Source organism: Sphaerodactylus townsendi, linkage group LG12 (assembly GCF_021028975.2).
Source record: "Sphaerodactylus townsendi isolate TG3544 linkage group LG12, MPM_Stown_v2.3, whole genome shotgun sequence".
Lineage (NCBI taxonomy): Eukaryota > Metazoa > Chordata > Lepidosauria > Squamata > Sphaerodactylidae > Sphaerodactylus > Sphaerodactylus townsendi.
In genome coordinates, this window is record NC_059436.1 from 5429884 (window position 1) to 5553369 (window position 123486).

At 45.0% G+C, this 123486-nt stretch overlaps 3 protein-coding genes across 5 annotated transcripts; 2 read left to right on the plus strand and 1 right to left on the minus strand.

The window, feature by feature from the left end:
• Window positions 1-8592: 8592 nt before the first annotated feature.
• On the minus strand, window positions 8593-18959 carry BAG4 (BAG cochaperone 4). 3 transcript variants are annotated; one of them, XM_048512926.1, is made up of 5 exons: window positions 18847-18959; window positions 16404-16505; window positions 14415-14672; window positions 11363-11617; window positions 8593-10085 (listed from the first exon to the last, which is right to left on the minus strand). In XM_048512926.1, exons 1-5 carry the CDS (start codon window positions 18850-18852, stop codon window positions 9582-9584), a joined length of 1125 nt encoding a protein of 374 aa, XP_048368883.1. In that variant the 5' UTR covers window positions 18853-18959; the 3' UTR covers window positions 8593-9581. The 3 variants fall into 3 exon arrangements, with proteins under 3 accessions (XP_048368883.1, XP_048368881.1, XP_048368882.1); XM_048512924.1 differs by lacking the exon at window positions 18847-18959 and adding an exon at window positions 18574-18797; XM_048512925.1 differs by lacking the exons at window positions 16404-16505; window positions 18847-18959 and adding an exon at window positions 18574-18797.
• A 918-nt stretch (window positions 18960-19877) lies between these two features.
• On the plus strand, window positions 19878-29361 carry LSM1 (LSM1 homolog, mRNA degradation associated). Its single transcript, XM_048512927.1, has 4 exons — window positions 19878-20017; window positions 22135-22203; window positions 28452-28567; window positions 28825-29361. The coding sequence occupies exons 1-4, from the start codon at window positions 19972-19974 to the stop codon at window positions 28993-28995; spliced, it is 402 nt and encodes a 133-aa protein (XP_048368884.1). The 5' UTR covers window positions 19878-19971; the 3' UTR covers window positions 28996-29361.
• A 2946-nt stretch (window positions 29362-32307) lies between these two features.
• On the plus strand, window positions 32308-113815 carry LOC125442142 (G protein-coupled receptor kinase 5-like). Its single transcript, XM_048513308.1, has 16 exons — window positions 32308-33085; window positions 86888-86983; window positions 92221-92333; window positions 100296-100373; window positions 101182-101282; window positions 102097-102189; window positions 102292-102355; window positions 102971-103111; window positions 105016-105206; window positions 105925-105962; window positions 107145-107234; window positions 109202-109410; window positions 110011-110148; window positions 110898-111035; window positions 111703-111834; window positions 112686-113815. Exons 1-16 carry the CDS (start codon window positions 33034-33036, stop codon window positions 112773-112775), a joined length of 1764 nt encoding a protein of 587 aa, XP_048369265.1. The 5' UTR covers window positions 32308-33033; the 3' UTR covers window positions 112776-113815.
• Window positions 113816-123486: the final 9671 nt, after the last annotated feature.

Genomic DNA, 123486 nt, shown 5'->3' on the forward strand with positions numbered 1-123486 from the left:
TTGCTGCCTTCAACCATAAGGCTGGGCAGAATATCTCTTGTTTTACAAGCTCTGCAGAACCATACAGTTTTCTGGCCAGGAATCACCAAGTAAAATCGATTTCCCCCTTTGGCAAATCCATCTGAATCTTGTGTGGTTTAGTCGCTCCAGCCGTGTTGACCACCGATTAGATTCAAGGTATACAAAAGTTAATAGGTGATCTGTGGGACTTACAGCCACAAGATGCGGTGCTGACCGGTCGATTTAAAAGGAATGGGTGTATCGAGAAGTTTACTGTTGGTTGCTAACTATAAAATCTGAATTACGCTTCTGTGTTTTAGAGGCTGATTGGTTCTGTGTTTTAGAGGCTGCAGGATGCGAATGGAAGAGCCTGCTGGACTGGATGGCCCACTGGTCTGATCCAATATGGCTTGTTTTTTGGAAAGTTAAACTTGAAGTTGGTTTCCAGTTCCTAATTTGCTAGTCCAGCCACAAATCATGATATGTAAAGAACTGTGTAACCTTATAGTAACCTTCAGCCCAATTCAAATAATTCATTGCCAGTCTCATAATTCTGCCTGGCAAGGAGTCAGGAGACATACCATTCTCCAATTTCAGCACTAAGGGGACAACAGCGCCTCAAAATATTCTTCAGACCACATCATAGCCAAGTGGGTCAATGCCAAGTAAATTGGGAACAAGAGTTGGTTTATCAGATTGAAAGTATTTTTATTCATTTATTTATTGTTTCGATTTATAAACCGCCCCATCCCCTGGGGGCTCTGAAAGGAGAAAGTATGAAAGGAGAAAGTATGAAAGGAGAAAGAAATTTACAGATAGAACCTAGTATTCGCCATGTTGCTGTAGGTGGCATATATCACTTTGGCCTGTAATTTGGTAAAGCAAATGGAGCAAAGAGCTTTCACCTTTGCAGGAGTAACCCAAAAGAGCAAAAGATTTTAAAAGGAGACAGCGAACAGAGGAAATAAAAGTAAGGATGATACTTGCAGGAAACAAGGGTTTTGAGAGTGGAAGTAACAAAGCTCAAGATGGTGAGCGCGTGGGTGGGAAACAGGGTGTTCAGAAGCTAGGATAATCCTCAAAAAGCCAGAAACAAAATGAAACCACAAAGAACCCAAGCTGAAGTTTGCTGGAAAGGCAGGATATAAACAAAGCAAATAAAGACAATTTTTAAAAACTGAGGTATAACTGGACAAGTTTCAGCACAGTAGTAGCACCGTGGCTGGGGAACTAAATGATAGGTGTCAAGAATGAGGTTTAGGAAGTAGTTCTTAATTTGAAAGAAAGCCATAAAACCTCATGAGAAAGGGGGAGACGAGTTTTGATCTCCATTTGGGAGTCATTAACTGCAGGAGACACAGATGATCTTAATAAACACTGGTATTGAGTGAGGGGACTGCAAAATAAAAGAAACAGCTAAGAGTGGGAGCCATAGGAAAACTACTGTTCCCATTTGCCAGAATCCTTTATGTAGCATCCTGGGGAAATGGAATATGTGAATATTTATTTGCAGCAGGGCTTTGGGCCTCATTGCTGACCTTTCGCCACATAAAATGCTGAGGGCCTTGCACAATGAATTGTTATGTACTGCTCTCTTGAGCCCATTTGAGAAATGCTCTGGGAAGTGGGATTGGCTGCTAATCTCGTTCTCTATGACTCAAGCCCACTAGCACATTCTTTATGAGAAGAGCAAAACTGCTAAAAATAACTCTTCTCAACTCAAAGTCCGGTGAACAATAGTGGTGTTGGACCTTGTTAGAGCAGATAACAAAAAAAAAAAAAGTTAATGGTTAACTGAAATCTAAACTTCAGAGTAGCATAGGTCATACATAGAATTAAGGCATTACTTCATTAAATTCCAGTTAAAAGGTGTTAGGAAATCATCAATAACCGTATCACATACATAATCCTGCAAGCCACATTCTTTCTTCTTGATACCCTACCGCCCCAAACCTTATTAGAAATACACTTGATCTTCATATCAGTTTAGTGTGTAGAAATGTGATGTTGGACCACTGAAGAATGGCTGCAGCTGGTATGACAGCTAATGCTGATAAAAGGTGCTATGGAGGATATCTGTACCACAAAACATTAACTTTTTTAAAAAAATTCCCCTTCCAACAAAAAATAGGTCACCAGAACTGAAGATATGGGTTATGAAGTCTGGTGAGGAGAGAGAGTTCAGTATAACTCAGTATAACTCAAACACCTAAGTGGAGAAATCGGCTGTCATGGTTAGGGTAGACAGATTCCGGATACATTCAAAGTTGTTCATTTCATATAGCTAAGCTTACACTAATAATGAAGAATGGAAACATATTTTGCTAATTGACACTGGTTTAGTTATTTAGTTAAAAATAACGTTATTATTGAATTCAGGAAAATAGTCAAGTGTAAAGGGAATAAGATTTAGTTTCTAGTAGTAAGTTTTTAAAAATGTGTATCTAAAACCAAGAAAATGTATTGTAAGAATTCAGTATAAAATTTATAATCATTTGTATATTTTTAATATTGTATAATTACCAATGTGTATTTGATAATTAATAAAATCTTTTTTATAAAATGCAAGACAAGAGAACAGTGGGTGCCCTTGGGTCCCCATTAGGAAGAAAGACAGGTTATAAATTAAATAAAATTAAACAAAATATATGTTTGAGTTGTGACAAAGATTCAGACGTTCTCAATTCCTGAAATATCTGCATCTTGAAGCAGTCAGTCATGGAACTGACTGAACCAGAGGTGACTTACATATGATTCAAGTGATGTTTTGGACCTGAAGTGAGAAGTAAGAAGTGCTGACCCAACAGAGAACAGTAGCCACTAAGCTACTGAATTCAGCACTTTTACAAATGGAAAGCTGCCAAAGAAATCCAACTGAGCTTGATTTCAAAAGAACAAACTTCTCAAAAATGCTGGGATTCATCAAAAAGCACCTGACGGGAAAAGTAAGAAGTGTCAAGCTTCTTCAGGATTCTAGAAAGCTATTAAAACGCCCAAACTGTTCATATCATCTTAATCTGAATGATGCCAAATTAAAGCTAGGGAATCCAACAATAAGCGGTCAAACGCATCATTAATGCCTGTTCGTTTGCTTTCACTAACATTATTTCAGCACAGTTTATTATAGCTTGTATGGCTTACCAGTACAAATTATAACAATGTCTTCTCCTCCCCTCCTCAAGTATTTGACATAGTGCTGTTGGCATTTTGAATTTAAAAACTGCAAGCAACGTATATGATAAACTGGATTCCTAGCTTTTCATAATACGGCTATCAGCAGACATCATGGAGTGAATTTGGGATTAGCATTCCATAAGCAAGATCATTGCTTCTTCATTTCTAAAAATCCTTCCATGCAAGGTTTTGATAACATTTGATAAATGGTTCTCATATGCTTCAGACACTATTGCATGTGATTACAGATCTTTGCTGGAGATCTGAAAATTAAAAAAGAAATAAAAAAACAGCTTTTCTAGAACTTGAACCAGCATCTAAAGAAGTGGGCTTTCCTTTGCAAAAATTTATAGTAGATATTTTAAAGTGCTAGCCTTTAAAAGTGCCAAAAAATACCTGATTAAGTTTCTAGAATTGTAACAGTCTGCGCTGTCTTCCCCGCCCCTACCAGGACTGTTCGTGCGAATGGTCCCGGGTGTGTGTGTGTGTGCGTCAGCGTCATATACGCTGACACCCCCCCCTGAGCATGGCTGTGCGGAAACAGCCTTGGTGTCATATGCCCGTGATGCACAATTGCCTTTACAGCTTTTTCTGCTACAGTGGTTACAAATACTTAGGCCGTTTCTGCATGGCCACGCTGGGAGTTAGGTTACGGTACATGGCGTCTGACACCACACTAGGACCCGTTAGCTTCAAAGCGGTCCTGGTAACGGAAATGGGAGAAGATAGGCGTAGCCCGTGGAGCGGCGAGCGTCCGATGCGACCTACCTTCTCCTGTAACCCGTCCGGCGCATTTGCTGACAGGCCAGAGGATACGCCCTACCCTGGCGACCGCTTTCACGGAGTCGCAGGTGCAGCGGGGGGGTGTCCCAGGAAACCTCGGCTGACGATGCCGGACGGTCGCAGAAGATGGTAGAGTTGATGTCGGACAAAGGGGGGAAGAATGAAGGCAGCCTTCAGGCCGCTGCCATTGCGCATGGCAGCTTCCAGCGCCCGCTGAGGGAGAGAAGCGTGATGAAGCGGCGACTCTTGAAGCAGCTTCGCTATCTGCGAACAACTCCCTGGGAATGTGGCGAGCGTTTTTGCCGTCCCACTAGAACGCTGTATTTAACCGACGTCGCGGAAAGGGTCTTCCTCAACTGCCAGACATTCAAATGTCACAAACAACTATCCGAGAAAAAAAGCAAGAGAAAAACTGCTCATCAAGCATCTTTGCATCTGGTTGGCTTATTTAGGTCTTGCAGACCAAAAAAGAACAGTTAAGCCAAAACAATGGCAATGTATTAATCATAACAGAAAATATGGACATAAATGTAGAAAGTACACTGTCTGAATTCAGTTATTTTCATTTGTGGTTGAAGCACTGTGTCACTCACAAAAAATATCATTTCCCTAAGTTTTTGCGCTGCAGAACTTTTTAAGGAAGTCAAATCCCATAGCCACCTTGACAGATCAAAGTATTTATAGATCTATATTAATATGAGTGTTCTTCTACCCACAGCCTAACACAAGTTGCAAAAGGGCTTTTCCCACACAACCAATTTTCTTCCCTGGTGCAATAACTTCAACAGTCATTTCATTTGAAGAGGCATTTAGAACTCACTTGTGAAAGAATCCAACCCACAGAGATCCGAACCTCTATGGAAAACCTTCTTACAGGTTGTTTGCAAAAGAACTCCAATCCAGTGAGATGGCTGATCTTGCGACTCCACTTTTTACCCAGGCATGTCAGCAGTAGTGCAAAGGTTGTTGATTACAAGAAATCACTTGTGACTGTGTGGCTTACATCTAGGGCAGCCAAGGGTTTCTTCAACAAAAGACATTTTTTAAAAAAGCAGCAGGATGTTTTGCAAATGAAGCAAAGAAATAAATGCAAAATGTTTCATGTCTTCACTTGCCAGCACTTCAGCAAAATCAATTAACATACCATGGAGCAAATGTTAGGTCCTGATTTAACATGAACTGTGCGTGTTCCCAAAAACCTCATTTAGAAGATTTGAAAAGATCAACAAACAATGCATGAATTTTGTGTCCTTTCAACACACTGCCTTTGTGTGCTGCCTCAGGGTACCATTGCATAACAGTACCAATCAGTGCTAAGATGTTACAAGCCCTACATAGAGGTTCCAAAGAGAATTGACCGCAGTTCTGCTGTTGGCATTCCTACTGTCTTTTTAGCTCATTCTTACCCTAATTATAAACACACCCAGTTGGTCAACTATTACAAAACAGGGCCATTCTAGGCAACTACAAGTCTTTGAATGTTATGCAAGTATCAAAAGATGCAGTATTCTAAAAGATCAAAGATTTTTTTCTTCATCTCTGGAATTGTTGCTTCGTTAAAACATTTCTTGTTACCTTTTACTAGAACCTGAAGTATAGGTCACAGTAACTGTTCTAAAGAAATGAAGTTTAAAAAGATTAATTTTGGATGTTGTGGGTTTTCTGGGTTGTGTCGTCATGTTCCAGTAGTGTTTTTTCCTGACATTTTGCCTGCATCTGTGGCTGGCATCTTAAAGATGCCAGCCACAGATTCAGGAGAAGATGCCAGCCACAGATGCATTCTCTGAAGATGCCAGCCACAGATGCAGGCAAAACACCAGGAGAAAACACTATTGGAACACAGCCATACAACCCAGGAAACCCATAACATCCTAGTGATTCTGGCCATGAAAGCCTTCAACAATACATAGGATTCATTTTGTTTTTTTGGATTAGAGCGTGGGTGGGTGTAAATTCCTAAACAATGAGATAGAAAGTTCACCTTTGGACCTTGTCTTGCACAGAGTGGGAGGGCAAAACAAATATTTTGTGTTTGCGATCAGAAAACACCCTGATGCAATTTAAGAGGGATGCTGTCATCCTGAAGGCCATGCTTGCCTCCTAGGAATATTCTGACTTTTGTAACTGTTATACCAATCTGAACACTGTGCAATCAGTGCTTTGTTTAGAAACCAAAGATCCATGACACCAGATTAAAATTGCCAGCTTGTCTAGATACATTTGGGATCAGGGAATCCACACCAAACTGCTACAATCTGCTGCTCTCCTATACTAACAAGGGAGTATACATTTCAGGGAGGGTGGCTTTGTTTGCTGGTTACTACATGCAGATTTTGCTCCAGTTTGGCACCCAAGCCAAAGTGGTGGGGTGGGGTTAGAACATCCATACAATGTTATCTCCCAATTAGCTACTTATGCTTTCCCCTGCTTTGTTGTAATCTTTCTCCAACCTTGTTTGGCATAATCTTAACATCACAGTTAGTATGTTTGCATACCATTCAGATGGGAAGGTACTTTTTTGCTGGTTCATACCCATCCACATTATATCCCTTCCTCAGCCCCACCCTCATAAGCTGCTATTTCCCTTGAACCCAGATGGCTATATAAGTTTTAAGATCAGCATAGCATTACAATGATCTACAAGGTTTTTTGTTGGAGATATTTTGTTGGAGACATTCATCAGAGAGGTTTGTGTCCCCACTCTGCCATGGAAACCAGCTAGGCTAATCACGCACACTCAGCCTTGACCTTGGCAAATATTTGAATGAAAGGCCTCCAAGGAATAGCAGGGCATGATGTGGAGGCAGGCCACATCTTTCCCTGAAAACCCTATGGAATTGCCATCAATTGGCTGCGACATGATGGCAAAAAAAAAAAGGATTTTTGGTGCACTGGTTGCACAACTACTTGTGAACAGCAGGCTGCCAACAGAGATGAGAAGATTACCCTCTCATTAAGAAAGATATTTTCTAGATTTCTGAAGACGATGAAGTGGTATGGGATCCACAGACTGAATGCAGCACACTATAACCATATAGCATCGATATAGCTGTTTTCCCCCATCCTCATCAAGTTCAACAAATAGCATTATAGTGTTATCCAAGTGCAAAATGCTACATTTTCATTTTATTTCCGTCTTTAGTTCAAGGTACTCTTCCAGGTTCTGGCTGATGGAAGATGGCCTTGGATAGCTTTGAAAATAGTATCTTGCATCTAAAAGGTAGTTCTGTGTTCTATTGCAACAAATACTTCTTCCTCTTAGTTTTACATAGCAGCTGCTCCGGCATTTGCTTTTCAAAACCCAATAATCCTCCAAAACAAATTCAGAGATGAGATGTTACATAACGGACTAACACAGACGGCTTACTGAACAGCAACTACTAGGGAACGGCAATATTTACTGTTTCTTAATATGTACTACAGTCAAATGAATCAAGCTGAATGTATTTTCTGCTTATTTAAAATCAATACTGTAGTGAAGCAGCATTACACTCATGGGAGCAAAGACATCTTTCTACTCTGGAAAAACTCTACCTCCACAAAGAATACTGAGATCCTTGACAATACCAAGAGAATATCTACTTTCAACATATGACCCTTCTAGCACAGCAAATTCTTCTTATGGTGGTTGCCTCCAGCCATCACTAGCAATTTGTGAGAACAACAAAACGGAAATCCTCATCCACTCCCTCCTCCCCAGAACACGCAGTCTGTAGGCAAGGGAAAAAAATTAAATTAAAAGTGCCTCAAACCAAGCAACACAACAACCTACAGCTGAGACTGGTTCAGAAGTTAGCACGGAATCTCACTGATAGATACAAGCAAGCTCTTAACTCTGTTGTAAGAAAAAGCAAAAGCAGAATGCTCTCCATGGGCTTTTCAAATGCAAATGTATAACATCGCAAGCAGGCAGGCCAGGTCTGTGGTCGCACACAAAATGTGCCCATTTCAAAGAATTTGGAGTAAAAGCAAAATATAAATGAGAAACTGAAGATCTGGCAAAAAAGGGAGAGGAAACATGGAGTCTAAACACCTTTTAATTTTTGTCTTTCCAAGAGCCCAGTCTTTCAGAACTTCTGTTACTCATCTAACTCACTGGATTTGGTTATTCTATGATTATCCTGTTCTTAAGTACAAAACAGAGCCTCCAGTTAGTGATCTTGTGAGCATGCTCACAAGAGTTAATCCTGCCCTTCCTCTGGGTAACTCGATGCAGTATGACAGTCTAGTGTGGCTGAGAAGAATGACCAGCTCAAGGTCACCTTTCATGAACGAGCCAGGACCTGAACTCTGGTTTCCCAGCTCTCAGCCCAAAAACTAGGAAATAGTGGTTGTGTTGGTCTGCAGCAGAGCAGCTAGATTGGAATCCAGAAGCACTTAGAGACTGACAAGATTTTGGGGATATAAACTTTTAAGAGTCCCTTCTGACTCTTGAAAGCTTACATCCACCCAAATCTTGTTGGTCTCTACCCTGCTACTGGACTCAAATACAACTCACCTACCATACCAGCACAGACCTTCTTGCCAAAGATGTCCTAAGCAACAGGTTACAAGAATTAGGCTGTTCGTATCAAGTCTATTGTGCATTTTGTCTCTTATAAGATAGACGCTTAAGACAGATTACCAAACCATTCGTGCGGTCACACCCAATATCATTTTAATTTGACACCAATACTGTCATTTGCAAACTTAGCATTAGAAAAACGTGGAGGTTTATTTCTCACGTTGGAGACCAAGAACCACTTTTGCAATGAACAAGGTATTTACAGTAGTAGTAGCCTTACCTGTCCCCCTCCAGACAGCAATTGTACAGAATCACCATTTACACAGATAGAAGTCATCTTTTTTTAAAAGAAACATGTGAAATATCACTAACACATTTGGCCAAGGGCATTTGTGGACAGAGTCCTTACAATCATTTGTCTCACTTGCTAGCACTGCCTCTTGCATAGGCAAGTCAAATCTTTTCCTTAGTTCCTTCTGCCTATCTTATAAAAAGCATCATGATTATATTTCCACAGTACAGGAAAAAAGCAAGACAGCTACGCTGGCATTGGCTGCCCAACTGACTGGCTCATCAGAAGGGCTTCACTTTAGCAGGATGTACCCCAATGATACAGAATACAACACAATTTCTATGATAACAGTGAGGAAACTGTAAATAATACAAAGAGGAGCATCTTAAAGAGACTGTTGTCTTGATTTTACTGGTGCTGTGTTGCAACTGAATTGTCTTTGTACCTTGCACTGATACATAACCCAGCTGTTCTGAGAAGTTGCTGATGACTTTAGAGATTCACAGCCTTATCTCAGAATGTCTTACCGAATGGTAATTCTCCAGTGAAGTGTGCTGATAACTAGGGAAGCTACTACAGCTACAGTCTTCAGTCATTAGGGTCAGCAGATAATCTCTTTGCCTACATTCGTCTGCAGAAACACCAAGCTAAGAATTTAGGTCTGAAATAGTTGTTCAGTTTCAATCAGCTCACCATGTGTTGTGATTTTAAAATCAAAACTCAAGTTACGATTTATTGCTTTGGGTGTTAAAACAGCTGGGGAGTGAACAAAGACAAAAATCTTTGGGCGCTCCAGGACTCTACTTTAGGACTGTTGCTATCCCCAACTTAGAGACCCTTTCTTTCCAGTTCTTCCAGTATGGCCTGGATTCTGTGAACAGCCTCTTTTCTTGCCTGGCGGACATTCTCTTGACCCCCTGTCTCTATAGAGTCCAGCTCCAACAGCTTCTTGGTCAGCATTTCCTCCAGTAGCCGATAGCCTTTATCGGTTTTCTTCCCCACAAATTCGTCTACCTCTTCCTCTAGCAGTTCAACTCCTTCCATAACGTCCATAACCTTTTGAACTCCTGGCTGTACATCTGAAGGTTCTGGTGGAAGCTGCCCATTGCTTTTGAAGCCCGATCCATAGTCAACATTCAGAACAGGCTTCTTCTGAACGTTATCATACAGCTGGGGTTGTGCGCTGTACTGCACTTTGGTGCTGGAAGCAGATGGCTTAGTGTCAAGCTGTGCCAGCTTGTGATCATTCATGGTCCCAGGAGGCAGGTGAGAGGCTTCTGGAAAGTAGCTGTGCTGGTTAGTTCCTTGCTCCAATTGGTTGTAAGAGGAGTCCTAAGGGGAGAAACAAGAGGTTTCAACATTGTACCGAGCTCCACCAATTCTATTACCCAACATTTTACATCAAAAATGAAGTGCATGCAGATCCCCTGGCAGCCAATATTGCCAGTCTGCTTCTCTACTCTTGAGCAAGGTCTGCATAGTTAGGACAGCAGTACATGAGGGGTCAGGCACTGAAAGACACTAGAGGCAGGACATGCAGTTTGAACCTGTCAGAATGACATCACAATGAGACATTACCCAATAGGCGGGCTTCCAGTTGGTCTTCCCTATGAACTCTGCCACCAATAACCAGTTCTAAAACAAGAGCTTCGGCTGGGAAATCAAATTGAATAAATGACACACACATCAAAATAGTGCTAGAAGCTTGGTAGATTAAGTTATTTTGGTTCACATATGCTCTAGCAATGGAAAAACAGCGTAGGACTGCCAAGACGATATGTAGACCACCTCAATTATCCACAGGACTAAGGAGAGTTGAAGTATTTCCAAAACTTGAGTCCACTACAAAGTCCGGAGGTGATGTCACTGTGGTTGGACAGAAACAAAACTAGCTAGCTGCTCAAGCCAGCTATATTACATATGATCCAGAAGGCCTGAGCAGAAGTACCTGTGCCATCAAAGCTCCAAGAAACATAGGTACAAGATATCGTGTATACTACCCCCTGCCTTTATCTGGAGGTAAGAAAACTGGGGCACAAATTCATCAGGAGATACAACAGACTGCATATGCATACTCTGCAAGCAACATCAAAAAGTAGCCCTCTGGAATTAGGTTACAGACATGGGGTACATGTAAGGGCTCACACCTCTTAAGCTTTTAAGTCAGAAGCCAAAGGTAAACATTAGGATTAGGAAACTTTCCCTCCCCTAACTGAGGAGCTGGAATTTAGCGACAGATATTACCTGCCCAAGGGGCCAAGCAGAGGCAGCAACTGAGCAAGAAATATCACTAACAGTAGCCAGGACAATGCAACATGGTGAGGTACAATGGACAATACCACCACTACCTTCATTCTTGATACTTGAAGTCCATGGCCACATAATACAGAAGGTGCTGAATTATTTTAAGCAACTGATGCCAAAAGCCTGGAATTCACTGGGCTCCAAGAGGACATTTACAAAAATAGCTCATTGACACAAAAGGGTCCCTAACAATATGAAGCACAGTATGGGACCCATTGAAAGGGGGTGGGTCGGTGGGTAGCTAAGCAAGTGCAACTCTTCAGCCTGAAGGAAAGGTGATCTCTTTGTACACCTGAAAAAGGTACCTTTGCACTGTTAATTGGAGGATGTGGGGCAGATGCCCCATTGGTAGGCCAAGGTGCAGAAGATTCAGCAACATATCGATTCCCATGTTGTGTTGATGCAGGAGACCAGCCATAAGGAGGCTGCATCCCATAAGTGCCAGGAGGTCGCCATGTTGTATCTTGAAGCCTTGGTTGGGGTGGCGGTGGCGGCCCCTGCTGAGGGATACCATGATTGCAGTCACCATATGGATAGGATGAGACTGGAAAGCCAGGTGCCTGCAGGGCAGAGAAAAAAATATTTCCTCATTCACTTAACTCATTAAAAGCATTATGATAATTTAAAAAACCTCACTGGGAGAATACTTTAATATACTAGTGGGGCCCGGCCACGCGTTGCTGTGGCTTATTGTGGTGAAATGGGAAAGGAACAGTAGCACCAAATCAATTGCAGAGGCCAGCAGTACTTGCTCATGCAAGCACGCAGCCTGATACTGTGAAATGTCAGTGATGTGTGTGCCTGCATTCCCGGGGGGATGGAAAGGCACCCCTCCCACACATCTAGGCTGGCTGGTCATGATCCTTTACCTGGGAGTAAGTTTGGGTGTCGCTTCTGAGGAAACCCTCTGAGAGGCGCAATGCAGCCATTCAAAGTATTGCGTGCCTGGTTTTCTTAACTGTAACCGCAGTATTCAGGGAATCTAGGGTGCCTGGCCCCTCCCTCCCGTCCCTTGCATGTTGCCCCTCACTCTCTTCCCTCCCTCCCTTCTCTTCCCTTGTATGCCACGCCTTCCCCTCCCTCCCTTCCCTTCGCTAGGGGTGGGGTGGGTCATATCAAGATGCTGGGCCCCTGCCTCCCCTCCCTTGCATGCCACCCCTCACTCTCTCCCCTCTCTCACTTCTCTTCCCTTGCATGCCTCCCCCTCCATCCCTTTCCTCTCCCTCCCTCTCTTCCCTTGCATGACACCCCTCCCTCTCCCTCTTTCCCTCTCCCTCGTGTGTATGTGTGTGTATGTGTTTCATTTCCACTCGAGTTATTGCCTATGTACTGTTTCCACTGCTCATATCTGGCCATCTGAGTGAACATTCTAAGCTGCATGAACATTCTAAGGGTGACAGTTACACACAGGCAGCTGCATGTCCTTCACCAGGGAGCGCCAGGAAAAAGGTGTTTTACCTGGGCCAGGTGTGAAATTTCAGGTATGTGAACATCTAAAAACACTCTCACCTGGATGACTATAGTGGCTGGGAATTTTCAGAGGAATTGGCCCAGCAGTTACTGAGGTATACTGTCATCAACAAAAACACTGTTAGCTTTTTATATATATAGATTGTCGAAGGCTTTCACGGCCGGAATCACCGGGGTGCTGTGTGGTTTCCGGGCTGTATGGCCGTGTTCTAGCAGCATTCTCTCCTGACGTTTCGCCTGCATCTGTGGCTGGCAAATCCACTATCAGATCCTCTGAAGATGCCAGCCACAGATGCAGGTGAAACCAGGAGAGAATGCTGCTAGAATGCTGAAACCATATTTCAACTAGAAACTCCACAACACCAATACACTTTAATACATAAGAAATTATAAATTGCAAGCTTCTCCTTAAGAGGTATTAGAGGAGGAATGCCTCTACAATTATGCATTGCTGTATTACAGAAGGCACAATCAATGTATTTTTTAAAGGATGTTTCCCCTCCAATGCAATTTATGTATATTTAATCTATAATTAATTGACTAAAAGCACCATTTGAAGGGGGGGCAAATACACCAGTGGAAGTGTGCTTGGCAGCGGATTTGCCTTCCCCAGGGAACTTACCCTGATGGAGGGGTGAAGCTGCCGGTGTGTGGCCACGGCAGCCTTCTCCGGCACTGAGATACAGTGCTGGATGCTGTGCCAGAATCCCAGCGCCCCCTCTGCCGGTGTAGCTGGAGCGAGTCAGGGCGATATTAGTCAGCTCCTTCCTGGCCATTTGGCACATTATGCAAGCAGCCAAGAACTGAGATTGAAGCCATTTTCTTGGGTGGCCTTAAAGGCTTCTCAGTGGCAGGGAGACATTTTCACTTTTTGAGCCTCCCCATGGCACCAGGAAGCCTCTTTGGGCGCCATGGATGTGCACCCAGCTCTTGGATGGGAGTGCCTAGCTCATATGGTCAGTTACAAGTCCTTTAATTGGCAACAGTTCTAATGGGGACACATCATAAAGAATCATGAAGATCAAATAGGTCAAATCAGGTAGTAACTTCAGTGGGCTTACCAGAGGAACAGGAAGAGGAGTTTGGATTTATACAGGATTATGCAGGATTTTTCTCCTGTAAGGAGACTCAAGGTGGCTTACAAAACCTTTCCTCTACCCACAACAGAAACCTTGTAATGTAGGTGGGGCTGAGAGAGTTCTGTCAGAACTTTGATTAGCCCAAGGTCACCCAGCAGGCTTCATGTGTAGGAGGTGGAAAACAAATCCAATTCATCAGATAAGAGTCTGCCATGCATGTGGAGCAGTGGGGAATCAAACTTGGTTCTCCAGATTAGAGTCCACCGCTCTTAACCATTACTCCACGCTGGCTCTCAAGAAGCTATGAATCATACTGCTTTTGGGGCAATCCTGAATATTTTCCTCAAACTGTAATTTCATCCTGTGTAGGAAAACTGTAATATGGGATTACAAAGCTCACCATCTCCTGCAGCTCCCATTCAAGACTTCTGAGCATATGAGATCAAGTTGGACATGGGAATAGGATTTAGGAAGCAATACTAAGCATGCCTATTAGAAAGCAAGTTCTTTCGAACTCTGAAACTTTCTCTGGGTGAACATCATTAGGAATGGGCTGCTAGGTCACAAATGAAATATACCATGTAAACATCATTGGGCAACTGGAAAATATGCCAGGAGAAAGTGGTAGATTCTTCTTGGCTAAAAGCTGTACCAGTAAACCAAGCAAGGTTTAAGTGTAGAAATCCAACAAACAACTACTTTCAGCCAAGAGGCACCAACTTCATCATGCCAAGTCAATAATAGAGCAACATGGATAAATTAGCTCAGACTTTAAAGATCACGCAACTGCCTATAAAAGTTTCCTTACCGGAGGCTGGGCATATCCTGATATTTGCCTCCTCACCATAGACCCTTCAGCCGGGCAGTCGGGTGGGGGGTAATTCCAGTTAGAAGCTGGTGACTGGGACTGGTACATTCCAGGAGACTCTGTAGAATAAGGGGCATGAGGATGTCCTGTAGGATAGTAGGCATTTGACTGAGGGAGGCTGGGATATGGAGGTGGTCCTGTCCCAGGAGCTGAGTACTGAGTGCCATAAACACCATTTGTATAGGAATGATCGATCCCCTGGTAGAAAAAGAAAAGGCATTTAAACCAATCAGCCTAATAAGTAAATAACTACACTTCAAAAATTCCTGGTCAAGAGCTGTAGTGAAGATTAAGAAGACGCTTGTACCTTTAATAGCTTAATGGGAGTTACTGGAGAAGCCACATCCACTGAACTTTTTCGGATCACACAGTATTTAACGGGACAGGAACACCCTTCAATTTTAGCATAGAAAACAATGCAATCTTTTGCCTGAACAATGCTTCCACAGAAAATTTACTGCAACTACCAGCGCTGACTATCCCCTTGGAATCAGGCAAGGCAACAATCCTATACTGACAGCTTATAGTATCCACCTCCCAGATTCTGCCAAGCAAAAGACACTTCACTGTCAGAATTCCCAGATATCTGGATCACGGAGTTCTTCAGTTTGTGGTCAGATAGCCCACTGCAAGCCCACAGGCTTACACAATGCCATCCCTGCTCCTTGTTGTGTACTGTGTTCAATGGTGACTGCACAGTGACTGTACTCGGAGAACAAGTAATCCTCCTACATAATAAAGCCAGAAAAAAAACCCTGTGCTTCAGTCACTTCAGAGTTACCTCTAAGCAGGGACCGTTTTGCTTGCAACCCCTTCCAAGAGAAGCTGCCCCAAGCCCCTATCCAAGTCCAATACACTTTCCTCAAATGTTCAGGTATGCTTTACAATGATTCCATTACTGCATCTCAATAATAACAATGAACAAGAAGCACACTTAATTTCACATCTACCAATTCCACTTTTTAGCTTTATTATAATTTTAAAATAACTCATTCGCTATGAGAAAGTCTGACTGTGAAAAGCAGGATACAAGCTCTCTAATAAATACACATAAGAAAGCCAATAGTAGAGCATTGATAGCTCTGGCCTTCAAGTTTATTTGTTCCTCAAGTCAGACAAAAAAATAGTAGCAGAAAAGTCAACCCAAGCATTTGTTAATGGTAGTTTTGATTTATTGGATGTTTTTATCCAGCTGTTGGATTCACATAACCTGTATTTTGATCTGCATTATAGCTTCTTACATACTTTTACTGCTATGTGTTCCTGTACTTTCCATAGATGAACACACACAACTGATTTTGTTATATATTGTGTTCTTAAGCATCAACATTGTATATAGCAGTGGTTCTCAACCTGGGGGTCGCAACCCCTTTGGGGGTTGAATGACCCTTTTACAGAGGTCGCCTAAGACTCTCTGCATCAGTGTTCTCCATCTGTAAAATGGATAAATGTTAGGGTTGGGGGTCACCACAACATGAGGAACTGTATTAAAGGGTCACGGCTTTAGGAAGGTTGAGAATTACTGGTATATAGGAAGCGGCACTATGTCTGTTTACCTACATTCTCAGGTATTTTTAGTAGGAAGTTTGTTACACTTTTTGGTATGGGAATATTTTGCAGATAAAGGGCAGAAATTGTCAGAGCTTTCTGGTCTGCTGCGCAAGGCAGACGATCAGATGCAAACGTTCTTACATCACATCAACATCATGAATCAGTGTTTCGCACTCAAGATACTATATTAGATCACTGAAGAAGGACAGAACTACTGCAGCACAGAAGGCCCGATCGAAGTCAAAATTCTGCTTCTTAGGAATAACTCTCAGCACTGCAGCACAATCCATCCCGTAAGCAAACAGATGACTCCATCCAAGGTTACACTCTAGAACTGAGTAACCCTGGTTAGCTACTCATAAAACATTCTTACTCTACCTGGCCTTGGAGTTCAGGCCCAGCAGGGTATGGACTTGGGTAAGAAGCCCTAGGCTGAGAGTTCCAACAGTGGGAGCCATATCCGGCATAAGAGGGCTGCTCCTAAGGGGAAGAAAAGTAAAAAAAAAAAAAAAAACGGGGGGGGGGGGTTACTTCCTGAAAACCAGCAACATACAAGAGTACTGAAGCTTCGGTCTCCACTTGAACTCACATGTCCACAATAATTTTACAAAACCCTCTGGAAGAACATGATATTGTGAATGGATTCACATAATTTGTTCACCCAAAAATTTGAAAATGGCATATTACATATTATATTTTACAGTTTCATATTACATAATTAACAATTCATGGCGAATAAGGTTTGACTATAATATACCTTAAATGGAAAACTATTTAAACTGTTTACAGATAGATTTTTTTCACAAAAAGCATTTAAATTTACAAATCCAATTTAAACTTTTAAAATCCATTAATTTTTTTAAAAAAAATTATTCACCCTGAAAGACATATCTGTAGTTTGCATTCAGTGGACATGGAGGTTTGCAGGATTTTACTGACATTGCAACTCTTGCATACATGAAATATTTCTCTGTCCACTAACGCTGCATTTTTAGTCCTCCTATTAGCAGACAGACAAAGAGGCAGGGTCATACTAATGACAATTATGTCTCAGCATGCTTTCCCCACCAGTAAGCCTGAAGTCTTTGTTTTCAAAGTATAGCAAAATTAAGCAGACTAGCAATGTGGGGAAAGAATCTGCATAGAATAAATTGCACTCATGGATGAGCAGCCAATCTGCAACATAGGCATAACAAAGGGCACAAGTACCAGGGTAGAGTATCTGGTAGAGGGCCCTAATGGCTTGGTCTGAAGCATGTATTCTTCTGAAGCATATTATTCTGTCTGAAGCATGTATTCTTTCCCATATTAGGGACTGCTCTCTGGCCTTAGAAAACTGGAAGCAAAGCTACTCACAGTGGACAGCTGGGCCTGCATACGTACTCAGACCACTTTTGAATGGCACACTCTCAGTACTGTGGTACTGACTAGTGGCACACTTCTCAAGAACACACACAAGCACATGAAGCTGCCTTATACTAAACTGGACATTTGGTCTATCAAGGTCAATACTATCTACTCAGATAGGCAGTAGCTGTCCATGGTCTCAGTTAAAAGCCATTCACATCACCCACTAACCGATCCTTTCAGCTGCAGAAGTCAAAGATTGGACCCGGGACTCTCTGCATGGCAAGTGGATTCTCCGCAACCAAGCTAGAACTCACCCCCACCATTATGTTAGCATGAAAAATGGACAGATCCAGAACAGTTAAATGAGCGGGGGACAAGCTCCCATCACACGCTAAGAGGGCAGGTAAAGGAGTTGTAATATAGAAACTAAGCAGGGGGCAGACAGGTTTAATCCCAGTGCCTAAACTGTATGGCTGACTTTGTTTCCTGTCTAAGAAAGATGTTGGTATATACATACCTATTTGGGGAAAGTGCTGCTCTGCGGGGAACACCTGTGCTTTTTAAAAAATTACTCCACAGTGGTTTCAGTCAAATTCTTTCATACATTTCAAGCTTTAAGTTAATATTCAATACCAGTTGAAGCAGTGACGCCTATTTATGAGCTTAAGATAATTCTTTTCAATGCAATATCTCAATTTTTCTTCAACTCTCTGCAGCCTGACTTTCATGAGTCACAGTTCTATAACACACCACTTGATTTGTATGTTTACTTCTAAAGACAGAGCAGGAAAGCAGAAAAGGTGGGAAATGAGACAAGGAACAGCAGGGTAGAAACCAAAAATACAACAGACGATACAGGGTTGTTGTTTTTTTGCAAAACTTCAACCTAGTACATCTCACCTCCCTTTTGTCCTTAACCTGGTGCAACTCCCCACCCCCTTGTCCTTGAGAGCACACAGAAAAGAGGTGAGCTTTTTGGCCCTTAAGCAAATGGGACACGCAAAAATGGAAACAAAAGCATATCCAGATGTGCAATTAAATAAAAAGGGTAGGAGGGCCTCGCCCCTAAACGATGGCATAACTGCACGCGTAGTGACGTCACAGAACAGCTGCACGTGGCAGCGGTTCTCTGCGGCGGGAGGGATGACAGCTTACGTCACGCACAGCTGATAACAGCCAGGGGGGATTTGACCGTTACCTGGTATCTGCCATTGTCGCCACGGGGCGTCCTGTCCGCCCTACAGCCATGCAGAGGGCATCTGCGGACCTCCATGCCCCATGGTGGCGGAGGGGGCTCCGGCTCCGGCCGAACCCGTTCCACTTCCGCACCGTGTAACAGCCTCCGCAACGCCGCCGCCATAACGGCTCCTCAATTCCTCCTCACCACCGCCTCCCTCCGAGGACCGCTAAACGCATGCGCAGCTAAGGCCCCGCTCTAACCAAGCAGCACTGCAGGCATCCCCCCGCTTACCCTCATTTAGATCGTCAGTTTGCCAAGCCAATGGGCCGCTATCTTAGAGAACCCGGATGTATGGAGTCCGAGAAGCGCGCGACTCCTTTTCGACGTCCCCCGATGTGTTCGACGTTCTTCGGCAACGTCCGCCTATCTTGCTAACTAGCCAATCAGGAGAGACCTTTGCCAACCGGTTCGGGTAACCCTTGAGGTGCTGCAGCGGAACGAGCTGGCTGTAATTCCGAGAAGTGAAACCAAATGATACAGGAGTCCTACAGAACCTTAAAGACCAGCAGCGTTTATTTCAGCGGAGCCACACAATTTTACATCAATTTGGCCTGATTAGTGTACTGTATTTTAATGTATTGTATGGTGTTTATTTTAATCTGTATTTTAATGTATTATATTAATGTATTTTGAACTCGTGAATAACAGGGCTCTCTGAGCCCTGTGAATTAAATAAACACGCAGCCGATGCACTGGGCACGTCGCAGAGGTTTTCCTAGACAGGTACAGGCAGGAGAATGTTTTATTATTTTGCTATATTCCTAGCCCACAAACTCAACTACGGCTGCTCCCGCACACCCTTCGATGCTGCATTACCGGACCAATTGGTGGGTACAAGTCCATGCAGGAAAACCCAGTGATGCCATCCCAAACGATTGCTGAATTGCCTATTTACTTTGGAGCAATAGACATTCCCTGAACTCAGAGGGGAAGAGTGGTGGCAGCATTTTGCAGTAAACTCGCTGGGCTCAGCTTGCAAACTCCGCAGGGCTGACTCTTGAGTAAGCATGCGCTGAGCCCGGGCGTGTTTACTGCAAAATGCCATTCCTGCAGCTTGAGCCGAGCCCCCATCGCCTTCCCTTCCCTTTTCCGCACCGGATCAAAATCAGGTCTGATTTCTCGGCCAGGTGGTCGGTCCCTATTTTAGCAGGGCATACAAGCCTTAAGCCGGCGCTTTGCAAAACCTTTCAGAGCTCCATGCGCACCAACCCCCCGGGCACCCAAAGCCTCCCCGCCGCTTCTCTCCGCCCTGCTGGAGCATGTGCTTCCGGACCGGGCGGGGAGAGAGCAAGGGGAGGTTCCGCTTCTTCCAGAGCAGATGCTGGCGGAGGGGCTTCCGCTGCAACCGGGGGAAAGATGAATTATATGCCAGGCACCGCGAGCCTCATCCAGGATATAGATAGTGAGTGCACCCCCTTCCCCAGGCGCGTGCCCCGGATGCGCCCCCCTTTCAATCGGGAGGGGTCCTTTCTGGAAGCAGAGAGCTGGGCCACCCGTTTGACTTTCTCGGGACTCTCTTAGCCTGGGCTGGCAGGCGTGATTCTTTCCTTCACGATTACATTCTCCCAACAGCCCGGTGAGGTAGGCTAGGTGAAGAGCAACACCAGATCCTGGTCCGATGCTCCAGTCAGACTAGGTTCCCTCTTAGCCTGTCGCTTTCTTGTGCGTCCCACAACCTTCCAGGACGGTTGCTGCCTGTGCCTGCCTTCCATTATTTATTTTTAAGCTTTGTTTCAGGAAATAAGATTGCATCGTCCGTTTTCTGACATGTGGCAAATTAATGAACTCTCATGTTTAATGCTCTTAAAGCAGTGTTTTGCAATCTCTGTGCCAGGTAGGGAGATTGCTTTGCACACCACTGTGACTGACTTCCTCGTACTGCTGGAGAGTGACTGTTTCCCTTTTTTCCGTCAAAGGAAGAGCCTTTATAGATTAGTTGAATATTGCCGTGCTTTAGCTTGAAGCTGTATGATTAATTCATGGTCCAGAAGGTGAAAGAGGCAACAAGGGGGAATGGCTGTATTTGATCTGCTCCTAACCAATGATGATGACCTGGTCAATGGGGTGGAAGTGGTAGGAGTTTGTTGTACAACGGAAAGGGGATGCCAACATTAGTCAAACACACATTCTAGACCAGGGGTAGGGAACCTTTAACAATCAAAGAGCCATTTGGACCCGTTTTACACAGGAAAAGAAAACACTTGGAGCCGCAAATAATTTTTGACATTTAAAATAAAGATAACACTATATATTGGGGGTTTTTTACCTTTAACTCCACTCATTCTGAGAAGCGCATGGATGCGTCCGCCCTGCTGCCTGCAGGGCGGGCAAGGATTGGGCCAGCGGCTCGGACTCATCGGCCGCCGGGAAAGCGCCTGCCCCGCTCGAACGGGGCGGGTGAGAGGGGAAGCCCGCAGCACGGCCCAGCCGACCGTGGGCAGTTGGTGCTCAACCCTGCGCGAACAGGATGGGGCAGGTGGATTTGTTTTGTGATGGGTGCAAGGGCAGAAGAGCCGCATGCGGCTCTCGAGCCTCAGGTTCCCTACCCCTGTTCTAGACTCTAAGAAAGCTGATTTCAGTAAACTTGGCAAACAACCTGGGCATGGCCAAAGGTATGACTTGCAGATCAAGAGCCAAACGGGCTTTTGATCTTTGGCTCTTGTGACTTGCACCTGGCATCCCTCAGGTGAGCCAGCTACAACGTCTTTTCATTTTTTACTAGAATACTTGCTAATACACACGATACAGAATCTTAACTTTGTTTGATGTATTTGCATTGCGATTTTTATTGTTAATTGCTTTTGTCTTCTTTGGGGAGAAAAGCAAAATATAAATGTTTCAGTAGTTATGGGCAGTGCAGCAATAATGCATGTTGCCAGTCGTGCTAATATTTTCTGATGTGTTATGATAACATGACCTAGGATAGGAATTACCATGTCATGAGTATGTAAATGTGCCCAGCAGAGAGATCCGCCAGAGTTGCAACAGGTCAAAATGACTATGGATGTGATGTCATTTCTATTTCTGTTGCTCAGGTGAATTTTTCCTGTAGAGTGACTATATGGATTTCAGCAGGCCTATGTATCTGGCATTTAAAGGGATGTGGACCATCGGGTTCAAATTGATATGCAGAATTCCAATATTATTTAGAGTGCATGCCTCGATGATGCTGGAAAAGAAAGAGTATTTTGTGCATCCAGCCGAGAGTCCCCCTGCTTCTTGCTTCTAAATCCCATTGAGAGGGTTGGAAGTTACCACATGTCCCCACTCTGTCGTGCCTGCTTTGACCTGAGATAAAAGCTCTTTTCTTCCTTAAATCTTGTTAATTTTCATTTGTAGAAATTTTTTGAGGGTTTCCCTCCATCTGCTTTGGAAACCCGTACTCAGAAGAGGAGATGCAAGTCTGTAATGGTTGGAGATGTGGTGGAGGTGGTTGTTTTTTAAAGTCTGCTTGGTGCAGGTTGTGTTGAGCTGGTTTGTGGGTGACTTGGCTACTAATCTGGACTTTTCTTTCCCTAGAGAAACACTTGGTCCTCCTCCGAGACGGCAGGACACTGATAGGATATTTACGAAGCATTGATCAGTTTGGTATGTTCCTCTAAGTTTACCCCCCCCCCTTTTGTTTTTGTTGTTGTTGATGCAGAGATCAACTACATGAGTCCGGCTATGTTTGACAACAACCCAGAATCCAAAGACAGGTACATGTGGGAGTTAAAATCACTAGTGTCCCTATTTTGTTTTTGGCTATAAAGCCTGCCAAAGAAACAGTGACTTTTTAAAAAGCTTGTTGGAGAACTGCTAGGGCCAAACAAAGGGCTGGATCTAACCACTACTGCAAGAAGGCAGCAGTCCTTTTGACAGGAAGGCTGTGCTGAGAATCCTAGAATCTGCAGGTTCAAAATTAATGTAAAATGAAGAGTGTAGTATGCAGGAGAAATGGGTGAGACTGGAAAAGTTGGCTGATTCCAGCCTGGAATGGTTCCATTCCATTTGTACAAACTGGTCTCTTTGGATCCTGGTCCAGATCTTTAAAACTTTGCCCTGCTGTAAGTAAGCTGCTCAATTTCTAATTCATAGCCAAGTTTTTTCCCATCATTTGTGGATACACAAACATGTGCTGTTTGTGGCTGATTTCAGGGGTAGAGTTGTAGAGGAAGGGGATTAAGGCTTTTGTGTGCTTCTGCAAGGGCTGAGAGAGTTGGGGAACTGTGATTGGCCCAAGGTCATTCAGCAGGCTTCATGTGGAGAATGAGATCTTTATACCTTTGTCGAATTCTTTTTCGCCATTCTGTTATGCAAGTTTGACGGGGAAGGAAAATAATATGCTCTAATGTAGAAGTGGGAGAGGAAACAAACAAATCTTCCAGCCTGATGCACTGGGAACATTTTTCTGGTTTGAAAGGATAGGTCCATCAGTAGGTATTAGCCAACATGGTATAGTAGTTTAGAGTGGTGGACTCTAATCTAGCAAACTGGATTTGATTCCCCACTCCTTCACATTTATGGCAGACTCTAATCTGATGAACAAGGTTTATTTCCCCACTCCTACACAGTAAGCCTGCTGTGTGACCTTGGACTAGTCACAGTTCTCTCTGAACTCTCTCAGCCCCACCTACCTCACCAGGTGTCTGTTGTGGGGAGAGGAAGGGAATGGAGTTCGTAAGTTGCTTTGAGACTCCTTATGGTTCAGAAAAGCAGGGTATAAATTCAGACTTCTTCATAATAGCTAAATGAAACCTCCATGTTCGGTGGCAGTGGCCCTCTGAATATTGGATGGTTAGGGGAACAAGTAGAGGTTTTGGTCTTAATGTCCTGATTATAAGCCTTTCCAGAGAATTTGATCAACTGCTGTGCAAAACCAGGTGCTGCACCAGATTGACTGTTGATCTGATTCAGCTGTACTTTTGTTATGTAGTATCCCTTCAGTGTGGATTCACTCTCCCAATTAAGCTTTACCCACTTGCAAAGCATAGATCAGGATATTTTTGAATGCAGATGAAAATGCCACTGTTCTACATATAGTGATCTCCTTTACCGCTAGAGGGAGCCGAATGCTTAGAAATGGCATTCCTACCACTTGAGGGTACAAATGTGTAAATTCAGTTCAGCACTCTGTTGAAATACTTCTCTCAAACAGTAGTTAGGAAAATCCTTACGTTTCTTAGGCCTTCTTAACTTTACCTGATCTTTGCTCTCCAAAACCATATACAAAATGAAGTCATCAATTTGTCCTAAAAAAAAAATCCCATCTGATTTAATAAGTAAAATGCTGGGCAGTTGGTTCAGCAATGTAGTCTTAAATCCTGGCTTAGTGCTTTGTTTGCTGGACACCCTCAGTTTAATTCCCCAGCATCTCTGTATAAAAGAACTTGGGCATAGCAGGTTTTAGGAAAGATGGCTTTTTACCTGAGAGCAGGTTCTAGGGCCTAGGCAAAAGGCAGCATTGAATTAGGTGGACCTGTAGACTGATTCTTTAGAATTCAGCTTCTTGGTAAGGGACATAGCCTGGTGTAAGAAAATATTCTTTGCAGGTTTGGTCTGTGGTATCTTCAGTTGAAACATTTTGGGTAACATGTGATGAGGAATTATTATTTTTATGGTTGTCGCTGCTTTTAAATGTTTTAATTACTTACATTGTTTTCCCTCTGCTGTACACTGCCCAGAGCCCCCAGGGGATGGGGCGGTATAAAAGCTTAAAAAATAAATTAAATAAATAAATAAATAATTATTTTACTTAAATGTAAAATGTAAAAAGAGAGGCCTTTTCTTCCTGAGAACTGCTGATAGTGTTAAAAGTGGGTAGCTTAATTTGTTTATTGGGTAGGTTCATGTGTTTGCATGTCATCGAGTGAGTCAATCAGAGGGTATTTGCCCACAAGAACAATAAATACGGCTGAATAGAAATGAAAGTGGTTTCAGTGGAATTGGCAATGTGGGAAGGGAGCAGTGGCGTAGCTCCCAGGGGATTGGGTGGGGGTAGTCTTGTACTGCCCCCCCGATGCAGGGGCGTGGCAGGGACGCAGGGCACACACGTCCCCCGGGCGCAGTTCCCCCTCGCTACGGCTGTGGAAGGGAGACGCCTGGCAAGATTCGAGCAACTGATTATTTAAAGCAGACAGGGTTGGGGCCTGTTGACCCACTTGCAAAGAAATTTGGGAGCTTTTGGTGCTTTAAGCAACAACCAGAAAAAATAGCTTTGGATCTGTGAAACACACATGATTAGGTTTCCTAGTATTGAGGCTGATATGGGAATGAGCAATAAATATGCCACCACAGATGAAGAAACCGTTATTAACGGCAGCCTTTTAAGGATTGAGGGTGATACCGTTTTTTAAAGATCATAGGTTTAATTTATTTGTGGCGGCTCACAATGTCGCTTTGAAAGCAGACTGTGATAATAAAGAAGGGATAAACACAATGCATGGGTCCAAGAAAACCAGTAGTGGTAGAAGTCTTTCTCTGACGCTCTAGCAATATTTATAAGTGAAGACATTTTATATTGACTATAAAAGCAGGCTAACATTGTGAAAGGCCTATTAAAGTTTGAATTATGGCATCATCCATGCAGCTGCTTTAAATAACTTCTCAGGGGAATTTATAATATGCTCCTAGTAAATAGCTGTTCAGAATAGTCCGTCCCTTTGCTTAAAAGGAGATTGGAGTAGGACATTGGCGTAACTTTACAGAATAAGTGACATCAATCCAGACATGGCATGACTCATTTTATAGCTTGAAATGTGAAATGGAGACTTTTATGTAAGCGAGGTTAGGTGGGATCGTTTGGCGTGCTCAGAAGATCTTTCAATTCCATTTTTGTGCCTTTCCTCCAAGTAGGGCAATGCATTTACATGGTTCTTGGCTTCTGTAGTTCATCATCTCAGCAACCCTTTGCAGTTGGCTATGGCTGAGTATCTGGTTGGCCCTTGGATTTGGATTTTTCATAACTCCATGTGGAATTTGAAGCCAGGTCTCCCCAGTCTACACATACAAATTTAGACTTGGGCTACTCATTGGCTTAGCAATTTGTGGCACTTTTTTCCAGTTAACTGCAGGTTTGCTAAAAAAAGTTTTAGCAGAATTAGATGCAAAACTTGAGTACTGCACAAAGCATCCCAAATAATCATCTGTGTCAATGGCTAGGGAACAGTCTGGGCTGCCTTATCTTGAACCATCTTCCCCTTCAGTTTACAAAGCAAGAGCTTCTGGCTTTCTTCAAGATAAGTGAGTTTATAATTAGGGTCTCACTTGCCAAGTAGTTATGCACCATACAGAATAATAAAAGCTGCTCTGGAATTCTTAAAGGCCTTGTAAACTCTGAAGATAATATGCAAGATGCTTTCTTTTTGGCTGTCTAAAAGTTCTTGAAGGCACCTAATAGGACAGGTCTTTCTTGACTTGTTTTTTTAAAGGTATCATTACCTCTGAACAGTTAATTTTAACTGTTGGCCATTAAGAATGGAACTGAAACTTAACATTCTGCCGACGACTTCTACAATGCTCACACTTTCCCCCTTTATTGGGAACCCAAAGTGGCTTATATCATTTTCCCCTCACCTGTTTTATCACAGCAACCCTGTGGGGTAGGCTAGGCTGAGAGTGACTAGCCTGATGTTATTCATCAACCTTCTATGGCAGAGAAAGGGTTTGTGCTACCGAGCCACAGCCCCTCACTTGAAATCGTGTCTGATGCTGGAGATCCCATCTGGACTAAGAGACCCAAGAACTGCAGACGGGATTAATATTCCCCACTTATGTTTTTACTGGAAAGACCCTTCCCCTGGCTGCTTTAAACACATTGAGAGGAAGAAAGAGATGTAGACGTTGGGACTGTCTTTTTTTTTTCTTTCCCTTGCCATTACTTACCTCAGTCTGGTGGCAGCAATTTTTGTTTAAGGGAATAACACACAGGTGAGGATACCTCTCTCTCCCAGCATTAAGACCCCAATCTCTGTTCCCCTTCCTAAACAGCTTCCCTTTTGTAGCTCCATCTAATGCTACTGAATAGTTGGGAGCCAAGCGATGGCCTCACCGTCATGTGTGATGTGGCTCTGATACGCCTCAGACCTTTTGCAGAATGAAACTGGTCTAGCAAGGCTTTAAGCATTTCTTGAGTAACTCTGAAATGGTGCAATCCTTCCCAACAAACCTGGCTCCTGCCAGCTCTCCCCATTCACCCGGAGCTTGCATTTCTCGTGTTGCCTCTGAAACAAACGTGGGCATTAAGTGTAAAGCTGAAAAGAGTTAAATTTCAGGAGGGTGTGCAGCTTCACAAGGGGCTGAGCAGGCCTCCAGGTACCAAAGACCAGTGTGACTTTGGAGAGGGAGGGGACCTCTTACGACTAGAAGAGGCCACACCTTTTTTCTAATCAAGGACTAGATCAATCTCTTTGCAGTGATGTAGCACCGCTGTGACAAGGTAGGGCAGTTGCCCCAAGGTTTGGGTGCCTGAGAATCTACCACATTGGGGTGGGCAACGCAAGCTTTAACCACCACCACCCCACCCCGTGTTAGGGAAGCAGGAGCAGCGATCCTTGCCCACCACTGGCGGTGCTGTGAGTACAACTGTAGTAGCCTCAGAGCAACCGTGACTCAGAGCACCTTGCTGCCTTTTCTGACTATCCGTAACAGTTGCGTACCCAGAAATCCCTCATTGCAGCTTAAGCCAAGTACTATGAATCATGAATGATTAAATGTTTTTCTATACTCTCTATTGAGCAAGAGATTACTGTACAAGATGAATAGGGCTTGGTAGGACAGCACAATGAAATGATCCTCTGAAAAGCTGGGAATATTATGCACTTTGGACAGCAGTAGCATGTTCATAATTGTCTGCATTTATGCAAGTGCGCACTGTGGAAGGCAAACTGGAGATCCAACCACTTGCTGCTCTTGAACATGTGCATTAAAAAATCACAGTCTAGGGTCGGATGTAGCAATGAACCATGGTTCAATTAAACCATGGTTAGTTAGTGTGATCATCCAAATATTAGGTGGGGTTTATCAAGCCAATATCAGGAGCCATGGTTTGAAGCTGGTTTATTGACATCAGTGGTTTTGTTACAAACACCGGCCTGGCTAAATTCTTGTGTCACTCCTTCTGCACTGTAGGCCAGGATACCAGCAACTGAAGGGCTATGCAAAGATAACGAAACCAGCATGTGTCATGGAAAGCCAGGGCTTGAGTGATTACAAAAACCAAGACTCTGTTTGGAGACAAACTAACCCAAGTTAAAGTAAACCGTGGCTTAGTGGTATTTTTGGGGATTTTGTAGTGGTGCTTTTACAGCACCTCTTGCAGGTTTTGACACCTCTATGAGTAAACTTTAACAAATGTGGTCTTATTTGGTTCATTTTTATCCAGCAGAGTTCAGGGTGACTACTGTTTTATTATTCTGCTATAGATTTACACAGCTACCCATCTGGGATTATCATTATAAGTGGAGATGCTGGGGATAGAACTTGGAACCTTCTGCATGCAAAGAGCATGCTTTATCACTGGCCCAGAGCTCCATCCTCATGCACTACGGCTATGTCCTCGAGTGTGTCGCCTCTCATTGCAAAGCAGAACTGGCACAGAACTTATCCCAGAACAAAGTCTGGGAGCTGCAATTGCCACTGAAACTGAACAATAAAAGGTATCACACTTGAGGACATAGTGCATCAGAGGCCGGCATGCAGTTTACTGTCGGGTGGTACTCAATCAACCTCTTCAAGCACAGCTCTAGAAAATCATGAAGGGCATTGAAGGTATTGTCCATGTATGTTAGATTTCTCGTGCCTCTCTTTCCCCCTCATTTCAGCCCCATCTCTGTTCTCTCCCCTCCTGAAACTTGCAGCCAACTTGGTGTTGCACCAGACAGTGGAGCGCATTCACGTGGGTAAAAAATATGGCGACATCCCCCGTGGCATCTTCGTTGTGAGAGGCGAGAACGTGGTTCTTCTGGGAGAAATTGTAAGTAAGCAACTCATGCCCCCCGACATCCGTTCCCTAGCTTTCTGGTTTACAAAGGTTTAGCATCTCATTAAGAACTGGGCCTTCTTCACCAGCCATATTGTATGAGAAGCGTCAGCTGAATGCTCCAGAGCCCAAACTCTCTCCAAGAGGGCTTACAAGTTCTTGTATTGCAATCTGTGGATCAACCTAGCTATTGACAGCTGCCTTTGTCATCTTGGATGTGATTGTATGACTTGACTCTTATTCCTCCATAGGACCTGGAGAAGGAAAGTGACACACCGTTGCAGCAAGTGTCGATTGAGGAGATCCTAGAGGTACAGCGGGTAGAGCAGCAAGCAAAGCAGGAATCGGAGAAGCGAAAAGTGCAGGCCCTGAAGGAGCGGGGGCTCTCCATTCCCCGGGCCGATACGCTCGATGAATACTAGACAGTCTGTTTGGACAAGCGGCAGCATCTGCACAGCCTTTGAACTGAAGGGGTTTTGTGCTGATACCTTCTTATGACCCAGAACTGGTGTCTTCTTTTTGTTTTATATTCTTCTTTTGGGGGGAATGGTGCACAAGACACAATCTAATTGTGGGTTTTGGCTTTCATTTTGCAAAATCACTGTTCCCAACTACCTGGGTGCTGCCTGATGTCTCCTATAACCCAACGTTGATGGAGCAGCTTGGGACAAAACTTCTTTTTAAGTTGACTTTCTTTAACTGTGACTCTGGAGGAGCTGGAATGATACCTCCTGATGTGTAAATAAAAAGAACTGGCAGTTTGAATGCCAGTGTAGCTGAGGCTGGAACCCTCTTGAGAGTTTGTGCCCGCCTCTTTCATCACCAAGGGCTTCCACCTCCAAATAAACCCAAGACAAGGCTGAAATATAACTTAAGACTGGCATAGCAGGGAGGCTAGTGCATCGAGAAGATGTGGGGGGCAGGGGTGAGTAGTGTGTGGAATTGCCAGTTCTGGAATGGTTCACTCTTGGGCCGTGCACATGGTTCAGTAAGTTGCAGTGTGGAAAAGATCTAAGTGGCTACCTTATAATTTGATCCCAGTTGTGAGTGTTAGTAAAACTGGTCACGGTTGTAGCAGCGCCTACAGAAACACCAGTTCAGCCTACTGACAGAGGAGCAACAGTTGTTCAGCAGGGGAAACAGTCTGCCTTGTTGGGCCAATCTTGGGCAATATTAAAGGACAGCAGAGTGTCACAAGCATATCAGTCCTGCTGGATCAGACCAATGGACTATCTAGTCCAGCATCCTCTTTGCTTACAGGGGTCATTCACTCTGGCACAGAGGCCAAATCTCCTGTTGTTGGCCCTTTATAGGTCAAGATTAGTCCCCTGTGCAAGCACTGGGTCATTACTGACCCATGGCTTGACATCACATCGCAACATTCACTAGCCAGATTATGTTTATGAGGTGATTTGTTGTTTCCTTCCCCATTTTTCTACACTTTACCCTCAGCAAGCTGGGTAATTTCATTAGCCTTGGAAGGATGAAAGGCTGAGTCAACCTTGAGCTGGCTATCTGAAACCAACTTCCCTTGGGATCAAGTTCGTGTCATGAGCACAGCTTGGATTGCAAGACTGCAGTTTACTGCTGTGTGCCATGGGGCTCCTTAGGGAAAGGTAAAACACCTTGAAACACCTACTAGCAGAAGCCTTTTCCACAGGTCCAATTCAAATAACAGTTTGGCTGAATTTCTCACTTAATCTCACATAAATCGAAGTGTTGGGAAGGGCACAATAAAAGGGTTGTTTTCGATCAAAGGAAAACTTGAGTTTCACTCAACGAATCCTGTACGCTTAATAACTCCACTGTAAAAATTGGAGTAGGCATGCTAAAGCTGCTGTTGTGTTCAACTCGTGATTTGTGTTGCTCTCCAGGAAGTTGGGTAAACCTTGGCTTTGCATAGCTGAGGGAAGTTTGTGATGGTTCTGCTTTGCAACAATTTTTGAGAATCTTGATTATCTTCAGCTTGATGGAGCTGGAGTGTTCTGGTTCTTTTCTGCCACAGAAAGGGCCCATGTATTAAATTTTGCTCTGTGGTAAGTTGCTGGTGGTTGAGGTGTTTAGAGGAAAAATAATCTGCAGTGTGGATTTCTCAGATCTCTGCATGACATCACACCACCTGATATTGTGTGTTCAAAGTGTTTTGCCTAAGGTATTCCTCCTCCTTCTGGGTTCTAGTGTTGGAGAGACCATGCACCATTCCACAGAAGCCCAGAAAAAAAACAGCATTCGGAACATCATATCTTCAACCCACAGCTTTTGCCTTGGAATGTTTGGATTAAATTGTCACTTTAAAAAAAGCTGTTCTTACATTGCCTACTGTGACACCTAAATTGTGGGTTTAAAGCAGGCCGAAGCACAAGTGAATTCTTTGCTTCTGCTTGGAGACCTGAGTTCTTTGAACAACCACCTGGTCATGTAGTCTTTAATGGTGGGGGTGGGGGAGGGAATGCGTGCATATGCAACTTAATTCAATGGTAAAATAGTGAAGAACAGAGGGGTTTTTTTTAAAAAAAAGGTTCAGTATATTTCAGAAATACCTCATTTCTCTCAAGTATCCTGTGAACCTTGCTCAGGGATTGTATACTTTGCCATACAACGACAAAGAGCATAGTTAGCTTGAAAACAGCCTTGTAGCAGATGAAGGGTTTGGCGGACTCAGTTTTTAATGGGAGCTCATCGGTTACTACTTAGGAAGCTCACAACTACACTGGAGATGCTTCTTCCTATTACGGCCCTTACTCTTTTTCCATCTGCTACTTAGAGGCCCTTCAGTTGACTCTACTGGCTAGCAGCTGTTGGACAAAACCTGTTTTAAGTCTTCTAAGCTAGTAACCCTCAATTGTGAGAGGGATGATGCCTTCATTTGAAAAATGCTTCCTCAAATTGATTGACAATCAATTTTGCTAGAGAGAGTACTAGAATAACTTTTGCATTCCCTCTGCCGTGAATGTGTTTTCTTTTGCTTGGAGTTTCTGGATTGAGCAAGAAGCAGAGCCATAGCACAGCTACAGTTGAGTTCCTTTAAGTCCCCTTGGTTTTTTGTGCTTCAAATTCCCTCTTTAAAACCACCATTGCTTGGATTTCTCTGAATTCTAACCATACAGTCAGTGGGTCTTCTGTGCACAGGCCTTGACTGAGGCGAGTTCCAAGACAACTGGTTAACATTAAAATATATACATATAATGTAATACAGATTTTTTTTTCATTCGAATCACAGAAAACAGATGTTAAGATAACTGCAGTTCTAGCGACTAAGAGAGGCAGTAAAGCTTTAAATTTATATTATCTAAAAATCTTAACAGATACCATCACTGGTTATTTAAAAAATCGATTATAATAGTTTAATAATGTTTTCCTATTAGTTGAAGGGGCTTTAAAATGTTAGCAAATCTATTGTTAGGAGCCTAGTGAATAATCCAGACCACAGAATTCAAGGTTGCATTTAAGTCTGCCGGCAGGTGTACGTCTACTCGGCAGCCGATTTGGCAGCCCCTTCTCTACCACTTTTGCATTGCTGCACAGGTGGGCAAGGAATAGCGAGAGACGGCGCGTTTCTCTCCTCCCGCTCCTTGCAATACCGCGGGAACTACATTTCCCACAATGCGCTGGAAATTCTTTTTTTCTTTTGGGAAAGGCGATTACATAACTCCTCGAGCGCTGACACCTCTCGGCCCCGCCTTTTCGGCGACGTCACCGGGCCGGGAGCCCCGCCTCTTTGGAACGTTGTGTAGCCACTTTCAGATCGCTGCGGGCTCGTTCTGCTCCACGCTATTTCCTGCTGCCTTTGGCGGGGGGCGAGGATTTCGGCACTTTTCCTGCCACCCCCCTCCACGCCAGGGGTTTCCTGCCTTCCAAACCCTGGTGGGGGGCGACCAAGATCTCCCACCTAAATTCAGCTTGGGCAACCCCGGGAGCTGGGCTGGAGCAGCCTCCTTTCCGCCACCCCCTGCAGCCTGGGATATGGGGTGTTGAACAGGGGGTGTGCGGGGGCTTTTTTTCTCAGCACCGCCCCCCCATATCCGAGAGGATCGTTCCCCTCCGCCAGGAAGCCTTCTTCTAGGGTGCGTGTGGTGGCGGCGGAGGAGGTGGGGGTGCTGAGAAAGGGGGCGAGCAAGGAGATCCCGTCTCTTGCCTGCATTGCATTGCTGCTGTGCTTCAAGGGGGGTGGGAGGTCCCCCCCCCCAGCTGGCCTCGATCGTCATGATTTCCACTTGGAAAAAGGAGACTTGTAGAAAAGCATTTCTGTTCATCGTGTAGACCGCCTGGAGGTCGAGGGGGCTGCTGATTTTCTTTCCCCCAAACACGTTGGCACACACACAAAAAGTCACCTCACAAGGTGGTCCCGGAGGGACCCCCCCCCCCGCCTCAGTCCGTTTTGCTTTTTTATTTCTATTTTTTGCATTTTCCCTTTTGGACCCCCACCCCGCTGGCTGCCGCATCTTGCAAGCTGGATCGCTATGGAGCTCGAGAACATCGTGGCCAACACCGTCCTCCTCAAAGCCCGGGAAGGTAAGAGGGTCCCCGGCCAGGGGTTACCAGGCGGCGCTTCCAGGGAGTGGGGGCTTGGGTTGGGGGGGGCGTCACGATCTGAGGCCGGGGCAAGAGGGAGAGGGCGGGATCGGGTGCTCCATCGGCATGCTTCCCACGTGGGCGACCGAGCCTTCCTTTAGGGTCGCCAGATGGAAACAGGAAGCAAATAAAAATAATGGCAAGCCATGGGTTGGTCTGAGTGGGCGAGGTTGCTCAAGGATTCCGGAATAAATCTCGCTGAGGTCACTTCGAGCTTGCTCCCGAGTAAGGGTGCTTTGTCATGGGAGAGGATTGCATCGGATGAGCAAAAGGAGTCACGTTGTTTCATGCCCTGCCATGGTCAGATTCCTTGCTTAGAGGTGTAGCTCCCTTCACCCAAAGCTTGTTGTATGGGTCAAGGAGCATCCTTGTCATCTCTCCTCCCTCACCTGTAAAATGGGCAGGTTTCAGTGCAGTCCTGTGCAGTTACACCATGCTAAACCCACCCAGATCTATGTGGTCATGCTGAAAAAACTGTTACACCAGAATTATACCACTGATAATGGATCCTGTTGTGTCCCTGTAAATACTGTCCCTGTGCAATGCTTTCTATGTCAGAGATGAAATGTATATTGTTCATGAACTAGCTTATATATTGGTTTTTCTAATTGGATCTCTCTCTCTTTTTTGCAAAGGAAAGCAAGGGCTGGGGCTTCTCTTTGGTGCCAGTATGCAGACGCGTACCTGCCAGAGGGATATTTGTGGTCACAGGTCCCCGGGCGCGGGGCTTCCAGTATGTGGGGGGGGGGGGCGCAGACTCACACACACACACCCCACGGTAGGAGCAGTTGCGGCTGCTGGTGAGCCCATGACAGGCCCGAAGCCGGCAAGTGTGGCCCAGACATGAAGAGAGCCGCTGGGCGCCAGCTGGGTCCTTGCGCCTGGCCTCTCCTGTGGTGCAGCGCCTATGGCTCCCTCCGTTCTGGGGCCGCGCTCGCCGGCTTTGGGCCCCTTCTGGTAGCCCCGGTTGCTGCTGCCTTTGCCAACAACTTTGCCCAGAAAGTTTGCTTCTGGGGAGAAGGATCTGAGTGAGAGGAGTGGGCAGTATGGCACATGATACTTATTCCCATAGGTGGGATGACGTCAGCGAGGCACATGTCTGATTGAACCACAGGTCGGATGCTTCAAATTGATGCAGAGAAATATAGTGAAATAAAGTGCAAGATAGCCCAGGAGAAGTGTAGGCCTGCTCGCTTTCAACACATTTGACCTTAAACACATACATACGAGTGGTTATGCCTGATCTTTGATGACAGAGATTTTACAGAGCTCTGCAGATCAGTAATGCATTGGCATTAATAAAACAGAAGGCTACCTAGCCTTGTGTCCATTGAAAAAGAAGCTTAGCACATGAGGTTGCTTCATTCTTATGATCCATTCCTTCTCTAAAAGCTTATAAGGGGGAAATGGAGCATGTCTCGCAGAAATATGATTTTGATGAGCACATGAAAAACTACAGCAAAAAGGGCAAAAGTGACCTAACCTCCTGCATTTGAATGCTAGAAATCTGTTTTGGCAAAATTGACAAGGAGATCCAAACTGATTTGCCATGTCTAAGCATGGTTGATGGAGCGGCGGATCTGATAGGATTCCCCCCCCCCCTCTCTAGTTGTCTGGAACAGAAATCCTCACCTTGGTAAGGTTTCTGGCCCAGCAGGGCATGCTGTAACTGATTTCCGTTGTTGCTCACTGTGTCTGCTTGTGATGCAACCATCTCCATTAGCCCAACAGTAACATCATCCCAACCATCTGAATGAATGAAGTGCAGGAGTCACATGTGATTCATTGCTGAAAATGTTGGTTGTCCTTACATAACCTTTATTTCTTCTCTTTTGAAAAAAAAGACACAGCAGTTCTTAAATTCCTAACCTTTTTGTAACTGGGCTCAGAGCCTCTCAGGATGACTAATTTTGATGGGAATCAGAACCGCAAATTCTGTCTGGTTGCAACCCACCAAAACAAGGAACTAATTTTCTAGGTCTGAAAGATGCCATGCGGGAAAGCCACAATTCAGGTGGTGGAATGGGGGCTGGGTCGAGTAGAGTGGCATCTCCCTTGAGGTCCTTGACTGACCCAGAAACAGCAGCTAGATCAAATTATCTCTACACAAATTAGAGGCTTACTCTACTTTAATCCAGGCAGCAATGCTACCCATCCATTGACTGAATGGATGATTTGTCCTAGGGGATGTTCTCACATGACAGACTTCCATGTTGAGAACTTCATGTACCCTTGCTTGTGACACTTATGCTATGCAATCATGGTATGTGGAACATGGACAAGCAAAGAAATCCTTCAGTGATCATGTCCAAAACAAAAATGCATATCTTTATAACTGTTCAGAAAGTTATAAGCTGCTTCCTTGAGAAGCGAGATCCGGCTCCTGTTTTGCATTTTCTGATAACTTCCTACTGTATGGCATTCTGTGTGGGGCTGCTTATAAAGACTGCTGGTGGGAAAGGATCATTGCTGTAGTGATGAATGAACTCTACTGACTGGCAGATTCGTCTCTGGGTGTAAATTAGAATGCAGTTGATTTCCTTTAAAACCCCAAGGCAGTGATACTCAGTGGCTCTGGAGCCACATGTGGCTTTTTGGACGTGCCAACTGTGGATTTTCTGAGCGCCATTCCCCAATATGACACCTTTTCCATCTTTCAGATAAGTGGGCAGTGCCCTTGCCTGCTGGGCATGTAGTTGGCAGTTGGTTCCCATCTTAAAACAGGTAAGGTGTGAGAGTCCCTGAGGGACAGGCCTTGTGACAAGAATGGAACTAAATGTGGCAGTTTTGATTGGTGGTAATTGCAAACATGGCTTTCTGTGAGCCTTAGGTTGATTCCACATGGGCCAAAAACAGCTGTGTGAAAACAGTGTAAACCCTTTTACACCCTTTTAAACCATTTTACACCATTTTCACACCGCTGTTTTTGGCCCATGCAGAATCTGCCACAGAGTAAGCGCCACTGCCCTAAAAGGTCTAGATTCAGGATGCGTGAGGGACTTCCTTCTGAGGGGAGGTGGATGGTCAGCAGAGATGGGGGTCTTTTCTTTTGTGGCACTTTGAGTCCATGAAACGCCCTTGACCTAGCCATTCATTTGATGTCACATCCTTTGATTTTTTCAGTGCTAAGCAGAGTCCCTCCCTTTCAGTCATTTATTTGTTTCTGACTTCTTCTATTATGCTTTTTGCGTAGATTGCTCTTGATGTCTTCTCCCTGACAACCGTTGCTGTCATAGATGTCGTTTGTATAATTCTAACTGCCATTTAAACTTTTTAAGTTGCTGCTCATTCTTTTATGCTTGGTTGAAATATATTATTTTTTGACATTTTTAATACCACCGCTTTGTTGCGCTCATTTTGATTTGATAATTCTTAAACCGTGAGTAGTCCCAGAAACTTTTGAGTTCAGAGTGCAGGGAAGAATTTCTTTTAAATAATCAGTTCTTGACCGAACCGTCTTTGGGCCTTTCCCCACTTACCTTAAGCCCTGCGCTACTCTCCTCAAGTAGCTCGGGGTCCCCTGGCACTCCCCATGACAGGGGCGGCGACAGCGCAGCCGCCTCGACGCTGCCGCTGTCGCTCCCCTCAGTGCGCAACATCCCTGGCACTCTTGTAAACGGCGCCTTTTGATGACCCCGCGCAGAGCGCGGGGTCGTGGGGACGCCTGGGCGCGCGCCAGGGATGCCGCACACTAAGAGCAGCACACAGCATAGGGGGGATCGTGGAGAGTGGGGAAATGCCCTTTGTCACCCACCCACCACATAACTTGTCCATTAAGATAGAAAGTAAAACTAGTTTACTGTTCTAGAAATCTACACAAATTCATTAAATGGCTAATTCTGTTTATTACTGTGAAGCAGTATACCTCTGAGTATAAGATGCTAGGGACAAGGAGGAGATGACTGTTGCTATAACGCTCTGTGCTCAAGATTCCAGTGGCACTGAATTAGTTGCTGGTGATAAAGTTCAAGATGGCCTTTATTTTGACTCAACTACACAATTGTTTATCTTCATAGGATAGATGGTGGATTTAAAAAGTAATTCAGAGAGCAATACTATGTAGCCTACTTAGAATCCTACTGTTCAATGGGGCTTACTCCCAGAAAAGGATTCTTGGGTTTGCATTATTTTGCCCAGGTAGATGCAAAGGCTTGTGGCTAATAAAATTCACCTCCAGCATGGAAATTTTACAAAAGTTATCTTATTTTCAAAATCCATTTATTTCTGACATAAGCCTATGCGGGCAAACAGGCCAGTATCTTTTATTTTGGTGAGCTAGTATTTTTGTTTGTTTCATTTTCGGCCATAATCTTTATGGTACAGAAATCTTTGCATTGTCTCTTTCCATCATGCTGGAGGAAATTGCAGTAAACAGCTACTGGGTATGTAGTAATGGAATACCAACCTACTATGGGCTAGATGTGAATCCTTACTGTTATACAAGCAGGGTCAGTTGTAAGTATAAGCACAGGGTTGGAGATAATTGGAAGACTTGGACCAGGATCAAGAATCTTAATTTTTGTTCAGTGTTTCCTCAGTCACTCAACTTTGTAAGTCAAACTCTGTATAATTGCTATGAAAATCACAATCTGACATTGTGGAACATGTTTTCAGCTGTAAAACTAGCCTGCAAAACTTCCGTCTCTGCATTGATCTAATTTTTAGTTTACCGTTACTTGAAGAAACCTAAGGTAAAGGACATAATATCACCCTCCTTCATGTTCTCCTTTCAATAGGTCAGTACAGTTGCAAGTTGGTGACTGGCTGGAGACTATGAACCTAGGCCTTCCCCAGTGATTCCTAAGGGGAAGGAAGTGATCAAAAAATCGTGGAAGGGAGGGCATTCAGGATTTTAGGCAACCCTTCCTTTATACCTGCAATGGTTCCTGTCCTGACAGCCCAATGGAGAATTGTTTCATATTGGTCTCCATGCATAAGATCCTGGGTCTCTGTCCTGGACTTCTTAAAATAGAAAGTGGCACAAAGCAAATAGGAATGAAACTGAACTTTAAAGAGTTGGCTTCTAGCTGATCATTGAAGGTATGCCCTGTGCATTACATGCATACATTGGTGTATAATTATACTTATATACATGAAATTGTCTTCTCGGTCGTGCTTTATGTGTTATGGTTTCTGGGTTATGGATTGAGGAGGGGCATCTAATAATGATGTTTCACACTTGGTAGGCAGTTGTGAATTAAATGTTAAGAAGTATTTCTCTAGCCACTGCCCAACACTGGTTGTATCTTCCCTAAGCATCGTTTGATTTGATGGGAGGGGATGAGAAACCAGTCTGCAATTATCTCTCTGTAATCTTGGAATTTTTAATGAATATATAAAATTGCTGCCATCCTGACCTGAATGGGCAGGGCTAGCTTGATCACATCAGATCTCAGAAGCTAAACAGATTAGTCCTTGGGTAGGACACCGTCAAAGAATACCAGGGTCACAGTGCAGAGAAAGGCAATGGCAAACCACCTCTGCCCATCTCGAAGAAGAAGAGGAGGAAGAGAAGGAGGAGTTTGGATTTATATCCCACCTTTCTCTCCTGAAAGGAGACTCAAGGCGGCTTACAAGCTCCTTTCCCTTCCTCTCCCCACAAAAGACACTTTGTGAGGTAGGTGGGGCTGAGAGAGTTCCGAACGACTGTGACTAGCCCAATGTCACCCAACAGGAAAGTATAGGAGTGGGGAAACACATTTGGTTCACCAGATAAACCTCCGCCACTCAGGTGGAGGAGTGGGGAATCAAATCCGGTTCTCTAGATTAAAATTGTTAACCACTATACCACGCTGGCTCTTACCTTGGAAACCCTACTGGGTTGCCATCAGTCGGCTATGTTCACCCACCTTAGTGTAATGTCTAATCCAGGGGTAGGGAACCTTTAACACTCAAAGAGCCATTTGGACCCAATTTCCACGGGAAAAGAAAACACTTGGAGCCGGAAATAATTTTTGACATTTAAAATAAAGATAACACTATATATATTGAGGGTTTTTTAACCTTTTACTCCACTCATTCTGAGAAGCGCATGGATGCACCCGCCCTGCTGCCTGCAGTGTGGGCAAGGATGGGGCCAGCGGCTCAGCCTTGCCGGCCGCCGGGAAAGCACCCTCGCCCTGCTTTCGAACAAGGCGGGCGAGAGGAAACCCGCGGCGCTGCTCCAGCCGGCTGGCTTGAGGCAATTGGTGCGCCACCCTGCTGCTCTCGCAGGGCAGGCAAGGGATGAAGCCCGCAGCTCACCGGCCTTCACCAGCCGCCAGGTGGCGCCCGCCCCACTCCAACGGGGCGGGTGAGAGAAGCCTGCAGCAGCGCCCGCCCAGCCGGACTCGCGGTGCAATTGGTCAGCGCTTGCTCTCGCTGCCTGCAAGAGCAGCCAAGGATGAAGCCAGTTGTTGCCTCGGCTCGATGGAGCCGCCAGTGCAAAGCGGGCAGAGAAGAGTCGCGATCGCGGCTCTCGAGTACCGCGAGGTTCCCCACCACCCCTGGTCTAATCTGTCTGGTGTGCATCTTCAAGGTCTCAGGATGGGGTCATCTTTGCCAGCACTTTCTTCCTGAAATCTGTTAACTAAGAATGCAGGGGCTTAAATTTGCCATCTTCTGCATGCAACCCCTTTGACTCCCCCCCCCTTTTTTTTTTACAGTGAGCAGAATGGGAACATGTGGTGTTTTGACATCTGTTTTAGACTGCCCTGAGCTCCCTAGAGGAAGGGTGGGATAAAAATGGACCAATTTTGTGTGAAATGAGAAGGGGTAACATAAATCCTGAGATTTCATTCAATGAAACAGCCCTTCTCAAATGGTATTTCTGAACTGTAGCACTTAGAATGGAACAGTAAATTCTAAAGACATCTGATATTATAAAGGAAATCGCTTTGTCAGTCTCCAAAACGGAGTTCCCCAGGCAGGTGCACTGAATGTAGATTTATAGACTACAGGTGCCTATGAACACCCTTACCGCCACATATTCTGTGGGTATTTCTTTTACTGCCCTGGGAAGTTGAACTACCAAAAATCTTGATAGTTTTCTAAAGCTTTTGGAAGGCCCCAGATGGAGCTCTCAAGTAAAACCAGACCTGTGTTCAAATCCCAGCACAGCTATGTGTTTACTGGCTTTGCTTTGGAAAGTTGGTCATTCATTTTTTGCCTTGTTGAGCTGAATTGAATTAGTTCATTACATGTAGATTCTATTTGTCCCCTCCTTGTCATCACTGAAAGGTTACTGTTTCTACCAGTGTTTCTATCTGAAACGGTGGTTATCTCTAGTTGCTGCTTATCAGTGATAAGTTTGAAGCTACTTAGAAATGAATGCAGCAATCAGCTAGCTTTTTGAACCAACTGAAAGAAGCACCACCACAGATTTTCAGCCCATGTACAAGCTGTGAAGAGTAATGAGCTCTGTGATGGCTTTTGTAGGGAGTGAATGAAATTATCATTCTAAATTATTTGCATAGCACTATGGAAATTATGACTACTGTGTTAAAGGCATTCATTGTTTTGTTTGGCAGCATCCTGCTTCTCCAATAGTTTAAGATTGTGAAAGCAACCCTGCTGCATCTGGCCAGTAGTTCCTCTACTCCAGGGGGGCCAGCTCCAATTGGCCATGCTGGCAGGGGCTGATGGGAATTGTAGTCCATGAACATCTGGAGTGTCATAGGTTGGCCACCCCTGATCTAGTCCAACATCGTATTTCCCATAATGGCCAAACAGATGCCCTGGAAGACGTACAAGCTGTGATATGAAGGCCAAAGTCTCTACTTGTTATTGCCCACTAGCAACTGGTGTCCAGAGATATACTGCATCTGAACATGGAAGTTCCATTTAACCATGATGACTAATAGCCATTGGTGGATGTATCCTCAATGAGTTCCTCTGTGTCTCAGATAGCAAAAATATGTAGTATACAAAAGTGAGTATATCATTTGGACAGAAGCTCCCTCAGGGTCATAGTAGGTAGAACCATCAGCATGTTTGGGTATTAAACTAAACTTTTTAACAGTGAAAATACCAAATTCTGACATAATGCTCTATCATCACACACATGGGATAGTAATTGTTGACAACATTATTTACATTTTGTCTACAGTTTTTTTCCCAGTATTCCCTAAAATGTCCCAATTTTTTCCAGTGGGAAAAAAGTCCTCGGACTTTGTCATGCTTCACTTTTGGAATGATTGAAATGCCTTGTCAGAAGAGGAAAATATTTTATGGGAAGCTTTTTTTCTATACTCTCCCAAAGTTCTCAGATTTTTCCAGTGGAAAATTTTAAATAAGTTCTTAGCCTTTCTCATGCTCTGTACCGCTTCATTGTGAAAACCTTGTCTAAAGAAGCATTTCATCCATTCATTCCAAATGATAAAATTTTTGACAGAGGTTTTTTTTTCAGCGTTACCTCAGAGTTTCCATGAAAAGGAAGGGAGAAGCTGGGAGATGTCAGGAAAGAAAGTAGATTGTTTTTTTGGGGGGCGGAGGGACTAATTTCCTCTCTCTGGGGTCTTAACGTTTCTACACAGAAGACATCTCCATGCCTATACATATATTTTCCTCCTCTTTCTGTTGCGTTAGTATGTCTTTTATGACGCCCCAATCTGTGCCAAGGACTTTTCTTCTATTGAAACAGAACTGGATAAGGACTAAACGATATGTGTGCTCTCCAAAGGCCCAGATTAATTCTGCTATTTAATTAGCATGACTGTTTATTCCTATTGAATTGTATTCTGCCCAGAGGAGCTCTCAGCTCTTCTCTCTTGGTGGCCTTCAAATATCTGTGTGGTGCTGTGCTTGAGTGAGGTTTTCCGTGGCTTTCTTGTTTCCCTCAAACATGTCTGGCCTAAGGCCGGTGCCTGCCCTTTAATTATGTGGGATTGGAAGACCCGGCCAGAGCTGACTGGAAGGTGACCATGCAGCAAGATGTCTGAAGAGCCTTTCCCTGCCAGGGGTTGTCAGAGTATCAGCAGCTGTTGGGTATCATTCAGGCCCCTTTCGCACATGAAGAACAATTCACTTTCAGTCCACTTTGCAGCTGGATTTTACTGTGCGGAATAGTAATATCCACTTGCAAACAATTGTGGAAGTGGATTGAAAATGCATTATTCTGCATGTGCCAAAGGGGCCTCGGATAGTTGGTGCTCATTTTTCTGCAGAGGCCATCAACTCCACCCTCACCCTTGTGAAGCCAGTGTGAACATTGTGGCTTGTAAAATATTCACACTTGCAGAAATATTAAATGCAAGTGTTTTTTAGCTGGGGTGAGTTTCCTTGCTTGCTTGCTTTGGGGTTTCCTTGTAGAATTTGGTGAGCCGTATGGAGTCTATGAGGGGAGGGGTAGAGACAGCGGTTTCAAGTGTATGTTGGGAAATTAGACCTAAGCTTAATAATTGTCCATTAAACACAAGGGCAAAATGGGATGCTGTTCAAGAAGAACAATCCGCATTTCTTGACTCCTGCAAGTACAAGCAGGGAGCCTTTGAAGCTGATGTGGTAAAGTGGAAAACACCTCTTAGCATATCTAAAAGGTCCTGGTTTAATCCTGACTCTGTCTCTGAAATGTTTTTAACATTCTGATTTTCACTGCCTGGGGGACCCTATGTTGGGTGGAAGGGCAGCATAGAAATGTTGCATATTTAAAAGAATTATTTACCTCATTTTTACCCTACCATTAAAGAACTTGAGAGTAGTATGCAAGTTGTTCCTGTTTTCCATTTCATGCACTCAACACCCCTGAAAGCAAAGCTTGTTGGATTGTTTATTTTAAAAGTTTATTTTAAAAGTGCCAGTACACACACACAAAAGGCTGTGCCAATTATCAACAATTCTCTTTCCTCTAAACGATCCCTTTGGGATATTCTGAAGATCTCTCTTTCTCTGAGTGGGGCAGGCTGGTGCACAGGTATCAGGACTTGAGAGCCTTGGGGGAAAAGTACCACTACTCTCATTGGTGAGTATTCCAAAAGAAGCCACCCCTGCGAGGTAGGTTAGGCCAAGATAGTGCAATTGGCCCAAAGATGAATCATATATCCCATCTTGTTCATTTAAAGATTATGAGTAACTTTGTCACATTAACAACTTTGTGGGCGTGGGCCCTCTCTCTTGTGTGTGAGAATGCTTGAATTTTGTAAGAGGAGAAGGGGAGTGCTGTGCCTAAAAGCAGTGGCACGGGCATTTTCAGTGGTTCTCTTACTGAGGTCAAAGGGGAACAGTACAAGGCTGCCAACCTGCGTCTCTCCCGTCATCCCAGTTTCTATGGAGGATATATTGTGTTGCTGCTTGGGTGATAATTGAGTGAAATGGTGTGTCAGAGGTGATTGAAATATGGACAGTGCATTCTTGTTGAGATGAAGGGACTGATGCTCTAGAATTAGCACAAAACATTGGACTGCCCTCTGAGCATGTTCTCAGAAGCTCCCGTGGATAAGTGAAAGTCCCAGATTCCAGATTCACAGACGATCTCCATATTAGAGAGATCTGTGTACCTGGAGGAAACGATGGCTTCAGAGGGTAGGCACTATGACATCACATCCTAGCTACATTTTCTTCCCAGGCACTTATCTGAAATTTTCAGGAGCTTCTCAAGCTGGAGTTGATAAGTATCCATGGCCATAAGAACACATCCTTTCTTCTCTTTGTCCAAAAAGAATGCTGGGAACTTGATCGTTGATTGGTCCACTGTTTATTTTATTAAAATATTTTAATCCTAATATTAGGCTTGCTGTGCTTTAAGGGCAGTTTCCAAAAATATACAAGTTACATGAGAAAAGAGTGCCTCACTAAACAAGGTCTACAAGACATGTAGAAGAGAAGACCCAGCTGGGTCTAAGCACCATTTCTGTGCTACATATAGGACAGAATTTTAATCTGCGCCACTGCACACGTATGGTCTTAACATTTGATCTCATTTAGCTGTCACAGTTTTGAACTGGGGCCTGGAACATTGCAGTTCAAATCCCCACTCTTTTACAGAAGCTTGTTGGGTGACTTTGGGCCAGTCATGCAGTCTCAGCCTAACTTACCTCACAGTCATGTTGTTAGGTGGTTAAAGTTAAGAAGGGAAGAACAATGTTGTTAGATACTTTGGGTCCCCATTGAGGAGAAAGTCAGATATATGTATCTCAATAAATAGTTCTATTTAATTTGTGGTGATTTGTAGCCAAGCCTCTCAGACCCCATTCTCCCCAACCCCCATCTCGATGCTTGGGTCGCGGACGTAGTTGCAGCCGTTGATCCAAAGATTATAACTGCATTCAGACTTTACAACAGTAGTGAAAGGCCACTGCAAAACAGGTTTAAGATCATTGTGTTTCGCATACCGGTAAGTCAAACTCGTTAATGAAATCATGCACCCATATTCAAATTACTCAGAGGTATTAAAATAAACTTGAAGCTGTCTCTCCCCCCACCCCTCCCCGTGCCAAATATCTTGCTCAAATTTTCTTTGATGCAACTGCCAGTATTGCCACCTGGTACGATACCTTTTATCTTTATCACACAAACGTCCATAACACCACAAACTAGGGAGCTGATAAGTAAGAAGAAGAAGAGTTTGGATTTATATCCCCCCTTTCTCTCCTGCAGGAGACTCAAAGGGGCTTACAATCTCCTTGCCCTTTCCCCCTCACAACAAACACCCTGTGAGGTAGGTGGGGCTGAGAGAGCTCCGAGAAGCTGTGACTAGCTCTAGGTCACCCAGCTGGCGTGTGTGGGAGTGTACAGGCTAATCTGAATTCCTCAGATAAGCCTCCACAGCTCAAGCGGCAGAGCGGGGAATCAAACCCAGTTCCTCCAGATTAGATACATGAGCTCTTAACCTCCTACGCCACTGCTGCTCCTCAGTAAGTAAGTTAATGAGGGTATGCCAGAAGTCCTTATCCTAGTAGAAGACTCTAATGGGGGATACAGATGAATTGCCCTGGGGAGTGAGTTACAAAATTTTCATCCCCACCTGAAGCAGGATAGAAGGGCTGATGAATCTCCTTTCCTATTCGTAACATTTACGATGTTTTAATGTTTTGTATTTATTGTGTATGTTTTATTGTAAGCCGCCTTGAGTCTCTGGAGATATGGCGGGATATAAATGCAATAAATAAATAAATCTGACTAAGGGACTTGTGGATCCTGAAAGCTTATACCCTGGAAAAAATGTTTGGACTTTAAGAAGCTACTGGATTCAAATTTTGTTCTGTTTGGTGAATGATTTCTTTAAATTTGGAAAAGAGGTATTCTGGGAGTATAATTATCTGTATAAGAGCATGCCAGTAAGAAAGCTGGTGGCCTACGTTGATCTCTCTTCCACTTTATCCTTACCATAGTCATGTGAAATAGGTTGGGTTGAGGGACTGTGATTCACTCAAAGTCACCCGGCAAGGATGCATGGTGTAGCAGGAATTCAAACCTGGGTCCTAGTCTGACATTTTACCCACTATACCACATTGACTTGTCCAAGGACCCCGGTTGAGTAGATGACTGCCAAAGCATTGGAACCCTGATTTGCCAACTACAAGTCTACAAATTACTGTATTTACTTGAAAAGGAGGGGCCCCTAAATGTAAGATAACTTCCCCTAAAAGTTCTACGCACAAAAAATGTTTTTGGCTTATCTAGTGTGTGAATGTAAGACTACCCCCTTATTTTTTATGCTTGTGAGTGAAGGGAAACTAGCTTTGCATTTGAGTGCCCACAGTAGATCATCCTGATTCAGTTAGTATTTACATTGTAGAAGGGGATAGGAAAGCGGATTGCCATTCTTTCCGGTGCCTTTAGACCATTGTCTTTTTAAAAAAGGACTTTATAGGATCCCAGAGTTGTAATTTAAGAGCCTCGGCACCAATGGCTGTTTGAAGACCATTGTGAGCAAGCTGGAGGTTTGGGGGTAGGAAGATGATCTCAGCAACATTTCCTGTCTTGTGGGAGCTCTGAATCAAACGTGACCTCCGTGTACAGCTGTGCTGGTGTCATGAAACACACAGCCTGAAAGGGATGCTTTTTTCTTTCTTCCCGTTCCCTCATGTGAGCAGGTTTGTTGATACAACAGATTGGAAAATGCTTATGCCTTGCCATTTGGTGCGTAGGCTTTTTCACCCGCCCAGGATAATGGTTTTATTTTACGTTCAACAGCTTGCCTGCTTTCACGGGTCACCTTGTTAAGGGGGAGAAGCGGTTTGTGTATTTATTTCTGTGTTTAAACTTCAAGGAACACACAAACGTTGCACAGATGAATCAACTGGGGACTCTTTTATCTAATACACCGTTATCCTGTCTTTCTCTTGAGGAGCTCAGGATAGTGCGAGTGGATCTTCCTTACTCGCTTTATCCTCTCAAAAGCCCTGTGAGACAACACGACTTGTCTAAGGTCACCCAGTGAACTTCCTGACAGCATGGGAATTCACCTGCCCCATGCTTAGGGTGAAGCTTTAACCACTGGAGCACACTGTTGCTTGGGTGGTTGAGCTGCTTCTCATGTGTGAGGTATAACTCAAACCGTTCCCTGCTTTGGTGGACCGTCTCTTTTTGAATGAGGGCTTTGTCGGATGGTTCTTTTGGATCACCAGAACTGAAGGCAGTTCAGCCATGCTTGGAGAATGATGACAAAAATGCCACCCCCTTGTGCCCATCTGCTCCATAGTTGTGCATGTGGCATCTCTGCATGGAAGAGCCATTCAGCCTGTGGGAGTGGATTGAGAGGTGAGTAAGCTGGATCCTCTCCTGTTGCAGCTGTCTTCTGACTGCAGATTCTCACTCAAAGGTGATGTCGGATATAGGAGGGGTTTCCTATTGTCAACAGAAATGGATTGCGTGACTCAAAAGCCAATTTCTTTGTATGAGTTTGGTGGGGGAGCTTACAAGCTGTCTTATTAAAGGTAGATTAATCATAAGGCTGAATACGTTAAAGATCAGGGGCTCTAAACCAAGTAGGAGTCTGTAGTCAAGCTGGGTTAGTTTTTCACAGTGCGTGCTATCATAGTACAGTAGTTAGGATGTCAGATTTGGAACTGGTATAACCATGGTTTGAATCCCCACTCTGTCTTGTAAACAGACTGGGTGAATGCTTGGACCAGTTAAATACTCTCAGCCTAACCTACCTCACAGGGTTGTTGTGAGGATGAAATAGAGGCAAGGAAAATGATGAAAGCGGCTCTGGGTCTCCTCCCCATTTGGGATGGAGTAAATACCAATAAAAGATAAACCATGGGAAATTGCAATACGTGTTATTCCTGGCCATGAATTTTAGTTTTGTTTCATCTCATTAACTCTTCAGCAGATGACTCAGTTAATGGGGAGAAAGAGAGAGGCCAGAAATGTTGGTCCTGACCTCTTTATATAGTGACCTCTTATATAGGGATCTCCATACACTCCATTTTTGTAGGGTGTTGAGTATGTGTTGGTGTCTGTACAAATGAGATCTAGAATGCATAGAGTCGAGATGTGAGGCCAGTAGGTGTGGTCCAGTTCTTTCCCTTTAAGCATTTGTGTCTGCGGTGGACGATATACTTATGCAGGGCACGTGGATGGTCTCTTACCCAAAATAGTTACAATACCTCCCACCCCCAATTACCCTGCGAAGGCAGTCTCTAGTTGGGGGAATTCGCTTGAGACAGAGGCACATGCAGAATAATGCACTTCCAATCCACTTTCAATGCACTTTACAGCTGTGCGGAATAGCAAAATCCATTTGCAAACAATTGTGAAAATGGATTGAAAGTGCATTATTCTGCATGTGTGGAAGAGGCCAGAGACAGAGGGCGTAACTGGGATTGACAACCTACATATACCAGTCTTGAGTGAAAACTCTTAAACGAATGGGCTGTTGTATTATTAAAACTGGTTTTATCAAAGAATAAAAATAGTAAAGCAAGAAATATATTTTAAACAATGAACCTAATCACACAAAGCATACAACAGCTGACTAAGAGAAAAGAGGAAGTTGGATAGGGTTTAGGCTTGGAGATTCAGGTGCAACAAGTACCAGATTCAGCCCGAATCTGGGCAAATTTGGGCATATTCGGGCCATAATCGGCCCGAATACATCCTGCCCGAAAAAAATCAGACGGACCTGAATTTTTCAGGTATACCAGAATATTCGGGTATATTCAAATATGTTATTTATCTTATTCGGGCATACAGATAATTCTATGCCGAAATAAATCAAAATCCGAATTTTACCGAATTTCTAGGGTATTGACCAAGGGATGGGTGATAGTTGCTGGCCCTGAAGGGATGTCCAGAGAAAGCAGCACTGAAGAGGAAAACAACCAGCATTTCCACGAACCAAAGAAAGAGCCCACACACAAATGTGGGTATGCACACAGATCCTGAGTACCCAAACAGTATGTACAGTCAAAGGACCAATACCTATACCTCAGAATGGGTCCTGGGGTGATATGAAGTAAGCTGGCAGGAAAACCAGAGACAGAGAATTGATTGCTTTACCAGGGTTCCTACAAAACAGTTGGAGGCTTGATAAGTTGTTAGGACTCGGGAATGGTTGGGCTGTCCTACTGAACATTGATTAATGGCTGGGCTGGCAGATAGGGTAAGTAATGGTCTGCTCAGAGTGCTCAAGTACAGACACCAACTGGTTTATACAGACACCTAGGGGTGACACAGTGAGGATTAGCTAGCCCTCTTGTCCAGTCAGGCAGATCAGGGACCAATCACCTTCCTGCCCAGGCTTGACATACAAGATGGATCCCAAAACCTTTTGAAGGCATCCATTTTGTGGGGAGCAGTGTCTTTGGCTCCTGTTCCTTCATGGCACACCTTAGTGGGAGGAGGGGCCTTGCTGCTTTTATTCACCCTCGCCACACAAATTTTAAAAGGCCAGTATGAGGGAAAAGTATGTTTTGTTCAGGAGTCTGGAGACACTGAAAATGCAGGTTTGTAGGGCTTGGTGAGAAATAGAAAATGGTCATCTAGACATATATTTATTTAAACCAGCCTTGTCTAGAATCATGCCTCTTAAGTGTTCTTGGTTGTCAAGATCATCCCTTATCTGATTGCTAGAGCTTCCCCACAAATCATATTTTGCCCAAGCTGCTTCAGTTGTGCTGCCTTCTATGGATTGCTCTTGCAAAATCCTTATAGACTTCTGTCAGTTCAAAAACATTTTTTCCCCTTACGGCCTTCTGCAGAAGAAATGGATAAAGATCAGAATGTCATTCACAAGGTAAACTCTGCCATCCCTTCCTCACCTGCTTATGTATCTCTGAAAGGTGGGGAATAACCTGTGGGCACTTTTCCATGCTGATACTTCCTGAATTCCTAGAAGGGAATCGAGGATCATCCTCTTGAGTGGGATAAGGCGTGGGGGTGGGACATCCTCCCAATGTTGTTGGCAGAACCTGATCTGAATGGCACGCTGTATAGAATCTTCTTGTTGGCTTTTGAGCTGGCGTGAACAAAAAGAGCCATTTCAGGGTCCTGGCTGGACGCAAAAGTAGTATTCACAGCCTTTCCAACATGTGAAGTTTAGTGCTCTAAGAGGTGAACGTTCAAGAGGTAACTATATTAGTCTTCTACAGCGTTTTTGTGTGTGAAAAATTGCATTGTGGCATTTTAAAGAGGCTTATTGTGGTAGGATCTTTTGTGGGTTAGCATCCACTTTATCAGAGGCATGTACTGTAGCTTTAGTCAGCAGATCTAGAACTGGAGGAGTAAAACTGCAGCAGATGCATACGTAGCTATATAGATATAAATTTTTATATCTGTTTGCTTGCGTACTTTATACCTCTATGCATGTTATCAATATGCCACAGATTGTCATCCTGTCCATGCAACATACCTCTGGAGAACATAAAAAGAACCCTGCTAGATCAGATCAGTGGGGCATTTAATCTAGCATCCTACCTCACACAGTAACCAAACCAGTTACTCTGGGGGTCCAACAATAATCATAGAGGCCAAAGCCTTCCACTGATGTTGCCTCTTGACACTGGTATTCAGAGGTTTACTATCTCTGAGCATGGAGGTTCCTTTTAGTCACTGTGGCAAGTGACCATCAATAGACCTCTTCTCCATGAATCTGTTTAATCCTCTTTTAAAGCTGTCTGAGTCTGTGGCCATCACTATATCCTCTGGCAGAGAATTCCACATTTAGTCACTCATGTATTTCCTTTTGTCTATCCTGAATCTACTGCGCATCAGCTTCATTAGATGCCCTGAGTTCTAGTATTTTGGTAGAGAGGGAAGAAGTTCTGGTTGTCAGTTCTCTCTACCCTGGGCATAATTTTGTAAACCTCTATCATGTCTCCCCTTACTCATCTCTCTTCTAAACTTAAGTCCCAGAAAATTCTGCGTTTCCTCACAGGGAAGGTTCTCCAAACCTCTAATCATCTTGGTTGTCCTCTTTTGTATTTTTTCCAGCTCTGCTGTGTCATTTTTGAGATATGATTAGAAGAACTGCATGCAATATTCCAGATAAGGCCATACCGTAGACTTATACAGTAGATCCTCTTTCACTGCTGCGGTTCACTGGGTTGATGCTTTCATTGAGCTGCCCGCTGTGACCCAAGATCTCTGCTATGACAAGATCTTTTTCCTTCTCAGTGTCAGCAAGTTCAGACCCCACTAATCTGTACTTGAAGTTTGGATTTTTTTTGTCCCAATTCACCCAACTTTGCCCTACCATCATTAAATTTTGTTTGCCACGTTTTTCACTCAGTTTTGTGGAGATCCTCCTGGAGTTCTTCACAGTCATCTCTGGTTTTTACCATCCTGAACAGTTTTGTGTCATCTGAAACTTGGCCTATGTCTAGATCATTTATAAACAAATAGTACTGGTTTCAATACTGATCCTTGAGGGACTCCACTGCTTACTTCCCTCCATCTGTCCATTTATGCCTACTCTTCAGTTCCTGTCATTTAACCAATTTTTATCCATAAGAGAACCTGTCTTCTTATCCCATAACTGTAAAGAGTACTTAGGAGTTTTTGGTGAGGTACCTTGTCAAAAGCCTTTTGAAAGTCCGGGTCTAGAATAGCTACCAGGTCGCTGTTATCTACATGTTTGTTTGCTTTCTCAAAGTACTCCAAAAGGTCAGTGGGAAAGGACTTCCCTTTGTAGAAGTCATGCTGATTTTCCCTCAGCAGGCTTTGTTCCTCTGTGTGTCTAATAATTCTATCTTTAATTAGAGTTTCATCTAATTTGCCAGGGCTGACTATAGTCTAATTTCCCGGTTCCTCTCTGGATCCCTTTTTAAACATCAGCGTAACATTTGCTGATCTCCAGTCTTCTGGTACAGGGTCTGAATTTAGTGATGTTACATATGCCAGTTAGTAGATCAACAGTCTTACATTCCCTAAGAACTCTTGAGCGTATGCCATCAGAAACCGGAGACTTATTGGTTTTTAATTTTCCCAGTAGGTTTGTAAAGCACAGTGGAGGCTGCAAAGGGTGGCAGCACTCCTTCTTGTGCCTGTGTTTACTTAAAACTGTGTAAATCTTCTACATGCTCATGATTGAACATTGATGTAGGTAGCTCTTTCCATGATCATGACCCCACCCACCCCCACCCCAAAAAGAAAAGCAGGGCTCCTTGAACTCCTGGCTTTGATATTCAGAGGTTTATTGCCTCTGAATTTGGAGATTTTTGTTATTCACCATGCCCAATGGCCATTGATGAACCTGTCCTCCATGAATCTTTCCAACCCCCATTGGTGCTCATGGCCATCCTTACTTTCTCTGGCACTGAATCCCACAATTTAGTTGCTTGTTGTGTAGAGAAGTATTACCTTTGCCCGTCTGGAATGTACAATACATCAACTTCATCGGCTGCCCTGAATTCTAGTATTGTGCATAATGCTATATATCTTGGACATGTTCCTCCGTAGCCATCTGTTTTCTCAACTAAAAAGTCCCAGACTCTTCGGCCCTTTCTCTACAGGAAAGTGCTCCATCTCTACGATCATCTTGGTCCCTCTCTTCTGTACTTTTTTTCAGTTTCGTAATGTCCTTTTTGAGATGTGTTGACCAGAACAGTTCACTGTATTCTAAATGAAGTCTGCCCCATTCACTAGGACATTACAGCGTTGGTTGTTTTCCCTCAATCCCTTGCTCCTGAACAAGCTTCCAAGGTAGAGTGGAGATTTGAATCTGGATCTCTCAGGCCCTAGTCCAACACTAACCACTACACAATGTTGATATCCCAAATAGATAGAGTATGGTCTGATAGTTGTTGGATCAGGTTTGGGCCTTGAGGGAGGTGCTTGGCATGTTCCCCCTCCCCCAATCTTGTGGAAGGTACTGGGCCTTTGTTTGAAGAGTAGATAGTGTTGAGGCAGCATTGCACAGCAGTTGGAGAGTGGCAGCTACCGTGTCATATCCTGGTTTCCAGCTTCAAAGGCAGCTGCTCTTCAGAGCTTTCTGGCTAATCTCTGTGCACCTGGGTTACAAAATGGGGACGGAGTCGACTTTGGTCCATTGGCAGGTAGCCCTTGATGGCAACCTCTCTTTGCTTCCTCTTTCTATCTCCCTTTCTCAGTTCTCCTTTTCCTCGGAGTATGAAAGCAGAGACTTTGCCTTCCAGCTTTCCTCCCTCAGCTTCTCCCCCCCCCCCACTTTTAAATCCCTAAAAGTGTTTCCTTTCGGCAGCTTTGTGATTCTAGGCATTTCCCGAAGCTGTGTTTGATGCTGGGTTTCATTTGAGCTGTGAGAAGGAAAAATAAGAAGGTGCCAGCTGTCCCGCACTCTGCTTCGTGTCTGTGTGGTGGGATCACAGTGTTCTCAATGCCAGGAACATTCTTCAGGACGTTGTGGGACTTGCTGGGTTTCCTGTTGGAGAATGTAAATTGGAGAGGAAGGGCGAAAGAAGCCGGAGGAGTTATTGGGGTTTATACAGGTTATGGATAAGGGGTTGAAGGAGTGCTAGACCTGACTTTACAGCATGAGGGTTTGATAGTTCTGGGGGATTGTGAGACTGGGCTGTAAAAGGCAGAATCTAAGGCAGGGGTAGGGAACCTGCGGCTCTCCAGATGTTCAGGAACTACAATTCCCATCAGCCCCTACCAGCATGGCCAATTGGCCATGCTGACAGAGGCTGATGGGAATTGTAGTTCCTGAACATCTGGAGAGCCGCAGGTTCCCTACCCCTGATCTAAGGGATGAGAACCAACAAGAAGAGAAGGAGTCAAGGTCTTCATTTGCAAAGTGATGGTGAATTAAGTTTAGCCCTTACTAGCTGTTTCCCAGTAGGAAGGAGGCAATGTCTTTTTCTGTTCTTCCTCAAAGCCAACATACTTTTAGGCCACTGTTGTGACATTTCGGGAAGGGAAATAAAGGTGTTGCGCAGTTTTGGGGAGGGAAAAACCCATGTGTTTAATTTGAGTCACTAGAGACAGGACTCGTGGAATGCTGAGGTGTGCCGTCACTGGCGGTTGATACCAGAACAGAAATCCCCTTTGAGGGAAGAAGGAAAGAAAGTTGAAAGGAAGAGTGACAGGAGATGTTTCTTCAGCAGACACAAGGTGAATGAGCCATGGAAACAGCCTCAGATGGGCCAACAAGAGGTTCTCTCTGACTGCTGAGAGAAGAACTGAAATGGGGAGGTTAGAGCTGCAGATGTGGGCATACTAACTTGGGAATGAGTGTCAATGAAGTCCATGAGACTCAGGACCTTTCTGCACGGGGCCAAAAACAGCGGCCCAGCGACAGAAAAACACCGGTCCCTGGGGAGCTTTTCGCACAGGCACTGCTGCTGTAACGCAGCAGCGCTGTCCTGTGCGGCCCCGAGCGGCGTGAAGGCGCTGCTTTCCACCTCCCTTCCTGAGGGAGGTTTTTGGAAAGCGCCGCCTTCCCATCGGTGCAGTGCAAATCGCACCGTGCCAAAGGCGCCGCTTTCCCATCCCCTCCCCCACTCACCTCATCCTCCAGCGTCGGTCTGGAGGGCTGCTGAGACCCGCCCACACTGCCCTCTGACCCCTGGAGGTCGGAGGGAAGCATGGGCAGGTCCCTGCAGCCCTCCAGACTGACGTTGGAGGACAAGGTGAGTGCGGGGGGGACGCAGAAGAGGCGGCTCCGTGCAGAACCGCCTCTTTTGTGCTGGCCTCTGCGGGGGCCGCTCGCACGCTCCTGTGCGAACAGCCCCCTCCACCGGCATAATTTCTGCCGGTGGAGAGGCGCCTTTTCCGCTGTGCGGAAAGGGCTTCAGATGTGAGTAAACATGTGCTTTCTAGAAAGTGAGCCGATGTGGTGCACTACTGGATAGCAATCCGTTGCATTTCTACTTTGAAAAGGAAGTTCCACCTTATGCCTCTCCAGCCTCCCCAGCTCTGTACCTGCTTACTCGGAAATAAGTTGCACTGATTTCATTGAGGCCAGCCTCCCTTTTCGGAGAACTGTGTGGCATACATGGATCTCTTCTCCTGCTACCATGTAGGTTGGGCTAGGCTAGCCCAGGGTCACCCAGTGGGCTTCATAGCAGGACAGGGATCTGAGTTCCCCAGTCTTAGCACACCACCACTTTACCACACAGACTCTCAAGAAAAATGCATGTGGGTAAATAATCTGCTTCAGAACTGGCATGCTAACTGGGCCTACTGGCAGGGCTGGCATCACAGGTGGAATCACAGCATCTGAGCCTTGGAAGAGCTCTCAAGTATGGCTAGCAGGAGCTGTCACAGGCTGCCTCTCTTTGAGTGGTGATAATTCTGGCATTGAGTCCTTCCAGATATAGCTGTGTGCCACTCATCTACCCAACAAATAGTGATGGCTTCTAGGAGCAGCAGGTGCTAAGCAGAAGGAGGTCATATGAGCAGCTAGAGGTTAAGAGATGCTGGCAACTAGGAGTAACAGCCACCTATCACTCACCTGCCCTCCCTGTTATTGGTATGCCTGGGGCTGGGAGGAAGCCCAGTGGAGGGCTCTACAACGAAGAACAAGGAGGAGAAGGAGGAGTTTGGATTTATATCCCCCCTTTCTCTCCAGTAGGAGACTCAAAGGGGCTTACAATCTCCTTTCCCTTCCCCCCTCACAACAAACACCCTGTGAGGTAGGCGGGGCTGAGAAAGCTCAGAATAACTGTGACTAGCCCAAGGTCACCCAGCTGGCATGTGTTGGAGTGAACAGGCTAATCTGAATTCCCCAGATAAGCCTCCACAGCTCAAGCGACAGTGCGGGGACTCAAACCCATTTTTTCCAGATTAGAATGCACCTGCTCTTAACCACTACACCACTGCTGCTTCTGGCCATGCCCATTGGCAATCCAGATAAATATGTTTTGACCTGCAAGGTCTGTGCCATAAAGGCACGGTCATTTCTAGAGGCAGGATTTAGGTTGGGGTTTGGTCATTACTAGTTCTCATCGTTTAAGGAAAGAACTGAATTTGAGTGGTGGCATCCTGCTTTGTGTGAAGTGGGGTGGATGGGGTCAGCTACTTCTCTCACCCACAGATCCCCCACTACCTCTTGGCTACTCTTGAGCTAGGAGAGTGGAAAGAGGGGATGGATCATCAGAGAGAGATGGGGACAGACTGGGGTTCAGTGGCAGAAAGCCTTTGTTGCCTGCCATGGGTCCCAAGCTCATTCTGCGGCATGAAAGATGTTCAGGCAGCATTTTTAGGGAAGGCCTTTCTCTGCTGGAGATCCTGGTCAGCTGCTGCTGTTCAAGGTACAGAATAACAGGCTTGCTTTGTTCAACCTTTTGATAGATTTATGACAACGTACTCCCACAGGGTTAGTTGCACATACTTTGATTATCTCTCCGAAGGCTCATGGTGTAGAAGAGAGTGCAATTGCATGATGCTTGCAAGCAATCTTTTCCTTTACAGGGACGATAGAGGGCTTTATGATAATGAAAAGGGAACTAAAGCCTTCAACCCTTTTGGAAAACACTGTTTGCTCCAGCAAAATGCAGTCTTGCGTAGGCCCGGAAAGAAGAGAACCTTCATTGTGAGAAAAGCCTAAAACAGTTGAGGCCTTTTTTTAAGTTTGGAAAGATGATAACTAAAAGATGGGACACAATAGAGGCTTATAAAATGGTGTATGATGGCTAGGGAGCCCTTTCCCCTCCTTTCCCCTGACACTGGGAGTCACCCAATGAAATTGATGGTCAGTCGTTTCAGGACAGAGTGTTGCTTAACACAGTGCAAATGAACTTATGGAACTCCCTGCCACAGGATGTAGACATGGCCACCAGCTTGGATGGCTAATAACAGAATTAGATACATGTATGGTGGATATTTGTATTAATGACTATTAGCTGTGATGGCAAACAGGAACTTCAGTGTTCAGAGACCGCACACCTCCTAAACATCAGGAGCTGGATTCAGTAGCTGGGGAATGTTGTCATTTTCATGTCTCACTTTTGAATTTTGCCCAGGTGTCTGGCCACTGTTGGGCTAGATAAACCTTTGGTCTGATCCAGGAGATTCTTCTTATATTATGATTAGTCTCCAATAACCAGAATACCAAGAGAAAAATATGACCAGCTAAAATGTGCCAGAACAAAAGTAGTGTACCATTGTACCATATGGTTTCAAAGTGATTGGTGGTGTGCTCTAAATTCTATGGTGGGCAAACAGGACATCAAGCTTCAGCTCAGAAGAGAGAGGCAAGACTTGCTTTTGTCTACTCTGTGTGGCCTCCATGCTGTGCGCAAGTAGCAAGCACTTCTGATGGAACTTCTCTGCTTTCCTGCTCTGGTTTGCCTTGCCCACTCACTTTGCATCCCTAGTGAGAGTGGCACCCTTCAAACCTTTCATCGGCTTCAGTGTAGACATGTAAGGGTATCAATTCTGCTTTGGATTGCACTGTGAGCCTCCCAGGGACTGCGGAGGTTGCATGGCTGAGTCTCCATGGATTTGCTGTAGTGTCATGTGTGGTCTTTCCTGTTGCACAGTCCTGGGGAGGTGCCTGTTCCTTGGAACCCCAAAGTATTGCCCAACGAGTTCTTCTCGATGACTTATGCTCCCTTTTAGCCATGGCCTGGTCAGCAGCAGAAACTCTGTGCTATGCAATTTAACACAAACTCCTTTCCACCTGGGCAGGCTCAGGACCTTCGAGGCCCATTCCTGTAAGTTGCCAACCAATGGAATTCTTTGCTTTGTTTTGTTGAATGTGTACAGCTAGAATTGCTCATGAGATCTAGACAGCAACTCAGTGAAACAAATCAGGTCCTGAACCTGCCTTAAGCAAACAGCCGAAAGGCAAATACTACCCGGGCCAGCTGGGCAGAGGCACCTGTAGCTATTTATGTTAGTGGGAAGAAGGCAAAGGTTTATTGCTGTTAGCTGTCCACATGTTGCCTAGACTGTGTCTGCTTGCTTTGGCCCAAGAGCAGAGAGGCTGGGAAATAGACAGGAGATTCCCGTAATCTAGACAAGGTGAATGAAGGAATCTGAGTTCCAAAGGCTCTCCAGATGGGGAGGATCCAGTGCAGCCTAGTGGTTAAGCGAATGAATTGTGATCTAGGAGAGCACCCTTTTTGAATCCTGTCTCTCTTGTGAACTCACTAGATGGCCTCAGCTGAGCCCCACACTAATATAGGGAACAGTGGCCGGTGTTGCGCGTTTATTTGTTTACTTATTTACTTCCTTAACTTATGGTCCACTTTTCTCAATAGGACTCCAGGTAGATCACAGCTGAAAACAATGTAGTAAGAACAGTAAAATAGACCGAACTGCATTAATCCAGACAATAAACCATGACAAAATTGGAGAAAAATGCAGTGAAACGTATTGTTTACAGTAGCAATGGAGCTGTGTTAAAACTGGATTACAAAATAAGAAGACAGTTAAAACCCCAACAGCGTAATATACACAATGAAGACCCCTGTAAACTCCATATTTATAACTCTGGTGACTGCAACTTTATTCATATAGATGCCCTGCGGAACAGTTCTGCCTACTTTTAGTCACTGAATTCTAAAGAATAATTTAGTAGTATGGATCAAGACCTATCAATGGGAATAGTTTCAGAGGACAGCCAAGTTGATTTGCAGTAGAGCAGCTAGATTTGAATCCAGTAGCACCTTAGACACCAACAAGATTTTAGAGGAATGAGCTTTCATGATCTGGACTCACATCTAGCTGCCAATGGGAAAACTCATTGATAAAACCAGGTGAAGGGAGGTGTTTTCAGTGCCTGAGGTATTTATCACACACCGCCACAAAGTAGTGTATGTGTTGATAAGAGGAAGCAATGTAAAGGTCTTATAAAGTATACCAGCATTTAATTTAATCGCTGTATGGTCAATATAATAAGATTTGTGGTTTTTTCTCTCTTATTAAAGCTTATAAATTTAAATAATTTAAAGAACATGTTAGATTTGGATGGGGAAAGAGAAAACCTGATGTATTTTAAGGCTAGCAGGAAGTAATAATTAAATGTACTGAAACAATTCTGGTTTTCTTTTCTTTTTTTAATGAAAGTGTTATCTTTCTATAAGTTTCTTTGAGTGAGTTAATTGCAATTGTGATTTATTTAATGTGTGTTGTTCTGTAACTGTTTAACTTGTAATGTTTGTCTTTTTAATTTATTTTTGTTTAATAAAGTTTATATTTTCAAACTTAAAAAAAAAAACCCGAAGTAGTGTATGTGAAGTGCTTTGGATGAAGAAAGTACTATATAAATACCATGTAGTTATCTATCCAACTCTGCTCCGAAAAATGAGAGCCGGTGTAGAGGCTGATGTGTGTGCCGGGGATCTGTTCAGCAATTTTCTATTCCACTGTGCCTCCAAGGGCCTCAAACAGTATGTGTACTTCTGTTGTCCTTTATCCTCCCAATGAGGTAGATTAGGGAAAGAGTGAGTGACCTGCCTGAGTCACTTGCAAATTACACCTGCAAATTACACAGCCATGGGCAAGGGAGGACTGAAGTCTCCCAGCTCTCCCAGTCAGTTGCTAAACATACTGCACTGCCAGTTGAGGGATTTCAGGTGAAACATTAGCAGCAAAAACTATCAGACCAAGGCTCCACAGCCTTGAAACCCTACAACAGCCGCTTGATTCCAGCCATGAAAGCTGTGGGAGGGAGCAGCAGTGGCGTAGGAGGTTAAGAGCTCGTGTATCTAATCTGGAGGAACCGGGTTTGATTCCCAGCTCTGCCGCCTGAGCTGTGGAGGCTTATCTGGGGAATTCAGATTAGCCTGTACACTCCCACACACGCCAGCTGGGTGACCTTGGGCGAGTCACAGCTTCTCGGAGCTCTCTCAGCCCCACCTACCTCACAGGGTGTTTGTTGTGAGGGGGGAAGGGCAAGGAGATTGTAAGCCCCTTTGAGTCTCCTGCAGGAGAGAAAGGGGGGATATAAATCCAAACTCTTCTTCTTCTTCTTCTTCTTCAATAATAATTCTGCACTAGGTAATCCTGTATCTAAATCTCACCCATGCCAGAGTCCCCGCAGGTGAGTCATTCTTGCTGAGACTCACTCCCACTACAATTTGAGGGATAATACTGACCTGCATTGCAGGGTTGTTGTATGGGTTACAATGAGGTAATGTTTGTGAAGGACTTTGAAGACTTAAAACGCTTCTGTGTAAACACTCTTTTATTCAGGTGTTTCCTGTGGGAGTCAAGGAAGCAGATGACTTCAGCTTGCTTGTGTCAAGATAATTGGTGAACCTTTTGTTTACCTGTAGCATGCTTGAGTTTCTGCAGAATGCAGAAATGAGCACAGGCTTGGGAGAGAAGAAGGAAGTAGAAATCAGAACTTCTGGGACTGTAAGAATTCCCCTCGGGTTTTTGGTTGGCATCAGACAAAATCTTCAGCTGACACTTTCCTGACTGACTGAAGAAGACCCATCCCTTGTTTGATGATGGAACTGAGACTTGAAATCAAATGAATTCACGGGTTTTGTCTGCTGGGGAAGCTGCTGTTAATCTTCATTCCTGGGCAGAACTGGAACCCTTCCCTGGCCAAGGTTTCTGCCACCAGCTGAAGTCAGCAACTATGTGTCAGTGCCTAACTTAGGTCAACTCATGTTGCTGCTTTGCCTCAAGAACATCTGTTTGATGTATGACCCACCAGTGACTGGTAAACATCCTGTTTCCACTGAGTGTAAAAACTAGAAGGGTTTTGAGACCAGGACATGAGGCTGGAAGGACCACTTACTTGCTTATGAGCTTGCTGGCCAATTATGGCTGTCATCTCTGTGTCTCCTCCCCAGCCTTCTGAAGTAAAGTGGGTGGCAACCAGAGACAGGGCCTTTTCTGTGGTAGTACCTTGAATATGGAATGCTCTTTTATTACTGCACAGTGCAGTAACCTTTTTATCCTTCTGTTCTTCAAAGGGGCTCCTGGGTGGCTTATGTTATTCTCCACTCTGTCCTCACCACAGGCCTGTGAGGTAGGCTGAGAGACAGAGGACCGGTTGCATAATCATTCAACAGCAACGTTAGGATTTAAATCTGGATCGCACAGTGCGTAGTCTGACATTCCAACCACTGTACCACATTGGCATGGCAAATGGCAACTAGCCAGCTAAGTTTTATGTGCCAGGTAAAAAAAAAATTACTGTCCCAGGCTTTGGGTTAAAGTGCCATGTGATTTCTATAACCCATTTACTCTTTTTCCCTTCTGTTGACTGCCTCTTGCTGAACAGTCTTATTTCCTGGTTCTTGCTGCTTTTAATGATTTTGCTTGAACTTCTTTGTGTGTGTTTAAATTGTGAATGTGTTGCATGCTGCTTCAAGTTTCTTCCAGACAACGCAGCGAATATCTTCAGAAAGCAAATGCATGACTGGTTACTTTCGTATGGGTCAGTGAGTCACAAATTGTCCTGGCCAATATAGTACCTGCTGGCATACTTGCTAAGAAATGTGCCCTGCACACATTCAAAAACATTTCTCATTTTGTTGTAGGTCTAATATTCCATTTTGGAGCTTTGAAACTCAAAGCAGGATCTGGGTCCAGCTTCTAAGTTATTTCTTATCTAACATTTATCATTATCTGTCAAATAGTTTGATAGTGCCTGTCATATGTACGTCTTTGACAGGAATAAAGCAGGGTTTTTTTTGTTTTCTCATAAGACTGCTTTAAAATCAGGCAGTGTCAGTTTTCATCTGGCACAAATGAGGCCTCAAGAGTTCTGCCGTTGAGTTGATACTCCACCAAATAACTATTTATGCTAACCATATTTTTAAAATAAAACCATGGTTTGAACTTCCACATATAAGACAAACTGCAACTTGTTGCTGTTTCTTTGACCCTCCCTCCAATTCCATAAAGGTACCTCCCAAGAGCAAAGCTACACCTGTAACTGTAGTTGGCTGTTTCAAACATCACGTTCAACCACTGTAAACACAAAGGTGTGATTTATAAATTCAGCTCAGTTGATGGATTCTTATATTGGGTTGGATCCAAGCAGCTTTTCCAGTGGTGTACAATGGAAGAGAGAATTGCTTCCCTTTGATTACCAAAAAGGCAATGTTAGGGATTATGAGACTTACATGGCAAAAACTGCAGTAAAGAGAGAAGTGAGAGTGAATGGAAAAACTGTCTGGATATAGCGCTCTGCTTTGCCAGCCAATTGCAATCCGTGGTGTAATTCAAGCATCACTCCAAACTGTGACATTACTTGCTTATTTCCAAGATTTCCAAATTGCTCTTACATGAAAAAATACTTGTGGTTTACAGAATAAATTAACAAAGCCAGTTGACATCCGATGACTCAAAACAAGCTCATGTCAACCAGTTTTATGCAGCAACATAATAAAACTGCTTCAGCTCCATAAAAGCCAAAGCAGAGTAAAGACTAGAAACCTGGCATTGGAACCCAAATTAGAAGCCTGGAAGAATAGAAAGATCTTCACTTCCCTCTTCAGAGAGAAAGGGATGCAGCTACTTGAAGCTCTAGGGAAAGTGGATTTAACCACGTTGGGGCTACTACTGAGAAGGTCCTGTTCATTGTGGGGGATACCAAACTGACATCCATCTATGCTGGCCCATATGGAAGCAGATGTTCTTGCAGATTCTTCCAGAGAAACTTCCTAAAGGTTCTCTCTGGTAGAGAATAGCTGTTCATATGTGTTCAAGTTGCCATCTCTTTGGCTTTGGACTGCTAACATAGGTTTGGGGGCTCATTTTCAGGGAGCAGGATTAAATCTCAGGGCCTTGCAATAGTTCACACTTATCGGCTTCTTCTGTGCATGCTTATAAATCCAAAGGAATGGGGGGGGGGGGGAAATGGCACCTGGGGCAAAAGGGACCCCCGTGGCCCCCCCACTTACTTTAGTTCAGCTGGCTGTTGATATTTTCTTTTAAGAAAGAGGGTGAAGGGAAAAGAGGTACCCGAAACTATGATATTAAAGCCTCTTTGTCTACGTCCTGTGTAGAATGCTTTGCTGACTTAAGTGGGACACAGAGGGTGGCTGGTATCAGATTGCACCCCTGGCATGTGGGGAACAAGATTTTTTTTAAAAAAAACACAACAACCCTGAAGCTATTCGGTTAAAAACATAACAATCAAATATCTTTCTGGCGCCAACTGGAATAATATATAGGTCTCTTAGAAATCCAAACGCAATGGAAAAATGTAGTATACCAAAGCAGAGATTATCTACAGATAATGTAGACTTTCATATTTGGAAGCATTATTCAGTTCCTGAATGAGGGGGTGATTACATGTGAGATGGGGGTTCCAGAGAAGGCCTTGTCCTCCATGGCTGCATACATAATCTTAGTTAATGAGGAGCATACTTGTTAGGGGTCTACTTATCAACACAGTTCTGATCTTAAAGTTGGGGCAGATTCATATATTGTAGCACTGAATTGTGCAGTGCCTTGGTCTCCATCCTTGGATTTGCGTTTTGTTCTGACCTGGCTCTTCCCTCAGGTACCCACATTTCCATTGTTAAGAGTTGGTAGTTCTTAAGGACCAGAGGCTGAGGTTTTGCCACAATCTCAAAGAAGAAAATAGCTAGGGATCTATGGTGTCAGCTTTCATCAGCAGATCTTGCATTAGATGCTCAAATGTCACCAGATTCTTTAGTCCTGCCATTTTTAAAGCCAGTCATCTGCATAGTCCCCCCTCTTTCGTTTACTGTAAAAAGGTTGCTTGCGCAAAGGGGCACCAATATTATTAATTTGCATGTTTCAGGACTGACATTCGGGGGCATACATATGGGGTCAAATGTCCCTGGGCTGCAGCCATGTGGGGGGCAGAAAATCGCCCCCCTTACCCCTCCTCACCCCCTCACCACCCCCACCACCCCGCAGGTCCATACACTGACTTCAAGACGTGGTGCAAAAAAGCATTGTTTGGTTGTGGTGGGGGAGGGGAGCCGCCCATACTGGGTGCAGAAAACTCAGATTTTGCACCAGGCTACATTTTCCCTAGATACGCCTCTGCTGACATTAGCTATACACTTGAGGAATAAGATCTATGTTAGATTTAAATCTCAACAGGTTTAATTTTCTCAGCCTTCTATATATGAAGTGTAATGTTCTATACAGCCAGGAAATGTTTACCTCTGTACTTGGAGGGGAAGGACAATGAAGAACGCTGCACAAAGAGAACAAAAGAGCTGCATCCAGCGAGTTTGGGCATGCAGAGTCCACATGGGTGTGTGAAAAGAGATGCCCTCCCCCTTCTCTCCTATAATTTAATCCTCTGGTATTCAAAAGAAGCACAATCGCGTCCCATATTTTGTGAACTGGTTCAGTGAAAGTCTCAGAGTTGCAGCGGCTCTGTCCCCACTGGGTTGCTGAGTGTCACTTTTAAATCGAGGGGCCAGCTCAAAAGATGTTCTCTCCCTACCTACTCCGTACTAAAACTTCTCCCCAGTGACATTCTCAGAAAAACTGGAAGCAAAACCAGAAGAGCTGGAAAAGCTGGAGAAAAGGGCAACCACAACCAGTCATTAGGGGGTTAGAGATTCTTCTGTGTAAGGGGAGGTAAAATTTTGGAAAAAGGTCAGCTGAAGGAAAAAACAATTAAGTGTCTGTTCTCCTTAATTTATAACATTAGATTCAAAGGAAAAGGACTTTGTAGCACAATGCACAGTCGATGTCCAGAAGCGATCATAATGTTATGATTATATGCGTACGTGCAGATGGCACACTTTTGTAACTTAGTATTGTAACTTAGTGTTGTAACTTAGTATTTGGATGGGGGACCACCAAGGAATACCAGTGTCACTGTGCAGAAGTAGGAAATGGCAAACCGCCTTGAAAATCACCTTGCCTTGAAAACCCTATCAGGTCACCATAAGTTGGCTGTGACTTTATAGCAAAAAAGAAAGTTGCTTTAGGAATGTGATAGGGTTGCATGCTTGGGCAAAAATGAAATGTTTGTGAAAGACATTGGAGATAAGTGGGGAAGAGCAGTTCATCAGTGGCTATTGGCTTTGCTGGAACTTCCATGATCATGGGCACTGTGACACAGGAGCGGCGAGGAAAGGCTACTGCTGCCTTAATCTCTTTGTGGGCTTCCCAGGGGCATCTGGGTGGCCACAATTGAAACCAGGATGTGATTAGGTGGACCTTGTCTCTACGTCAGTGGGACAGTTCTTACTTACCTAAGGTATACGAATGCTCTAACATGTTTCACTAACTCCTCAAAACCTCTTGGAAAAATGAGTTATTCAAGATGTCGTACCGGCCATGAGATCAGTTAAGATGTGAGCTCTTTGGATGGTAATAAATTGCAGGCTGATTTCAAGTCAGCAGCTACCCAAAAGACGAATGGTTTTAGGTTGCATTAAGAGAAGCACAGTGTCCAAGTCACAGGAAGAAATAGTTTTGCTCTTCTTCACATTAATTAGAGCATGTTTGGGGTGCTGAGTCCAGTTTTGGGTACCATAAGTAGACACATTGGTACAGGTTGAGAAAATGGCAATGAAAATGGTCTGGAAAGCATGTCATACTGAGTCAATGTTGGAGGAACTAGGTACGCCTCGGTGGATGGAACATGATCACTTTGCTGAAATCCCTGAGGGTTGTCACATGGAAAAAGGCAAACACTTGTTCTCTTAAAACTAGATCTAGTTGGCTTAAGTTGCAGGAGGAAACAATCTTTTTTTTTCTCAGTGTCCAACATAGTTCCAACATAAGCTACAGTGGCCCGTCTCCATGTGTGCTCCTGCCAGACTGTCTAAGAAGGAATGGCACCTTCTCAAAAATGTGAAGGCAAGGCCAGGAAGCTAACTTCCACTGTGCATTGGAAGAACACTTGGTCAATCATTTATGACATAGTATAATCCCTTCATCCCTGACCTGGATGTCTAACCTAGGCGAGCCTGATTGCCTCAGATTTCGGAAGCTAAGTAAGGTTGACCCTGGTTAGGGCTTGGATGGGTGACCACCAAGGAAGTTCAGGGTTGCTTTGTAAAGACAGGCAGTGACAAATCACCTCGGTTCATCTCTTGCCTTGAAACCCCTATGTGGTCACCCTAAGTAGGCTATCACTTGATGACACTTTCTACCACCATCACCATAGTCCCCTGAAGGGCTGTATCATGTGCCTCTTTTCTGAATGTCTCACTTGTCTCAGAAGACTTTGATATGTTGAATGCTAACTCCAAGGCTGATTGCCAGAGTTTTTCAAAGGCAATTTCGTCAAGCTGTAAAAAATTATCCATTTTTCCAGGAAAGAAATGTACTGAGTTGAAACTCCTTCCTTCACAACAAACCAAGACTTCTTGGTTTAGAGTGATATTTGGGAAGTAGGACAAAATGGGTAAGACTAGGTAAGATGCTGAGAGATTCCAAAAATGGATCTTACCAGTATTATAAATTGGAAATAGCCAGATGGAGTGAGGTTGAGTCATAGCTGTAGAGTGGAAGAGAAAGAAGGCAGAATATTAGAACCTTCTGATCTCCTTCCCATAGTTTCACTCATCAAAACCAATATTTCAAAGGGGCCATTAGCCCCAGAAGGGTGGAAGAAAGACATGGCGCCTTGTCTTTCTCTGTTTTTCCCTCCCAGGTTAATGCTCAGAGTGGGGTGAGAGGGGTCAGAAGCCATCCTGCTTCTTGTCAATCAGATCACAAATTGCCTCATCTGAAATCTGAGGGGATGAAATATAAATGTGCTGTTTACTTTTAAAATTTTTTTTACTGTGATTGCAATTCAAGGGAGTGGCAACTTGGGAAACCTGCAGAGATCAATCAAGTTTCTGTATGATAATAACCAAGTGACAGATCTGCAAATTAGGATGCTCTTAGTTTCAGTCTGTCCTCTGCCATGAACCCCCTAGATCTGTGGCACTGACTCCTTGGTTCACAGAGAACTACATTTGCAGTTATCACCCAGGAGCCACATGTCTTTGGTGTGCCCTATGCACTACCCCATTGGACACACACACAAAGTCCTCAGCTCAGGGAGGCTTACAGCTTACCCATACTCCAGTCCCTCTGGTGGCAGCTGTTTCACAGTATGAACCACATGCTGACTACAAGCTTTGGCAGGAAAGGCTAAACCCATTTTTCAGGAACATGAAGTAAGCATCACTGGGGAACAGTGCTCAGAAGAGCTACAGATGTCATGTCAAAGAATTACATGAGGATCCCAAGCCAGTGAATGAGTATAACTCTACTAGATAGTCTTAGGTTTCATTCCCCCTTCTTCAACATAGGGATAATAATATCTACCTTGCAGGGTTATTGTGAGAATTGCAGCAAAATAGCGTGCTTGAAGCGCTTTGAGTATTTGAAAACATTACACAAGTCTAAATGTTGTTAATGATAACTTCAGTAAGTGAAGGAGGAAAAGGACATGATACGAATGCCACTTATGCTTGGAGCGGTTTGCGTTGTTGGTTGCCGATTGCTATTGTTGCCATAGAGAAAATGACATCTGGGCTCTTTGCTTGTGAGTCCTGCTGTAAGAAATGATGAAAGCAGCATTCTTAAGAGCATGGAGAAATTCACAATTGAGCAGTGTGTCCATAAAAATGAAGCATTGATTTTAATTATTCTTCCTTTGAGCTATTTATCTTCACTTTTAGAAAGGTGAGTTTAATGATGGCCTAGCCCAGTGATGGCGAACCTTTTCGAGACCGAGTGCCCAAACGGCAACCCAAAACCCAATTATGTATCGCAAAGTGCCAACACGGCAATTTAACCTGAATACTGAGGTTGTAGTTTAGAAAAAACGGTGGGCTCCGAGGCGTGCGTTACTCAGGAGTAAGCTTGGTGGTAGTCGGTGGCTTTGCTTTGAAGCAACCGTGCAACTCTTCCAACGGGTGAATCATGACCCTAGGAGGGTTTACTCAGAAGCAAGCCCCATTGCCAGCAACCAAGCTTACTCCCAGGTAAAGGATCGCGCTTTAGTTCTTCGCATGAAAATCAGTGGGGTTTAACAGCACTTAACAGGGTTACCTACCCTGCTTCCCCAAAACTAGGTCTTAGGTTTAATGCTAATAAGCCCAGCAGTCCAGGCCAGCCTAGATGTGGGCGGGGGGGGGGGGGAGACTCTGTTTGTGCATGCCCACAGAGAGGGCTCTGAGTGCCACCTCTGGCACACGTGCCATAGGTTCGCCATCACTGGCTTAGCCTGTCATTTTAAGCTTTTGGCATGATGGCCAGGCTTATGTGTATTTCTGTGCGGTGTTTAACAAAATTCTTTTAGTTATTTGTTATAGTCATTTGTGTGTACATTCCCAGCCACGCTGAAAAAACAACAATCCTGTGCTAGAGTTTTGTGAATACTGTGGACCGCCAAAAAACGAATCAAGCCTGAATTCTTCCTAGAAGCTAAATGACTAAACTGCAACAGTAGTCTTTTGATCACATCATAAGAAGACAAGAGTCACTGGAAAAGACAATAATGTCAGGAAAAGTTGCAAGCAGCAGGAAAATAGGAAGATTCAACACAAGATGGATTGATTCAGTACAGGAAGCCACAGCTTTCAGTTTGCAAGATTTGATCAAGGTTGTCAGTGATTGACGTTTTGGAGGTTATTAGTTCATAGGGTCATCATAGGTCTAAGCAAGTTGTGGCACATAACGTAGACATAAAACATAATATAAAGGTAGCCATAGTGGTCAGTGTACTGATCTACGTTTTGTTCCAACAATGACGAGTCAGAATGAGAAAACCTTTTATTTTTATTTTATTAAAATATTTATACTATGCCTTTCCCTTGTGGCTCAAGGCAGCTTACAGTTTCAAGGTTAAAAACATATCAAATGCAGGAAATCCCCCTTCCAAGGTCTGCACCTTAAACTCCGGTAAAAGCCCTCGCAGATAAAATGACCTTATTGTGCCTCCTAAAATCTTCTTGACTGTGTCCACTGACTTCCTTGTGGAGTCCATTCGACAAGATGGGCACCTCTGCAGAGAAGGGATAGTAGATGCCAAGATGGTGGGATTGTCTTTTGGTCCCCTTGGCTGTCCCTTTAAGTATCAGTTTGACATGCAACAAATATCAGGTAACTTTGAAGACAAAATGGAGGCAGAACCAAACATACTACCTTGAGCTCTCTGAAGGAAAGGTGGGATAAAATAATGTGATGGATTCAATCCTGGGTTCTCTTATCCACCATATGATGAGTTCATTGGAAGGAAGACAAACACCATTCCTCCTGTCTCTTCTTGTTCTCACTCCCCGCCCCCTTACCTGACAAGATTTTCTGAAGTTCCCTTCACTTATTACAGTGAAACACTGAAAGAGCAGAAAGAAGCACCTACCAGCATAGCATAACTTATAGAATATGAGTCTACCCAGTGACTCTGGATTCGGTGACATTAAAAATGTCATAACTGGAAGTACCCATAGTGTGTGATTCATCTGGCTTAGTGTGTGTGTGTGTTTAGTGTGCCTGGATGTAGCTTAGCTTAAAGATGTGCTCCATGATCTTACGGGTACAGCTTTGTATAACAGAGCGCACAAATGCTCTGTGTTTGTTGCCGTTGATTTTAATACAGCAAAACCATTAGCAAATCATTCTTTGATGCACATTAGCTGGCATGTTTCTCCCTCTCCCACATTGTCCCTTTGTAGCTTTGCATCATGTGGTTGCTATCCTCAGTTGTTCTAACTCCTGGCATTGCTGGTGATGAACTCCAGAACAAACAGGCCAGAGAAGACCACATGAGCATTAATGATGCTTCAGATTGACAAACCAACAATACAGATGCGGTCATAGATTTTTTTTTCCTATCCTGGGTTTCATTTCCCCATTGTAGTGATGGGGGTAGTAATCCTACCCTCTAGTTCAAGAGAGATCAGTAAGGATGCTGTAACAGTGGTGAGGTACAAGATTACCATGGTAACAAGGGCCTGGATGATACTCTCAAGGGAGAGCACATTGCATATTACCCATGTGCTTTTAAATTCAAGAGTGCATCTACAAGCAGAAACCTGGTGAGACATGTGCAGCAATATGTTTTTCCATGTCTATTCCAGCATCTCTGTTTGCTAATGATTGGTGAATACGTATCTGTCCAAGCACTGATTGGTCCAACATTGGACAGCTGGGCTAGGCTGCTGTTGATGTGACCTCTAAGGGCCAAACTATAGGACATGCCAGAATTTTTAGTTGGCCTCCCAAAAACTTGTCATGGGTGCACTAACTTGGATCAGAGGTATGTTGCTGGGGAAGGGAGAGTCAGTGTGATAATAATGGTTAGAGAATCAGACAAGGATCTGGGAGAGCCAGATTCAAATCCTCAGTCTACCTTGGACGCTTACTTGGGTGACTTTGGGCAATCATCTTTATTTCTCAGCCCAACCTACCATACAAGGTGGTTGTGTGGATGATAAAATGGAAGAGGGAAGAATGATGCTGTAGACTGCCTTGCTCTCTATTTGGGAAGAAAAGCAGGGTGTACACATCTAAATAAACAAGTCCCCTACCTATGCCATTGCCCTAATAAGAAAAGTTTTAACCCTACCTGGAAGGAAAAGACATACTCCTATTGTGTTACCTTTTGCCATTCCATTGTGTAAAGCAGGGGTGGTGATGGGGTGGTGAGATGAATGTGTCTTATGTCACTGATTTTGCCCCATTGGCTATAGCAGTGATGTGCTGCTTTTCTTTCTAAATTGAATACAAGAACCTCAGCAAGACAACCTTCTTTCTTCTGGGAGGGATGAAGGGAGATGAGCTCCATGGGGCAATACTGGTAATTTAATTTTGCAAAGGATCACAGAATTAAAAAGATGTGGCAGTTGATAACACCTCTTCAGCTCAGATAACGATGACTCTTGCTGCTGTCCCCTACATTTTTATTTGGGAATAAACCTCAGTAGGACTGAGTTGCAGAAAAAGCATTGCTAGGTTTGGGCTGCAGTGTCTTTTATGGAGTCTAATACAAGTTCATAAAATTGTTTTGAAATGTTTGAAATGAAAGATATGGGGGAAACTGGCAACTAGACACCCCCCCTCCTTCATAACACAGGAATACGACTCATTCAGTGAAACAGATGGACCATAAATCCAGGATTGAGATAAGGAAGTATTTCTTCACACAGTGTACAATTAATTTATAGGTACCAGATTCCAAAGAACTAGTTTGTGCAAACACAAATATTTGTGTTTCCTAATCATCCTAAGAAATACACGATGCAGCAAGAAATAAGTTCTGTTTCAGTGTCTCGGTGTTTATTTTTTTAAAATTGAAATGCAATTTTTGCAATTCTGTTTGAAACCTGCGTTCCAACCCTCATGTGCTTTCAATATTTGTCAAGCTCTGCCTGCGTGCACGCATTCCTTGGCCTTGAACCCAACTCCATGTGGATGTTTGAAGCCTCCTCAGCAATTGTGCTTCTTTTGGTTGCCAGAAAAACTGTGATTGCCTTCTGAAGTGCAAAAACTAAAGACTAAGAACTGTGACCTGCCACTGTCTGCTGAACCGAGGTCAAGAGTTGATATGGTTGGGCATGGCCGGCTGGGCATGTATGTGCCAGTGCCTGGCAGGGAGGTCACCACCAAGAGCGACTCTTAGCCCACCTGTTCTCAACAGGAAATGAAAAGTGGGATATAAACGAGGTGACTGAATGAGTGCAAAATGAAGTAAATAAATTGCAAAGGCCTCTGGGTTCATTACCAGCTTCCTGCTTGAAGACATGCTGGAGGGTTGGAGCAGTGGCTCTCTTTTGCTCCTGGTAACCTGATTTTGTGTGCAGACGGGCCCTTCCTCCAAACCTGGAGCAACCCCCAAGTCACAGAGTCAAGAACTGCCCTATCCAAAAGAAGAGTTGGATTTATATCCCATCTGTCTCTCCTATAAGGAGACTCAAAGGGGCTTACAATTTCCTTCCTCCCCCACATCAAGAAACACCCTGTAAGGTGGTGGAACTGAGAGAGCTCCGAAGAACTGTGACTAGCCCAAGCTGGCAGGTATTGGAGTGCACAAGCTAATCTGGTTCACTAGATGAGCCTCCTCAGCTCAAGCGGCAGAGCGGGGAATCAAACCTGGTTCTCCAGATTAAAGTGCACCTGCTCTTAACCACTGCACCACCGCTGGGCATCTTGGCGTGGAGTGAGGACTGCTGTCCTCCAGGTGGTGCCTGGAGATCTTCTTGTATTGCAACTGATCTCCAAACAACAGAGATTACTTCACCTGGAAAAAATGTCTGCTTTGGAAGGGGGACTGTATGGAAGTTTCCAAACCCTGCCCTCCTCAGGCTCCACCCCTAAAATCTCCAGGTATTTCCCAACCCGGAGCTGGCAACCCTCCCTGGAATGTATGGCTTGGAAGCACTGAGCTTTCCCTTTCTTCCTCTTCTGGGACAAGAGAATGAGTTTATGAGAGACTGCAGACGGATTGCAGGCTGCATTGGTAGAAAGGCTGACTCATCAAAGGAGCTTGTTGGAGCAGCTCCCAGGGCAGAGCAGGGCAAATGTGGGCTGTGGCGATGGAGCTGATTGACTTCCTCTCGTTCCTGCTTCCATTGCCCCAGGTCTCCCATGTGGCACAAGCCGAGCCGGCCTTCCAAGGATTAAAACTGAGTGGGTGGGGATGAGTAATGAGGATTTGGCTGCTTCTCTCTTCTTTCCCCCCAAAATACCCCGAGCTGCTGGATGCAGAGGACCTGTGGAGCCAAGAAGGCACTTTTCTAGACCTTCTCAGATCTATCAGTGGGTGAATCTGCCTCCCAGGAGAGGAAGCAAAGCAATAGCAGATGTGAAATAGGAGCTTTGGAAGTGAGGGAGCTTGCGTAGTGGCTGTGATTCAGAAAGGCACCATTCAGATCTCAGTCAGCCACAAATTCACTGGGGCCTTAGGCAAACCCTGCCTCCTCATTCCCAGCCCCATCTGTAATATGATACTGACCTGCTTTATATGTCTTCTACAATATGAATTGCTTTGTTCGCTGAGAGCTCTGCACCAGGAGTTCCAAATCTTGTTGAAGGCTTCTATTAGAAAATGCTAGGATCTTAAGAACAGGGAATGCCTTCCACCTCAAAATGGCAGCCATAGGGGGTCAGACGGGGGCATTCTGGGACAAGTCACAAAATATTGGCAAGTTGCAAGCTAAGCATCCTGTGACCAGGAAGTTAATTGTTACTGGGTGGCCACCGAAAAAGCTCAGGGTGACCCACCTGTGTCTTGAAAACAAGGTCACCATAAGTCAGCTGCAACTTCACGGCACTTTTCACCAGCACCACTGACCCTGGTGGTTGTAGTTCTCATTTAGCACAGAGTGAGGTTCTCACCACCCCATCTCTTGCAATACTGGAGGTCAATTTGGAGAAGCATTTTTTTTTAAAAAAATCCAGCCTAATAAAAAGTTCCAGGCAATTTGAAAACTTGCGCACAGTCTTGTGTCATCCCCTCATTCCAAAGACCCAAGTTCTGCAGTAGAGGGGAAAGACACCTCTACAGACTCAAAGGTTGTCTGGCAGTTAAAAGGGCTGTAGTTAGTTACTCATGTAATATGAATACCAATGTCTTACTGTATCTGTGTGTTTAGTGAGGTGGCACCCTGGGCACAAAGGAGTCATGTGACTCTTTTGGCTAGTGGGAACCACAACAGTGTCTCTCCTTGATCCATGAGGTAAATACCATTGGGCTACAGGAAGCCACAGAAGTGATCCCAAAGACCTATTGTTGATTTTGAAAGCATTTGTTGAGCTGAGAGGTTACAAAACTTGCCAGGATTATTTGTCATTTTGGTTTGCTGAACGGTCCTGACCTTTTTTGTGGCAGTTACCACACAATTTCCCCCTTTTTTATCTTCATCAATTTCCCAACCTCCTTATTTGTTTAAACATGAACACACGTCCCCACCTGTCCACCTCCCTTTGTATAACCTGCCAAATTAGCTGTGACACTGATCACTGATAATGCATCTCTGTCACTTGGAGGCAAGCCAGGGGACTTCCTCAATTGCCCTTGGTCCAGGACAGGCAAATTTGGGTAGCGTCAGCACTGACGTAGCTAGCAAGCCATTGACATGGGCTATTAACCTGTCCCGCTTCATTGAAAACAAAAGGGACAGAGTCATAGATGGATGTGTTATGTCACTTTGGTTAGCCTTTATAAGAGATATTATATGGATTTTGCCTCTACCTTTTGGAATATATTAAATGTCCTTAAGTCACCTCTAGGTTAGACTATTGTAAACGGTCACCTCTAGGTTAGACTATTGTAACTCGCTCTACGCGGGCCTTCCCTTACGTCTGATCCAGAAGTTGAAGCTGGTACAACATGCAGCGGCGCAAGTGCTCATGGGCGGTGCCTTCAGAGAACGCATACAACCTGTGTTACGTCGCTTGCATTGGCTCCTGGTTGAATTCCGAATCATTCATAAGGTGTGGGTGCTTACCTTTAAGGCCTTACACGGCCTGGGACCTTCGTACCTTCGGGACCGTCTTACCCCATATGTCCCTTTGCGGCCTCTTTGTTCGGCAGAGGCCAACTTGCTGGTTGTCTCTAGCCCCTCAATGATGCGGTTCGCCTCTACCCGGGCCAGGGCCTTTACAGCCCTGGCCCCTGCCTGGTGGAACACTTTACCACCAGCTGACCGGGCCCTGCGGGATCTTGGAGAGTTCCGCAGGGCCTGTAAGACTGAATTGTTCCACCGGGCGTTTGGAAGGGCTGACCGCTGATGTGCGCCCCACCTCCTCCCCCCCCTTATGGGGCCCTTAGCTTTCTGGGTTTGTTTTCCAGGGTGGGTTTATTATGTTTTATGAAGTTTTTGTCGGATGCCGTAGTATTTTTAATCAATTCGCTGTTTTAATTGGGATTTTAATGTTATTGTGTTATTACTGTGTTGTTCACAGCCCAGAGCCCTTCGGGGGAGGGGCGGTATACAAAATTGATCATAAAATAAAAATAAAATAAATAAATAAAAGTGCCAAGAGCTGAGGGGCGACATGATACAGTTGTTAGAGTGCTGGACATTGCCTAGGGAAACCCAGGTTCAAACTCCCAACTTTCCACACAACTAACAGGGTTATTTTGGGCCAGGCACTGTCCTTCCGCATAGCCTACCTCACAGGGTTGTGGTGAAAATAAACTGGAGGAGAAGAGAATCATTTATGCCACTTTGAGCTTCTTGGAGAATTGGTGGCTAAAAATCCAGTAAATAAAATTTCCGCTTTGACAGAGTTTAGGGTTAGCTCTTTGAAGGGAAGATGTCATTAAGCGCAGTACAAGAAGTAAGAACAGACAACTGGGATTTGAGATGAAGCCCAAATCCAACACCTTAGTAAGGCCACATAGATGGGCTACTTTGTTACTGGCATATGTTGGCACTAGTACATTTATGAGAACTAGGTTGGTGTAGACTATATTTGTAAAGGAGAGACTGGAATGGGTAAGGCAGTGATGTTTTAGGGGCAAAAACAGTTCAAAAAGAGCGCAGTCACCCCTGCCGCTGAATATTTTTCTTCCATCCTTCTTGTTGCTGGTGTGCATATACCAAGTTTCGAATCAGTTGTTGGCCATGCAGGAATTTTTTTGTTAAGATATTTATCCTCTTATTTTTTTCCCTCTCCAAAATAGGGTATGAAGAAGCCAGATTTATCCCAAGCAGTTTACATGTTTATCTCTTTTTCTGTCTTGTCTTCTGATTTATGTGTAGTTTATGTTGAGTGACCGGTCCAAGGTCACCCAGTGAGCGTTCTTGGCAGAGGGGGCTTTCAAAACTGGTTGTCCCAAATCCTATTCCAGGATTCTAACCATGACAGTCACATTGCAACGTTCTGACCTTTTATGTGGAATTTCAGTCTTAAATAGGAGGCCCAGAATCTTGACACGGTATACCAAGTAGTGTGGATCATGTATGGACAAAGCAGACCCGAATTCAAATCTTTGTTCCCCTGAGAAGTGCATGCGGTAGCTAGCCTTGAGCATTTGCTAACACTGTTGGGTTATCAGTGTAAAATGCTTTGCAGCAACTGGAGATCTGGTTATCAGTGAAAGCAGCTATAGGCAGGCTCTTGGGGGGTTGATAGATATCTTGCAAAAGAACAAAACCCTCAGGGAAGCCTGAAAGATCAACAGGTTCCATCAGCCTTCGACTTTCAGCCTGAGACAAACTGAAACAGTCTGCTAGCCGTCAGCGGTCTGATGTTCTTATAAACTCCATTATGACCGGGTAATAATATTTTCACAACAAAGGAATCAGTCTTGGCTCCCCCCCCTGGTTTGTCACATTTCTGCTGTCTAGTGCAGAAAACCAAGCAGATGTATAATGAAATATATTCTAAAAGGCTTTCTTGAATAGCTGGCCAGCATGTGTAGTTTTTGCTGACTTTGTCACTTCCTTTGCTTGGAGAGGCAGAATGAGAGGGAGATCTTGGATACTCAACTTCAGACGTCTCTAAAGACATGTGCAATCTCTGTCATTTTTTTGCAGCCTGTGTTTCCCCCAGGGAACAGGTAGTATACATAGTGATCACCCATTTCGTCCTCACAAAACTCATATTAGCTAGGGTGGGGATTTGACCCTGTCTGCGACAGGACCCCCTCTGACACTGTATCCCGCACATGCAGAATAATGCACTTTCAATCCACTTTCACAATTGTTTGCAAGTGGATTTTGCTATTTCACACAGTAAAATCCAGCTGCAAAGTGCACTGAAAGTGGATTGAAAGTGCATTATTCTGCATGTGCGGAAGGGGCCTGTAAGTCACAAAGGCACCTATAGAAAAAGCCCCACTTGTCATACTTTGCCCTTGGACAGGCATCATGAAAGTACTCATCACAATTTTGTAAATGTTCACCTTTGGGTGTTCATGTTTGTGGGCTTGTGTGTATATAGCCCTACACCTGTGAGGTTGGAAATGTGGATGTCATATTGGTGGTGCACTTCTAAACTGCACGCTCTAAGGTGGCCCCACTTTGAAAATTAGTCACACAGATCTTAGTCCAACTCTACCTTACACTAATTCTCAGTAGGGTCCCTAAGTATGCATAGTGTGGGAAGGATCAGAAAAGAAGGGAAAGCCTATGGCTCATTCCGCACATGCAGAATAATACACTTTCAAACTGCTTTCAATGCTCTTCGAAGCTGTGCGAAATGGCAAAATCCACTTGCAAACAGTTGTGAAAGTGGTTTGAAAACGCATTATTTTGCATGTGCGGAAGGGGCCTCAGTGTCTAAGAGAGCCAGCGTAGTGTAGTGGATAAGAGCAGATGGATTCTAACCTGGAGAACCGGGTTTGATTCCCCACTCCTCCACCTGAGTGGCAGAGGCTTATCTGGTGAACCAGATGTATTTTCGCACTCCTACACTCCTGCTGGGTGACTGTTGGCTCGTCACAGTTCTTCAGAACCCTCTCAGCCCCACCTACCTCACAAGGTGTCTGTTGTGAGGAGAGGAAGGGAAAGGTGCTTGTAAGCCACCTTGAGTCTCCTTACAGGAGAGAAAGGTGGGGTATAAATCTAAACTCTTTCTCTTCTAATTCTTTTCCTCTCAATTATGCTGCTTACCTTTTACCATTTCACTCCCCTACCCACTCCCCTTTCCCCACTGTGTTGTTCTAAAAATGGAGCACACTCAAAATCCAAATAAGAGGAGGAAAGGGCGAGCGTGCCTGGCAGCGTCCGCCGTGCCCACCCTTCCCCCATTTTAAAAAATCAATTTGAAGCATACAGAAGAATGCCGTTTTTATTGGAACTCCAGACGTCTGCATTCTTATCGAGGCTTCTGCTGACGGCAGAAGTGAGGTATGAATAGCCCTTAATCAGATCCTTATCGGTCTCCATTAAAGTTCATGGGAGGAAGGGACCTGCAGGGTTCAGGATTTCCATGGAAGGGGATGGGGTGGCGGGGGAGGAAGAAATCTCTCCAGGAGCTGGCAAGGGCAAGCTGCTTTTATTGTTGCAGATTAGGAAAAAGGAAATCAAAAGCTTGTTCATTAACCACATGCGGCGAGGCTGGAGGTGAAAGGCGCAGGCCAGGATACCCCAGCCAGATATTGTTAGTTTGCATTACCCTGCAACCATACAGATTCCATAGATGCGAAAACGTTGTTGTGTATCAACTCAGAACTGTGTCTTTTACTGTCAACTGTCAATTTACTGGGCCAGTTTGCTGCTAGAGGTTTGTATTTACTTGTCTCACCCTGGCAGCTGCTGGAAGAGTGGGGAATCAAGCCCGGTTCTCCAGGCAGCATTCACGGCTCTTACCTCTTCAGTTTTATTCTCCCAGCAGCCCTGTGGGGGAGGTTAAGCTGTGGGAGCAAATGATACTCTCCAAGGCCCCTTCCGCACATGCAAAATAATGCGTTTTCAAACCACTTTCACAACTGTTTGCAAGTGGATTGTGCCATTCCGCACAGCTTCAAAGAGCACTGAAAGCAGTTTGAAAGTGCATTATTCTGCATGTGCGGAATGAGCCCGAGTCATCCAGTGGTGGATAGTGGGGATTTGAAATCTAAGCTGTTTCAACCTGGATGATTTGCTCTGCCTTGGCTTCCTTAATGTGGCCTTGTTTTCCGGGTTATCCATGTGATTCTGCCTTCTATTTGGCGCCTTCCGCACATGCAGAATAATGCACTTTCAATCCACTTTCACAAGGATCTTGAAGCTGTAGGAAGGCAATGCCAGTAAGGCATACTGAGAAACTTTCAACACAATAACCATCACCACAAAAACTTGTCTTGTTCAAACTCTCTGAATTACAGATGAGGCCAGTTTCCAGTTATATTGATGTTTGTCTTGTGCATAAATAGCACTGTGCTGAGAGTGTTAACTCTTGTGCTTTATATGCTCCGTTGTTATCTGTGGCTTTTTCTGCCCATTGGAGATACAAACAGACAGGACACCTGCTTAGGGTTTTAGGGTTCTCAAAATCTCTGAAGAAGAAGAAGAGTTTTGATTTATATACCCCCCTCTCTCCTGTAAGGAGACTCAAAGGGGCCTACAAACTCCTTACCCTTCCTCCCCTCACAACAAACACCCTGTGAGGTAGGTGGGGCTAAGAGAGCTCAGAAGAACTGTGACTAGCCCAAGGTCACCCAGCTGGCGTGTGTGGGAGTGCACAGGCTAATCTGAATTCCCCAGATAAGCCTCCACAGCTCAAGCGGCAAGGCAGGGAATCAAACCCGGTTCCTCCAGATTAGAGTACACCTGCTCTTAATCACTACTCCACTACATGACTAGAGTAAGCTACAGGCTAGATTTTGATGGAAGCAGTCCCCTATAGAACAATTTAAATGTTTCTCAACAATGTGTGTGCCAAAAGATGGGGAATGCATATGAAATGTTTGACTAAATGCTTAATCCCACAATATCTCCAGCTTTGTCCAGAGCCACATAGATGGTTTCTTCCCCAACTTCATTTTTATTTTCACACATAGGGTTACTTAGCCTGGGCGAGAGTGAGTAGTCCAGGCCACCCAATGAACTTCATACCTTGTTTCTCTGAAAATAAGACATCCCCTGAGAATAAGACGTAGAAGAGGTTTTGCTGAAGTGCTAAATATAAAACATCCCCCGAAAGTAAGACGTAGCAAAGTTTTTGTTTGGAAGCATGCCCATCAAACAGAACACCAGAGCGGGCAGCTGTGGAGCGGAAAAATAAGGCATCCCCTGAAAATAAGACATGGCACATCTTTGGGAGCAAAAATTAATATAAGACACTGTCTTATTTTTGGAGAAACACGGTAGCAAGGGGGGATTTGAATCTGGGCCTTTCCGGTTGTGGTCTGACACACTAGCCAGCTGCATGTTCTGTCTTTCCAAAATGAATTATATCTCTGTTCATAATTGAGTTATGGTCTCCCAGTTTCTTTCTGGCTGGTTTTGTGTCTGTCTTGTGCATCTGTCTTTGTGGCCACTTCAACCCCTGCCTCATCCCCCTCTTCCCTTCAGCCCTGGTCAGCTGCAGCTCATTTGGGGGCCTCCTGTTGCCCCTCCACAATGAACAGCAGCCTATTTTCATGGGGTGGGGAGGGCTTGGAGCAAGCACAGGCATTTCTCTGCCTCCTCAAGTCCTGTATTGCCTGCACGGCTGTATTTTCAGACTGTAGCTGCTGGCAGGCTAATTATTTCTGTCTGCCCACATTCAAGTTGAGTCAAGTTTTATTTGTTAAAAGATATTGGTCATTGCAAAGAGAGGGGGTATGAGATTTTTTTTGCTTATGCGGCCATTCATGTTTGCCCCCTTTGCTTCCACAGCAGTTTGGGTTGGACAAATGTGGACCAAACTATTGGAAATGTTTGGTCTCAATGAATCTGCACTGCCCACTGCGTCCCCCCAGTAGCACCAGAGGGATAACAACAGTTTTAGTCTGTAGCAGCAAACTTAAGCAGGAGTCAAGTGATACCTCCAAGACTAACAAAATGTACTTCAGCATGAGCTTTTCAAAATCAGCTTGGTTCATCAAACACCAGCGTCGTGTTGTTGAAAAGATGTGTGATACGTTATTACTGAGTTTGGGTCTTCTTCATGATCTTCAAGAAGCAGTAGTGTATGAAGAGAAGTGAGGCTGGCAGGGAAATCCTGAGTGTGATGGCGCACTGTGTGTCTTTTTTCAGCGACACCATACTGGTAAAACATGGTAGGAAATGCAAGTCAGTGGTGGCCATTTGCCCTCCCCGCCGCCATTCTGATAGAGCAGTGGTTTACAACTCATACGTCAGGATTGTAAAGTTCCAGCAGAGTTGTGATCCAGGTCCTTGTGTGGTTAAAGTATCACACTAGGATCTGGGAGACTTCCTCTACCACGATGCTTGCTAAGTGACCTTGGCATACTCTCTCACCCTAACATACCTCACAGTGTTGCTGTGAGGGTGGGAAAGGAGAAATCAATGTATCTCCCATCTCTGCCCCCCATCCCAAGCAGTGGATCCTCTGATGGTCATGCCCCACATGCACCCTTCCCCCTCCACTAGTGAGGACATAACAAGAGCTGCTCTTCTTCTTGTCTTATGCTTCTGCTCTGGAGTTAACAGTATCTGAATCTGAAAATACAGAAGACCAATGCTATAGGGCAGGGATCTCCATACTGTGGCTCTTCAGATATTCATGGACTACAATTCCCAATCTCTGCCAATGAGCTATGCTGGCAGGGGCTGATGGGAATCATGAATGTCTGGAGGGCCATAGTTTGGAGAGCTCTGCCAGAGGGTATAATTAGGCCCCTCTTTTTTTACTGGAACTTTCTTAAACTGTTCACTCAACCAAGTGGTCATGAAAAGCCACCAAGAGATAATGCATGAGCAATTCATGGAAAAGCTACCTACTTTGTAAAAAGATTTATGCATTGACCTTTGAGTGTTCCTGTATTTCTGCAACGGCAACCAAAAATCTAGCAACCCTGTATGGAATCTATCTGTCTTCACTTCTCAGTAGTGCCTAGTAGTCTCCGCAGCTAGACAGGTCAAATCATTACTTATTAGAGAGCAAATCAGCTCCTGAGAATTCAGAACTTACAAGTACATGGTCTGTGGATTCAGTAGATATTCTCTCTGACTTTAGAATACCAGCATATCTACTTGAGAGAACTGCAGATGATAAAGTGTTGGGCGTGCAAACATGAGGATGTGCCTGCATTTAGGATATGTTAAGTTGCAGAAATACATTGGGGTATGAACAAGTGAGGTTCCGTTGCCTAACAGAAGGCCAAGCAATGGAAAGTGTGCTGCTGTATTCTAGTCCCTTGGGAGAACGGAGCAATTGAGCACGGGCAGACAGGGGTGAAACTGAGCTGCAGTCTGCCCAGACTCCATTACCTCAAATGGCAAATTTAAAAACCTCCATTATGCCTATCCTGTTTTCCCTACCAGCACTTAAAACAGTCTTTCCATATTCAGGCTCCTGTGATCTAGCAGTGGGGGAGCTCGCTAAATGTAGTCTTACGGATCAGGGGAAAATTGCTTGCAATTTTTCATGCAAGGGATTTTTATCTGGCAGGCAGAATATGCCCATGCTTTTACTTAATGGTTTGAACTGGCATCCTAGTAGAGGTTCAGTTTGTTCTCTTTTCTGTTCCCTGCCCACTGCGCCAGAAGAATTAATGTGCAGGTAGCTTTGATTTGTACAAGTAGTTTGCATAATGCTTTCAACTGGCAGAATTCACCTCCGCTGAGCTGAGATAAGACATCTTTAAACCTTACTTCAAGGCAGGGGTTTTTGTTTTCTTAATTGAAACCTCACAGAGGGTATGCAGAGGGTGATTTGTGCATATAGTACTCCCCCGTCACATGCCTGTACATTTCCTTTGTGTCTGCATAACCACACTGACAACTTCAAGTGATTCATCAGCATCAGGGTCCTCCCCCTGTTCTAAAACGATTCCCGTCATCTTTGAAACATTGGTGAACACTCTTCGGGAAGTGGCAATGGCATTTATGGGGGATGTCTCCAGCAAGGAGGAAGTACAACAGGTACTTTTGATCGGAGTCCAGAATTGCAGAGGGGAACCATGGCTCACTGGCAGAGCATTTGCTGTGCATGCTGTTCATCACCCGGCATCTCCATCTCCCTGCTGAGCTACGCCCCCTGCCCCCAAATCTCCAGGTGTTTCCCAGCCTGGCATAACTAGTTCTAGAAATAATTGCTTGGGTAGCATGAGTGCCTTTAGAACTCACTTTTACAATCCACGCAGTATCCTTTACTACGATCAACAAAGTGACACAAAACAGTCTGCAAGCTTTCAGGTTCCTTAGAACTCTTCATTAGACCACATGTTACAAAAAAGACAGAAGGGAAGCAGTTTTTCTAGGTCATCATGATTATATGAGCTTCTCATGTAGGGCTGCCAACTTCCAGATGCAGCCTGGAGTTATCCCAGAATTATTACTCTTCTTTAGAGTACAGAGGTCACTTCCCTAGGGAAAATAACAGAAGAAGAAGAAGAAGAAGAAGAAGAAGAAGAAGAAGAAGAAGAAGAAGAAGAAGAAGAAGAAGAAGAAGAAGAAGAAGAAGAAGAAGAAGAAGAAGGAAGAAGGAAGAAGGAAGAAGGAAGAAGGAAGAAGAAGAGGAGGAGGAGGAGGAGGAGGAGGAGTTTGGATTTATATCCCCCCTTTCTCTCCTTTAGGAGACTCAAAGGGGCTTACAATCTCCTTTCCCTTCCCCCCTCACAACAAACACCCTGTGAGGTGGGTGGGGCTGAGAGAGCTCCAAAAAGCTGTGACTAGCCCAAGGTCACCCAGCTGGCGTGTGTGGGAGTGTACAGGCTAATCTGAATTCCCCAGATAAGCCTCCACAACTCAAGTGGCAGAGCTGGGAATCAAACCAGGTTCCTCCAGATCAGAGTGCATCCGCTTTTAGCCACTGCTCTTAGCCACTACGCCACTGCTTCAGAAAGCAAAATCTGTGATGTACTAGAGAAGAAGAGTTTTGATTTATACCTCGCCTTTCTCTCCTGTAAGGAGTCTCAACGCAGTTAACAAATCCCTTCCCTTCCTCTCTTCACAACAGACACCTGGTGAGGATGTCGGGGCTGAGAGAGTTTTGTGAGAACTGTGACTAGCCCAAGGTCAGCCAGCAGACTTCTTGTGAAGGAGTGGGGAAACAAACCAGATAAGAGGCCTGCCGCTCAAGTGGAAGAGTGAGAAATAAAACCTGGTTCTCCAGATTAGAGTCCACCGCTCTGACCCATTACACCACACTGTCTCTACATCACACTGATAAGGGTCACAATCTGTATAGCATAAATCTGTATACCAGTTAGCTGAAAGCCCTCCCCTCCACAGGCACTGCCCCAGATCCTCAGGAATTCCTAAATGAAACTTGGCAACCTTCCTCTCATGCCCGGATATGGGGGGACTTGGTAGGGAAAGAAGATTCAGATTCCAGGCTCCTCCTGGCCAAGGGCCACAAAAGCAGTAAAACAATTTAAATCCATAGCAACCATGTCCTCTGATTTCCCAATCTCCTCCTGAACCAATGAAGCTTCATCCCCTTTCAGAGGGGCAGGCTTATTAAGAGCAGCAGCAGCAGCAGCAAGAACAGGGTAGCTTAATGCACTCCTGTGTGGTATTTCCTGACAACCAGTGCCAGCTCTGACGCGAGCCTATTCATGTAGGAGGAAGTGAATTGATTCCAGCAGGAAGTTCTTGCCCGGCCTACTCCCTGGAGAGTGCTGGAGACAGAAAGGGCTCTCTCGAAGTTTTGTGCAGGGATGCAGCCTTCTCGGACGTACTTCTGGGTTGCCGTGTGGGGTCCTCCTTGCTTCCTGTTTGCTTACCTTGACGTCATCGCTCCTGAGATGGCATCTGGTCAATGGGAGAGGTTGTTCCTGGCCGACGACCAGCCCCGGGCAGTCAGCAGGAGTGCTGATGTCACAGACCCACAGGGATTACTTCATAATTGAAGCATTTAAGGCCTCTGTGTGAATGAGAAGAGGGGGGAAAGGCAAGGGAGCGAAAGGAGGAAACAACTCCAGCCGTCCCAAATCTCTTTTTTCCAGTGAGCACCAAATAAACACACGACAACCCACAAAACCTCAGTGACGTTCACCTGTGCCGGGCATATTTGGCCTCTCGGTCGCACAGATCTTAGTTTGTGCCCTTCCAATTGAGCTTTTGTCACACTCGGAATCTTCTTTTAAGTAATCAGTTAACGTAAGAAAATTGATTTGGGTGGCTGGATTTGGAACCTGTAGCATCTTAGATTTTGGGGGTGTGAACTGTTGAGAGCCAAGTCTCCCTTCATCAGACTTTTGAAAGCTGCTCAAAAAAACTTGTAGGCCTGAGATGCTGCTGAACTCGAATCTAGCTGTTAGACTGCTGACCAACACAGATTATGTAAAACTATCTTGATGGGAGTGACGAATCCAAACATCTGTCATGAGAGATGACTTTTCTTTCTTCACCCTCTCATAAATAACTGCACGGATTCACTTTGTATCATCTTGTAGGAAAGCCAAAGCAGAATGTAGGGCTTGGTGGATAGCTGCCCATTTGTCACATGACACTTTCACACAGACACATGCACACACACAAACACACAAGCTATGCTGTCTTCTTTTGGTTACTTCAGCAGGTGCTGGCTTTAATCCACAGGAAGGGATTTCCAGAGGTAGAGTGGGACTTTCCTTCCTCCCCAGTCTTTCTGTAATCCAAAGTGATCCCCAGAAAGCTGATCCTGGGGGACAGAGGAACCCCAGAAACAGTTTGAGGGATGAACTTACAATGGGAGGAGTCTGTTACTGGAAATATACCTCTGGATCCAGCCCTCTTGTCCAAACAGATGTCAACTCATCGTAACAACGAGGACTAGAAACACACTCTATGCTTCTCTGTGGTCTCTCATCCAGGCGCTGACCAGCAGGGTTGCTGTTTCAAGTGCCATGACCCTCTCTGGGTTGTTATGAGGATACAATTGGATATTAGTGGTGATAAAGAACTCCTGTTCAGACTTTTCAGTTCTTTATTTTAAAAGGCAGAGGCAGGACCCTGTGCTGTGTGCGCAAATGCTGTGACTAACTGCCCTGGGAACAGGTCATGGTCTCCAGAGAGTTCAGAAGGCTACAGTATTTACATTATACCAATGGCTGAATTGCACCAGCACGCACATTGGTCTGCACCCGAGCCTGGTGTGGACGATCAAGAAGGCAGCCAGCAAGATAAGGAAGCCCAATGACTATTAGCTGCCAAGCCTGGAGGATGAAGCATTGTTCTCGGAGGAAGTGGGAACCACCTTCAGTCTCCGACTTGTAGACTCTGCTCCAAAAGCAAAATCCCTCGTCTTGGCAGCCCGGCCAACCCACCAAGGTCACAGAAAGGCTATCTGCGAGGGAGAAAGGGTTAGCCTCGCTTGTGGCAAAGGCAGAAATGGAAACAACCTGACTGCTGATCGGAAGAACGGAAACCCTAAGATGAGGTTTTCATTTTGTGTCATGGTGAGCAGGACAGGTTCTGGCGGGAAGGTACATGTCACTGAGCCTAAGATTGCCAACTCAAAGCTGGGAATTTCTTGGAGATTTGAGGGTGAATCCTGTGTGCAGCAGGGTTTGGGCAGAGGAGGAAACTCAGCAGGGTGTACTACCATAGAGTCTAACCTCCTAAGCAGCCATGTTTTTCAGGAGAATTTATTTCTGTGGTCTGGGAATCGGTTGTAATTCCAGGTTTCCAAGTAGGCCCAGAAGTAGGGAGCAGGGACCTCTACTCTGAGCTTTTTGGAGAAAGGGAAGCATAAAACTGTGATAGAGTCTTTGAGTGCCTGCAATTTGATGCTGGAAATGACAGTCTTGATAGAGATTGCAGTCTCCATGTAAGGTATCAACCGCAACCTCTGGGAGGGCATGCTTCCTGTAGTCACTCAGTTCAAAGCCTAGAGACAATTACATGGGTATTTTGCAATGGTGGTATGCATGGATCCATAGCCCTGAACATCCAGTTAGTTTTTTCAAGCGGCATGAAAGACAAGGAAGGATACTTAGGATGCTACAGTATTGTTTGCTTTGCAGTGGGTTTTTCCCTTGATTTTTTGTTTATACAGGAATTCTCCCTCTGCAAAGTGTCCCGAGCTGTGCCGATCTGCCATTTTGCCTGCCCACCGCTTTCTTTTTCTTTCTGTGCAGCCTTCATTTTGGGGAGGTTGCCCGTGACCTTTTGTGTGTCTGTGTTGGTGCTTGCTGTCTTTGTTCTAACCTTACTTTGCTGGACCATGTACATTTCACTGAGTCTATTGCTGGAGTGATAGACCTTCAGCATTAAAATAAAAAAGAAGCCCCTTCTGATTGTTTTGAAATGGTGGCCCAGAGAATGGGAGAAACTGTTGTTGTGTGGGCAGGAAAAGGTGGGGAGGAGCAAGAAAATCCAAAGAAATATTAACACAATGTGTGTGTGGTGTCCTTTTCTTTTTCTATGAAGGGAGAGAAAAAGTTGCACTTTAACAGGTTTTGGAAAACGTTGTGATTCTCTGATTTGAGAGCGCAGTGTGTTCTGAAGAAGGGAAAACATGTGCCTAACTGAAAATCAAACCCAAAGGGAATGTACACTCAGTGCAAAGGAGACCACAAGTACATAAATGGCCTGGGTTAGAATCCCATGGGCGGGAGGAGGAGCAAGGGACCAACTCTGGTTAGCCCGCATGTCACAGGTAACCAGTGTAAGTTTATACCGAGGATTCTCCATGCCTGAAGGGAAAAGTGATGTGCTTGCTAGTCCTCCAACACACTGGGCTCATTCACATTCCATTTTTGCAATGCCTGAATATAATCTGGATTTCATTGCTAATTTTTCTTTAATTGCTGTTTAGGTCTGTTTTAATATGTGCTTTGTCAGACTTGAGCTTCTGTGCAGCTTTAAAGATAACTATCACTTTCTTGTAAAATAAGCATGTCCAATTATGTGGACCCATCTCTCAACCTAAGCACCTGTTATTCTGGTTTGAGCCTAGATTAAAGATTAGCAGCGAATCCTCCTTGGAGGAAAGAACAAACCTGCAGCAGAAATAAAACTCTAGAAGGAAATTATTCTTTCCAAATCTAATCCTCCCCTTCTTTGTGTTTTGCAGGGGGTGGAGGAAAGCGGAAAGGGAGGAGCAAGAAATGGAGAGAGATCCTGAAGTTCCCACACATCAGCCAGTGCGATGATCTTCGGAAAACCCTGGGTGAGTTATGAAACCAAGTATGGCTGACCCATGCAACCTGCTGGCAAAATCAAGCACTGCTCACAGTAGTGGACCTGCTGGCACGTGGTGTTGCAAGAACCAGCCAAACCTGCTCACCAGAGAACTTGGACACGGTGCTGCATATCTACGAGAAAGGAACTGAGCACAGTGGCCCTTCCTATACCTTTCTCTCCTGTAAGGAAACTCAAAAGGACTTACAATCTCCTTTCCCTTCCCCCTTCCCACAACAAACACCCTGTGAGTTGGGTGGGGCTGAGAGAGCTCAGAAGAACTATGACTAGCCCAAGGTCACCCAGGTGCCATGTGTTGGAGTGAACAGGCTAATCTAGTTCCCCAGATAAGCCTCCACAGCTCAAGTGGCAGAGCGGGGAATCAAACTCAGTTCTCCAGATTAGAGTGCACCTGCTCTTAACCACTACACCACTGCTGCTCTCCTAGGTGCTCCTAGAGAACTTTTGCGTCGAAAGTCCTACCAGTAGGGTGTCAGTGACACCATCTTTTCATTTCAGCAGGTTTCTGTGAGCAAAGGATCACGTTGCTGGTGGTTTCTGCTCCAGGCCGGTGCAATTGTAGTGGGAAGCTGAGAAAGCAGATACATTTTAGGGCTCTTAACCCTGGGTGGTAGAATCATATCAACCTGATGCCGAAGGGACTTGGACAGAGTTGGGCAGAAGTCAGTTTCTTTTGCTGGGGCTTAGTTGTTTATTGTGAAATGTGAACCATGCCTTACTCCCTAGCAGTTGTCTTCCATGGCAAAATGGGGATTGGAACTTGGTTGCACAGACTGTGGTCTGCTGCTATAATCGCTACATCATGCTGTCTTTGCCCCATCCACGTGCTTTCAAATCACGGCACTGTGAGGCAGTCTGGCTTGATCCATTTTCTTTCCTTGTGCAACCCACTTTTCCCCTAAGGAGCTTTGGGAGGTGTACATGGAGGCAAACAATTTCATCCTCACAATGAATTTGCATGTTCAGTTGGACTAAACATGGTGTGAGCAGGGATTTTGAACTGAGGTCTTCCGTTTCTGTATCCCAAATTCTGCTGCTTCAGCACATGGGCCATCAGATCTAGTTTAATACACAAGAACAGTTGGAATGAGGTCTCGTGCTCACTCTGTGGTGACTCCACTTCTGAGGGCAGTGAGATGCTGCTGGATTTTCTTGGAGGCCAGCATCTGGGTTGTTAAACTGTTTTTTAACGGGCTGGATTATGAGTCAAGCTGGAAGTCTGAAAATGTGCTCATCTAGCACTGTGACTCAGAGATGGGGCTATGAGTCGGGCAGTCCTTGTTTTGAATATTACCTTGGATGTGATGTCACCCTGTGGCTTCAGGCAAGATCCCCTCTGCCAGAATTATAATTCACGCCTACCTCACAGGGATGTTGGAAGGATCCCAAATTAAGTAACATAAACTCTCAAGATGCCTTTTGCTTCAGTTACGAGGAAGTGCCAAGGCAAAGAGGAGGAGGAATCAGCATCTTTCTCACATTCTGAGTAGGGTTGCTTTTTATATACAGAAACATTTAATCATGTGATACCTCTTCCCCCCACCCCCACTTGAGCTTGAAGTGGAACAGCTCAGAATCAGGTTTGCGAACCCATGAAATTCAGCAACTTCTCGGGTTACTTTTCCTGGTGTTACTTTTCCTTGTGTGAGAACATGATGTGAGTGGTGAAGCTTGAGGCTTGTGATGTTGTGCCTCAAATGGTCCTCAGATTATAAAGGCTTGTGTATTCTGGCTGCTTTCAAGAGACACGTTTTGATTAAAGGGATGCCAGAAGTGTGAATATTGATGAAGAACGGCCCAAGGGTCCCACAAGGCTGTGAGCCCCGCCCCACCCTGTGTATTGATTCAAATGGCTTACAGTTAGTGGACACACAAGGCTGCGCTTGTCTGACCTTTGACCTTTGAGGCAGTGTAGGGTTGGCCAACCACCAGTGAGGGATCTCCTGCTTTGGCATCCCCCACCACTCCAAGTGCTGTTCAGCCAGTCAGCGGAGGAGTTCACCAGCAGCAAATTTAGGCTAAGACCTTTGGCATTCGTAAACATGATTTCCTGAATGCACTGGGAGTGCTATCATCACATCCGGGAGGGGGTCCCAAAGATGTCCGTACACCCCTTTCATTTTTGTGGGTGGGGTAGGTGTGGGAGATTTTAGATTGTGTTGGGTTATTATGCTGATATTCCATGGTGCTTAATACATTATGTAATTGTCTGCTCCTTCGCGACGATACCAGAAGACAGCCTTCGTCCGCCATAATGCATATGCCTAGCAGTTGAGGCTGCACACCAACAGAGGACAAATTGACTGGTGTTGCAATTCCTCCCTGCGGACTTTGAATAAGCCTGCTCTTCTCCTAGGCTCCTGAAAACTATCTGTGACTCTTGGCCCTCTGGCTGTGCTGCAGAGTGTTCTCGGGCTCATGCTGAGTTGCAAGAAAGCTCATGGCTCCTATCTCTGAGAACTGTGTTTACCAAGGGACAAAAGGAGCACAGCTTCCTGCTCAGTAAAGGGGGGAGCGTGGAGGGACTGGCAAAAACAGGAATAGACAGTAGAGCAAGTGGGCCCAGCATGGCTGGAGGAGCAAGGTCACAGCTTGGGAATCCAGAGTGTTCCACTAAGCACAGTGTGGGACCGGGCCCCTTTGACATTCAGGAGGGAGCTGTTCTGAGAAGAGTCAGTCAGGCTGGCTTTTACACATGACCTATGGACATCTTTATGGTGCAGAAGGTGGGCTATAATGCTTTTCGAAAAGGTAAACATTTTGTAGGTCTTCCCCCTGCCTTCCATCCCAGAGACTGCAGATTTTTGAAGGCTTGTTCATTACTTCGAGATCATAGTGTCACCAATGGGGCATGTTGTGAGGTGGTTGTGTTTGGGCTTGTAAGCAACCTGAGGCCCGGATCACACATTCAGGAAAATGAGGAGGTAGCAGGGCAGCAGAACAATTTGCCCCCTTTCAGGCGGTAGTGGGAGGATCACATTTTGGAATGCTCCCCTATTTTAAAAACTCCCTACAAATATAAAATCAACACAGAAAGCCACCTCCCTGCGATGCTAGTTTCTAGCTGCACTAGGCACGTGAAGCAGCAACCTCTGAATCTAATGAATGTCCAGATTAGAGATTTCATAAATCTTTAATCTCTAGGGCTCATTCTGCACAAGCAGAATAATGCACGTTCAAACTGATTTTAGTGCTCTTTGAAGCTGTGCGGAATGGCAAAATCCACTTGCAAACAGTTGTGAAAGTTGTTTGAAAACATGTGCAGAAGGGGCCTAGGCTTCAACTGTTGGAATGTGGAGAACTAACACCCGGGATGTGTCCCTTGCCATCTCTACAGTTAACTTCCCCAGCTTCTCAGTTTTCTCTCAGGCCTCAGTTTCCTAGCAAAGCCCCATTAATGATTATCTGTTCTGTCTAGCCTGTCTAGCCAATTTCGAGGTTGAAGATTATTGGTTTCACTTGCTTAAGCTACCAGCAGCTAGAAGGTGGTGGGGTGAGATTGGAGGGCTAACATCTGGGCGCATCCTCTGCAATCTCTGTCAGTGGTCTGTCTCTGGCTTAAGCCAGATCCAGACAGACACTGCATGACTGCAACATTTTGCATCACTTTCATTTATTGCTGGGGGAGGTATCCATCTCACTGTCTTTTAATTAAACGTGATAGCTGTTAACTACAATCTGCTTTGGGATCCAAACTGGCAGAAGAACTGGGTATGAACATACAAATTAATCCTCTGAATGCATCCTTGAGTTCTACTAGGGAAGAAATGTGGGATATAAACCTGATGTTATGTTTATGCCAATAAAGGCTTATGAATGGACCTGGTGCATTTTTTTTTAAAGAAATATCTAAGGTAATCCAAATTCTGCACAAAAAGAGAGCTGGCTCTTGCACACATGCAGAGTAATGGAATTGGCATTATGTGTGCTTATTTTGCAAAGAAGAAAAAAAAGTATTCTCCTGCTAGTCAGGGGAGAGAGTGAGCAGCTACTGAAGAGGCTGAAAGAAGGCAATTGTCCTCTAGATGGCTGGAAATTCCACCAAGCCTCACCCCGCAGTTGGGGATGTTTCGCCAGATGTTGCCTTCCTGCTTCTATGCCTGTTTTCGTAGTCATGAGGGCAAGAAACATGGACAGAGTTGCCAAATGCTAATGAGCACCGCGCTGTACACAAATTGCTGATTTTCCAGATTTGTTCAGCATATCAAAATAAGAGTTCCGGTGATGTTGTGTGGAAGTTACATGTCATACATCTTTGCACAATCAAGTTTTATAGGTATATTACCCCATGCACTGTTTTCACATCTGTTTCCAGAGATACTTCAATATCACTGCTATTTTCCCATCCACATTTAGTTTCACATACACAACTAGAGTCCAGTAGTCGTCCTGTTTCAATGGCTTTGTTTATCACTTGAGCACAAAGTCAGACTGTTGAATTTCCTGTCTCTGATACTACAGTAATATCCTCACAGCTGACTGCAGTAACTACTCCCATAAGATAAAATCCTCTAGTCTCTTGGAAACCCTGCATTGGTCAAACCAGCTGCAAGTTGAAGTGTGTTCTTTGCTGCTATGAAAATTATACACATGGTAATATACTTGTAAAATGATTATGCAAATACATATGTATTTATTTATTTCACTTGTAATTTACAGATCATGTATTACTTTGATATATTGAACATATTCTCTGAACATGTATAGTTTGTGTATAGTTTGATACTTATTCACAATTAAGCAATTTTGGCATTTTTAAAAAAAAATTGTATCCCACTCTTCTCCAGCAAACTGGACAACACACAAATAAATACCAGCTCTAAAAACATAATTAAAATCATGAAACTAAACTAAGTCATACTGTAGATAAATGGCATCTTGAATAAACAATTCACCTTATCCACTTATCTACTGTGTTCTTCTTTGTTTGCTGAGAAACATGGGCAAAAAAAGTTGAAGTTTAAGAAATGTTTAGCAGAAGTTTTAAGTTCAAGTTTAAGATAAGATTAAATTGCTAGATTTTGTATATCAGTCAATCTTCAGCATGCAGAACATGGATTATACCACTGAACTGTGTCCACCATCTTCCTCGATGGTTCCACTGATGTGTTTGTCATCCTTGGGGTCAACTCTTGAGGGTCTCAAAGAGAGGATGCTGTCCATCCAGGTAGGAGAATAACAATTCTTCCATCTCCTCCTTTGCAGAACGAGACTACAGTAGCCTGTGTGACAAACAGCCTATCGGCAGACTTCTTTTCCGCCAGTTCTGTGAGACTCGGGTGGAACTCCTCCGGTGCATCCACTTTCTCGATGCTGTGGTAAGGCAAATGTTGCATCCAGAGCATTCAGGAAGCCCGACTGGGCATGCTTGACTTGCAGCACTATCTTTACAGTGGCAGTGAAAGCAGGGGTGTTTGTGTGTCACCATCTTGGGTGTGACTTGGGAATGTTTAGGCTGGAGAACGGGAGATTGAAGGGGCACAACTTTTAAGTATTTGAACAGCTGTCACTTAGAGGAGGGTAAGGAGCTGTTCCTGTTGATAGGATAGGATAGAACTCGCAATAATGGCTATAAATTACAGGCGGAAAGGTTCTGGGTGGTAATTAGGAAAAATGTTTTTACAATAAATGTCGAATCAGCTACCTAGGGAAGTGGCTCTGTGGTACATGTTTCAATGGGAGGCACTCTGGTGGGGAACTTGCTCTGGGTAGGGGCCCTTATTTCCAACAGGGCTGCTGGTGTGAGTCTCCTGAAAGAAACCAGCCAACTTTGCTAAAATTTGCGTGGGGGGGGGGGCAAATGCTGTGGGCATCCAGTTGAAGGTGAACCTGATGCCTATGTGTATGTATCTTTAAAGTGCTATGTGTTTGTATCTTAAAATGCCAGATATTTTTCTGAGGGGAGCTGAAGGCTTTGAGACATTGGTTGTGGACACCCTATGAATTAACTTCCAGCTTCAGTTTTTCAATTTTCTTAGTATTATGTTAACTCTGAGATTGCCTCCTTCCTCTGAAAAGCTCATAACAACTTCTCTACTTTTTTGTGGCAGGGTAGGCTGAGATAGGAGATCTCTGAGGACCGCCCAGTGAGTTTCTGAGCAGGGATTATAGTCTGAGCTTCCCACATGTGAAGGCAACATTCCAGCAACAGCCCCATACCCCTCATGTGGGTTTCTGCCTGGAGTTGGGGGTAGCTGGGTAGGAAGGATTGTAGCTCTTCATTCATTCAGATCATGGCTTTGACTGAAAAAGAGCCATCCACAAACCAAGGACCTCTGAGAGGGTTTCTCTTTTTTACAGAGCCTTTGTCTTCTTTATTCTTTCCCGGTTTGTCCCCTGCCACCAACTCGTTGAAGGCTTACAAGGGGAAAGGGACTCTTTAGTACAGGAGAGAAATGAATTCCTGAAGAGCAACTTTTCCACTGGGAGAGAAGAGTGTGTTTTGCTGCCTGTTTTAAACTCAACGGTGCAAAAATTCCATCCAGCTGACGTGTAATTTTAAAAGTCAGCCCTTCATCTGAAATAATATCCTAGTGTTTTCATGAGTCTCTCTCTCCCCCCCTTTTCCCCCTTTCAAAAGTTTGCTGGTTCTGGAAGCATTTTACACGCAGCCAAGCAAATTTGTTGCTCCAGGGGTCAAGTCAACTCATTTGAGCTGGGAGGACTTTTTTTTTTTTTTTGCAATCTAATACTGAGTTCTGATCTGAAATCCGTTTGCTCTTGCTCTGCGCTCGTTCAGCACCAGAAGGCAGTTTTTGATGCCATTTTAAAGAGGGAAATGCAAGCCTCTTAAACCAATCTGTGTTTCCCATTACCCAACTGTTTATGCAATCAAATCTCTTTCTCTCTCTGTTGATTGAAAGGCGCTCCTTGAACCCACTTCAAGCCTGTGTGCGGGAGGCATCCCCCAGGCCAGCCAGCAAATCTAAGCCAGCGTACAAAAGAGTTTAAGCCTTTTGCTTATTTGCATAAACCCGTTGGACACAAATGACAGGAATGCCAATCTCGTCAGATGGCTGTTAAATGGGAAACACATGCTTGGAAAAAGATCCTCGGGTTTGAACGGGCTAAAGATGTCCTTCAGACTCAGCGTTGTACAGCAAGGCTCAAAAAAAAATCTAGCTGAGGGACAAATAACAAGGGGTATTACAGGCCTGCGATAGTGTCTCCAGACATGTTCCTGGGGCCTCTAGAGCAGCTGTGGGGTGGAGCATTTTGAGTTAGGGAAATGGTGTTGTTTCAGTGAGGCGGCTGAGCTTCCTGTTCTCCAGCTTCATGTCCAATCTATGGCTGCTTTTTGGAAACAAAACATTGGATAGTAGATTTGCCAATGCCCAGGTGGGGCCTGGAGATCCCTTGGAATTACAACAGATCTCCCGACTATAGAGATCAGTTCCCTTGTAGAATATGGCTGCTTCGAAGGATGGACTCTATGACTTTATACCTTGCTGAGGCCCCTCCCCTCCCCTCACCATTTCTAGACTCCACCCTCAAATCTTCTGGAATTTTCCACCGCAGAGCTGACCACCCTATTGGGTGTTCCGACCCATGGGATTCCAGTGTCGCGTGGGGACACACCCTGAGATCAACACTGTGAGGATACATTTCTGTCTGATAATTCACTAAAAGCTTTGAGGGATTGGGAAGAATCTCTGCCTTCCCCTTCTCAAGTTTTAAGGACTCTCTTCTCAAAGATCAATCTTTCTGAGACATTTGTATTCCATCCTTCTTTTAAAAAATTCAATGTGACATGCATGGTTCTTCCCTCCACCATTTTATCCTCACAACAACTTTGTAATGTAGATTGGGAGACAGAAAGAATGGTGTGGGTGCTGGGTGGGAGTGTATGACTGTCCAAAGTCACCCAGTGAATTTCATGGCACAGGGGGGACTTGAATCTGGATCTCCCATATTCTAGTCTGACATTCTGACCAACTTCAGTGCCTTGTCTTGGATTACAAGGTTATCAAGATACCTAAGATAGCTTCTTTGGTAGCTCCAACAGGCATCCTATAATCAGGGTTGCCAAGTCTCCTGGCAACCCATTATTTTGCCCATTGGCATCTAATGCATTGACAAAAAGGATTGGGTGGAGGGAAGATTGGGGCACACATTGGCATTGTGACAATGCACTGATGTCACTTTTGGTAAAGACTGAATGTGATATCATAGACAATCTAGCATTTTCTAAAACCCCATGATTTTAGCATCGAGTTCTTTGTAAATCCTGGAGCACCCCATGATGACATTTCTGCCTTTTTACCACAAAAAGTCTTCATGTGGAATTTATACAGTGATCCAATGATGGTCCCCAGTTGAACAGAAGGTTTTGAGTTGGGATTGGGCGATCCCCCCCCCCCCCCCCCAGTTGTTACAGGTATGGTGGACAACAAGATCTCCAGGGTTGGCAGAAGCAAGCATGGATCCCAGATCCCCAGAAAAATGGAGGTGTTACAATTGGAGTTCACAGATATTTGGCACATTTTCTACATTATTAGTAAATAAAATAAAATAAAATCCACTGGAAGCCACTCAACTAGAGAAGAAAATAAAAAATGGAGGATGGAGAAGATGAGGAGGGGGCCGGCTGGAAAGACGGGAGGAAGGTGGGATGACACAAGTGCAGGAGGACCCTGTTACTGGGGGAGGGGGGGGGAGGAAAAAACCCGAAGGTGGCATTGCACATAAGTTAATTTGCCTCCCCTGTGAAGTGGAAAAAAAAATTGGGCTTTCCCTACACCTAGAAACCACAGGGCTTCCCCTTAAAAAAGTGCAGTCCAGAGCAGTTGCATAAGGGAAAATCTAACCCAAATTATATATTGAAGCTTTTGCATAATTAATAAGTTGATCCAAAACAAAAGGCTGCTTTAAGAGGGGAACACATTGGTGCGTAATGAGCAAAAATCTCCTGTACAGCGGTCATTTATTTATCCATGAGCCACATGTCAATCATTGGAAATACACAAGGAGCCAGATTTAAGTCCAGCAAGATATTAATTCTGGATTTTACTGACTTTCCTTGCTCATCATGTCTGTTCTTCAGTCGTGAAACTAATCTCTGGGCCTCATGCCTCTCAGGACATCAGGGGTGCGTGTTCTCTTGCATGAGTGTGTTCTCTCAGGGATTTGTGACTATCCCTGCACATATTTTTTCCTTTGGCTATATTGTGGCTCAGCAAATATGGGATCTCTAATAGATCAATCGTATGGTTTCTTCCAACCCTCTTGGGCAATTGGAGACTCTCTCCCTGTGTTTCTGAGCTTTGTGTGGGGTTTGCTACATGGGGAGCTATCAGCGAAGCACCCCAGCGAAGGCAGCTGGGTCAAGGAACTTCCTTTTGCCCCTCGGGAGTTGCTGCACATTCCTTCCGATTTGATTCTCATGGCTATCACCCAGCGGACTTTTCGTTAAGGAAAACACAGATGTCACTTGAGCCTTTGAGAATGGCAATGACCCGTGAGCCATTCCAGCTCTGTCCACCCCGCTGGCTTCCTATTTTGGTGCTTCTTGTTTTTAAGAAAGGGAGTCTATATATGTTTTTTTCCTGTTTGAAACACCTTATTCTCCGATTGGCTGCTTCTCCGATTCTGGCTATCTGCTATTGGCTTACGTATTCATCCAGCCAGCTTCGTACCTGACTTCCCTGCATTCTCCTGCTGAGGTCGGTCCTCTCCAGTGTGTGCCAGGCCAATTAACCCTTCACCTGCTCCTTATCCCTGCCACTTCAGGGGTCGTTGCTTTGTTTCTCTCGTCTCCTAGCACCAAGCCTTGTTCCAAAACATTCAGGAGGGGACACGCTGGTCAGATTTTTATAGCAGCAGTGTGCTTGTCTCGGGGTCAGGCAAACAGCTTGCATCCTGTGGAAAATGAGCAGAAAGGAGGGCATAGATAGGAGAGAGGCAAAAGAAAAAAAATCTGCGGCCTGTAAAGGGAAACTCATGCAGAGTTTACAAATACTCGACCACAAAGTTTCGCCCAAGGTCCTAGGCAAAGGTCTGAGCATATTGAACAGCCAGATGTCAGGTGACAACACATACCAGTTGGGTTTTTGATCTGTTTGTTTAACCACCTATATATTTAATAGCCCAAGGCCTGATCTCCTTGTCGATAGGAAAATCTGTACAGTGAAGCCAACCACAACTATAAGCTCGAATTCTGCGAACCCATAAGAAGCCCCCAGATTTGCAGAAAAGTAATGCGGGGTACTTCTCTCAAAGAGTATAATGGTTATTGTGTGTCTACAGATGTTGCAAAAATAGCCAGAGTTGGGTTGCTACTGCAACCCAGAATGGGGTATGAAAACATGGCGGTGGCAGCCAACAGAAGAAGGTGAGGAGAGGGGAGCTGGCATCGTTTTACTTCCTCTCTGACTGCCTTCCTGCTTCCCCCGTAGTGTGGAGGTGTCTGAGGGTAGGAAGGGGGAAGCAAGTCAGGAGAGGGGATATATGGCAGGAGGCATGCTGAGCCAGAAGGGGGCATACAACTGGAAGGAAATTTATTGATATTTATATTCAGCTTCATCCTAAATTCTCTAGGCGGCTTACACAGGAGTAAGAACAATAAAAGTCATAATAAAAACATCATAAATAACCTAACAAAGCGTTGTAGTGTCTGTTGGGACCTGGCTTAAACCTGAGATGGTAGAGATTGCAGGGGATGCATCCCTGATGTTCGCCCTCCAGTCTCACCCCACCACCTTCTAGCTGCAGGTGATGACAAGGCATGACCGATTAGCGACTGCAAGGAACAAACATAAAGAATTATATTTATTTATCTCTTTATTTATACCCCCTTATGGGCCCAAAGCAGCTTATATTGTTCTTTGTCTCCTCCACTTTATGCTCCTTCAACCCTATGGAGATACATTAGACTGTGTATGTGACTGGCTTAAGATCAGCAGCAAGTTTCTGTGGCAGAGCAGGGATTCGAATCTGGGTCCCCCAGATCCTAGTGTAAACACTGCACTATGCTGGCTCCTTTTAATGCATTTAAAATGTACTTTAGAGGTAACATGGAGCTTTTTTATGGTTGGGGGTGCAGGTAGGAGGGTAAAGCTAAGGGCGTCATACTTTGCCGGGGTGCAGAGGTGAGAAGAGATTTTGAGGAAGAAAGAATGGCAGCCCTGACGTTCTGGGAAGGAGTTTCAGGCCTATGGGATACTAAGATGGAGGGGAGAATTGTTTGAGAGTCAGGAGGCCTTCAGCAAGATCAGGGGTAATGAAACTGGAGAAGCCATTAAGGAGGGCAGGGGACACAGATAGATATAGCCGGGAAGTGTTTGTTGGTAATTAATTCTAGGGACTGCAGTTTAAGAGGAGGGCAGAAGCCAGAGTTTTGGAGGTCAAAAGAGGAGCTGAAAGAGAGAAGGGCCAGATGGTGGGAGTAAACAGCACATTCCAGGAGTTTGGAAGCAAAGAAGGGAGAGTAAATAAATATATGAAGCTGCTTTCATATTGTGGCCAATGAAGACCCTCTGCGATCTCAGACGGACAAAGGTCTCTCCCAACTATGTCTGCCTGAAATCCTTTCACTTGGGTATGCCAAGGAGATGAACTTGGACCCTTCTGCATGTAAACCACATGCTGTAACACTGAACCCAATCTTTTTTAAGGCTTAAGTCTCTCCCCTTTCAGGAAAAAGGAATGGGACTGGTAGACAGAGGGGCCTGAGCGGTAAAGTGAGAAGGTTTTCTGAGAATGGGGGATATCATGGTGCATTTGAATGCATTCCAGAAAACGACCAGAAAAAGGAATTGGTTGATGTTATCAGGAATAGACCGCCAGTAATTGGGAGGGGAATTAAGGATCAGATGTGCCCAGCATTGGTAGCCTTGTCTCCAAATGCCTTTTCTCTCTTCAGCAGCATTCTTTCTATCTGTCTTCTGAAAGAAAGGAGACCTAGTTGCACATTGTTCTGGTGTGCTATCTTTGATTCTTCTGTTTCTCCCTCCATTTGTTATGATGCTAGTTGAGGCCACAGCGTTGCCTGCTACACTGGCTGGATGGAACATGGACCATTTCCCCAGATGTGCCGCATACACTTGATGCTGCCCACCGCTAACATAAACAATTGCCTGCTGCAGCAGCCTTGGCCCAAGTGGCTGTTTTCCTGGCTCTCCAAAGGAGTCGGGGCATGCCTGGTGGTTGCTAGGTAACCTGAGGAAAGCTTTCTCTGGAGTAGGGATGTTGTCAGTCACAGGCTTGCTGGTTCAGTTCCGTCATCTCCCATTTGGATTTTGCTTCTTGTTAATTAGAACTTGTGAATCTTTGCTTTCACGCCATTTGCTGCTTCCTTGTGCTTTCTGTTTAAAATTTAGGTGTTTTATTTGTGCATCAGTACATTCCTGTGTAATGGAGTAGTATATGAATACCATGTAAAGGGGTATAACAACTGGATCAAGGCAACAGAAAGGCCATTAGTATTAGCAATGGACCAAAACCATTTACAATGAGTCATGCTTTTATTTTGCCCTTCTTCCAAGGACCTCAAGAGGGCATACATAATGCTGTTGTCTCTCTTTTATCCTCCAACAACCCTGTGTCAGTAGAGCTGAGAGAAAGGGACTGGCCCAAAGCTACCCATTGAAGCTTGTAGCTGGGGGAGGATTTTAACCCAGGTCTCTCAGCCCTAGTTGAACACTCTAACCGCTCTACCATGTTGGCAGTCCACGACAGTGCCTGGAAAGAAATATAATTGAAAAAGAGAACATAACTCCATCCCTATTATGGATCCACCTTGAAGCCGCCTGGGGGAATGTCTTCTTTCTTTCCTTTCCTCTCTGAAGAACAGTTGTAGTGAGCAGCTGTAACGAAATGACAAGAAAGGAGACGTCAGTTGTGGGAGAAAAGGAAGGGGAAAGGAAAGGAAATGGGGGATCCCAGGCAACAGAGGTACTAAAGAGAAGGATATGGAGGGATTCCAGAAATAGAGAGAGCAAAGGCTGGGAAAATGGAAGGCTATGCTCCAGAGCTGTCCAGCCACAGAATCACAGTTCTAGGCATCAAGGGTCATTTACCTTCAACGGATAGTTCTTGGTGGGCTGCCGCCTGGAGGAACACTGGTGGCCCAGTTAAGCTATTCTGGCTGTGCTGCAGATGAGTGCTTCAGACTCAGCTCCAGTCTGGCACCCCCAATCTGTATCAGTTTGCCGGGGGAGGCTGTGGTGCTTCTAACACCGAGCCTTTGTTGCTCCTGGACCGTTTTAGCTTCCTGGTTCGCTCCTGCTAAGGGTGACGGCCAGGCAGGCCTGCTTAGTCCATTTCTCTCTCCTTTTCCACAGACAGAGTATGAGCTTTCCCCAGACGAGAAACGCAAGGAAATGGGAGAAGAGATCATCCGCAGGTTTTTCAATAGCGAGGTAGGTTGCTTGCCCGCTTGCCCTCGCTCGCTCGTAAGTTGCAACAGGCAAGAGGTTACCGGACCCTCTCAGCCAGTTTGGGAGCCTGGCCGTCATTCTGACTCCACCGTAGCCCTGCTTTTTGTGCAAGTGCTCTGCACCCCCTGCTGGCCGTTCTGGGTGTACAGTCGCATGCTTTAGTGCAGTGCTTTTTGTGCACTGTCGATACCAATCGTCTTACACTGGAGAAATTCTGCATAGGATTGCACTGTGAAAATGAAAACCTGCGTGTCAGACCAGTGGTCAGTCTAGTTCAGTGTGGTCTCCTGTGTCTGGCAGCAGATCTCCAGTACTTGGAGGCTGAGACATTTCTGGCAAGTACCAGGAATTGAACATAGGTCTTTCTGCACGCAAAACGTGCTGCACCACTGAGCCACGGCCATTCCTCTGTTGTCTCGTGGAATATTTGGGGAGTGTGTCTTCATGTGCTGGAGGCATGCATGTGTTAGGTTTATTGCAGTTATCTTGGCTTCATCCATTACTAATTGGTAGCGAGGGTTTTATTTCTTTATTTTGCAGAATTAATTTGCAGAGTGCTAAGGATGCTGTTTTGAGTTTCTTTTTTGGGGGATCCAAAGGTAGTGAAAAGTGTTCTTTAAAAATGACTAAGAAGCCAGAGAATGAATTTGAAAATCATTTGGATTACCAAAAAGGGAACCTGTTGTAGAGGGGAAACGTGAGGAATTGAAACCTGCCCTCAGGGTGGCAAGGGTTATGGGGGCATAATGGGACCTTTGCCATCCATAACTTTGTTTTCTTGTTGTCTTAGTCGCTGGATTATATGGTCGAGATCAGGCAAACCCTTATGGACGAGTGCAAGGAGAACCTCCAGAGAAGTTCCTGCAAAGATCTCTTCAGCAACTGCATGCAGTGAGTTCTTAGCTCGGGGCAGAGATCCAGGAGCAGAATGGGTCAAAAATTGTCGTTAGAAAGACCTGAACAATGCATTTAATGTAATGTAACAAATGCCCTGCTGGGCTTCAACTATAAAACGTAAGATAACACACAGAAAAGCGAGCTGTGTTTAATGTACCGTACTACAAATGAATTACAGCGAATGGGGACTCCACGCAAAGTTAGGAGGAAAACAAAACCTTAATCATAGGCAGATACAAAACTTATTTGGGGAGCAAGTTCCTTACAATGTATTTGTTACAAACAGAGATGAAACCTCTTGCAGTTTTAAAGTGTAACGTGCAGTGCTTTTACAATTGGGAAAATACCCCCTTGCAATATGAAAGTACAAACACCAGTGCAGTCCTTTACAGACTTAATTAATGTCTTAGTACAAACAATCACTCCCTGCCGGATTGCTAATTGGCATCACTTATGGTTGGAACTACGATGGTTATCTGATCGTCTTTGAACACTCCGACTTATGTTCTTGATCAGTGAAAACATTCTTACCTAATTCTTTTGCGCTGGTTCATTTTGCCCAAGGTCACCATGGTTGTATTTTTATTGATCTGGCCATGTTGCCGTTACTTTATCACCTGAGGCTGAATGGGTGCACAGCTTTAGACCATGGTCAGAGTCACATTTTGATGAGGATGCTGAGTGGGAGAGAAGTAGGTTCTTGAATAAGTAGGGAGACAGAATTCCAGTGGGCTTGTTCACGTTGGGGGCCCATGGAGCTGATCTCTGGGAATGGGCTGACGGATCTAAACTGTTGTCTTTTGCACAGACGTCTGCACGAGTACTTGAGTGGCGTCCCTTTCACGAATTACCAGGACAGCATGTACTTCGACAGATTCCTCCAGTGGAAATACCTGGAGAGGTAAAGCGATGTTCTCCATCTTCAGCATCTGTCTTGAGGCTTTACCAGACTGATCCTCATAAGGGCAGATTTTCAGTAAGCACTACGACCTTGTTGTTTTAGACAATCGGTAACCAAAGACACCTTCAGGCAATACCGGATTCTTGGGAAAGGTGGCTTCGGAGAGGTAAGTGGCTGCACCTGCTAGGAAATCTCCCATCCCTTATGCTTGGGGTCAAAGTGCAGAGGAGTGTGCTTCAGCCTTTTCCCCGCCTGCCATTTCCCCACCCCAATTCTCCCTCCTCGCACTTCTGTCATTCTGTAGAGCGCTTAAAAGTGGAGGGCATTTTTTTTAAGGGAGCAGGGAACATTTTAATTTCTGTTAAAAGTTTTAGGCTATAAGACTGAATTCTTTAGTGTATGTATTAGACTCTTTACTGAGTCTGTGGTCTAATTCTGGTGATCCGGTTTGATTGCTGTGTCTTTTGTTTGTATTATGCTGTGTTTATTGTACTGAGGTTTTCTGACGTGGCAGACATGAGTTCCATGCGGCCTCCAGTGCTTTCATTTGAAAGACATAAAAGATCTGACCTCTGTGCTTGGCACTAAAACCCAAAGAGAGCTGTGGAGGTGTTTCAATTTCTTTTCCGGGCAAGTGGTACAGCAGGGGCCCTTGGGCCCACTAGGCAGGAAAAGAAGAATATTCTGCAGGTGCTACAATAAGTATTGGACCTTTGTTTTCTACCAGATCCAGAGGCCATGAAGTGTCTTTCTTAGTAAGCTCACCCTGTCTTGTCTCCAGGTTTGCGCATGCCAGGTGCGAGCTACAGGGAAGATGTATGCTTGCAAGAAACTGGAGAAGAAACGCATCAAGAAACGGAAAGGGGAGGCCATGGCTCTGAATGAGAAGCAGATCCTAGAAAAGGTCAACAGCCGATTTGTTGTGAGTGTCTGCCCAGACAAGTTGCGGATCCTACTACACAGAGCCAGCGTTGTGTAGTGGTTGGATTGTCAGACTAGAACTTGACAGATCCAGGTTCCAACCCCTGTTCTGCCATGAAAGCTTGCTGGGTGACCTTGGGCAAGCCCCATACTCTCAACCTAATCTACATCACAGGATTGTTGTGGAGATAAAATGAAGGAGGGGAGAATGTTACGCTGTAAGATACTTTGTGTCCCCACTGGCAAGAAAAGTGGGTTATAAATGAAGTAAATAAATAAATCAAGGGCCCTTTCCCCACTTACCTTAAGCCCCGCACTACTCTCCTCAAGTAGCGCGGGGTCCCGGGGCACTCCCCACTACAGGGGCGGCGACAGCGCAGCCGCCCCGACGCTGCCGCTCTCGCGCCCCTCTCAGCGCGCAGCATCCCTGGCGCTTCTCAAAACGGTGCCTTTTGATGACCCTGCACAGAGATGCCGCATGCTGAGAGCAGCACGCAGCAAAGGTAAATGGGGAAAGGGCCTGAGATTGGCTGAATTGCAGTAGAGGATTTCCTGCCTGTCTGAAATGCTTTTCCTGCGTTTTCTTCTCTGGGATGCCCTTTCCCATGCCTCAATTTGGTTATGTCCAGGTTAGGAGTGCGTCATCCATGTTGCTGCTTGGAAGATTTGCTTGAAATCCTGTTGGTTCAGCTCAAAGCAGCCAAGACTTTGTGGGCTGAATGTCTGTGGCCATTATTAAATGATCTGCACCACTTGATTTCCAAGCGCAATTCTCGATTGCTCTGACTGGGCTCCCTGAAAAACCTTCCTGCTTATCCAGCCTTGAGCTAGATTTTTAATATTTTTGTTCTCGGAAGATTGACTCCCCATAACATTTGTCTTTGACATTTAACTGTTTTAATCTGATTTTAGCATTTTTGTGTACATTTACTCCAGGACTGAATAATAAGAATGTTTAAACAATTTGGATCACAATTTGGACCACCTGCTCTGATACAAAGCCATTTTTGATGTCATAATCTGATGCTCTGCTCTTGATACTTGGGCTCTGGGCTATTGGCACAAACTCTTCTCTTTTTTTCAGATGTCCATTCCTATGCATTTGTTGTTTGCTTTTTTAAAAAATATTTCTTTTCATATATCTTCCATCTTTTTTTATTTATGGGGAGGTTGTTCAGATTTCAATTGGTTATTTTAGACAAAAGGGCACCTGCCCACACCTTTCCTGGAGCCTGCCAGATATTTTTAGAAAGTGTATACCCATCAAGGCTTCTAATTGGCTGTTGAAGATTTGATTGGCCGTGCAGATTTTCAACAACATTGCTTTATCAAAAGCTGCCACCCCTGCACAAGAATTTTCACTGATCTTGAGAGCCAGCGTGGTGTAGTAGTTAAGAGCAGGTGGACTCTAATCTGCTGAACCGGGTTTGATTCCCTGCTCCTCCAGTTGAGTGGCGGTCTCTTATCTGGTGAACTAGATTTGTTTCCCCACTATTACATTCCAGCTGGGTGACCTTGGGCTAGTCACAGTCCTCTCTGAACTCTTTCAGTCCCACCTGCCTCACAAGGTGTCTGTTGTGAGGAAAGGAAGGGAAAGGAGTTTGTAAGCCACCTTGAGTTTCCTTACAGGAGAGAAAGGCAAGGTATAAATCCAAACTCTTTTTCTCTTCTGTGTGACTGAAGGTAAGCGATAGCAGCCATTTTGTGTCTGGCTTCAGCTCCTGCATCAGTCATTTTGTGGCAGCCATATTGTGACTGTGCTCACCAACCTGTGCCAGAATTTAAAATGTACCCACGATCTCAAAAATGTTCTAGATTATGCAGGCTGCCTTGTGGACCGTTCTACCATCAAAAGTCAAGAGGTAAATACCGTTTGATCCCTTTCAATCCTGTCTGTGCTCACAGGTTAGCTTGGCCTATGCCTACGAGACCAAGGATGCTCTTTGTCTGGTCCTCACCATCATGAACGGTGGAGACTTGAAGTTCCATATCTACAACATGGGCAACCCTGGCTTTGACAACGAACGAGTCACCTTCTACGCTGCAGAGATTTGCTGTGGCCTTGAGCATTTGCACAGGGAGGGCATCGTGTACAGGTGAGAGGATGGCACCATTTGCAAATCCCAGGGAGCCAGGAGCTTGGGGGAGTTCCAGGCGAAGGTGGGGAGGAGAGCTTTCCTTGTTCAACCTCCATTAAAAAACATTGCAAAGCTAGATGTCATGAGGGGAACTGAAACGTAGCCAGCACGATGGAATTGGATAGAGTGTCAGACAAGGATCTGAGAGGTCTGTCTCCCTGCTGTGCCATAGGATCTTGCCAGGTGGTCTTTGGCCAGACACATACCCTCAGCCTGACCTATCTGACAGAGATGCTGTGGGGATAAAACTGAGAGAATGTTATATTGTAAGCCGCTTTGGGTTCCTATTGGGAGAAGGCAGAACTGGGGTAAATAAATAAATTGTTCCCCCTCCCCCCATTGGCAGGAGAAAGGAAGGATATAACTGAGGTAAGTAATTAAATAGACCCTTCCCTCCCCATCCTAGTTCCTATGTGGGAGAACATTTGTGTGTTTGCGTGCATGTGTGAGTGCATGCTAAGAAGCATTTAGTCACAAAAAACCCTCACATGAAATCTGAGAGGGTACAGTTTAGCCTCAGTTTTACCAATTTATCTGCTTTTTGTGAGAACCAGGCAAACTCCTTCTAAGGTTGTCTTATCCTCATTTATCCCCCCTCCCCCCACACACACACGAGTGCTAGTATCTGGCCTTGCCCCTATTTCTCATTCATGGTTGTGTCTGTATCTCCCTGCAGGGACTTGAAGCCGGAGAACATTCTCCTTGACGACGATGGTGAGTGTTGGATTCTGGGCATGTCAGAGAATGGGAGGGGGCTCTGCTTGGTCTGCTTCTGGAGTCCTGAGCCTCATCCTCTAGTGTGCTCAGCAGCACATTGAAGAGATTTGCAAGTCATGAAACTAGAGGAGGAGGAGCTCTGTATGCCACCTGGAACCCAAATCAGGAAGATATGCCATCTACCAAGATGACCTAGGAGCAGAGGGCATCTGAAACCTTTTCTCTGGCCTCTTGTTGTGTTTCCCTGCCTCTGGATTGCTCTTGTCTCTCCACCAGTGTGAAAAGTTGGGTGAACATGTGAAGCTGTGTAATGCTGAGGACTAAGTGGCTGAGCCAGCCTGGTGTAGTGAGTGGTTAAAGAATTGGATAAGGATCTGGGAGACTCCGCTTCAAGCCCACCATTGTGCCACGGAAGCTCTCTGAGTTCTTTCTCTGCAGGGCTGTTATGAGGGTAAAATAAAGGAAGGGTGATTGATGTACACCAGCCTGAACTCCCTAGAGAAGCAGTAGGATAGAATGTACTAAAGAAATAAAATGCTTTGGAGATCTGCAAATTCCTCAGAGATCTCCAGCATCTTTGAGTGGGAGGGGTGTATGTGTGTGTGTAGCAATTTGAGTTAGAGTTGTGGCACAAGGAGAAAGTGGCTTTACCCATTCCCTTCGTACTATTTTTGGGACTTCCTGGAAGTGTTGCTTGTACTTTCTGGGGAGACAGGCAGGCTGTGAAACAGAGAACCCCTATGTTTACCTTAACAGTGTAAATTATAGTTCTGAGGAAGAGAGGGAGATTGAGGTCAAGAAGCCAATTTGTTTAGGGGGTAGAAATGGAATAAACCTCCCCTGTTCTGTGGCCCCAGTCTGAATTGTTCTCCCATCAATACCTTTGGCAGGCCTGCTATTTACTGTAGAAAACCACTTGGTAGATCCATTCACAGATCTCCCAGTATACCAACTCATTTGACCCTATGTCAGATTACCCAACCCAATATTGTCTGCTTTGACTGACAGAAGGTCTGCAGAGTCTCCAATCTCTCTTTTTAGAGGTACCAGGAACTGAACATTCTGCATGCGAAGGACGCACTCCACCACCGAACCAGAGTTTCTCTTCCATCCAATGGGGCAGAGAATAGAACTCTATCCTCAGTGCTCTACACTCTCTTTCGTTCTTGTTCCTTGTAGGTCATATCCGAATCTCAGACCTGGGACTAGCCATCAAGATTCCAGAGGGCGAGACCATCCGTGGCCGCGTAGGAACTGTTGGCTACATGGGTGTGTATTGATGGGAAATTGGAGTAGCCTGCTCTTTCCACTTGGGGTAGCCTTACAAACCCCCTCCTGTTGCGAGCAAAAGACAAGAATTAGGGTACAGAGTACCAGAGGTCTGAAAAATTATTATAGAAACATCCAGATAACAAAAGGTGTGTGTGTGTATGTATATATATATATGTATGTATGTATATTATATATATATAATTCAAGCATTATGAAACTTAATAGAAAATACAAAAAAATTATTGAAAGATTTACAAGCCAAATATACCAAATAACAGTTTGAGTACATATATTGTAACACATCTGGCGCTGCCAGACACCCTCCCGCTGATGCCTCGTCCTCCTCATGAGTTTCCAGGTCAGGCTGGAAGGAGTTGGCCTCAGGATGGGTCACAGAGAAGGCAGATGCCTTGTTCTCTCTGGCCTTGGCAGGGAGATTCCCCAATATGTTATGGAATCTCTCCGGCCGTTCCTCTCCCTGCTTCCTTTATAGGGCTTATTTTCCCTCTTTAGACCCATTCCCACAATCCAGTCACCCTTCCCTCAGGGTGCTGATTGGCCAGGTCACCTGCCTCTTCAGGCCTGTCTCCACCTCCCCATCACCTCCCTCCAGCCTCACCTCAGCATTTCTCTCTGAAGCTGAAGCCGAGTGGCCCTTGGGCGGGTGCCACCAGCCCTCTTCTCTCACAGCCTCACTTGACCACATACCCCAGCTGGACAGCGGTTTCCTGCCACCTCCAGGCTGCCGTTGTCCCTGCTGCTCATCTTAGGACCACCTGTCTTCCCCATCTGCGGGCCAACCCCACCTCCAGCTGGTGACTCCCGGCTCTTTGACCTCTGGCACTGTGCTCCCCTCTGACTAGGTAGGCAGGGTCCCATGCTCCTGGAGCAGGCTGGAGGCAGGCGGAGCTGGTGGGGCTAAAGGGCCCAGGATGGGCCTGGCGTGGGATAGGTATCATGTACAGTTTTAAGGTGGCAGTTCTTTAGAACAGTTAACAAGCTAAAGAAGAGCACACAATCTTTAGGTCGGAGCCCTACTGATTGTCTTTTGAAGCTGCACCATTCTACATATTAGGAATTGTTCTTGATTTTTTAGGTTCCAAATTAAGCCAGATTAACCAGCGCAAATTCATTCATGACTGATGAAAATTCATACATCAAAGCAGGAATTCAGTCGGCATCTTGTCCTTTGCTCTTCTCTAACTTGTATGCTGTTTTACAGAATTGCCACCTTAAAACTGTACATGATATCTGTACTGAAACTGTTATTTGTTATATTCGGCTTCTATATTTGGTTATGCATATCTTTTGATCATGTTTCTGTTTTTCAGACCGCTGGTACTTTGTACCCCCTTGATCTTGTCGCTCAGAGGTTTCCTCCCCTCTCTTTTGCAAGCAGAAGACAAGCTTAACCACTTATGGTCATGGGAAGCTTATGATTGAGACCATGATATTCACAGGGCCTGCATTTAAGACCTGCTTGACCATGAGCTGTGGACTCCATCTTTGGAAGTCTTTGCAGATGTGGACTCCATCTTTGGAAGTCTGCAGATGTAATCTCTCACCCAGAAATTTTTGGCCAATTATACAGAGGTTAATTGCTGCAATTGAGGACCAATGGAAATGTGCTCTCCTGTTATCTGCTTTATTATCTCTTCATATGTTCTAGGGCTGGGAGCTGGCTGGGCTATAAGGTAATAAATTTTGATTAAATTACAGAAAACTGAAATAGGGTTGGTCTGTTTATTTGGGGATTCATGCAGACATCTCATATGAAGCATGGACTGAGGGGCAAGGAAAGGCAGTTAGGATTTAATAGGTAGGCTGCGTGTGCTGTAGAAGCAGCAAACGTTGAAGGAAGGTACGTTCTTCCTCTTGTACTGCCTTCCACACTTTTTCTGTCCTGTTGCAAAGTTGTAGTTTGCAGGCAGCTCTGACAAAGTTCTCATCTGTTTTCCCCTCAGCTCCTGAGGTGATCAACAACGAACGCTACTCCTTCAGTCCAGATTGGTGGGGGCTGGGCTGCCTCATCTATGAGATGATCGAGGGCCAGTCGCCCTTCCGGGCCCGCAAGGAGCGGGTTAAACGGGAGGAAGTGGAGAAGCGGGTGCAGGAGGACCAGGAGCAGTACTCGGAGAAGTTCTCAGAAGATGCCAAAGCCATCTGCAAGGCGGTGAGGATCAGAAAGGGAGTCTTATCTATCAAACTCATTTTTGACTTGCCTTTTTCCCAAGAGGTTCAGGGTGTCGTGCATGGTTTTCCTTCCCCCTCTGTGGGCTTTACAACAACCTTGTGGGGTAGTTTAGTCTGAAGAGCAAATGGCCCAAGGCCACCCAGTGAGCTTCAGTGGCAGAGCAAGGATTCTAACCTGTGATCCTCGTTTGACGCTCTAACCACTACACTCTACTGGCTGGAGATTCCACAGATGCCATCACAGAATCAGCACTTGCATCTGACAGCATCCCCACTTCATGTGTGTGTTTTGAGGTATCTTCTGTATAAGGTGAAAAAACACCCAGAGCAACCAAATGCATGTGAATAAATGCAGGCAAGTAAACAATGTAGTTTCACAAACTAAGAATAATCCCTAAATGCCAATAAAACTCAGTTGATACCAGGAGGGAAGGGTGCAGAATTAATCAAACAAAAACAGGCTGTTCTGGTTTTTCTGGGCTCTGTGGTCTGGTAGTTTGCGCTCCTAAAGTTTACCCGCATCGGTGGTTGGCATCTTCAGAGGCATGTTACCGTGGCTCCTTTTCCTCTCCCTGTCCAGCTCCTGACTAAAGACCCCAAGCACCGGCTTGGATGCACGGCAGGTGGAGCAGTCCAAGTGAAACTGCATCCCTTCTTCAAGACCATCAACTTTAAGCGGCTGGAAGCAGGCATCATGAAACCCTCCTTCGTGCCAGATGTAAGTCCAGGCCAAGAGAAGGGAGGCATTATGGGGACATGTGTCAAGATGCAGATGACAGCTGTAGAAGAGCTCTATTAGGGGAGATGGTGGAGGGAGACAGTGCGCGTAGAACTGGGAGCAAGCATGTTGGCTCTGTCCCTTGCACTTAAATATGTGCACTGGCTCCTCCTTCTTCTATACACATCAGCCGCACAGTACAGATAGACACACACATACACACACACCCATGATTAGGAACTACTGGGAACAAATTAGCTTGATCCTGGGGTGGAGTTTACCCACAGGTGGTGAACTTGTGTAGAATGCGGGGGGGGGGGGGGGGGGTTCCCCTTCTCCTTTGCATTCATAGGTTCTGTATACATAACTGTTGTGTGTGCAGAGCCGTTGCTTTTTTTCCCCGCTATGTTTGTGGAAGTTGGCACCTAGCATCATTTATGGAGACCCTTGGCTTTCATTTATGCACAGAAGCAATCTAAAAGTGAGCACAGGGGAGACAACACAGAAAGAGAAGGATGATACAGACTCAAAGGTCAACAGAGGAAGCTTGTGCATTCAAACTGCACTTGCCGAGTCCTCTTTCCTGAGCGAAACTAAGACTTAGAGTTCTGCAGTGGCTTCTGTGAAAGAAGGACAGTAAAGGAAGAGGGGGAAGCAAGTGAACAGAGCAAGAGGTTTGCTCTCTTAAACACACGGCTTAATGTGTGAGACTTGCAAAAAGCAAGCTTGTCTGTTGATCTCCCTTTCAGCCCCGGGCCGTGTACTGCAAAGACGTGCTGGACATTGAGCAATTCTCCACGGTGAAGGGAGTCAACTTGGACCAAACTGACAATGACTTCTATGCTAAATTCACCACCGGCAGCGTCTCCATCCCCTGGCAGAATGAGGTGAGGCTCTGGCACCACTGACGTGCAGCTTCTTGTATATGGGTTTGCATCCCAGTTGGAAGTGTGGTTGCCTGCCTTCGCCCATCAGAGGTGGGCCACACTAGAGGAGTTTGGAAAGTGCCGGCAGGGGCAGTTCTCTCCCTGCCCTCCACTGTTTCCCAAACCTCCAAGGTTTGTTTCCCAAACCTCCACTGTTTCCCAAACCTTCGTCGGGAGCACTGCAAAAAAATCTGGTTCAGGGTTTTTAACCTGAATATTTTCAGTTATAGCCAAATAAAGCTGATGGTCCTTCAGGGAGGCTTTATTCAGCTTTACTGAAATTTTCCAGCTTAAAAAAAAACAAAACACAAACCCCAAATTTGTCAATATTTTTGTTGGTGTTCATGCCTAGCTTGGATCCTGTTTCCTTTGCTCTGCATGCACTTCGCTTTGGCCACTACAAAGCATGCTTCCTCTCATGCTGAGCATTTCCGCTTGTGCAACCCCAGCATTTTTCAAGGAGTCCCTAAGTCTATCACAAGTCTATCACTTCTGTCACAAGAAGAATTCACTCCCAGCAAAGGACTGCCTCCCAGCAAAAACAGAGACGCTCACTCAGAGCTAGGGCATGGGACCCAAACCATGGCTTCGCCACATTGAGAACATAACTTTTTTTACCGTTCTTTAGATGATCGAGACTGAATGCTTTAAAGATCTAAATGTCTTTGGACCAAACGGCACCCGTTCCCCAGATCTGGACTGGAAGCAGCTCCCCGATCCTCCCAAACGTAGCCTGTTGCAGCGGCTCTTCCGACGAAATGTAAGGCTCGGCGTTATGATCTTGCTTGGCTCTATGATGTTTTCTCTCCACTCTTGGGATGATGATAGACATTCCTTCTAGCAGCAGGGTTTTGCCTCTCAGCCGGGGACTGAACTCTGCCTCTCTCTGCTTTCACTCTGCAGATCCATGTTTGGATCCCACCAGAGATTTGTCTTAATGGATTTAGCTTTTTTACAGTTTCTCTCTCCCCCACCCCCCACCCCAATCACAGTTATTATTTTAAATGTTTACTGGGTGTCCCATCAACTGGCCTTAGCCCAAGGTCCTTTTATGATTCCCTACTCTCTGTGCCCCCCACCTACTGGGGTAAGACAGGTGATGGCCAAAGACAGGGCCTTTTTAGTGGAGGCCCCTCTCCCTTGGAATGCCTTTCTCCTTGAAGCTCTCCAGTCTTTTCTTTCTGTACTAGGCCAACACATTTCTTTTTTACTTAGGCTTTTAATTGAGGGTTTCCATCCTTTTTTTAGCTGTTACTAAGTTCTGCTTCTAGCCTGTCAACTGTCTCATGAATATCCTTTCAGGATGCTCAGTCTTGTTTTGTTGTTGCCCCTGTTTAGTTTTATGGGTTTATGGATAATTTTTATACTGGGTTTTAGGGGGGTTGTATTGCATAAATGTTTTCTAAATGAATGAACATCTAAAATGTGAGGCAATTACGTTTCAAGATTAGTGATGACAACTTCCCCCTGTCAGTTCCCATCCAGTGTTGCTAAGCATTCTGGGATACCCCCTCAGCGGAGGTTGTTGCCATAACTGCTTCTGATTGTGATGGTTGCCGACTGAGCTTTTCTTCTTCACTCATACGTCATATGTTTTGTATATTTCCGCAGCCGAGTGACTTCACCATCAGCACCAACGCACACTCCAACCTGTCAGCGGCTCCCTCACCAGGCCGGCCCATGGCACAGGCTCCTTCCTGACCCTTGACTCGGAGGCCCCATGGAGCCAGTGCCTTTTTGTTGCCTTCTCAGGGTTGCCTTAGACACAAAACAGACATTAAGACATCCCTATCTTGCTGGGCTCTGTTACTGGCTAGTAACTGGAGAACAGCCTTTGGAGCAACAGGGTAGCTGAGCCTGCTAGCCAGAAACTCTCACCGCCTCCCAGGGTCAACGTGGACTGTGGCTCAGGACTCTTGTTTGACTTTGTTCCCAGGAGACTGGGCTGCTTTTGACCAGGATGTTCCTTCCTCTTTTGCACTCTGATCCAGTGGAGGCCTGCTTGAATCCAGGTCACGGCTGCTGTTTGTTCTCTCTCTACCAAGACACAGAGGCCTTCGTCGGCAGCATCACACTTTCGGTTGTGATGGTTTGCGGGAGGAAGGGGGGGTTGTTCCTTGGAGATGTGTTGAAGGGAGAACAAAGATGGGCAGGAGGAATGATAGCTGATGGCAAATGGTGACCCAGAAACAGAGGGGTCCTGCCCCCTTGCAGTGGAGATAGGGATGCCCCATTTAGTCACACCCTTTGGGTTCCACCAAGGGTTTTCAGGAATAGCCTCCCTTTTTTCCAAACCAGAGTCTGGGCCGTCTGTTAAAGAAAGGGAGAGCCTTAGGGCCACTTCCAGCATGGGGCGAGGTCAAAGGTGGCCAATTCTAGGTGCCATGTAGAGAGAAGCACCTGTGTGGGAGTCCTTCGTCGAGAGGACTGGCAGGAAAAGGACCCCCGGGCTGAGATTAGCCTTGGGCTGCACTTCGGAGCTGATCAAGAGAATAAGAAAAAGGGTCAATCGAGTGAGTGGCTTTTGAGCGATCACCTCCCATGATCTCCAGCTTGCAAGTAGAGCTCATTTTTTATTTTTTCCACCTGCTATATTATTTTATGCTGACTAGCTCTCACCCTTACTATCTCCTGTTCTTCCCCTCTTTCTTTTGATTTCTCCCTTTCCTGTAGTGGTTAAAAGCAGGTGCACTCTAATCTGGAGAACTGGGTTTGATTCCCCGCTCTGCCACTTGAGCTGTGGAGGCTTATCTGGTGAACTAGACTAGCCTGTGCTCTCCAACACATGCCAGCTGGATGACCTTGGGCTAGTCACAGCTCTTCAGAGCTCTCTCAGTGCCACCCACCTCACAGGGTGTTTTTTTTGGGGGGGGGGGGGAAGGAGATGTAAGCCCCTTTGAGTCTCCTTACAAGAGAGAAAGGTGGGGTTATAAATCCAAACTATTCTTCTTCTTTTCAAGTTGCAAACACCTCAGGTGATCAGGTCACAGCACACCAGTCTAATGCCAGTGCAGATTCTCAGTAGATGGTCCGTTTGTGTACCCTGATTAATGTCAGCGTCATCAAGAGCCAGTTATGCTCAATGACAGAAGAGGTGCAGGGGACAGAAGTCTGGATTCTACCACTTTCAACTGCAGAGTTAGAGGCTTGATGCAGAAAGTTTGGCTTAGTGGTAGATCACACGCTTTGAATGAAGCAGGGCTTAGACTCTAATCCCTGGTCTCATCGGTGAAAATAATCTCACAATACAGCTGATGCTGGGGCATTCTTCTGTCCATAAGTAGCTGCTGCCCATCAGAGGAGGCAACAACAGTTTAGAATGTCCATCTCAGAATGAGGGATATGCTTTTTTGAGAGCATTTACAGAGAGGGGAGAGGAGAAGACACTACCTCGAAGTGTTGTGGAGTCTCCTTCTTTGGAGGTTTTTAAAGAGAGGCCGGATGGCCATCTGTCAGGAGTGAAGTGATTATGTGTTCCTGCATTACAGCAGGTTGGACTTGATGGCCCTTGGGGGCTCTTCCAACTCTTTGATTCTAAGAATATCGCAAAGATCCGAAGCTTGGGTTGCCAAACTACTGTTTTCTCCAGCCTGAATGCTCAAAATCCATCTCCGAACTTATAAAGAAACTTGGAGCATTCCAGTTTGTTTGCAAGGGCAGGATGGGCCTTGGGCTTGGCCCTCAAGCGATGCAACTGGCAGAAATCAAAACCTGATCCAAGTTTGCCTGTGCCCCAGGGAAAGGCCAGGCATTGGGTTGCCAATCTTCAGGTGGGGCCTGGCATTCCTGTGGAATTATAGTTGAGTTCCAAATAACAGACCTCAGCTGGAGGAAACGGCAGCTTCGGATGGCATCGTGTCCCCACTGAGCATCCCTCCCATCCTAACCTTCATCCTTCCTAACCTTCATCCGCCGCCCCCCCAAATCTCCAGGAATTTCCTAAACCAAAGTTGGCATCTGTAGGCCCATGCAGAATTGGAACTATCAGGCAGATAACTTCAACTCCAAAGCTGCCCTGGAGGTGCCCTGAAATCCTCAAAGGCAGACTCGCCCCCACCCTTGCAAGCAGGGTTGTCAGTCTCCAGGTGGTGGCTGGCAATCTCCTAGGATTACAAGTCCCTCCCCTTATCCTGCCTTTCTCAGGCTCCACCGACCCCCAAATATCCAAGAATTTCCCAAACCAGAGCTGGCAAGCCAAGTTTGATGCTATTCAGTGGCTCTTCCTGTCAGGTGGTTTATACTTGGCCCCTAGCAGTAGCAACTGGGAGAGGGGAACACCAAAAAGGCATTGATTGGGACTTTAAAAAGCTGTGAACCAAAAGAATTGTATTGATTCCACCCGAGGTTAAGCCCGGGCTGCCAGGGTCTTTGCTTTCCAGAGTTGATTGCAATGCAGCCAGATCCAGATCCAATTGTGCCAGAGGCCATCGTTTGCTGCGGAGGCCAATGGGAAGATGAGTCTATTTTTACTCGGAGATTCTCCTTGTATCTTATCATATGTGGCCGTGTGACCTACTGCTGGAAGGGCCTGCTCCATGCCTGGGGCTTGCCTTTATTGTTTTTTTGCTTTCCAAATAGCAACAGATCCGGCCTTGAGGGAGGAAGGGTGGGCCCTGGGCCTTGGCACGATCTCTCCAGGCCAGCTACCCCGTAGTTAGCCTTGGGCACAAGAATCTCATTCTGAAGGCATTCTGCTCCCAGCTGCAAAATAGAAACTTCTGGCTCTGTGAGCAGTCCCGAACTGGGGTCAGGCTAAAAAGGCAGCGACCTTTGCCTTTTAAGCATGGCATAGCTGTTTGGTCTCTAAATGTCCAATAGAGGAGCTGCCCTCTTAGAGGTCCTGGTGCGGGGAGACTGAGACCTGCTTTTTGGCGAGCTTTTTGCAGCTTTATTGGTGCTAAAAGTGTGAGGGCACTCCCTGCCTTCTCAGTGAATCGTTCCCCATCTTTTCCCGCTCCATGAGTGCAGAAAGGAGACACTCCTGTGCCTTTTTTATAGCTATATGGCACAGATGTGCCAAGCAAGACGTACTGCAAACTCATCCCAGGAGATATTGCAATTTTCAGATCGTGCACCTTCCAATGTACTTACAAGTGACTCATAGGATTGGACTCTAGAAAGAGTACCATGGAAATCAAGCCTCTCCGTCTGTTCTGCTGGCTAGAGGGCGAGGAAGCACAGCCGATGCCTCCCTCAATTGTTTCTGTTTCCCCAGACTGAAAGCTCCTCTTTTCTGTCTCATGAGCTTGCGAGTAGGCCCATCGCTGACCAAAGACTTGGCTTGCCTGCTTCAGCCAGGAATGTCTTCTTGGACAGTGTATTGTCGAATGCTTTCACAGCTGGAATCACTGGGGTGTTGTATGGTTTCCGGGTTGTATGGCCGTGTTCCAGTGACATTTTCTCCTGACATTTCGCCTGCATCTGTGGCTGGCATCTTCAGAAGATCTGATGGTAGTAAAGCAAGTGGAGTATATATACCTGTGGCTTGTAGTCCACTTGCTTTACTACCATCAGATCCTCTGAAGATGCCAGCCACAGATGCAGATGAAACGTCAGGAGAAAATGTCACTGGAACACGGCCATACAGCCCGGAAACCCCACAACACCCCAATTCTGGGACAGTTTCCCATTTCATGGGAGGTTAATAGAGTGCACCTGCATTTCATATGGCTCTGCTGGGGTAACAGAGTTTAATATAATCTGATAGTGCCAAATTGTTCCATTGCACACAATAAATTTGGTGTTCTTAGTGGGGGATCCTGGAAGGCATCTTTGCCTAGAGGGATGCCAGCCTCCAGGGGAGACATGGGAATCTTCTGGAATTATCTTCTGGCCACCCTACCCTAGATGGACCTATTGTGATTAAAATGGCCAGGGAAGTAGCATTGGCGAGGAAGAAGCAAACAGCAGAGTTCAATACCCCCTCCCGCCCTCTAGGTCTCTTTAACAGATGCTTGCCTACCCCTCCCACACAGACACATTAAGGGCACAACATGAAGATAGGATTGGAACCTCTGTGCTTGTCTTGGGACAAGAAGTTCTACCTCTGTTGTTTAAGAGTAGGGCAGTTTTCCAGGCACAATAGCAGGACTCCATACTTGCCCAACTGTGAAGCCAAACAAAGAACAGTTTCCACTTCTCAGATTTCTAACATCCAGAGAACAAAGGGTTTTTTTTAAAGAACATTGGAGGCAGCAATCCTAGACTCAGTGGGATGGTCTTCCATCTTTTCCTTCCCTAGTAGTGTGAGGAGAGAGATTTTGTGGCATGAAGCCATACAGGGATGAACGAGTTAAGCCTCCTCTTTGCTTCCTGCAGCTTTAAGAATGGCATATAAAGGGAAAACGAGTTTGGGTATTGCTTTCCTGGTCACTGGCATACTTCAAGGATCGATCTTGTGAACTCCACTGTTGAATTGCTAGAAGCTTTGGAGGCACTCTGTCGGTCCAGGACTGGTTATCCTACTTGGAGATTGTAATCATAAAGTGTTTTCAAAAGCAGTTGCTGCAAACTGAAAAAAAATTATTCCCCACACCAAAAGGCAGAATAAATAGATTTTGATTCATTTAGACTGTTCTTACTTCCAGGAGGGAAATCTAAGGTACATCCTTAAGTTTACCTCAGTAAGGCTGCAAACATCTGGGTGAAGCAAAAGCTATATTAAATGGGGAAAATACAATGAAAGAGCAGAGTTACACATAGCTCTTTTAGTTTCTCCCCCTTAAAATTGGAATACCCTCCACACACTGCAGCCTGAAGTGGTGGCATGCACCATTTCTATTGCTTTTGATGCCATGCACTATTTCTACCACCTCATTCTCCATGCGTGAACGAGGCCTTAGACAAAGCCCAGGTAGCGTCCATCCAGCTGAAAGGGAAGTCACAGTGTTTTCTGTTGGTATCACAAAGGGTGGGCAAGTCTTGCAAACGTTCACAAAACAACCAGAGGCCTTGATATGTGTCAGAGTTTGGACATCAGAGTTCGCACAGCTTCTCTAAACGATCGTAATAAACAGGCTTCAATACCAGTGACCTGACAGCCCGACAGCTTTAGATCCAGAAACCAAGTCCCTCCTAGGTCAATCACTGCCATCCCTCCTCACCCCATTCTCCTAAACAAGGGATTTTTTGTTAAGCCAGTGGTTGAGATTTTCACCCAAAAAAGAGATAAAATGGCTCTCTCTGTGTTTGTGCATGGCTAAACTGGATATGTGGGTTCCCACAGTGGCGCAAGATCAGAGATGGGGCATCAAAGAGAACACATGAGGAAGTTGCATCCCATCTTGGCCATTTGAGTGATTCTGTTTTGCATCGACGGACCATTTTTTCTGTGTGGAGAAAATCGTTTTGTCTTATGGGCGTGGTGATTCCAAACTATACTGAAGCTCCACCTCATAAAAGGACACATATATTTTTGTAAGGTTTTTTTTTTTTGTTCTCCCTGTCTCTTTTTTTGCATTGATGTGTTGACATTTGGTTTTGTGGATGATTTTTTTAAAAAAACACACACTGTTAATTTCTGATTCTGATGCATTTGGTTTACATTTTAAGGGTTTTTTTATTTTGTACATTTGTAAATATTTATATGTCAAATGTGTGGATGTACATTTTTAAGCTTTAAAAGCTGCAAGCCATGCCATGGGGTAATGTTACCCAGATGGGTCAGGGATATTTTTGTATTGGGGAGGGGGGTCCAATCTACTCAGTGAAGAGTGGCTACCACTTTATTCCAGTCAAAAGGGAGTGGGGGAGGAACCAACTAGATTTCCTTTCCTGGTTTTAAATTTTAATTTACAGAATTATATATACTCGGGACTTTTTTTTTCCTGTTTATTTATCCCCAGGGCCGTGTGTACTCTGTACTGAAAAGAAATTTTTTTAAAAATCTGCACCAAACAAAATGGACTTCTGTGTCTTGTGTAAAGTATGCAAATGGAAGCTTTTTACATGCCTTTAATCTTCTGTATCATTGGCCCTTTCCCCACTTACCTTAAGCACCACACTACTCCCCTCAAGTAGCGCGGGGTCCAGCTGCCCTCCCCAGTTCAGGGGCGGCGAGAACGCAGCCGCCCCGACTTCCTCTCTCCCGCCCCCTCAACGCGCGGAATTCCTGGCGCCTTTGAAATGGCGCCTTTTGACGACCCTGCGCAGAGCGCGGGGTCGTGGGTAAGCCAGGGCGCGCGCCAGGAATTGCACGCGCCGGGAATTGCCCGCAGCAACCCTTGGGCAAAGGTGAGTGGGGAAAGGGCCATTATCTTCTTGCAAAGAGGGAGTTGTGCGGTATATCTTAAAGTCACTAAAAACTTGCCTTTAAAAAAAACTTAGGATCCAGAATTTATAGCTGACAACTATTTCTGCTGCATGAGACTGCAGAATTCACACAGCCCTTCTTTCATCACTGAGAGAAGAAAAGCACAATTTCCTTGGACTGGTTGTGGAGAGGCAGGTTTGTGTCTTCACAGTTCTATGACTCGTCTTTATTTTGTTAACTTTGCAATTTTATTAACAGACAAACCCAAAGCAGTTTATAGTTGAACAAAAATATAATAAATCCCATCAGTCAAACACTGTCGCATTTTAAAACAGTCACGTAACAGAAACCAAATCAATCCCCAACAAGGTAAGGCTAAGCTACCTCAGTGGCTTATCTAGCAGATAGACGCTCACCACTATCATAAACATTACAAGGGAGGGTGTTCATCATGCTTCACAGATAAAGACAGATCTTGGCACCATAGTCTTGGTACCACAACCAAAAAGGCCATCGTGGGTTCACCCGCTAAACGTCTGATGTTAGCGTTGATCATCAAGCACAGTCTTTCTGTATCTTAGCATCTGTACTGGCCCAAGGTCATTGCAGGCTTCCATGGCACAACAGGAATTCAAATCTGTGTATCTAAGAGCCTAGTCTTACACTGCTAACCAACACCATTACACTGACTCTCAACAAAGAAAAAGCTAACCTTCTCTGTCTCCCCAGTATGCAACCTAAGCTTTTGGTGCTGCCCAAAATAAAACAGCAATGCAAGATCAGCAATGCTGAATCAGATCACAAATCCATCTATTCCGGCATCCATTTCTCCACATTGGCCAACTAGATAAGCCAAGAGGGCATATAAAAGAAAGGCATGCAGTCCTTTCCCTCCTATCGGTTTGAAGCAAATGGCATGCAGAAGCCTCTGAATGTGGAAGTTCCATTTAGCCATGATTAAAAATGATCGCCAGAGCTATTCTCCATGTAATCCAACAACTCCATGAGGAATGCCAAGAAGCTGGGCGTCTTGTGGCTGCACGAATGAAGGGGTGGATCCAACCCATTTGTCCTGCTTGTGTAAAAGGAAAGTGGCATCTTTTTTGGCCACCCAGAAAGGCTATGCTGAGAATCATGGATCTGTGCATGTACCAAAGCCAAGTGGAGTGTAGGGGGATTCTAGAACAGATGGGGAATAGGGTGAAACTGAGTGGAAAATCTGGCTGGAGCTGAGCCAAGGAATTCAGAAGCAAGGAAGTTCCCCTGACAGCTGCAGTGGCATATTTATTGACAAGCGTTCCAGAGCTGTTGCTGCTGTTCCAAGTCGGCCTGTCATTTCTCCAGTAATTCCCCCCCCCCTTTCTTTTTCTGTCATGAAATCTGAGCATATGGTACTCAACATACAGCTGTGCAGTGTTTGCCACTCTGGGCCCTGGGTGTGAGGATACAGAATGTGTCAGTAACACAAGGTCTTCATTCTGGCATTTCACCAGAACAACAAACCTAGGCCCCTTCTGCACATGCAAAATAATGCATTTTCAAACCATTTTCACAACAGTTTGCAAGTGGATTTTGCTATTTCGCACAGCTTCAAAGAGCACTGAAAGCAGTTTGAAAGTGCATTATTCTACATGTGCGGAATGAGCCCTAGACAAACAGTTTATGCTTCTTTATTTCTAAGGCTGGTTTATCCAAAATCTCACAAGGTGAATGGAGTCGAATAGTAAAGTCAGTGGAATAGCAGAGCGGTGTTCTGGTCAGGGTGCTGGTCTGGGTTCAAATCCTGCCTCAGCCATGAAGCTCACTGGATGATTTTGGGCTCATCACTGTCATCCTTACCACCATTGTAAAATATCTTTACACAGAAAGTTAGGTGGATTCTGCACAGCGTATGTATAACGGGTTGCAGTCATCATAAAAGAATCTGTTTTCCTTTTTCCTGTTCACATGTGTGCCCTTCACCTGTTAAGGCAGCAATTGGAGCCCATGGAAACAATCCAGGTGCTTTCACATCTTTGCATAGAGACTCGTCTCTTTTTAAAAAAAAAAATCCTGTGTGCAGGCATACAGAAATGAACATTATGATTGGCTGTACCCAGAGGTGGGATCCAGCAGGTTCTCACAGGTTCCCGAGAGTAGGTTACTAATTATTTGTGTGTGCCGAGAGGGGGTTACTAATTGGTGATTTTGAGCACGCGTGATTTTTTGCCTCTTTTAGTTACGCTCTCCACCTCAGCAGTAGCGCGATTGCAAGAACTTCTGAAGCTGGAAGTCTAGCAGGAGGTCACCGGCGTGCAAGGTGGCAGCCTCATGCGGCATTCGCTTTCCCCGCCCATGCTGACCGGACGTAACGGCTGCTGGCCCTTGCCACAGCGCCCTCACTTCAGGAATGCCCCGCCCCTGGAATGCCTGGCCATGCCCCGTCGTGCTCCGCCCAGCCCCATTGGCACTACGCCACAGTTTGAATCCCACCACCATGGGAACCTGTTACTAAAATTTTTGGATCCCACCACTGGCTGTACCTGCATAGCTGTGCATGTGCAACTTGCAAAAGAAACAAAAAAGGCTTATTCAAGTGTGGGCTCAGAGAGCTAAGGAGTGGGTGTGGCAGGGGAAAGAGGTGTAAAAGGTCACTGTAGGAGGCAGAGGGAGGTGAGTCAGTGGGCAAAGAATGGATGGCCAGAAATGACCAGGGTCTCCCATGAGTTTGGTATTTGGTACTCCAGGCTAGGAGGAGGGGTGAGGAGGACTGTCTTTTAATCCTTACTGTATCCTGAAGGTCAGTGACAGTGTTACTCCAAGCAGGGTTGTGTCCTTTCAAGCTCGTTGAAGTAATTGAGATTAGAAAGGGGTAACTCTGTTTAGGATTGCACTATGGCAGGCCTTGAGCTAGCACTTTCCTTCATGAGCCCCATGGAGATGTAAATTTTAAATAAATAAATAAATCCTAACATATTTCACAGGGTTTCTGGGAGGATAAATTAGGGGAGGAGTGAATTCAATATATCATCTTGACTTCGCAGGTGGAAACGGGATAAAATATGATAGGCATAAACTAGCAAAGAGATGAACAGTGCATTCCTCTCTCTCTCTCTCTCTCTCTCTCTCTCTCTCTCTCTCTCTGTGTGTGTGTGTGTGTGTGTGAGAGAGAGAGAGAGAGAGAGAGAGAGAGAGAGAGAGAGAGAGAAGTGCTGTCAAGATACAGCTGACTTATGGTGATCCCAGAAAAGGGCTTTCAAGGCCAGTGAGAAGCAAAAGTGGTTTGCTTGCTTTCCTCTGCAGAGTCTTCCTTGGTGGTCTCTGACCCTGCTTATCCTCCAACATCGGACAAAATCAGGCTATACCATGCTGCCTTCTTTTCCAAGGCAATCCCAAAGAGAACTATATCCTTCCAAATCCATTTAAGTTAATGGGTTTAGAATGCTGTAACTCTCCTGAGGATTGAACTGGGAAATCACTAAAGTACTGACGGAAAAGGAAGGCAGCTAAGCAAACTAAACATCAGCCCACAATAATAACTACAACAGAGCGATTAAAAGCCAAGCAAAAGAGTGCCATTAAAAATCAGCAAGTTGTAATATAAGCCTAAAACCTAGTAGGTAAGATGCCCATTCAAATGTCTCTGGGAGGGAATTCCCAAAGTGGGCTGCCACTCATCACCCTCTTTACCTCTTCCACCAAGCATACCTCGGCACTTAGCTGTTCTATGGACCACTGCCATTTAACCTGAGCAGATTTTCTTCTGAGCAGGTACGTTTAAGACAGTGATGGTGAACCTTTTTGAGACCAAGTGCCCAAATTGCAACCCAAAACCCACTTATTTATCGCAAAGTGCCAACACGGCAATTTAACCTGAAAACTGAGGTTTTAGTTTAGAAAAAATGGTTGGCTCCAAGGCATGCGTTACTAAGGAGTAAGCTTGGTGGTAGTCAGTGGCTTTGCTTTGAAGCAACCATGCAACTCTTCCAACGGGTGAATCACAACCCTAGGAGGGTTTACTCAGAAGCAAGCCCCATTGCTAGCAACCAAGCTTACTCCCAGGTAAAGGATCGCGCTTTAGTTCAGCACATGAAAATCAGTGGGGTTAACAGCACTTAACAGGGTTATCTACACTGCTTCCCCAAAAATAGGTCTTAGGTTTAATGCTAATAATTGAGCCCA

Coding starts and splice junctions, on each gene's coding strand:
- BAG4 (XM_048512924.1), bottom strand. CDS start 18,735: ATGGCGGCGGCGTTGCGGAGGCTGTTACACGGTGCGGAAGTGGAACGG. Junction 11,618..14,414: donor CAGGATATGCCCAGCCTCCG/GTAAGGAAACTT, acceptor TCTGCCCTGCAG/GCACCTGGCTTTCCAGTCTC. Junction 10,086..11,362: donor CTCCAATTAACAGTGCAAAG/GTACCTTTTTCA, acceptor TTCTCCCCTTAG/GACTCCTCTTACAACCAATT.
- LSM1 (XM_048512927.1), top strand. CDS start 19,972: ATGAATTATATGCCAGGCACCGCGAGCCTCATCCAGGATATAGATA. Junction 20,018..22,134: donor CCTCATCCAGGATATAGATA/GTGAGTGCACCC, acceptor TTCTTTCCCTAG/AGAAACACTTGGTCCTCCTC. Junction 22,204..28,451: donor ACGAAGCATTGATCAGTTTG/GTATGTTCCTCT, acceptor TGAAACTTGCAG/CCAACTTGGTGTTGCACCAG.
- LOC125442142 (XM_048513308.1), top strand. CDS start 33,034: ATGGAGCTCGAGAACATCGTGGCCAACACCGTCCTCCTCAAAGCCCGG. Junction 86,984..92,220: donor TGATCTTCGGAAAACCCTGG/GTGAGTTATGAA, acceptor CCTCCTTTGCAG/AACGAGACTACAGTAGCCTG. Junction 103,112..105,015: donor AGGTCAACAGCCGATTTGTT/GTGAGTGTCTGC, acceptor CTGTGCTCACAG/GTTAGCTTGGCCTATGCCTA.